This window comes from Syngnathoides biaculeatus, chromosome 1 (genome assembly GCF_019802595.1).
Source record: "Syngnathoides biaculeatus isolate LvHL_M chromosome 1, ASM1980259v1, whole genome shotgun sequence".
Taxonomy (NCBI): domain Eukaryota; kingdom Metazoa; phylum Chordata; class Actinopteri; order Syngnathiformes; family Syngnathidae; genus Syngnathoides; species Syngnathoides biaculeatus.
The window spans coordinates 2,627,736-2,735,643 of NC_084640.1; the positions used below are offsets into that span (position 1 = coordinate 2,627,736).

A 107,908-nucleotide genomic window follows, 5' to 3' on the forward strand; every position below is an offset into this window, starting at 1 on the left:
AAAAATATACATATGTATATATATATATATATATATATATATATATATATATATATATATATATATATATATATATACAGTTACCTGGCCCTGCGTGAAAATGCAAAGGCCCCATAAACCTAATATCTGGTTGGGCCATCCTCACCAGCAACAACTAAAATGAAGCATTGTTCTAGAGCTGCCAATAAGTCTCTCACATCTCTGTGGAGATATTTTGGCCTACTCTTCCTTACAGAATTGTTTGAACTCAGCAAAAATTGGGTTTTCAAGCATGCAGGGCCTTTAAGGTCATATTTCATCCATCCATCCATTTTCTTAGCCACTTATCCTCACAAGGGTCGCAGGGAGTGCTGGAGCCTATCCAGCTCTCTACCGGCAGGAGGCGTTAGTACATCCTGAATTGGATGCCTGCCAATCGCAGGGCACATAGAGACAAACAGCTGCACTCACAATCACACCTCAGGGCAATTTAGAGTGTCCAATTAATGTTGCATGTTTTTGGGATGTGGGAGGAAACCGGAGTGCCCGGAGAAAACCCATGCAGGTAAAAGGAGAACATGCAAACTCCACACAGGCGGATTCGGGATTGAAACTGGGACCTCAGAACTGTGAGGCCAATGCTTTCCAGCTGCACCACCGTGCAGCCCACTGTATTTAAATCGGATTCAAGTCTGGATTGTCACAAGACCACTCCAAAAGCTTCAATTTCCTTCCATTCAGACGTTGACTTGCTGCTGTGCTTTGAATCTTCATCCTCCTATAGAACCCAAGTACGTTTAAGTTTAGGGGTTAAAAAAACTCAAACTGATGGCTGAACATTCTCCTTCAGGATTCGTTGTTAAAAAGCATAATTCATGGTTCCATCAATCACAGCAAGTTGTTCAGGAAAACAGCGCAAGATCATCACACTATCACCATCACCACGTTTGACCCTTGGTATGATGTTCTTTTTCCGAAATGTTGTGCTCAAGTTGTAACGAGACACACCTTCCAAGAAGCTCAACTTTCAAACTGTGAGTGAGGTTAATGTTCTTTGTATTTCCTCCACACTGTGTAAATAGTGATGGTAAAAACAAGTGTCTTGACATTACAATGACTAGAATCATCCACCCATCAATTTCCTGAGCCGCTTATCCTCACAAGCATCACAAAAGTGCTTGAGCCTATCCCTACTATCATTGGGCAGAAGGTGGAGTATACCCTGAACAGGCTGCCAGCCAATCGCAGGACACATAGAGAGAAACAAATGTCACACACAATCACACCTAGGGGCAAATAGAGACTTCAATGAATGCATGTTTTTGGGATGTGGGACTAAACCGGAGTGTCCAGAGAAAACCCACGCAGACGGGGGCCGGGATTTGAACCCCGGTCCTCAGAGCTGTGAGGCCAACGCTCCAACCAGTTGCTCCACCGTGCCGCTTCACTAGAATCAGTTCATTACAGTTCGTTCATAAGCTTCATTCAGCGCTTCATCATTCAGTTCATGATTTGGCCCTGAGATTCATATTCACTCTCTAATACCATCATATACTCATGGATGATGTATTTCTAGACCATGGTACACAGTAATCATGAAGAAACATTGCTTTAGTTTGAGGACCGTACATGCACTAAGAGAACTGAATGAAGAGTCCTTGCTTATTTTGTGGCGCAAAATTTAACAAATTGTAAACTAGGAAATAAAGGGGGAATTCAAAAACAACAACATCACACCTGTATAATATTTCTCTTTATGCTTTATTTATTCTGATTATTTGTTATAAAAAGTCTCCACCGGTCCAACTGCAACTTGCTCTGCACTGGTGAGTCTCCTCTCCTTGTCAAAACTTTTGTGGTGTTGGAGGCAAAAGGTGGAGGACCCATTTGCATTGAAACAAGGAGGAAAGCAGGAGTGTAGAAATCTCAAACTACCTTTTAATTAAAAGAAAAAAAAACAATAAGGCCAGAAAGGTGTGTGGAATACTCAAAAAAAAAAAAAGTAAAAAAAATACAAGATTCAAAGCAACATAAAACAGGGGAACTACTCACCATAAAAGTGAACCAAGACAAGACCAGGGAACCAAGAAAAGACCAGGGAACTGACGGACAATGACAAACAGCAAAACAATGCACCATCAAGGACTGAAAGAATCCAGGGACCTAAATACATGCAAACTGACAAGACAACAAGAAGCACCAGGACAAGACACGAGTTTCTGGAGAGGGTACCGATAGGTTGACACAAGGTAGAGGCCTGATGAGAACAGGCGGAAACAATAACCAAATAAGCACAAGACATGAACATGTGACCAGAAAACTAGAAGAACAGGAGATGAACTATAGCTAATCAAAACTAAAACATGACCCTCATTAAATTACGTGTGGTTTGTAAAGATAAAAGGAACAGGGGAGTGTGTTTGTCCGCATGTGGCTTGACTCAATATTAACCGTTAGTTTGAAAAAATGGATGCAAATGAAAGTGTATCCCCGCAAGGAGGAATCATATATACTCACTCAGGGTAGAATCCTGCACTGAGCAATATCATTGTTTTCATTCACAGTGTCTCTGGGAATCAGTGAGTGTGGTTGTCCACTGAGTGATGTTTTGTGTGTGTGTGTGTGTGTGTGTGTGTGTGTGTGTGTGTGTGTGTGTGTGTGTGTGTGTGTGTGTGCATTTGTGAGTCTATCTAATGTACAGTACTTCTATTGCCTCAAAAGTGCTGTGCAGTGTTCGTGTATATCTAACCGGCTTCACACATCACTTAGCATGCACCTCTTTGTGATTTCTGCTAATATTCACACCAAAGGCTTTCTATCCGCATTCTGCACCACTGCGTAATAAGCCCCACTCCCGGAGTCTGTTTTGTAACATCATAATATAGGTTCTTAAAATAAGCAATAAGTCATAGAGTGTACTTGTTTTTTTTTCTTTTCATGTCATCACTTGGAGATACAACGGGCAGACAAAAGCTGTCAGTGAGCTTAATGTCAAACTGAGTGAGAATTACACTGACAAATCAACACAAGGATAAGGGAAAATGTGGGAAAACCATTGTACTTTATTTAATGCTAAATCTTACGCACAGTCCATCTTGCATGCCCATATGAAAGCATTCACATACAAGTCCTAAGTCATATCCTGAGCCACACCCCCCTAATGTGAAATGCGGTATCAATTAGCACCTTGTTGGTAGTTACAGCGAGATCCTGGGTTGCTCTTCGATGCAGGCTGTTGCCATGGAAACAACAGATGCTGATCACCCTTGATGAACAGGGAGCGAAGACTTTAGAGGGAAAGAAATTAACCTATTTATTTCTTACTTATCCAGCAACTGGATGGCAACCAGTTCAGGGTGTAGCCTCCCTCCTGCCTGAAGATAGCTAGGATAGGCTCCAACACTCCCATGACCTTTGTGAGGATAAGTGGATAAGAAAATGGATGGATGGATGGATGGATGGATGGATGGATGGATGGATGGATGGATGGATGGATGGATGGATGGATGGATGGATGGATGGATGGATGGATGGATGGATGGATGGATATCTTCATTAAAAGCTATACCAAATTTTGATAATTACTGTGTAGGTAAAAGCTCAAAGTCAGTTCAGGTTCAGGTCACTGATTGTCTGCCATATTGTTCCATTTAATTAATTGTACAATTTTACATGGAGTTGAAAATTAAATAAGTCAACATTCCAAACTGTCATTAAAGTATACAAAGAACTAAAATACCACATTATAAAACTAGAATAGCGGCATGGTGGACCAACTGGTTAGAGTGTTGGCCTCACAGAAAAACCTCGTGTACCTCAAGTCGGCTAAGAGGCTAAATGTCCGCCAAGCCATCCCTAGATTTTGTGACTGGTCTACCCGTGCTCGCAAGGCCACACCGCCGTCCTCTTGGTGGTGGACAGTTTCTCAAAAATGGTCCACTTCATTCCATTGCCGAAGATTCCCTCCACCAAATAGGCCGCCGAGCTCCTCTCGTATACGGTGTTCCGTTACCACGGCTTGCTCACCGAAGTGATGTCGGATTGGGGCCCTCAATTTATCTCCTGATTCTGGAGGGAGTTCTGCTCCCTTATTGGGGCCACGGCAAGTCTGGCCTCGGGCCAGCATCCGGAGTCCAACGGCCAGACCAAACGGGTCAACCAGGATTAGGAGACCGGACTTCGATGCCTGGCTTCTAGTGACTACAGCACCTGGAGTCGGCAGCTCTGCTTTGTGGACTACGCTCACAACTCTCTTACCTCGACATCGACAGGTATGGCCCCCTTCCATGTTGTACATGGCTACCCCTTTCCCTCTTCCCGTCTGTAGGTGCTGAGTCCCCGGTGTCATCTGCATTGACTGTAGTAAGACGTTGCAAGCGGACCTGGGATCTGGCCAGGAGGATGCTACTGTGGAAGGGATGCACCTACAAGGCCACAACGGACCACAAAGGCAGGAAGGCACGTCTACCTGTCAACGAAAGGACTTCCACTCCAGATGGAGTCCCACAAGCTGGCTCCCAGGTTTGTTGGTCCGTTCCCCATCACTAAGGTGATTAACCCAGTTGCAGTTTCTTTAAAGCTCCCCAGAGTAATGCGTGTCCACCAGATGTTCCATGTGAGCTTGCTCAAGCCGGCTCGGTCATCCCCGTTGGTCCCTACAGCCGATCCCGCTCCACCACCCCGCATGGTTGATAGAGGCCTAGTTTACTCGGTGCGCCAGCTCCTGTCGTCCCGCCGCCGGGGGAGGGGTATCCAGTATCTGGTGGACTGGGAGGGTTATGGTCCCGAGGAACGTTCATGGATCCCATCCCGGTTTGTGGTCGATCCCAACCTCATCAGGGACTTTCACGCCTCCCACCCTGAGGTGCCTGGGCCGTCTGGGGCCGGCTGTTAAGGGGGGGTACTGTCATGGTCCTGCTGGTCCCTGTCCTGGCTGTGCCGGTCCCAGACAGAGCACACACCTGAAGCAATCAGTGAGGCGCACGCTTGCGCCTCGTTCCCCATAATTAGGACGGATACAAATAGGACTCCTCGTACGGTCTGGCTTTTGCCAGATCGTTGCCTCATGCCTCGTTCCAGCACTCCTGTGATTCTGTTCCTGATCTCCGGTGTACTGACTCCTGCCTGCCCACTGACCTGCCTCTTATGCCTGACGCCCTTCTTACTACTGCTCCCGTTGACTGCCTGCCTGATCCCCTACACTGGACTGAATAAAAAACATTTCCCGAACTGCCTCTACATCTCCCGAGTCGTCCATTTGGGTCCAACCCTGTGTTCTGGTCATGACAGTATGGTTTCATGGCTAGGAGGAGTACCACAGATGCATTATTTGCCTTGAGGACGCTAGTGAAAAAGTACAAAGAAGGTCAAAAGGAACCAAGAGAGGAACCGTGGGACTGCTTGTGTAAGTCTGGTGTCGAGGAGAAATGTGTTAGAATAGTACAGGACATGTATGACTGCAGCAGAACAATGGTGAGGTGTGCCATAAGTGTGACAGAAGAATTTCAGGAACTGCTTCAGGGATCAGCTCTGAACCCCCTCCTGTTTGCTGTAGTAAGATGGCAGATGAGATGAGACCCTGGAGGCAATGCTGCTTGGAGGAAATCTGCCCATTAATGAGTAGGATAACCATGGTGATCTGAGGTTTGTGCCAGCGGCGCCTCCAGACGTTTTGGTCGGGTGACCGATGGCATTTGTCGATGGGCCGTCTGGTGGCCGTGACCAATTGTCAAAGGAGTTGTGGATGGGGCTGATGGAGTTGACCTGGTGGCTGTTGTGCCCTCTGCTAAACACTTTGAGGTGCAGATTAATTCTCGTCATACAGTATGTTTGTTCTGCACTTTGGTTAACACTCATTCCAGCTCAAAGGACCATAAATCAGAGACGATCCTAGAAACACATGACACAATACTGTATTCCCTTTTGTCTCTTTGGCGTTCTCTGTTCAAAGTGGTAAGATGTGCTTCGGGTGAAGAACCTGGACTGGTATTGTTTGATTTGGTTTATTTCCTGTGGTCTGCTACACAAAGAAAAATCAGCAAGGCATCAACACCATGGATCTAACATCTAACATAAAACAATCATGAAGCCAAGTTATATAAAATCCTGGTTACATTAGCTTGCATATTGCCCTAAATAACACACTAGAACAATTGATGTGATATCACATATTAATAAACAATGATGCTATTCAATTAACCACAGAAAACAAACAGTATACTGTATGTAATTAACCTCACGTTTTGGCTTTTGTACATGACATTTCATGTGAGGAAATACAACTAAACTGGAACTGCGAAGGTTGACTGCATGTACTGTTAAGTGCTGCATTGGGAGAGAAGCCAAAAAAACAGACTTCAACTTTTCTGTTTTGCCTCAGCATGAATTGCATTCAAACTCGCACAGAAAAGCACCATCAATTAATTTAATGCAAAAACAAATGTTTGTTATTATGTAAACATAAACAATGTGGGTTTTATAACAGTGACAGTAAGGCCTACAGACAAGCAATGGCTGATGGTGGCTGCAATGCCTGCCCTGGCAAGGCCTGCAGCTCTTTGGAGGAAACTTGAAACCTGGGAATCTCAACTATCTCTGGACTACAAAATATTTTCGAGAATATTACAGGTTATGGGTAAATTTACACATATTGAAAATGTCCAGAGGAGTCACAGTGGAGTTACTGGTTGGAGCATCTACTTCACACTTCTGAGGGCTGGGGTTCAAATCCAGGCCCTGCCTGTGTGGAGTTAATATATTCCGACTGTGTGAGTTTTTTTTATTCTTACTTTAAATTTTGAGCAAGTTACTCTGAATTTTAACAGGTTTACTTACATACAAAATGGTGGAGCTACTTTGTTATACTGCCCCCACACAAATTCAAAATCCAGCATTGTTTTTGCACCTGGTTTAGGCATTGACCCAGAGTCACTTTCAGATGGAAAGCAAATCTGCACACGAACTGATAATTAATATCGATAATTCCATGACTTGGTCATGAATTGCTACCTCCACAAGTAAAATACTACCACTTGTAGGTGTTTTTAGACTAGGGGCTCAATAATAGCACCCCCCCAGCTGTGCTCCTCATCATCATGGTGACAAAAGCTATACTCAACATTGACCAAGTAGTTGTGGGGACGCGATATAGTGACACATTTGCATGAGATGGATGCATGGAGTATTCTGATGAAAGCATTTCACAGACACATCATTAAGAAACCTGGGAACGCTTTTAAATACAATGTAATAAATACATATCCTGGGAGTCATTGATGGAATAGTGGTTTATTAGTTGACTTCTGTGCAGGGATTCTTTCGATTGTGGTTTCAATTCTCACTCAGTGAGGGTATGAATATGAATGTGAATAGATGTCTGTCTTTATGTGCCAGCTGGAACAACCTTCGAGCTTCCTCGGACCCTGAATAGAATAAGCTGTATAGACAGTGGATGGATAGATGGATCCATCTTCTTCTTCTTCTTCTTCTTTTCCTTTCAGCTTGTCCCGTTAGGGGTCGCCACAGCGTGTCATCTTTTGCCATCTTAGCCTATCTCCTGCATCTTCCTCTCGAACCCCAACTGCCCTCATGTCTTCCCTCACCACATCCATAAACCTTCTCTTTGGTCTTCCTCTCGCCCTTTTGCCTGGGAGCTCCATCCTCAGCATCCTTCTACCAATATACTCACTCTCTCGCCTCTGAACATGTCCAAACCATCGAAGTCTGCTCTCTCGAATCTTGTCTCCAAAACATCCAGCTTTGGCTGTCCCTCTAATGAGCTCATTTCTAATCCTATCCAACCTGGTCACTCCGAGCGAGAACCTCAACATCTTCATTTCTGCCACCTCCAGTTCAGCTTCCTGTTGTTTCTTCAGTGCCACCGTCTCTAATCCGTACATCATGGCCGGCCTCACCACTGTTTTGTAAACTTTGCCCTTCATCCTAGCAGACACTCTTCTGTCACATAACACACCAGACACCTTTCGCCAGCTGTTCCAACCTGCTTGGACCCGTTTCTTCACTTCCTGACCACACTCTCCATTGCTCTGTATTGTTGACCCCAAGTATTTGAAGTCGTCCACCGTCGCTATCTCTTCTCCCTGTAGCCTTACTCTTCCCCCTCCACCTTTCTCATTCACGCACATATATTCTGTTTTACTTCGGCTAATCTTCATTCCTCTCCTTTCCAGTGCATGTCTCCATCTTTCCAATTGTTCCTCTGCGTGCTCCCTGCTTTCACTGCATATGACAATATCATCTGCGAACATCATGGTCCAAGGGGATTCCAGTCTAACCTCATCTGTCAGCCTATCCATTACCACTGCAAACAGGAAGGGGCTCAGAGCTGATCCCTGATGCAGTCCCACCTCCACCTTAAATTCCTCTGTCACACCTAAGGCACACCTCACCATTGTTCTGCTGCCATCATACATGTCCTGTACTATTTTAACATACTTCTCTGCCACACCAGACTTACGCATGCAGTACCACAGTTCCTCTCTTGGTACTCTGTCATAGGCTTTCTCTAGATCCACAAAGACACAATGTAGCTCCTTCTGACCTTCTCTGTACTTTTCCACGAGCATCCTCAAGGCAAATAATGCATCTGTGGTACTCTTTCTAGGCATGAAACCATACTGTTGCTCGCAGATACTTACGTCTGTCCTGAGTCTAGCCTCCACTACTCTTTCCCATAACTTCATTGTGTGGCTCATCAACTTTATTCCTCTATAGTTCCCACAGCTCTGAACATCCCCTTTGTTCATAAAAATGGGAACTAGAACACTTTTCCTCCATTCTTCAGGCATCTTTTCGCCCGCTAGTATTCTGTTGAATAAGTTGGTCAAAAACTCCACAGCCATCTCTCCAAATTGCTTCCATACCTCTACCGGTATGTCATCAGGACCAACTGCCTTTCCATTTTTCATCCTTTGTAGTGCCTTTCTGACTTCCCCCTTAGTAATCATTTCCACTTCCTGGTCCTTCACTCTTGCCTCTTCAACTCTTCCTTCTCTCTCATTTTCTTCATTCATCAACTTCTCAAAGTATTCTTTCCATCTATTTAGTACACTACCGGCACCAGTCAACACATTTCCATCTCTATCCTTAATCACCCTTACCTGCTGCACATCCTTCCCATCTCTATCCCTCTGTCTGGCCAACCTGTAGAGATCCTTTTCTCCTTCTTTCGTGTCCAACCTGGTGTACATGTCTTCATATGCCTCTTGTTTAGCCTTTGCCACCTCTACCTTTGCCCTACGTCGCATCTCGATGTACTCCTTTCGCCTCTCCTCAGTCCTCTCAGTATCCCACTTCTTCTTCGCTAATCTCTTTCCTTGTATGACTCCCTGTATTTTGGGGTTCCACCACCAAGTCTCCTTCTCCCCTTTCCTACCAGATGACACACCAAGTACTCTCCTGCCTGTCTCTCTGATCACCTTGGCTGTCGTCGTCCAGTCTTCCGGGAGCTTCGGTTGTCCATCGAGAGCCTGTCTCACCTCTTTCCGGAAGGCCGCACGACATTCTTCCTTTCTCAGCTTCCACCACATGGTTCTCTGCTCTACCTTTGTCTTCTTAATCTTCCTACCCACCACCAGAATCATCCTACATACTACCATCCTATGCTGTCGAGCTACACTCTCCCCTAACACTACTTTACAGTCAGTAACCTCCTTCAGATTACATCGTCTGCACAAAATATAATCTACCTGCGTGGTTCTACCTCTGCTCTTGTAGGTCACTATATGTTCCTCCCTCTTCTGGAAATAAGTGTTCACTACAGCCATCTCCATCCTTTTTGCAAAGTCCACCACCATCTGCCCTTCAAAGTTCCTTTCCTGGATGCCGTACTTACCCATCACTTCTTCATCGCCCCTGTTTCCTTTACCAATATGTCCATTACAATCTGCACCAATCACAACTCTCTCGCTGTCTGGGATGCTCAGAACTACTTCATCTAGTTCCTTCCAGAATTTCTCTTTCAACTCTAGGTCACATCCTACCTGTGGTGCATAGCCGCTAACCACATTATACATAACACCCTCAATTTCAAATTTTAGTCTCATCACTCGATCTGATACTCTTTTTACCTCCAAGACATTCTTAGCCAGCTCTTCCTTTAAAATAAACCCTACTCCATTTCTATTCCCATCTACTCCGTGGTAGAATAATTTAAACCCTGCTCCCAAACTTCTAGCCTTACTACCTTTCCACCTGCTCTCTTGGATGCACAGAATATCAACCTTTCTCCTAATCATCATGTCAACCAACTCCTGTGCTTTTCCTGTCATAGTCCCAACATTCAAAGTCCCTACACTCAGTTGTAGGCTCTGTGCATTCCTCTTTTTCTTCTGACGCTGGATCCGGTTTCCTCCTCTTCTTTGTCTTCGACCCACAGTAGCTGAATCCATATGTCTAAATAATTGTAAGTACAGTGTGTGTGTCTCCCATGTGGTAGAATAATCATGTGTTTTGCGTGTGCTTGCTAGAATGATTTTATGGAAGGATAGTCAACTCACAGTGATTCATATACAGAGGCAACTCATATTAGTATTTTGGTTCAGGCTTGTCTCATGCAGAGCTGGGACCGCACTGCTCAAATATTTGGAGACCAAAGAAATCTGCAGTGATTAACCATTTGGCAACAATAACAACAAAAAGCCTGAATAAAGGAAATGTACCTTGTTGGAGTATTTAGGGCATGTGATGTCAGGTTGGGGAGAGCTGATGGAACTGCTGGCAGCTTTCATGGCTGACTTATTTAGTGCAAAATAAGTGACTTTAATTACAGCCAACCTGCTCAGGAATCTGTTAAAAAGTGTATGCCAGATGTTCCTTGGCTAAAATGACCTTGTGCGTTCGGAAAACAAAGACTTTGCACAAACCCCGATAGCGGCACTGATGGTCACCATGGCAACATCCAGGCGACTCTGGTGGCTATTAGAATAAGGGAATCGCAGCTCCAGCATTTTTTGAGAGCATGTGAGCTGAATGCATGTGCAGAATAAAAAGGTGCAATATAATATATTGCAGACTTAAATAACAATTTTGTTGACTATAGTAATAAACCGTCTACATGAATTAAATGTTTTGCAAATGTGCTCGACAATATATTGTAGGTATACAGTACAATATAAGCAGTAATTGTACTCTTCATTTCACTTTCCATGATAAGCATATTGTTGTGTAATGCTTGAAATATGAAAAGATGTGACCATGCCCGTCCCCAGAGGGATGAATGCATTCCACATTGTATTTTGTTCAATTATTTATACTCCAGTGGTTTAAGCAAGGTGATTATATACCCCTCATACTCATGCAAGAAACTATATATGTTGGCTTCGCAGTTCTGAGGTCCCAGGTTCAATTCCGAATCCGCCTGTGTGGAGTTCGCATGTCCTTCTCTTACCTGCGTGGGTTTTCTCCGGGAACTCCGGTTTCCTCCCACCTCCCAAAAAACATGCAACATTAATTGAAGAATCTAAATTGCCCCTAGGTGTGATTGTGATTGCGACTGTTGTCTGTCTCTATGTGCTTTGTGATTGGCTGGCAACCTGTTCCGGGTGTACACTGCCTCCTGCCCATTGACATCTGGGATAGGCTACAGCACTCCCGCAACCCCCGTGAGGATAAGTGGCTCAGAAAATGGATGGGTATATATATATATATGTATACACACACACATATATATATGAGATTCAACTGACTACAATTCGCTGTCTGCAATTCACTGTCTAAATTCAGTGTTCAGTGTTAAGAAGACCTGAAGTAACCCTGCCTTCTTAACACTGAATTTAGACGGTGAATTGCAGACAGCGAATTGTAGCCAGTTGAATTTCAGACAGCAAATTGTAGCCAGTTGAATCTCAGCAGACTGAAAATATTGCGTTTGAGTTTTAAAGGTTGAATTTTTTTATATGAGAAATTTGTTAACATTGAAAAGTTAAACTGAAATACAGCTGTTGAAAATTTGATCATTTTGAAAAAACTGTGAATTTTACAACATAAAATTTTCAGTGGCATTTTTAACTGAAATCCTGGTGGCACATATCTACTTCCATAAATGTTCTAGAAATACAGTTAAACTGGGCCATGCAAGTGGAATGTGAATGTATTAATAGTTACATTTAATGAGATAAATATGTAAATGGGTAGAATGATGTGATTAACAATGTTTTAGCAAGCACACGAAATGAAGAAAAATTTGTAGAACCAAATCTTGCTGCATGCATGACCTTACTATGTCTTTGCCCAGGTTAGTGCTGTTGCCAGGATACTATTTCCAATGGCAACACTTGAGCAGTTGAGGTGAAAGGATCCAGGTAACTGGCTGCTCTGCATCCAGCGGACCGGACATCTCTGAATGACCATAGAATATCATACAGAACCCGCACAGCCAAACAACAAAAACAGTGTGGCAGCTGATATTTTCCCTCACATGAAAAAAAAAGAGCTCAGATCTCCTTAAAGTTACATTTTGACAATGAATATTTTGTGAGGAATGCACCACCTCAGAAACAAAACAGCTCCTTGCATTATAAAGTACTACCACACAGTTTCTATTGTGAGCTTCTAAAGCATTAGCCAGCATTAATTATGAGTTGCATACATTAAATCAAGTACGGTGATTAGACATAATGAATTCTGTAAAAATGAGTATCAAGTGAAATGTTATTTAATCCTGCTGAAGGATGTATTTGTAGAGGAAAGATGGACCTACCATACAGTATGTGTGAATGGTATGTACTGTATTGCATATTTTATGTACTACAGAACCCAGTGAAAGAGCTTAATGTATCTTTATTGGTATACTGCCACCATTTGTTGCAGAACTGTAACTACCGCATTTGCACAACCCCTCCAAAAAAAGACCATGGGTTTTAGTGGATCAGCCACACATTAGGTTCACCAGTAAAACTGTGACCCTGATTAAGACCTTTTGTGTTTTTCCACTTGCTGTGGTCATTACAAGGAATAATCCAGAGACACTTCTGCACAACAGAAGAAAAGTTACACCTGTTTATTGAATTTATTTACTATCTCAGTTTTTTCTGTTTGGTGAAAAAATGGGCAGCACGGTGGAGCAGCCTCACAGTTCTGAGGTCCCGGGTTCAATCCCAGATCCGCCTCTGTGGAGGACGCATGTTCTCTCCGTGCCTCTGTGGGTTTTCTCCGGGCACTCCGGTTTCCTCCCACATCCCAAAAACATGCAACATTAATTGGACACTCTAAGTTGCCCCTAGGTGTGATTGTGAGTGCGGCTGTTTGTCTCGATGTGCCCTGCGATTGGCCGGCAACCAGTTCAGGGTGTACCCTGCCTCCTGCCCATTGACAGCTGGGATAGGCTCCAGCACTCCTGCAACCCTCATGAGGATAAGCAGGAAAGAAAATGGATGGATGGATGGTGAAAAAATGATTGGCAGAGACAGTCCGTTCCTGCAACAATGTACCAAGAAATTCATTGTTTGTCAGGGCAAAGTGGAACTCCAACGGAATCCATGTGTACCAAACACTCACTTTTACTTTGTATTCATCTGCAAAACATTTCCCTTTTTTGTATATTTGACACTTGACATGGGTCGAAAGGGGATCATTCTTGTGTATGAATGACACACAAAAATGGCAAGTCTGGTGGTTGAACAATTTGGAGAATGTGACAAATTAAAACTAGTGCAGTATGTTTTAAATTCTCTGTATTGGATACATACTAACTTTACTCAAGAGTTAATTAAACCCTCCTTCCATTCTCTGAACCACTTATCTTCACTATGGTCACAGGTGTGCTGCCATCTATCCCAGCTGACTGGGCATGAGGCGGGGTACCCCCAAACTGGTCGCCCAGCAATCACAGGGTACACAAAAGCGGCAAAGAAAATGGATGGATGGATGTTCATCAGGTCACAAGGTAGGCAAAGCAAAAGGCGCAATTCTTTTCTATTCTTCTCGGTACAAGTGGGAAAGGGAGAGTATTACAAGAGGTCAAAATTGATCATTTACGGTAAATGGTTATCTGGTATTTTTTTACTTTTCCAATGAATCTCCATTTCAGCCAACATGTTTTTACTTTGACAATTGCGGTTCTTATCCTGACCTGACGGTGGCAGCAACACGCCTGCTTCCGCCCAGATGCTTGTAAAAATTTCCGCAGTTTTGGCAAGAAGGGATAACTAGCATATACATTATATATAAAGCTGCTCCGGTGTGACGACGCCTCGCTACAGCCTCGAGCAATATGTCTCGGCTTCTGTTAAGATTGAACGTGAGGGGGTGCATCTCATCTCAGATCCGAATGGCATCTGATCAGGTAAACTGTGCTAAGAGTGCTGACGTGATGACACCGACGAACGTTAGCATTAGCTTTCTAATGTGTTTTAACCAACCTTGGAACTTTGCCTCAAAGTTCAACCTGAGGCATGCATGGGCCGTTATTGCGATCTAAAGTGAATTTACCCTTGAAAATCTAAAAGTATGTCTTCGTGTTAGGATTGGATGTTTTGGCTTGATGCCGACAAATACTACACGACGTTTTAACAATTGACAAGTTAAACATCAGTGCATGACTTAATGTGTGCAAATATAAACAAATAGGTTTAGGTCAAACATAAATGGTTTACATGCCTTGTTTGTTTAAAAAAAAAAACATTGCATAACACTTAGGCGTGGCCGTAGTACAGCAGTATTTTTAAGATAAAAAATATATTAAAAAAAAGAAATGACATTACAGCATATGTTATAAGGATTCAACAATTGTGTTATAATTTCTACAGTTTTATATTGCAACTACAGTTCTGCCAATAATATCTATACAAAAAAAGACGAAAACGATAATTGGCAGAGGCACATTTTAAACTTTGATCAGTGGAATCACGTGTCATTGTAACCTTGAATGTAACTGGTTAATGGTTTCATGAGTAAACTGAATTCAAGATACAGTTCAACAAGCAATACTGTCAGTTATGCATTTATGTTTAAACATACAGATTTTTTTTCTGAATTGAACCACAGTGCAGAGATAAAGGAGTAAAAGAGTTAGGGTGTGCAAATATAGAATTAGCAATGTGACATATCAAACATACACAATTCGGTCAAAATGATAAGTCTGGTGGGAACGGGCTTTTAGCCTGAGTACAACACATAAAATGTTGGAAATTGCTTCATGGATTCTGAACAAATGAATAGTGTGAGTTTTCTTGGGGCTTTTTTTTGTCTCTGAAAAATATTGCCTTTTTGGGGAATGTTTTTGCACGATAGAAAAAAATGGAAAAAATGCTTTGAAATTGGGGTAAGAAAGGTTATGAGTGCAAATAATAAAATGGTAATGTTGTTGCTCGAATGTTAAAGAGGTTAAGACAGTGTAAATATACAAACACTACAGTTGTGTTTTTAATTATTTATTCCCTACTCTAATCTTTGTGGACAGTATTAGGGTTTTTATATAGTGGACTGTATAGTTAAAAAATCGTCAAATAAAAATAGCTTTCAAACATTACTTGGACATGTTGTTAATTACATCATTGTTGTTGCAGAATTACAATGACCGAACTCACATCAATTAGTAGACCTTAAAGGTCAAGTGTCATAACTATAAACATTCTAAATTAGATGGTGAAATGAAAAATACATATAGCATTATTCACTTCAATTTCTACACGAAAAAATAATTATGAACAGAGAGCACGTCATCCATGCGCAAAGTTGCGGAAGTCTCACTCGACATCCAAGTGGTCGCCATATTGGCTGCATTTACTGTCTGTAACGTCACCCCGGACATATGCCATTGAAAATGCGCTGTGGCCCCGACTGTGGGACACGCCCCTTCAGACACGGAAGCTCTTCGAAGAAGAGAACGTCTCACAATCGAGTCAAGTGTCTGGGGCAATGTTATTCGATAATTTTGAGCCATATTTAGATAATATGCGAATCACTTCTAAGTAACAACAAACTCCCTAACGTATGACACTATGTAGCATACTCAGCCACGAGTGATCACAATGCCACGGCCCGGGTGCAACGACCCAAACCACCGCGCCGAGCCAGTCCGCTTTACGGCGCTGTAGTCGCTTGTAGCTGAGTGCGCCATAAACAATTGTTTATCGCTGCTGCTATCGGCGGTGTTGTTCATCACAGACGACGGCGACGACTATGAACAACCCTGCCTGCAATGGTGCACTCAGCCACGTGCGATGACAACACCGTAAAGTGGCCCGGCTTGGCACCGTGATAAGCCACCTTGTACCGAAGGTGAGCCAACCCAGCCGAAGCCGTGACCGGCAGACGCGGCGATGAATCCGTGACCGGCGGACAAGCACGGCTTCGGCCAGGCTGGGTCGTCCGCGACGGCATGATGTGGCAGCCTTCGCTGGCAAGCCATCACGGTAGCCTTCGAGGGCGAGCCGACACGACAGCCTTCGCGGGCGAGCCCAACGTAGAAAACGTGCACATCGACACTTTTAGCACGCCTGTCATACGTACGCAGATCTTTTGTCACATTACATGGTCCGCCCGAAACTATTACTTTTTTTTAGTAGCTGTGTACACACCTACCTGTCATTTAGAACCCACAAAGCTCTGGTTCTTTGCACCCGTGCAATCCATTTTTCATGACGAACCGGGTTCTTGCAAACTTATGAAGGGTAAATCCATCCTGCCGAGTGTTCAAGCAATGTCCAGCAGTGCAACGAGCCGGCATTTTGGCTAACACAAAGGAACAACGAGCTACCTTCCTGGAGGTAAAACTAATAGAAACAAACGAGTCCACTTGAGGGTGGTCTTGCCATGAAAGTCTCTCCCTCGAGAGGATTTTCATGGCGAGAGTTACAAAAGCTGTATCCATCAAAATCAGGTTTTGTGGCACTTTAAAGGGCCATTGTCATGAAATGCATGATTTTTAGTATGTTATTAATGAAAAAACGGCAACCGACATGGACCCATGCTTTTTTTCACCACAAATTGTATTTTTCATTACAATATCTATTTTAGAATGTTTATAGGGATGACACTTGAGCTTTAAGTAAGAAATACAAAACATTGTTTATATTGTGTATTTAGAAAAATCAATAGAAATGAAGCTTTTCCTCCATCTGTATTGTGATGTTGCTCTACTTATATTAAAGGAAAATTCCAGTGGTTTGGAGTAACAATGTATTGAATAGGTCATGTAATATGTACTGTATCTTGATAATGTGATGTTAAATCCTCTCTCATTTAATAGTGTTTTGAGAAGATTTTTATCGACAATAACGAATTTTTAGGTGTCACATGACCTACGTGCGCAGATGTGACGTGTTACGTACCATTCCAAACGCTACATTACATGGGACACCATTATGCCCAGCGCTGATTTGTCAGATTTATCCTCATCTTATGAAGAAATAGCAGTATCGGTTGATCGGAAAGACGGAGGAATACTTCCATACACAGCTGTGTGTGCCGGGGATCGGGGGAGCTAGCGCCCCGACCCGTGCGAACGAGCTCCGAGGCTCAGCACGGCACATATCTTGTCACATCTGCGCACGGAGGTCATGTGACTCGCGAAAATGGAGGCGCAACTTAAAATTCGGAATTGTCAATAAAAATTTTCTCAAAACACTATTAAATGAGAGAGGATTTAACATCACATGATCAAGATACAGTACATATTACATGACCTATTGCATACATTGTTGTTCCGAACAACTTTCCCTTTAAAGAGAATTCCATGTTGCAATTCATAAATTTGTCTTGTGTGGAGAATCAAACCACACAGAAATAGAATCACCCCTCAGGGCAGTTTAGAGTCTCCAGTTATTACATGTTTTTTGTATGTGGGAGGAAGCCCGAGTGTCTGGAGAAGACTCAAGCGGGCACGGGGAGAACATGCTAACTCCTCAGGCTTGGCCGGGATTTGAACCCCAGTCATCAGAACTGATGCTAACGCTCTAACCAGTCGTGCCACCAGGCTACCCAATTTTAACTTAAGTGCAACATAGTTTTTTGATTTTAAGAATCCATTAAACAATCTATTGAAGAATAGATTCTAAAAATAGTGGCAACTAGGACTTAGCAATAACAGCCTCAGCAATTTGATTGGCTTCTAATTAGATAGTGATTCTTTAGGTTTCACTTTGATTTTAAAAGCTCTATCAATCAATTAAGGATTAATACACAAATAATACAGTAGATTTAGAAATATTTTTGATGCCATGTAAAAATAAGTCATGTCACTTTTTTTTTTTTTAAATCAAACATTTTGGGGCAGCACGTGGAGCAGCTGTAGAGCCTTGGTCTCACAGTTCTGAAGACTGGGGTTGAAATCTCAACCCCACCTGTCTGGAGTTTGCGTGTTCTCTCCGTGCCTGTGTGGGTTAAATTGCACAATTACTTACTCCCTCGTCAGACTCCGCGTCATTCCTGTCCGAAGAACCATCCGAATATTCAACATTATTTACAGCCACAGGTTCAAATCTGTATGAAAGTTTTCCTCCTTCTTCCCGATCAACTGATACTGCTATTGCGTCATCAGATGAGGATAAATCAGAGAAATCAGTGCTGGGCACAATGTAATCGAGACTTAGGTGCAGCACCTTACACGTCACATCCGCTCACATAACATGTGACTCGCGAAAATTGCAGCGCCCCTGAAAATTTGTAATTGTCGATAAAAATCTTCTCAAAACACTATTAAATGAGAGAGAATTTAACATAACATTGTTAAAATAGAATACATATTACATGACCTATTGGATACATTGTTCATGCCAAGCACCGGAATTCCCCTTTAAATTAGGACGAAGAAAAATACAGAAAAACTGAAAAATAATTACTCAGAAAAACAAAAAAAAACTGAAAAACTGAATAATGAAAAAAAAAAAAGCTCTTCAAAAAATTACTCAGAAAAACAGGATCTTTTTTATCCAAATGAATGCAATACCCTTCCGTATGCAGCTGCTTACTTTAGTCGTCGTTATGTTGTTGTTTATCGATGGAACCTTTCAGCCATACGATGCCAAATACAGCTAACGCGCCCCTCACTGGCAAGGAGGTGAATCGATTCAGGGGATTTTCTTAATGTTAAAGCAGGAGGAAGAATTGTAATGCATTGAGAAATCTCTGTTTTTACCTAAGCATAGTTCAAACAGACTGTAGGCTTTAATTCACAATTCAGGACAACCAGTCATTGTCAACGACTCTTTGATTTTGTTCTGCAATAATAATTTTTTTTCAAACAAATCTTATTCCAGCTTGGTGAGCTAGGCAAGGGAGCGGGGAAAGGTGGAGGTGGAGGAGGCTCAGTGAGGGAAGCAGGAGGTGCCTTTGGAAAACGAGAAGTAGCAGAAGAGGAGCGATACTTCAGGTGAGACCTCATATGTCAGATTCCTTTCCATGCTCTTCCGCCAGTCATTTACAAAATTCCCCATCCAATCGCAGGCAAAAGGAGAAGGAGCAGATGGAAGCGCTGAGGAAGCACCACACAGAGGAGATTGAGCACCACAAAAAGGAGATTGAGCGCCTACAAAAGGAGATTGACCGTCATAAAGGCAAAATTAGAAGGCTCAAACATGATGACTGAGCCATCGTATTCTAGTCAAAGCAGTGATAATTAGTGATTGATTTACTCGCCTGTTATGAGACCTTTTTGAATCCAAAACTACCAATAAAGTGAAACTCCATTAGCGCCGTTTTCTTTTTTCACAAAGTTATCTAAAATAATACTTGTTAGACCTTTAGTATTTCGCTCTTTGGCTTTCATGTTACCACACAGTCAACGCACCAGTTTTTGGTCTTTTGGTAACTTATGGCAGTGATTAGCAACCAGTGTGCCATGGCACATTAGTGTGCCGAGAAAGCTCCTCTGGTGTGTTGTGGAAAATGATCAATTTTCACTTAATCGGTTAGAACAAATATTGTATCTTTGTTCATCATTCTATGGCAGTAGCTAATAAAGACAGACTGAACATATAAAAGCTCTTCTATTAGAATAGCAGAAAGTGTATAATTGACTTGCGTATCCACTATTTGTGATATTTTTTGGTGTACCGTGAGATTTTCCAAATGTAAGATATGTGCCTTGGCTCAATAAAGGTTGAGAATCACTGGTTTATGGAACCTTGGCTTTTCAAATGAAAGCAAGCCTGTTGACTGCTTGTCTCTTGAATAGATGAAGAGGAACGCCCCTCAAGTATTTCATGCGGTTCTCGCGATATCTACCCGTGGCCGCGTTCTAGCGCACCGAAGACGAGATTAGCTGTCTGGAAAATCTAGTCAGTTCGACACAAAAACATTTTTCTTTCTATTTGTTTAATCCCACCTCCAGTCGCGTTAGTTGTTTCACATTTCAAAGCGCATTGGTGTTTATTGCCGGAATCCAGCTGGTGAGTGTTGCGAACTCTCTGTTATTAGCCGGTTTTTCTACTTGTGTATGTTGACGGTATTAGCACGGCGAGGCCTTCATACTCCTTAGCTACCTCGCTAAACATCTTGGGATCAAACGCCGACATCTTTGAATACCTCGATGTAATGGGGGTATCGTTCAATGCAACTGATGCTTGCGGCTTCAAATCCCGGGATGCTAATTGAAATCGATCGTTGTTAATCCTAGTTAGAAAACGGATTGCGAGGGGGGCAGGACGGCGAGTCTTCAGAAATTAGACACAAGTAGGCTACATACAGTACGGTAAAATACTGAAAGGTTTACGTAACTAATGAAACAAACATGTAAAAAAATATTACAAACGTCCTTTAGGCACTTTCAAATGTCTATTAAGTACAATTTCGTATTTATAAACCACACTTGTCTTAGCCGCCACCGTATCGTAGGATAGAAGAGCCACAAAAAGATTACATTTAGTTTACATAGCTTCCATACACTAACCGTATTTGAAGACAACTAGCCATCACCTCGTAATGTTGCGTTTTTTTGGTGCATTTATTATGAGTGACGTTTAGTCACAAAGCTCCCTTACAATGTCCTGAAAATATGAGTTCCTAAATATTTTCCATTGAATCATGTTTTGGGATTAGATTATAGAAGTGTAATCATGACAATTGTGGCAAGTGAGTGCCTCCATCGCAGCAAAACAACCCTCAGTGAAGAATGCTTAATTAACTTTGTATCAGGAGAATGGCTGCCGCTGAAGTGAACGGTAGTTCTGCCCTGCTGAAGGAGGAAGAAGAACCCATGGATGTTACAGGACCACTTACGGAGAACTACCAGACACTGATTAACGCTGGACTCTCACAGAATGTTGCTGAAAATCTGGATAACATCTTTCAGACAGGTGAGCGGCTGTTCTTGTACAGTATATCATTTTTGTAAGTGTGACGAAATTAACTCTTCTATTGGAATTCAAGGCCTGGTAGCGTATGCTGAATTGGATGAGAGGGCTATCGATGCTCTCCGTGAGTTCAGTGAAGACGGAGCACTCGCTGTGCTTCAACAGTTCAGAGAGAGTGACCTGTCTCATGTACAGGTAACAATAAAAAATGGAGACCCTTTAACATGATGTTGTAGTCCATATGGATGTAATTTATCAATGTCTGTTTTCATATAGAATAAGAGCGCTTTTCTTTGTGGAGTGATGAAAACTTACCGACAGAGAGAGAAGCAAGGTAACAAAATACAAGAGTCCACTAAAGGGCCAGATGAGACAAAAATAAAGGTATGGTAATTCCTTTAAGTTTTTGTTGTAAAAGGTTAGTTCTCATGACACAGTTCAGTTAATCTTGTTTGAATTTAAGGCTCTTTTGGAGCAAACAGGATACACATTGGATGTCACCACAGGGCAGAGGAAATATGGAGGCCCTCCACCCGAGGAGGTTTTCAAAGGATTACAACCAGGGATTGGGACAGAGGTAAATATGTGAAATACTTAATATTGTCGTAAAATTAAATCCCCATTGCTTGTCAATATCTGAACGATTGGTCCCATAGAGAATGGGCTAATGATATTTTGCTTCCAGCATCAAATAAATTCCACCATGAACTTTTAACAGAAGAACAATTTTAAACATTGGACCATTGTAAAAATCAGGGATGAGAATTTTCTGCCGATAGGCGGATTTCCGACTTTTTCTGACCAAAATGACCATTCTCGAGATAAGCGCAAATCCGTTGAGAAAATTTCAGGGGTGGGTAGGGGTAGGGTATCGTGCGCCTGGCTCTCGATGGTGGGCTCCGAACTGCAAGTTCAGCTTAGTGCTAGCACAAGCACGACTATCATACGCCGTTCTAACTTGCTCGGTAGTGTAAATATTTGCATTTTGCGACATAAGCATTAAAACTTGTTTGCGGCAGATTACTCGATTGGACAACAGAGTTATACAGTATAACGATCCAATCGTGTTAGTGGTTAATCGAGTTTCACCATTGCCATGTACATGTGTTCTCGGTTCTCAGAAATCGCAGTGTAACTTGTTGGTTAGCTAAGTAATGCCACGTGGGACTTAGCGCGAACTGAGCGACGGTGTGTTCAAAGTTTTACCATGGCGAAAGTGTTGGAAAAAAAGGATGAAGATCGAGTGAGTGCAATTGACAAGGATGCTGGAATCAAAAACTGTTTCAGACGGGCATGGCTTGAAAAAAGTATAACCGTGCAGATAGGACCGAAAATGGTATCAACATGTCTAACCGAACACATACAAAAAGTGGACATTCCCGGCAAAGTGCTGTGCACTCTGTGTTCCGATAGGAGCAAAAAATATCCAGGAGGAAACTCAACACCTCTTCCTTTTCCTGTTTCCGAGTGACTACTGATTGTTTAGGATCAGGCTTGTTTTGTTACCAACGTTTAAGAAATAAACATGTAAATGAATGTCATGGCTACACAAAATAAGGGATATGTTTCAATATCAATTTTTTTTTTTCTACCTGTAACAAGTTTTAAATGTGGTTTTTTTTTTTTTTTTGTTTTTTTTTTGAATTTTTTTTTTTTGTGCTTGACTGTGCAGATTTGCGAGTGCGATGGCGGGTGAGCGTGATCGCACTCGTCAAATGTGAGTGACTGCATTCACACTAGTTTGTCATTTTCAGGTGTTTGTGGGAAAGATCCCAAGGGACTTGTACGAGGATGAGTTGGTGCCACTCTTTGAGTCTGCTGGGCCCATCTGGGACCTCAGATTAATGATGGACCCACTTTCTGGTCAGAATAGAGGTTACGCCTTCATCACATTCTGCAATAAGGATGATGCACAAAAAGCTGTGAAGCTTGTAAGTAGTGAGATTGCATCCTGAACAAAATGCATCAACATTGTAACAAGGACAGAATCTGCAAGGTTTGGCCTGTGCCTAACCATTTGGCACAGAGTTGTCACTGGCCTAGATAGATGCAAGCTTGACTCTACACATTGTTTACATAGACGTTATAGTCTTGATGCAATAGTAGTAGGTAATCTCTTTTGAATGTTTCTAAGTGTTCTTCAGTTCTTGACTTTTGTTTTTTATGTTCTAGTGTGATAACTACGAAATCCGTCCTGGCAAGTATTTGGGAGTATGCGTGTCTGTTGCCAACAATCGCCTCTTTGTTGGCTCTATCCCAAAGAACAAGACCAGAGAAAGTATATTGGAAGACTTTGGGAAAGTTACAGGTCAATTTCTAGGTCACAGATCAGGAGTTCATTTGTATTACAAATAATCCTTCATGAAAATGTGACTTTGTTACCTTTACTAAGGCATGCCAGTGTGACTGTTTTTTTTTTTTTTTTTTTTAAATAAATCAGAGGGTCTCCAAGAAGTGATCTTGTACCACCAGCCAGATGATAAGAAGAAGAACAGAGGTTTCTGTTTCCTGGAGTATGAGGACCACAAGTCTGCCGCACAGGCCCGTCGCCGCCTCATGAGTGGCAAGGTCAAAGTGTGGGGTAATCCAGTGACTGTGGAGTGGGCAGACCCTGTCGCTGAGCCAGACCCTGAAGTTATGGCAAAGGTTAGTAAGACCATAACACACGGCGATAAATTAATAATATAGTAATGTTGTGTATTTGCGAATTCAAATTGAATGTCCAGTGGCTAGCTGCTTAGTGTTGGACATATGGAGTAAACAAGACAAAAAGAATACTACAGGAGAATCTCTTAAAGTTCAATGCAAGATGTTTGCTTTTTTACCCCAGAGAAAGTGGAACGAGGGAAACAAATTTAATTCTGTTCTAGGGTCTAATTAATTAGCTTTAAAGGCAGTGTTTTAAGTAACATTTGGGGATTCTTAATTGGATCTGGATGTGCTAGACTTGATACAGATCTGTTCACCATTGCTCTATAATTAGCATTTTATTGTTGAGCATCTTTTTCTTGAATTTCCAATTGAACGGCTATGCCATTGTGTTTGAGCCCTAAAACTAGTTTATTTTTAGCCTTGTCGTGTGTCATTTGACAGTACTGTCAGTGTTGTAAATATCTGAGAGTCAAAGTTGAGACAAACACGTCAGACATGTAATGCGTGGGTGGACCAGACTACAACATAAATTCCCGTCTTTTATGATCACATGGCTTTATCTCATACACTTGTTACCATGGTGATGACAATGACACGTGTCATAAGAACAAAATGTGGGGGTGGGGGGTGCTGATGGTGACACGAGCTTGGGAGAGGGATTTGAGGTATGTTTAAATTTGATACAACTTGCAAGCAGCCAACAAAAGGATGTATAGCCTGGCAAACTAGTGTTAGCACTGACAGTTGTATGTAAACATGGCAACATTATGGCGAATCATGCTCTGTTTAGTGTGTGAAGTAGTTTAATTATAGAGTAATATAATTCACCAAGTTAGCATGCGGTATCTGTCATGCAGTAATGTAAGTTTGACCTGGTTGATTAGAATACATGACCTGACTAGAGAACACTTTTGAAGAAACTCAATATACCGTACAAATTAACAGACTGTAGATGAACAAGTCAAGACAAATTGCTCTACCTTTTGAATGAATCGGCTTTTGTTTTATTTTTTTAAACTTGATCGGCCTAAAAAATGCTGATCATGTAAAGTCTACCAACAATGGAAAATGTAGTCACAACATTGACTGACATTGACAGAGTAGGGAGTCTAAATGGTCTTACAAAGAAGAAACGGGCTCTAATTTGACTGTTGTTGAGACACAATTGTCTATGGTTCAGGTAAAAGTGCTCTTTGTAAGAAAGCTGGCCACTGCAGTGACCGAAGAGCTCCTTGAAAAGACCTTCTCTCAGTTTGGAAAGCTGGAGCGAGTGAAGAAATTGAAAGACTACGCTTTCGTTCATTTTGAAGAAAGGGAATCTGCTGTAAAGGTGAGTTGGACGTTGTTTCAACACAATGTCCCACATGAACTCATTCAATTGTGAATAGGCTATGGATGAGATGAATGGGAAAGAGCTCGGCGGGGATGAAATCGAGATTGTCTTGGCCAAACCTCCGGATAAGAAGAGGAAAGAGCGGCAAGCAGCTCGGCAGACATCGAGGAGTGCTGGGTGAGTTTGAAGAGGGGTGGGGAACGAGAGGTCTGGCGCTCTGCCTGAGATGTTCTCCATTTACAAGGTAACATTCTGTCTTTGTAGATATGACGACTACTATTACTACCAAGCTCCGCGCATGCCACCAGGGCGTGGCAGAGGTCGTGGTAGTCGTGGGGGGTATTCCTATCAAACAGATTACTATGGCTATGAAGACTATTACGATGACTACTATGGCTACGACTATCATGACTATCGTGGGGGCTATGAAGACCCTTACTATGGCTACGACGATCTATACAGCAGCAGGGGTCGTGGCAGTCGCCCCAGTAGGGGCGGGCCAACTCCATCCAGGGCCCGCGGTGTGCCACCGACCCGAGGAAGAGGGGGCTACTCCCAGAGAGGGCCACCCCTCGGAGTGCCGAGGGGTAGCCGAGGAGGGCGGGGGACCCCGTTCCAGCCGCAGAGGGGCCGCGGGCCTCGTGGGGCCCGGGGCAATCGCGGGGGGAATGTTGGAGGCAAGAGGAAGGCAGATGTGTTTAACCAGCCCGACTCCAAGCGTCGCCAGACCAACAACCAACAGAACTGGGGGTCCCAGCCCATCGCCCAGCAGCCACTGCAGCAAGGGGCCGACTATTCCGGTAACTATGGTTACAGTAATGACACCATGGAGTTTTCACAGGATTCTTATGGGCAGCAGTGGAAGTAAAGACACCACAAGATTTTGGCTGTAGGATGGCAACCAAAAAAAATTGATTGGCCATATTTGTTGATTGACTTTTTATTCATTGCCCCTCATTAATTACAAATCTGTTTGTTGTTAAGAAAAAAAGCCCCTAGAATTGGCTCGAGATCATTACAGGTCCAGCCTGGAAAGGCTGAAGAATGAAGGTTAAGTTGTGGTGAATAATTTACCCCCCAAAAAAAGTCATGTGTATTGTTACTTTTTCTTCCTGATTACCTAAAACTCAACAGTGAACATTACCCAAAGTGGACATTCATTGTCTGTAGTCTGAGAAGACATCCCAAAAAAAAAAAGAAAAAAGACATTGCCTTGCAGGACATTTGTGTCCGTTTCCCTTTCCTTCCCCTCTTGTACTTCCTTTATTTGTGCTTCTCGTGGCAAAAGTACACCAGGCACGTAGATGGCATGACAGAGCTGTAATAGAATACTTATTTGATTTGATTGAACTGAAATAACTCTACAAACGGGAGTTGGAGCCATACGATTACATGCTCCTCTGGATGACATGGGAATGTGTACAGTAGAAGATAATAGTCTGAAGAAATAAAGGCAGCTTTCTTAGTTATTTGCTGTGTCTGTTTTATACATGCTTGGTGTATTTTTAGCATCATAGTTGCTTAGGGACTTGCTTGTATATAAATGCTTATGGTTAGAGCTTCAGAGTTCATTTTTCTTTTTGAAAAGGTGGAGAAAAGAATCCACAAAAGAGGAAAACGACATTTTGTAAGTGTATGCTTAGCATTTCTAGAGAGCATCAAATTGTGATTTTTATTTCAATTGATACCATCATTTCCTGTTTTCTTTCAAATTGCCCAATAGAATATGGTTTGGCTTACCTTAAGAGCCAATAGCAGTTTGTTCTCTGATGTTATTTGTATTTATACCTTCTACATCTGTTCCGTTTCAATAAAACTCAGCTGAGAATCAATCAGTCAATTGTCAAATTCTCAAATTGAATCTTTTTCATTCAGCCACGTGATTAAATCTCAAGCTCAATTCTCACATTGGGATGAAGATCTTCTAATTCATTTGCCTCAAGGACAATCAGAAGGCTGCAATTGGTACCCGCTACTGGACAAGAGAATCTAATTGTTTGGAGACAATTATTAAAGAGGATTTTAACCCTTTATCCTTCCATTTTTGTGCTTATAATTATTGACACAGCAGTACCAAATCATCTAAAGTCCCTCGTGTGTGTAGATGTACAGTGTGGAATATAAATGACCTCAGCTGTTGTCTCCAGATCTTACAATGTTGTGGCATAAGTGACAATTTAATAGTAAATCATTAAATAATATCAGGCCAAATCTACAATGATTTTCCAGTGCAGGTATGGATATGATCTCATTTCCCAGTAAAAAAATAAAAATGGGTAGACCAGTGCATTCTATTAAAATAGCACCAAAATGTGTTTTTGAAGATGGAATTTTAAGTTTATTTTCATCCTTGTAGGTTGTAGTGCTGTACAACTGCTCTGCATCAAGCAGACAGCTGCTCCTAATATTTTAGCTATACCATACAGGTAAATTTCAAACATTGCGGAATATTTAATTTGGTGTGAAATTTGAAAAGAGAAACTTACTGATTCAAAATGTGATGTTTTATTTTTTCACACAAATATTAATAGCAAAGGACAACCCAGAATTCACCAAGAAATAACCATTGGCCTTGTGAAAATGAGTTTCTTGTGCTTCATGAGTCAGTAATAAAGAGTTTCTCTTTTGGAATTGAGCTACTTAACCAAATTTGCTTTTGTAAGATATTCAAGTTTCTTCAGATGCACTTGTATGTGAGAGAGGCAAAATATTGGTCTGCTCTAAATTCCAACATGGCGTGGTGCAGTGTTAATTCCAGTGCAAATGACAGATTATTGGTGTTGGAAAACTGAATTTAAAGGAAAATAATTCTAGAGGTCAAATGTCTTCTTTTCAACACTGTACATCTGTCCACATAACAGTATGTGGCAAGACATCTTTAATGATATAGCACTTGACACATTCAAATATCCATTGATTTGTGATCTATATTGATTTGAATCTTCAAATGTACATAAAGGCTCCTCCGCTCCCTTTGAAGACACCCAAGGATCTGACTGCCCAAAAGGGTTAAAATTCTTCAAATTCACAGGTTCTTCAGAAACAATGCACTTGTGATCGCTTGACTTTTGATGACTATAGCAGCCACAAGTTGTGTTTTGTTTTACGTGACTGTCCTCTTATTCCAACCTGCCCAGGTGGAGGAGCATTGAGAGGGCGACGCCGCTAGAGCGAGGAACACCTGAACGGTACTCCAGGGTGAGCTCGCCTAGTCTCCCCTCATGTACCTTATTGTGATCACTTGCCATCATTATGCTTTTTTCCCCTCCCTCCTGTTTCCTTACCGCTGTCTTTTACTCTCTGAGGGCTTTTGTATTTTGGAATTGAGCCTGCCAACTGGGTGTTGCAAATCAGTGCAAATTCTCTTCCCGACCAATGAAAAGCTTTAAAACCATTGAGAGACAAATGTCTTTTTTAAAGTGCATTGCTCCTCTATATGGTAAGCACCTGCAAATATATGAGCCTTATTTCAAATTAGCTGTCCTTCAGTTTACCGGTAAATGGGGTGAGATGCATTTTCACGTCCTTTTCCACTAGGGGGAAGCTGTGTTAGCCCAGCACTGCCTCCATTGTTCTTTCATGAGATGCTGTGCGTCTTCACTTCCGGGTTCGCACTGATTTTTTTTTTTTTTTTTTTTTTTTTTTTTTTTTTTTTTTTTTTGGTTCATGTCATCTAAATGAGATGTTTTTGCATTTGCTCAGTTTTCACTCGGGATTCTTGAAGATGCTGGCCTAAAATGGACTCCTCTTGGAACAATGGCTGTGGCAAGCTGAGGTGATCTTACTGTTGAACGCCACAAGATGGCACAAGTGAGCTGCGAAAATTAAAGGTAAGCTTCAAATGGATGGAGCCACACTGATTCATATCTTGACACATTCTATAAATAATATGGAGTCAGCTACTATCCATTGTTCCTTTAAAAAGACGTAACAACAGAACCATGTCTTTGTGTGTGTGCTTTTGGTCTTTTTGAGATCCACATCAAGGAGTTTATCCAAATGGAGACATCTAATGGGTAATATGTAGTCTGGAATTAACCAACAGGTCCGAGTAGCTAATTACAATTTAATGGCTATATCCAAGTAATTTTAATGTTCAGTTTAAGTGACTCATGCATTAATCCTGCAGGTGCAGATCCCCAAATTGCTGGAAAGGGGGAAACAACTGCACAAGCGTCAACACGAGGCAGTGACAACACACAGACAATTTAACAATAATACAAAGACTAAATGTTACAAATTTATTTCACATGGACTGACCCGTTTCCCACCCATGGAAGTTATTTATTTTAAACAAAGGTAACATTCACATTACCACGCAAGAATTTTATTTAATGATACAGATACCTCTGTATTAATTTGACCATGTTGACTGGTCTGGTTTTGTGTATTTTTTTTTTTTTTATTTTTTTTTTTTCCCCCATTGGTGTAGGCAGACGTGGGGGGTGTATGTCAACAGTGTAAATTGACGTCATGGTTGCAGTAAACGTATTGTAGCGGATACATGCATTTACACCACATTGGCAGAAAATCCAATAGGTATCAAGTTTTTTTTTTTTTTTTTAATTACATCTGGACTAGGATGGTGCACAAGATGTCTTGATCCACATATTAATCTGGTAATCAGTAATATGGCTGTTTTTAGTGGAGAGAAGGCTCTACAAGGTGCAAGAACATGTCGTACTTTACAAAATATGCAACTGATGACCTAGGTGCGGAAAAAAATGCTGTCATGTTGGTAGTGGTGAGTACCATGGTTTTGTGTCATGCTGAATGAAATAAGTTTCAAGAAGGCATCCATCCATTTTCTAGTGTGTTCAATATAAGTGACATGAAGCGTTATCCTAAACAACTTTGGGCAACAGACCAGTGTACACTCTCGATTGGTTGCCAGTGGGGTGCCATCCAAGCATTTTGTTGGATGAAATGATACATTTTACTCAAGTTCACATTTATTTTACCGGCTTAAGAAAGGATTTTTTATTTTATTTAGTAACTATTATTTAGCTCCCACTGACAATACTTTACTGCATACTCAAGTAAAAAATAAACTGGCTTTTTAATGTTAACCCTTAAAAGGTCAGTTCATTTTTCTTCCTGCACACCTACAAAACTGCTTGGAGTCCAAATTTGTCCAAAATCTGCAATGTTTCACTAACAGATTTCACAGCTGATTTATGAAAAGCATTTGGCCATACATTTAAAAAATAAATGGGTGCGTGTGCTTGGGAACTTCGAAATGGCAAGTACATTTACATTTCCTGGCTTGCAGGAAGTGTTATATGATAGCCATTATAAGTATAATAAGCCCTTTCGAGTCTTGTATAACTTTATGGGGGTAGAAAACAATAATGCATTTTGTAATACAATAAACCAGCGAAACGAAGGTGCGGTTCAAAGCTACAATTAGCCAACCTCATTTGATTCCTAAACGTGCTGCAGTGCAAGCAACCCACCCACTGTCTCCAACTCGTATCATATGTAAGAAAATCATAATTAAAAAGCAGGGCGTTATTATAATGCAGCAGAGCTCGGATGATGAATCCAAAAACTAAAAATAACGTTAAATATTGCGCACGTGGGGCGTGAACTACGCGATGACGCAACGTGGTTAACGTCCGACGTAAATCGTGAAGAAGATGGCGGCGAGCGGCGGCGAGTCTTCTCAGGCTGGGTCCGATGATTTATTTCAGAACTTTTACTCGGAGGTATGGTGAAATTGGACATGCTATTTAATTAGTCGTCGTCTTAAGAAGAAGAAGCACGTAGTGGTGTTTTGTTTTTTTGGTTGCAGCCCGGCGGGGCTTCGCGCAGACATGACTAAGCTAGCGATGAGCTAAAACTGGCTAACGATGAGCTAGGATTTAGTTTGGACTTTCTGCATCATAAATTCCAAGTAATACTTGTGTACTTTTTGGTTTGCATGCGTGTGTTCCGTCCGCAACTAATTAGTGCAGCGCAACCATTTGGGCACGTTTGATCATGACTCCGTTCAGCCTCGGCAACAAATGGATATGTGAAAAGATGCTGCATCGTTTGTTTTCTGCCAGGACTAAACGTTTTGTTGTACCATAAACGCGTATTTTTAATGTGTTTTCCAGGTGAAGCAAATCGAAAAAAGAGACTCCGTTTTAACCTCCAAGCAGCAGATAGATCGACTCCTCAGGCCGGGCTCGTCCTACTTTAATCTGAACCCCTTCGAGGTAGACATGCAAACTCCCAGGCTGTCTCCTTTTTACGAATTTTGTTACAGTTGGTAGATGTTTGTCATATTTAGGTACTGCAAATTGATCCGGATGCAACAGATATCGAATTAAAGAAACGATTCAGAGCGGTAAGTAAAAGATTTAGGTCTGTAGTATTTCATCAAGATGCAATAGTTTTCATCTTGCTGACCAACTCCTCTTATCACTAGTTATCCATTTTGGTCCATCCAGACAAAAATCAGGATGATGCAGACAGAGCACAGCAAGCGTTTGAAGGTATGCATTCTCAAAGGAAACGTTTTGTTTCACACATTTTATGCTGTGGTATTTCTGAGCCTGATAGCAGTTACAACGCTTGTACAGGTTTAAATCCGTTTTTGTTTATTGTAGCAGTGGACAAAGCTTACAAACTCCTTCAAGATCCAGACCAGAAGAAGAGGGCTTTAGATGTCATTCAGGCAGGAAAGGAATATGTGGAGCACATGGTGAGTGGCCACCAATACTAATCCAAAATATGTCAGGAAGGGTTCTGCTGTGTTGTTGAATAATAATGGTTGTTATACATGGAATAATTTTTTAAAATGTATGTAACTCTAGCTGGTTCTGGCTGGATTTATTTAACCATTTTTAGTGTGATTGGTAGAATTAATTTATTCAGAATTCAGATTTAGACACAGATCTGGCTTTGAATGTAGTCCACGATGGTTTAGTTCATGGCGTTATGAAGTCTGTTCCACCAGTTTTATCTTTCCATAGCATATCCATTTGCAAACCAGTTTTGCTGAGTCTTGGGTCATGATACTGTAGAAACACCCACGTGATAAAGTTTCAGCCTTGTAGCTGTTGATTTGAGATGACTGAACAAGTTGAACTTTTTGGCTTTGGCCCAATTAAGACATTGATACTTTAGTGCCTCTTGTTAATTATTTTGGCTGCTGTATGAATATATATTTGAGCATGTCCTTAATTTTGAGTCTGTGTGGATGAAAGTTTGAAATTAATTCAAGCTTAAACCCGGTTCATTTTTAGAAATCCATTTTCGGAGGCGCTTATCCTCACAACAGGGTTCGCACGCGGCCCTAAAAGTCCCTAAACACCCCTAAATTTTCGAAGGTGCACTTAGAGGCTCCTAAAAGTCTTTAAAATCCGTGAAAAACGGTCAAGCCCCGAAAAATGCCTTAAATAAAAAAAAAAAAGTAAAAGGGGGGACCTCTAACGCCAAAATTCTCCCTAAAAATAAATTTTATTAAAAAAAAAAATACCAATCCGTCTGGCGTCCAAATCAGCCGGAAATTGTCACCGTGTTGACAACTAGTCGCCATCTTGTCGATATTCCATTGTTTCCTTCCGTGAGTATGCATTTCACTTTGTCTTCGTTACGACGTAGCGTAGTTCTTTCATCGATCCAACTTGTATCACGGGGAAGTGTATTTTTCAAGAAGCTTGGGTTCAAAGTAAGGCGTTTGGGAGCTGGGTTCGTCGTGATCCAAAAGATCGGCACATGTTTTACTGCCATCTGTGCAAGCAGAGTTCCCAGCTTGAAAAATGGACGTCAAAGCGCTGGAGTCGCACCAGGAAAAAAATTGAGACACGCTGATTTGGCGAAGACTCTCTCATCTTCTGTTAGTATGAATCTGTTTCTAAAATATCAAGATAGTGAAGCATCAACTTCAGGCAGTGGTACTAGCAGTGCATGCGCACTAGGGATCGCAAAAAAAAACCGCTTACTTTCATAACCGGTTTTAACCGAACAGCTGTAGCAAAAAACCGGTACCATAGTGGTTTACATAATTCACCCGCGGGACCTCGAGTTGGGGTGCGGGGTTCCACACGGACTGTTTTTGTTGTTGCTCTTCCGGAGTGACGAGTTCACAGAGTTCCCCCCCCCCCCCCCCCCTTATGCGAGTAGTGTTTTGATGTCTGCCAAAAAAAACAAGCTTACTCCCATACTTTGTAGCGTTTCCTCGATGCCATGTTTGATGTTTCTTTGATTTAACTTAATGTTCTTTTGAGTCCAACTTTGCTCTAACAGCGAAACTTGAAAAAAGTTGAAATGGTGTTGAAAAAATAGCGCAATGTGGAGTACCGAAACCGGAAGAAATGATTGGAAATTTTAACCGATTTCGAAAGTCCGATTACGGTTTCGGTTTAAAAAAAAAAAAAAAAAACGAAAACCGGTTATAATCGGTTATTTGTAACCAGTTGCGATCCCTAATGCGCACCTACAGTTGTCCAGCCAGAAGTCAGGCTTCATGAACGTAGTTCAATACATGAAGACGGACTCGTTAAAGGCAGAGATCGTGTGGACTTTAAAAGTGATCTGCAGCCATTACAGTAAAAATCTTGTGAAAATAATTCGAAAGTGTTTGCAGTCATGTTCCCAGACAGTGACATTGCTAAAAACTACCACTGTGGGAAAAGGAAGACTTCGTACCTGGCTACATTTGGCGTCGCTGCCCACTTTTCATCTCGATTGCCTCAAAGGCAAAAAAGCCAGAATAGAGACTGACATAACACTTATTGAGAAGGCTGACAGGCTGTGTGAGGAGGCAGAAGAAAAGAGGAATCTGAGGTTTATCACCGAGGCCAATGCACTCAGAGGCAGAGCAAAGGACAAGAGAGCCACTTTGGCACCTCTGCAGCAACAAAGAGGAGGCACTGGGTAGGCTCAAGGAGCTAGAGTAGGGGTGCTGAAACAGACATCAGTAGAAGACATTTGTGTATATAGTTGCAATTGTAGTTAGAATCTGTTTTTCTGTAGACTGTTATGTGAAGAGGTTGACAATGGTCATATCAATGAGAACTACCACAAGGGGCAACACGTGATCACTGTCACAGGTACTGAGATACTTGATGAACCAAGAACGGTTGATGGCACCATTGGGTGAGTTTTTTTCCTTACTCTTGATTTCCCACAATGGCCCTAAATTTTTCGTGTCGGCCCTAAATTTTTTCCGTGTCAGCACCTAAGAATGCCCCTAAAAAGCCCTTAAATATTTTTGGTCAGACTGAGTCTGAACCCTGTCACAAGGGTCTCAGGAGTGCTGGAACTTGTCCTTGCTGCCATCACGCACAGGTCACAGTACACCCTGAACTATTTGCCAGTCAATCGCAGGGTACATGGAGACAACCATATGCACTCACAATCACATCTAAGGAAGATATAATTGAGTCCGGAGTGCCCGAAAAAAATTCATGTAGCCAGGGAAGAACATGCAAACTCCACACAGGTGGAGATTTGAACCCGTCCTCAGAACTGTGAGGCTAATGCTGTAACCAGTCCCACCACCGTGACGCTCTGTTTTTAGTAATTGTTAAAAAAAAATTAATGTGCACCTTTGATGCCAAATGGATATACTTATCCTAGTTGCAGCCATTGTTTTTGTCCCCTAGGTAAAAGAGAAAAAGAAACAGTTAAAGAAGGATGGGAAACCTCAGATAGTGGATGAGGATGACCCTGAAGTTGTAAGTGCTAACTGTGAAACTGCCTATGTTTCAGTCAATGCTCTGTTTTTATGTAGTGGTCTGTAATTTATTTCTTCCACCAGTTCAAGCAAGCAGTGTATAAGCAGACCATGAAACTATTTGCAGAGCTTGCCATTAAGAGAAAGGAACGAGAAGCAAAAGACATGCACGAAAGGTAGGTCAGTGTTGCATGCTGGGGGGGAATAGATTCACAACTTCTTCTCTGCAGGAAACGGGCAAGAGAAGAAGAAATTGAAGCAGCAGAAAAAGCAAAGCGAGACAGGGAGTGGCAGAAAAACTTTGAGGTCATTTAACTGTTTCATAGTATGTAGTTTAATCCATTTTGATAAGCATTCTGATAATCACGTGAAAACACTACAGGAAACAAGAGATGGCCGTGTGGACAGTTGGAGGACGTTCCAGGCTAAAGGCAAGAGCAAGGAGAAGAAGAACCGGTCCTTCCTCAAGCCCCCAAAAGTAAAGATGGAGCAGAGGGAGTGATGAAAAAAAAATGGGACTTGATTAACTTAAAACCTGTTTTTCATACTGTGTGTCCCTTTTACCCCCTGGAATTTTTTTCCCCATTTACACTTTCTCAGATTATACCTGCCTCATGTAAGTAACTAGTACATCTTCCATATCTTAGGAAACAATCAAATGGTTGACTTTTTTTTATATACATAAAATAAAAGTTGGTCTTAAGAAGCCAATCTTTATTTGTAGTGTCTATCACTGATATGTTCACATTGGCAGCTACTTCAAGTTGCTGTGGTTATTTTGGCATTTTGTGTTAAAATAAAACATCAAGCCATATAATTGAAGCTTTTTGTCCTCTGACTCCTTGCTGTTAGTGAAGGGGTCATTCCATAGTTCACATGACTTTGCACTGGTCTCCCCCTGCTGCAGCAGATGCATTCACACCTCCCATTACACTGTCCAGACTGAGGCCCTGGAAGGCTCCAAAAAGAGAATCCTTTTTTGCTGCTGGTTTTCTGGTCGTGGTTGTTTGCTGCATGTACAAAAAAGATCAACAAATGACTGAAATAAAATACACACAGCACCAAAATTAAGGAAATTTATATTGTTGTAACAATGGAACTTGTTGGAAAGCTCATTTATTATTGCCACGTTGTGGGTGTGTATGGTTCATCCAACAAGCTACTGATTGTTGAATAAATTTCCAATGTCTTCAAAATTAATTCATGCAATCAAGTAAACAAGAATCAACAGGGGGAGGGGGAAGCAAAAGTAGCTGTTTGGGCATCAGCACAGAAGGTTCGCAAATTGAGTATTTTCTTAGTTACAACCCACAAATGCATGTCACATTTAAACAGACTTTCCAATGGCATGAGATTTATTCAAAGGAGCATTGCTACAACAAACCAATCAACCACAAATGTTGCTACAAATGTTCCACATTTACATACACTACTACAAAAACTTTAGGAATGTAAAGTTTTCAGGTGAAACAAAAGCTAACAAATAGCCCAAGGACCTGAACAGATCAACTTCATTTGACCTTTAAACTTTTGTATGCACATCCGACTGTTCAAAGTGTTGGTACGTTTGAAACACTTGCCGTTTTCTTGTGAACAGCAACATTCACTACAGGCTTTTGATGCATGAATGGTCCAGTACATCTCGTGCTTCAATTAAAATTGATATTTAAACGATCCTCTAGTCTAAACTTTCAGTCTAAACAGGGATGCGGAGGACATTGAGTCCATGTTCCACGCTTCCATTGCTGAGGCGCCAGACCGGTGCTGTGGCTGTAAGGTGGTTGGCGCCTCTTGTGGCAATCCCTGAACCCATAGTGAACACCAACGGTGAGGGATGCTGTCAAGCTGAATGAGGAGTCCTATTGGGCATTTTTGGCCTGTGGGACTGCCAATGCAGCTGATGGGTAACAGCTGGGCAAGCAAAATGCAGCTTTGGTGGTAGATGAAACAAGAACTTATGCATGGGAGGAGTTCGATGAGACCATGGAAAGACTTCCAGACGGGTTCAAAGAAGTTCTGGTCCTTCATCCAGCATCTCAGGAGGGGGAAGCATTGCACCATCCACACTATGTTGAGAATGAGGCACTGCTGACCTTGACTCGGCATGCTGTGAGTCAGTGGGGAGAATACTTTAAAGACTACAATTCTACTGACACGCCTTCCCATGAGGAAGCAAGAGTCTGGGTTCTCTGAGGCGGGGTCTTCTATCTCTGGGGTTGAGGTCAAAAAGTTCATTAAAAAGCTCCTGTGCACGAGATTTTCCCAGAGTTCCTAACGGCTCTGGATGTTGTGGGGGTGTCCTGGTTGACAGGCACCTGCATTACATTACATGGACATCGGGGACAGAGGCTCTGGATTGGCAGTGGTCCCCCTTTTTAAGAAGAGGGACCGGAGTGTGTGTTCAAACTACAGGGGGAAAACACTCCTCAGGTTCCCTGGTAAGGTCTATTCAGGGGTCCTGGAGACGAGGGTTCATCAGGAAGTTGAATCTCAGATTCAGGAAGAACAATGTGGTTTTCATCCTGGCCATGGAACAGTGGACCAGCTACACCCTCAGAAGGGTCTTTGAGGGTGAATGGAAGTTCACCCAACCAGTCTCCACGTGTTTTAGTGCGTTTGACTGTGTACCTTGGGGAATCCCATGAGGGTCCTTGTGGAGTATGGGGTATCGGACCCCCTGAAATGGGCTCTTCGGTCCTTGTACAATTGATGTCAGAGATTGATCCACATTTCTGGCAGTAAGTCGGGCACATTTCCAGTAGGATTTGGACTCTGCCAAAGCTGCCCTTTGTCACCGATTCTGTTCATAACCTTTATGGACAGAATCTCTAGGCGCAGCCAAGGTGTAGTGGGGGTCTGGTTCGGTAGCCACAGTATTGCATCTCTGGTTTTTGCATGTGCTTTGCTTCATCAAGCCGTGATCTCCAACTCTCACTGTACCGGTTCATAGCCGAGTGTGAAGTGGCTGGGATGAGAATCAGCACCTCCAAATCTGTGACTATGGACCTCTAGTCGGAAAAGAGTGTCGTGCCTTCTCCAGATTGGGAATGAGATCCTGCCCCAACTGGAGGAGTTCATGTATCTTGGGGTCTTGTTCACGAGTGAGGGAAGAAAGGAGCAGGAGATCAACAGCAGATCGGTGCAGTGATGCGGGCTTTGTTGTTTGATCTACGAACATTCAAACCCTCACCTAAGGTCACAAGCTGTGGGTCATGAATGAAAGAACAAGATCCCGGAAACAAGCAATAGAAATTAGTTTCCTTCGCAGGGTGTCCCTTAGATCCCTGTGACCTGACCCAGTTTAGCGGTAGAAGATGGATTGATGGAAACTTAATATGTATGGTTGGAACTGTAAGGATGGCATCCATTCTCATGCATATACACAGGATCCCACATACACCCACGGGACTTGAAGAAAAAAAAAACATCTGCACCTGTGTGTGTAAAGCTCAGCTAGCACAGTCCACCATGACAATGTAGATTGTGAATTTTATTATTATTTATTCATTCAGTTCCACATAAAAGAAGAGCACGTTGTGCAAAAAAGTACTGAAACATTGAACAGTTGGACAATTGCATTCCAAAATTCAAATTAAGTTCACTTTCAAAGGTTACACCATTTTAAGATCATCTTAAGATAAGAGATGAAAATCACCAACTTTTTTTTGGGTGGAAGAAGTGGTATATTTGAATTACGTTTTCATAAAATAATGCCACGCACCCTAGGAAGGCAGTGATGGCTCCTGAAGTAGGTTTTCCTGACAGAGCGCTCAGCGTTCTTCTTGGCCAGCACGGCCTGTTGTCGTTTCCTTTGACACAAACAGCAGAATTAGGTACAGCAACGCGGCCAAGCGGATTATTCGTGTGACCAAAATCCTCGTGTTAAGCTAAGACTGTCTGGCCAAATGTTTCAGCAGTCACCAATATAAATAAATAACCTCCAGCTAGTGGAAACTGTAACTCTAACTAACATGGAAGTATGTTGCCTCCAAGAGGACCAATAGGACCAGGTCATGCCACGACTTACTGTTTTCACCCCTCATCGTTTGCGGCCCTGCTATTTTGCTGCGTTTTAAGTGATTGTTTTTTTAAAATGTGTTTTAACAGTATCCTGTACAGGCAAGTTGGACTCTAGTTCTTTATGTTAGTACCACATTCTGCCACAACATGTCGGGCAGCACTGAGGTCTACTGGCGTGTAATTAGGAGCAAAAAGTGTCGGCAACTAGGCTCCTATAAGCTGTTCCCACACAGTAGAGAGTACATGGGTCATCTTCATATAATTTCATCAATAATTAAATCAATAGTAAAGACATACCTCACTGAATTTCCTTTTGAAAAGCAATACATTTTGCTAATATGAATGCAGTTGTTATCATTCAAACGGTAAGCTCAAATCCTGAGAAAAGTATGTTTCCTGGTCCCACTCAAATATTTTGTCCCTAATTGATAATTATGGTAGGTGAAGATTACATTATATTTTATAAGGAAACATTTGGTGGGCACATTTGGTGAGCATTATTGCTTTCTTTTTATTAATTAAAAAAAAAAGGAAAATAATTATTCCGACTGGAAATTAGGTTCTAAGTATTAGTAAAAGTATTGGGGCCAATACACTACTAAATTTAAGATATAATCTTGAAAAAAATTGTTGTATATTTGAGGGAAAAGCAATGCATATTTTTATTAAAAGTGTATATTTTATATATTGAAAAAAAAACTTTAGCATCTCTTTTCAAGATTGAGTTGCATATTTGATGTGTCAAAAATACATTTTATCCAAAACAAGATTAGAATTTTAATTTTGCACAGTATTTTCTTTGTCACAATGGCTTTAATGCTCTGTAAAATATGAACATCAATGTAAACATTTAAATCTGACAGCTTCAACTTGTTTTTTTTTTTTTTTAAATCAACAATTATATGACTCGTCGATTATGAGTCCCTTTCGAGCCGATAACCAATGTGCAGCACTTTACCTCTCTCTCTTCAGTTCGGCCTGGTACACTCTGAGCCAGTGTGCGTCTGGAACTTTCTGGCCTGTGCAGGGCAGACTTCTCCGCCTGCCGATGCTCTTCCGGCGTGTGAAGCTGCTTCTGCGGCCCTTGGCCTCTTTTGGGGGCAAGCTGCTCTTTCCAGTCACATATGTGCTGGTGAACTGCTTGAGGGGGGAACCCAGTGACAAGATGGAATCCATTTTCAAAAGTCTTGGCTGTTTCCCAAACTGCTTTTTCAAAAGTTCTCCTGTAAATGGAAAGGAGGAAAATCATTAGGCTGACACGGATTTCCTGCAGACTACCTAATTAGCAATATAATTTTCTGAAAACAACAACACACCTATGAGTGGTCTCTATCCCACCTCACAGACCGCATCCAATTTATCGGTTTGAGCTCAACTGAAGCTGGTCCATTGATCAACTCGCGTCCAAGATACTTAAAATACTTGAGTGCATGTGTGTTTGTGTATGCGAGTCTCCTTTTAAGGATTTGACCAAGGGGATTAGCCAAAGGACTCAATTCCTGCTCATCCAATTAAACAGCAAGACAATGAAACCAAGAATATTCCAGCAGCTGCTGGCTTGCCGTGGAAATGACTTTGCAACAAAAGTCTCAACACATTAGTCATTGAATCAGTCAGAGATTGTCTTAAAGAAAAATGGAACCCTTGGAATCTTTAATCTTAACATATTATGGCTACTTCCATAATTCGAATTCAGTGGGTGTGGGGAGGTTGACAGGCCCCCAAATTCTGTCTTTTTTGGGATGGGGAGGATTAAATCTAGCAGTTACAAACAATTCAGAACCATAACAGGACAACAATTTGCGTATAACCCGACACCCAGACACACACAGACACACCCTTTGTTTGAATTACTATCAAATGGGGGCAATGAGTAACAATAGAGGGCAGAACTGGCACAGAATGAGTCAGCAGATGGGGAAGCTTACTTGAAAGGGCCGCACCTGTCCCTGCAGATCTCCCGTAGGTTTTTAAATTGGAATGTCCGGCACTGACTAGGTGAGAGCAGTTTCCTCATACATGTAGCTGGGGTGAAAAGAAAGAGATAATATTAAGATTAGAGAAATTAAATGAATAGTGTAACCTGCAAGGCAGCCGGCGCAATTTCAGTTGAAATGTTGCATGAGTGACTGCAGGAAAATCAAAAAAAAAAAAAATTAAAAAAAGAGATTAATAAAACAGCAATATCTTGATAAGTTATGTTTAGGCCATTTCTGCTGAGTCCTGTAGCTCACTTTTTCCTCTTCCTTTAGATGGCCTTGGTTTTGAAGTAAGGCAGACTTCCTTCACTAGGGAGAAACCAGGATCACAAAAATAAAGCAGATAAACGAATTAGAATTTTAAAAGCTAGAGGTAACATCTGCTATGTTGTTGCATTATAGTTAAATGAGGACAGCACAGCTCAAGGATATCAGGCACATAAGCCCCAAAAATTCTCTGAAAGGGTGTCGTGGCAAATGTTAACTTTGTATTTTTTTAATTACGAAATTGTAGAAATGCCTAAATGGATATTGGAGTGTCACAGAATGTCAGTTGCAAGTTGCAGTAGAAATACAAAAAGGAAGAATTACAGAAAGGCATGGAAGTGCACATCCTCGGAAATCTTCATGGCTTTAACACCAGTTGTGAATTTTTCCCATTCGTCTGCTTGTTGTTGTTCAGAAAGTACCGAAACACTAAATACTAGGACATGCACATAGAAAAGGCCAAATTAAGTCCCGCTATAAAGTTTGAAATGCATTTCAGGCCCATCCTGAAATTTCACCCAAAAGCCAAATACCCCAGACATTTTGCGAGTTGCTTATACAGTGTACAGTACATTAGAATTAAGACAAGTCCTCAAACAAAATTTCAACAGCAGTTAACCTTGGGAAAGGAGGACTTTCACTTTAATTCTACATCATCAAACATACATATGTACACTTTTATAGGCTTTAATGTCATACAAAAAAAAAAAATTCCATGTATATATGGGAAGCGAGGACTACGACCTTTTTGAATGGATTTGAATCCCACCCCCCAAAACCACACAAAAATAAATATCAAAACAGTTCTGTGCATCTTATCTGTACAGCCCACCAGAAATATGTGCTTAGCTTCATTGAGGAAAAGCCCAAACCTGGGGAAAGGCAATTTATACTTTTTGTTTTTAAGTATAAGACCATTTCTCATTCTGGACAAGCGCAGGATATCAATATAAACGCGTCGTACCCGGCGCACACATACTCACACACGTCACCACATTTAGAAAGCAACGCATAAATGTACAAACAAAACAGCAAGTCACACACACAAATAAAGCCATGAACGTGAAACCGTTACCTTCTCTTCCTGCTTGGTGGAGTTCATAATAAGACAAGAGCGGGTGTGGAGTGTGTCTTATTGGTGAAAAAGATCTTTTCATGGCCAAGATCGATTGATGCTTAAAATGTATGGTAAATGGTCAATATGGCGCCAAGTGCTCATTATCAAAAACTAAACATTTTACAAACACTTGCCACTTTCATGATTTTGGAAACTCCATGAAAAGAAGTATTAGTATTTAGTTTGCCACCTTTGAGCATGGTCACTATGACTTTAAGACGTTCTCTGTCGTGATGGATGCTTTATGCGGGTGACGTGTGCACCATAGGGACGATGGTTTGGGACTGCATGCTTTTTTCTTCCTCTTTTTTCATCACCCTCCCCAAGAGGAAGACATTTGTTCTCCATAAGTGACTTTGCATGGCAATGTTTTCCTTGAGAAAGTCTTGGCTATTCCCAAAAACTAACAATGGCTGGACGGGGGGGAGGATGACTGCAGGAGGAAGATGAGAGCTGCATAGAGGGCTACTTTGGGTCAAAAGTCAGTTCGTCATGGTTTCTTGAAGCCTTGACCATTGAAGATTCCTAATAGAGAAACCCACAAGTCTTATGGCAATCTCTGCACACTTTGTTTGGCAGCACAGGTGGAAACTGAAGTAGCAGAAAGCTGTCCGTGCTTTCATGATGAACAACAGAAACCGTAACAGTTCACCTGGCTCGTGTATAAAATACTGCTGTACCAGACTTTGGAGGAGGTCCTTGGGATCACCGGCTGATGTCTCTGTTTGCTTCCCAGCTTTTACCACCCACTGCTTCGCCACTCCCCCCAAAGTCAAAGAAAGGGTGCTTGAGAGAGTCCGCAAGCAGCAGCCTCTTGGATGGCTCATACTCTAACATGCTTTCGATGAGGTCAAACAACTGATGGTGATCCTCCGCCTCTGACAGCAAGTATCGCTGGAAGAGGACAAACAAACAAGAAAAATTCATTATTATAGCACTGTTATTTTGAAGCTGATGCATTTTTCCCCTCTTCCCACCCACTGCTCTCACCCTAAGAGGTTTGCAGTTTTCCCGGACATATTTCCCTGCTGATGAGCTCTCATCCCAGTCAAGACGGCCTCGATAGAAATACTTCTGCTTCCTGGAAAAGGTGGTCCACATTGGAAGTGTGTGTTACATTCCAAGTATTCAGACAGACATATAGAAGTCTGTGTATCACCTTGTCTTGCGGATCATTCTGGATGGCACAGGTCCAAGGATTCTCTCCATCATAGCCAAATGCTCCCTGTTGTCATGAGTCTGATGCAAACAGATTTAAATGAATGTTGATGAGCCCCCGTAGCTCAATGGTTAGAGCACTGGTTTGGTAAACCAGGGGTTGTGGGTTCGTATCCCATTGGGGCCTCCACTCCCTGAGAAGGGTTGCGTCAGGAAGGGCATCCGGCGTAAAAATTGTGCCAAACATATATATGCATTCATCTGAGATGATACGCTGTGGCGACCCCGAAAGGGACACGCCGAAAGAAACACACACACGTTGATGTACTGTATGCCTGACAGCAACCTACTGCTCTCTATTAGTTTTAGATAATAAAATATATTGGCCCTTAAGTCGAGTCATACAAAATTCAATGAAAGCTACTACTCCACTGAACTTTGAACTTCCGCGGTTGAGCCGCCATCGTGCATAACCTCTGTCTCAACATACACAGAAATCCTTCATCAAGCAGCTACATAACTCAAAACCCACAAACAAAATCAAACAAGACATTTATTCGGGGTTGCACATAAACCCTATAAGAATGCAATTTACCTGCTCAGGAGGAGACTGAAGTGGGTAGTGGGTGTATTAGGCTATGTGACCACATTCAAAAAGTGCTTTATGTCAAATATGACCCAAAGCTATCTTTTAAATCATTTTCATGGACCTTAAATATCTTTATAAGTTAGGTATATTTGATGAATAATGCCTACTCTTCATATTGTTCATTATTATATTTTATTATACAGACAGGTAGTAGTGTACCTGAAACAAGGTGAAGCCCAGATAATACTCAAACAGGATACAGCCAATGCTCCACACGTCACAAGGATGGCTCCAACCCATTTCTAAGCACCAAAAACATATTGTTAATAGATATAAAATAATATGTCCCAGTGTAGAACATAGATGCAAATGTTGGATTCACACAACTCAGACAAATAACAGTTGAGAAAAAGCTGCTATTCCTCATCAATCCAAATTCCCTTTTGGACATGTGGACAGCAAATTACATTACCGTTCACTGAATTGATTAATTTCAATAGGTTTACTTGCAGTCAAGCTCACCTAAAATGACCTCAGGGGCACGGTAATGCCTGGTGGACACAATAGTGCTGTGATGCTCATGGTCGAAAGTTGCACTGCCGAAATCCACCACGCGTACAGCTGTGCTCTTAACTGTCCTCTCTTCTCGTTTCTGACAAACAAAACAATTGCCCAATGTAACGATCCGATTTTTTTCATGAAAAACATCATAATAATCTGAATTGTCCATACATAGCTTGAGTTATTCTTTAACAGTTTCTTACCTTCTCAACATTATAGGACATGGTGAAGTCCGAGTTGACAAATAGGATGTTTTCAGGCTTTAGGTCTGTATGCGTCAACTTGTTGTCATGGAGAACTGTGAAGTAGGAAAAGAAATATGCTGTTTTCAGTGCCATGAATTTTGACAAGAATGGTGTAGTAGCACAAAACGGTCACTCAGCAAGCCTAGTTTAGGTTTAAACCAGGGAGACAGTAGCACCCTGTACTAGATCTCTGAGGTCTAAAGTGAGAATAAAAAGGTGATGTTCATTATGTAGTAAATATCCCAAGTGTAGGGTGTGTAAGTGTTGTAGTTTTGAAAGGGTCTGGGTTTAAATCTTGTCCAGGTAGTGCCATGTGTCAAGTTTTCATGTCCTGTCCCTGCTTTCTGCAGGTTTTTAACAGAACTGCGGTTTCCTCCCATATTTGTACAACATTGGAAGGATATTTGAGAACACGAACTGTCCATCGGGGTGAATGTGTGACTGGTTGTCTACTTACGGCCCGCAACCAACTGGTGGCCAGACCAGGTCGTACCGTGTGAGGATAAATTGTATAGAATATGGATCTTTGCTTTCCTGAAAACGAGAAGACTTGTGAACTTACACTTCACAGCGAGACAGACTTGGTAAGCCATGTGTCTGACTTGACTGATGGAGTAGGGCAAGTAGTTGTTTTCTTTAAGGAAATCGAAGGTGCTGAGAGCGAGCAGCTCAAAGGAGATACACATGTGACCGTGGTAGTCAAACCAGTCGTACATCTGCACGCACAGGCTGCAAGATAAATAGGATGGGGAGGACTTCAATCGTGGGCCCTTGATGAAAACATGAGTACAATTTTAATTTCATACTAAAAGTGATCAAGCACAATATCTCAAAATTATAAATACCACAATCATATTTATCCTACTAGAAAGCACAAAAGTCAGAACAGTGAACAAAACACAAAATATATTTTACAATTGATCACTCAAAAACTGGAGGTTGTATTTTTGACTTTATCATTAACTATCTTAGTTAAACATTTAATCTGTGTTAATCCTTTGCAAATGTTGCAATGTACAAGTCAATGCTCAAAAAGGTTTTCTTTGAATGTTTTGAAGGATATAACAAAAGTTCCAGTTCCTTCAATGACTATACCACACCAGTGAGTCTTAACTTACAATTTGTTGTCAGGATCTTTCTCGTTGATCTTCTCAAGCACATTGATCTCAAGGCGAGCTGCTTCTTTGTACTTCTCCACATTCTTTATAATTTTCAAGGCAACGCTGGACGCACCCCTTAAACAAAAGAATGTTTACCCAAATTAAAAAAAATGCATTTCATATCATTAAACGTGTAAAATTTGGAGCACAACTTTTTGCATTTAAACTTGCAGCAATAGTAATTTCACATCTGACACCCATTTTTCTGATCAGAATTCCAAGCATCGCTACATCTGTAGCATGTGTTAAAAGACACACCTGCGATGGTCAATACACTGCATCACCCTGCCAAAGGTGCCTTCGCCCAAAGTGCTGACAATTTCGTCTGCAACATAGCACAAAGAGAAGAAGGGAAAAGGGAATAACAAGCGGGGGAAGAGAGAACAGGAGAATTAGACAAATGGATCAAATGAATGCGAACGCATCCTAGAACCTAGGCTGTTTACACAGGGCTGCCTATTCAATTGGGCAGACTTGAAATACAAAGCTATGATAAATAACACTATGTTACATGAAGGGTTAAAAAAAAGGGGAGGGGGGGTATGTGAAGTGCTCCTTTCCGTTGATGACCCATTTGCAGCCATCAAAAAGTGGGCACATTCCCCCCCTGGAAAATAAACTAAAAACATGTATTAAAAATTCAAATGTATAAATGCATATGTGTATGTGAGCTACAACCAGCTCAATGTCAAAATGGAAAGGTAACATGGCATACTAGAATTTAATAATTTAAAAAAAAATTGTAAACTAGCTGGCTTTTACAATTGGCCAGGGAAGCAATTGAGAGTGAGATAAAATTGCAAGTGAGATTCTATTTTTATAAAGTAGCGTGAAACAAACAAAAAAAATGCTCCACATCTTAAATTCCAATAAACAAACGAAAAAATAAATCATAGAACGTATCTAAAGTCCGTCAAAGAATCTTCGTTCTTCCAATCCACCTTAATTCAGCTAGAGCGAAGAGCATTCTAGCAAGGAATCATCATCATCAGGCACTCCCATTTAAATGCTCTATGCGTTAATACTCATATGGAGAAGGGTTACGATAGAGTAGTGGCAGTGAGTACATCTCTCTTGCAGGACGTCCCCACTCCGACAGATCAGGTGCCCTTCCTCGTCGTCCCTCACACTCAGTGCCCGCGTCCGGCTGTTGCTCCGCTGTTTTCACACCCAAACCGCCATCAGCAGGTCACGACACAACCAAGGGGGATCATGGGGGTATTCAGGGGCAGCCGTGGCGTCAGGCGGCACAGGCAGACGAGGAGGGCGAAGGAGGGCGTTGATGTAGTTGTTGGTGGGTTTGGTGGTCATGGGGCGATTCGCGCATGACACCACGTGAAGAAAATATATAACGATAGGGATATAGTGCAAGGGAACAAGTCAAAGATCACATGATGTCCTCTGCTTCCCCCCCCCTCCCGCTACCTTTAAACCCATAGCTGCTTAGAAACAAGTAAGCAACTGGCACATCTATCCATTCATTCAACGCAAAGACCAAATAAGAAAACATTAAAATCAGAGCTTATTAGCTTGACTTCTCAGCTTTCATAAAATGATCATGATGATGAGCAGGAAAGTTACTACCTGCTCATTTGAAATCTATATTGCTGGATAGACGTGAGGTGATGTAAAAATGCATTTTAACAAATACACTTAAATGGCTATAAGACCAAACATAAAATCTTTTTGAATTTGAAGTAAGCAGTAATTTTTGGTAGAACATTTTCATTTTTTGCCCAAGAATTATCCAACGCATGATAAATATAACATCATGATGGACTATAGCAACAAAATTATATTTGACCCAAACACGAAAGCTGAGGTACCTGGCCAGAGCATTTTTTCCACCAAAACTATTGGACAAAAACAAATTTATCGGTTCATTCATAAATATATGTAAAGAACCTTTGGATTAAAATGAAAATGTCCTCCAAAAGTGACACGTCTAGAGAAAACCAAATAAAATGCTTTTGGCAGAAGAAAATCAAATCAGAAGGATTGCACTACTTACCAAGTCCAGGGGCTGTGAAGAACAAATGGTTAGAGAAGGAAAGACAGAGAGCTGAGCGCAAGAGATAGAGATAAAGAAGGTGAAGAAAGTTAAAAGAATCTTAAAGGTCTGGCTCTACTCACCGAGGATGATGGGCTATAGGACCTGGTTCTACGCCGCCTTCGTTTGTGCTTACGCCTGCTGCCCTTTCGTCGGTATGATTCATCCCGTTCCCTTTCTCGGCCCCGCCGGTAGTCGTACATGCTTGGCGAGAAGTCGCGTGGATAGTAACTTTCAGGTGCTCCATGTGGCTCCTTTTCTCGGTCATGGTCGCGCTCTTCATCGCGGCTCTGATTCAATCTTCTGTATCCCTCGCAGAATCTTCGGTCAAACGGCCTCTGCTCTGTTGAGCGATTGTCATAGCTTCGACTGCATCAGAGCACAAAAGTTGATTTTGAAGGTCAGTGACGAGTGGGACACAATTATGTTGCATTTCAAACAAGTGGGAAGACAGAAATGTCCAACGAGAAAGTAGAATAATTCCTTTCTAACCAGCATCTCTCAACTGTAGAGAACCTCAAGGGTCCAAGCTTCCAGCTTCTGAACTGTGATTGAAAACCCCTCAAAAAATTGTGACTGAAAGAGGGGAAAAAAAAAAAAAAATGAGCGACTGAACACTGACAAAAGAGCTAGTATTGTACATGTTTTTGAAAACACATTACCCAGACTGCTGAAAGTCAAATTTTCTCTTGACAGAGCATCTGCACATTTTTGTTTACAACTGACGAGAACACTTTTGTGCTAGACCTTGTAAGCTCCCAGTAGGTTATTTCTGACTTCCCAGGAGTTTTGAATACATTATTATCCACATAAATCCATTGAAAGGGAAAAAAAGAGCAGACAAAAACATACCTCCTTGAGCGTACATAACTTGCATCCTGTCTCTGAAGTCGTCCCCTTCGGTCCCGGTCACTGCTCGAAGAGTATGTGGGCGATCTTCTATGTCGATGTCTGCGCCATCTATCCCTTTCTTTCTCTCTATAACGATTATGGTAGCTGCCGCGACTGTCTCTCTCAGAAGATGAGTACCGTCTGGTGTGAGGCATCTGTTTTTGGAATGACAAACACGATGTTAGGGGAAGGGCCCATTACGCCTATAACTGTAGATAGAGATTTTGAAATTCCAATTTAATTACATTTACGTTGAACAAAGGGGGGGGGGGGAATTTGCATGTGCTGCACAAATCAAACTATTTGTCATTTTCAAAACCACAAACATCTGTAAATGTTTTAGTATCTTTGACTTTGTGTGTGTGTGTGTGCGTGTGTGTGTCTGAGGAAGAGAGGCAACATTTTTGCAAACCTAAAAGTGGGTGAACATGAAATGACACCACGCACGATATTGAACGCTTATAAATAACCAACAAAATAATTATTCTCGATCACCCATACACACAGTGAGGTTTTGAAATCTTAACAAACTAAAGCTACGAGACTCTAAACTATGATTGGAACTAAAATCTGGGGTACTGTTAATTATATCTAGAAGTTGATTTCTTTCATGCGACGAAATCGTGATACTCGTGCTATAAATATTGCAAACAATGTCTCTTTATATTTGATTACACATTTTCGATTAAGTACAATATTTTTTCAACAACTATGATAATCTGTCAATCAGTGGAGGCAGAAAGTTAACAATTTAGCAAGCAGCATTTGCTCATATCAATAATTTGACCGCCATCTTAGCAGCTATGCAGTTAGCACTTCTGCTAACCATTTTGGCTGGATGTGATTCTTTAACCGCACATTTTAATTGCAAATGAAAGTCTACCGTTTTAGCAGCGAGCCCTGTACGCTTGTCCCACAAGAAGTCCGTGGTGCTGGTGTTCTTGTCACATGTATATTGTCATTCACTCAGCATACCAAGCTCCGTTGCTAACAAAAATCTTGATGTTTGGCGTGCCCAGCTAATGCTAGCTGCGAATAGTGCCGCATTCCCTTTTACTGGGAAATTTGGGTTTCTCACTCGGGGAAAAAATGAAGTCGCAAACTCTTTTGGGGAAATCGGTGCACTCCGACGTCTCCGAAATGTTCAAATATACGTCACACAACGGTGACGCCTATTTTAAAACGTCAATGAAACTAACTCTAGGTGTGCTAGTGATTGAACGATTAGCTTTTCGCCAGCGAAATGTAATTTCCTTTCATTGCAGCTGATCTTGACGCTAAATTGGGTATTTCCGACTTCCGTCATGTTTTGAACGCATCTTCAGAACGGAAGCGGATGTAGTACTTGTTTTTGTATGTAGCGTTAACAGAGTTAATGCAGCATTGTGAGTAGTTTTTGTCTTGTGGATTTTTCGACAGTATCATAACTGCATGTCCATGATACGATATTTGCTGCGTTTATTTATATATGCGATGGCGATATATGCTAATTGCTTTCGTAACTTTGTTCTGGTCGTTTGAAGCTGCGTCCTTCTTTTAAGGCGTCTGGAGTTTTTCCCAGCAATTTGGACATTATTTCTCGCGACATGAATCCATCAAAGTCATTTGGAAGTCCACAGGATTTAGGTTTCCAAGTGACGAGCAATACTAACGCCAATTTGTTTCAGTCGTTTGGACAACAACACCCTATCAGTGTACATCAGAATGTGGGCAATTTTCAGTCATCAGCGTTTAGCTTACCCTCGGCCTCAAAACTGCCCGGGACTGCCATGTTTGGACAGGGCCCTTCATTTGGGCAGCAATCATTACAAACCTCAACGCTTCCCAGCCACACGCCAGCTTTTACGATGGGAGCCAGCAAGTCGGGCTTTGGTAGCAGTGCTCCACCAGCTTTTGGATCAGTTAGTGGACCAAGCCAGAGTTCAGCTTTTGGAAAGACACATGCATTTGGTCAGGACCCAAGTTTTGGACAAAAGCTCACAGGCTTTGGACAGCAGGCTCCAGGATTTCGAAACACCCAAATGGCCTCTGGCTCTGCAACTTCCTTCGGGTCACCTCAGCAGATAGGTTTTGGACATTCTGTATTTGGACAACCACCACCTACAACTGTTGCCGGTAGTGTGTTTGGTACAACCCAGACCCAGGTCAGAGGATTTGGATCAGAATTCATTTTCAAGCCAGCCAGTGAAGTACTTTTCAAACCCATCTACAGTGGCAGTCCTGAGCCCTCCAACTCTCAAACCACTTCATTGTCCAGCTTACCTTTTGGCACCACTACAGAAATGCTACATTTCAGCACTGCTGCTAGTAGCAGCACCACCACTGACTTCCCTGGAGCAAAGTCTGCGTCACTGGGTTTCAGTTTCTCTCAGCCTGCTGCTGCTCCGTCCCTTCCAGTCCAAAACCACCCACTAACAACCGTCAATAACAGTGGCCGCTCTAGCGCGCTGCAGTTCACATTTTCCCAACCTGCTGCACCCTCTAGTTCCAACACCACTGCACCTATCACCCATCCCAAAACACCATCCACTTTCAGTTTTTCAACCAAAACCCTCCAACCCCAAACCGTACAACTTTTTGGAGGGAATGGTATTGTTCAACCCTCTGCTTTCATTGACAAGAAAGCTAAAGCAGAGTCTACTTTAGACAATAAAATATCCAAGGAGGGTGACACAAATGTTTTTGCACAATTTAGAAAAGGTACGAAGCGGAAAGAAGAACCTGGAACAACTGTGTCCAGTGCTGCTCTCGAAGCTGTTGCAGAGGAAGATGAAACCTCAGAAACCGCTTCACCAAGACAGTTACCAAAGAGGCCTCTGATGAGGTCTTGTCCTCCAGCAGGGTTATTCAGCAGAGCACTAAGTGGACTGCGAAAAGCTGCAGCCAATACAGTTAGACAAGATGCAAAGGAGTCTCTGCAACAGAAACCACAGGAAGAGGACTTGACAAGCGAGCGTTCCAAAGTACTGCTTGAACAGCTGACTGCTACCACATCACCAGTGCAAACTCTGAACCCTGAGGTACTGGATAAAGATGAACAGTCAGGTGAGATTTCACACACAGGCAAAACAAGGAAATGGGTGGGACAAGGGAAGTTGCTGGGTGAGGCTGGGATAAATCCACTCATGCTCTCATTGATCAATGTCGCGCCGGGAACCAGTCACATTGCCATCAACGTCTTTCCGCAATATGTTGATCTGACTGTATTTTTTTTCGTTATTTATTGAATTTATTTATTAAAAACTCGCAAAGAACCGAAGGCGCAAAACGTGAGGCTTGAAGCGGCGCGGGAACCCTGTATTTTCATATAAGAATTAGAATCAGCTTTATTGGCTAAATGTGTAAAATCACACAAGGAATTTTTCTCCGACAGTTGGTGCTGCCCTGGTACAACATTCACAACAAACAACGAAGTAACAAGAACAAGAGACATTCTGTTGATAGATTCACAGATGTGTAAGGTGTACCAGTAGTAGTGTAATTGTACCAGGAGCAATAAAAACACTAAAAATGGAAGTTTACAATTTGAGGTAGTCCAGTGGGCTTTTTCAGGAATTGTATTATATGAAAATGAGCCTTATATTGCCACATTGACTTTTTTTATACTCATCATGAATCCAATCTATTTAATCTAATGAGTAAGAGCAGGAAAACACATAAATACACTGAGCTCATGTGGCAAGTAGTTAAAACAGTTCAAAGGTTCTAGGTTTTAACCTCGTTTGAGGCTTTTTTTATGTGTGAAGTTCGCATGTTCTCCCAGTGCTTGCGTGGGTTTTCTCCATGTACCTCAGCTTCCTCCCACATTCCTAAAACATACATCCGAGGTTAACTGATGACCCAAATTGTTCATAGATGTGTATACTCACTGAGTATGGTTGTTTATGCAATTAGCTGATGACCAACCGTACACTTTGTAACAAAGGGAACGATAGGTTCCAGCTCATCCACAACCCCAATGTGCACCGCCGAAAAAATGATGTACTATGGATAAATTCACTAAACCAGATAACTTTTAGTTGTTTAACACATTATTAATCTTCACAACATTAACCCCATTAACTAACTCTAACCCTGAGGAACATTATCATAGTGTTATCAATTAACCCATTCATGCGCAGGGTGGCAATTTTTTGCCTTATTGAGATAAAAGTCTCCTAACAGCCCACAATCAAGGAAATAACTATTATTTTTCGTTTATGGTTAAATTATGATAACTTAGTTAATTTATAATCTCGTCCCAAAAATCTAACTGCTAACTTTGACCGATGAGTTATCCTCTACTGATACCAAATTATGGCTTCAGATTAAAACACTTAAATATTTTGATATACTGAAGGATATAATGCTTGAAATTCATGATGTCCCAAAAATGGGACACGCCCACGAATGGGTTAATTGTTCTCTTTTAATATTAAGTTTACATGGCAGAAAATACAGTACTCTTGTTTTTTTTTTTTTTTTTTTTTTTTTAAACATTTCTTTTCACAGTTTCTAATCGTAAAATGCTATCTAATTACAAGAAAATTTGAAGTCAAGATAAACTGGCAGAGTAGAGATTGGGCGTTTGGGGAGGTTGTATGAGTCTTTTTCAAATTTCCACTGTGCCCCTACCCTTCCCATGGGCTCACCGCCTGTGGGAGAGGCCAATTGGGTTGAGCGCTGTGTGACCTGGGCGGCGGCCAAAGGTGGGGACCTTGGCGATCCGAGCTCCAGCTGCAACACTTGTAATGTTACCTCTTTGGCAGGGACAGAGCCCGAGTTGTTGTCCAATGTCAAGAAATTACACGTGGACAGTCTGACCTCAGCACACAGCTTGGGCTCTGGTACCAGTCTTTTCTAGAGGGGTTGGGCTATCGTCCACTGTAGAGTTGCCCATAGTAAGATGTGCTCAGCAGGTGTCCCTATCCTCATTGCCCCCCCGACCACCTGGCTCAGTGACTGTACGTTGACCCCAGTATATAAAAGGTTGTCATTCTTCCACCTTTGCGGGATGGCGGGCTGTCCTAAATGTTGTTTATGCCTATGCTCCAGACAACTGTTCAGAGTACAGAGAATCCTTGGATAGTGTGCTGGAGAGTACTCCCACAGGGTACTCCCTTGTTTTGCTGGATGACTTCAACGCTCACGTGAGTAAGGATAGTGAGACCTGGAGTGGCGTGTTTGATAAGAACAGCCTCCCCTGATCAGAACTCGGCCGTTGTTCTGTGATTGGACTTTTGTGTTTTTGAGTTTCGTCAATAAGTGAGAAAGATATCAGTTAAGCCTTGCAGACCCATACATATTGTGAGGGAACGTCTGCCAGAGTCCCTTGTCAGAAGGAGTTTCAACTCCCACCTCCTGCTGAACTTCATCCTGGTCCCAGGGGAGCCAGGGGTCATTGAATCAAAGTGGAATATGTTCCACACGTTCACTGTTAAGGTGGTCGATCAGAGCTGTGGCCTTAAGATGGTTGGTGCCTGTCATGGTGGCAATCAGCAGGAGGTAAATACTAGCAATAAGGGATGCCGTCAATTCCTGATGGCTTTGGCCAGTGGGGCTCAGAACCCAGGTGTTTGGTACTGGCTGATAAACTGGAATGCAGGTTTGGTGATCCCTTAGTCAAAATCCCGGGTGTGGGAAGAGTTTGGTGAAGCCATGGAAAAGGGCTTCAGAACACCTTTGAGGAAATTGGCGTCAACCATCTGTCATCTCAGGAGAGAGAAACCTTGTCCACAGTGGGGGTTGTGGTTGCTTACCTCAACTCGGGACTTTGTGAGTCAATGGGCCGAATGCTTCAAAGATCTCATCAATTCTACCAACAGACCTTCCCAGGAGGAAGCAGCCCCTTATCTCTGGGGTTGAAATAGTTAAAAAGCTCCTTGGTGGCAATGCTCCAAGGATTGAGGAGATCTGCCAGGAGTTCCTGAATCTTTTGAATATTATGGGTTGTCATGGTTGACACGCCTCTGCAACATCACATCGAAATCTAATTGGGTTCAGTAACTTTAAATTGAAAGACCGGGGGATCATACTTCTGAGCTGCTCTGGTAAGTCTGTACATGGCTTCTGGAGAGGAGGGTCTATCAGAAAGTTATCAATATGTTTTTTGTCCTGGCCATGGAACAGGGCTAGACCCTCAGCAGGATCCTCGAGTGTGCATGGGAATGCGCCTAACCAGCCTAAATGTTTTTTGACAACTTGTTTGATCATGTTGCGGGAATGTTGCTGATATGGGCTGTTCGATAAATAGATGCATGGATGGATAGATGGATGCACTGTGCCCATAACACCCCCACTCATCTCATTATAGATATACAACACCTCCAAGAACTGATGGCTAAAACCAAAACACTAGTGAGAGCTGCTGAACGAAACGAGAGCTTGGATAGCCTCAGCGGAACGTCTCCCACTGACTGCACGATTATTCAGTGTAGGAATGTACCTCCGGCGCTCAACAAAAGGGACATCATCCAGAAGCATTTTTCTCGTTTCGGCAAAGTCTGCAGGGTCTGCTGCCGGCCCGCTCGGAACACAGCCATCGTACAATTCGACAACCATGTGAGTTCAATCAATGTCACATATTCCTTATGAGTTTCTTTTTCAAAATTTACTCTTGGTAAAAGTATTTTTCTTCACCTCTATATTGACTTGCAACTCACATTGGAAATGACTGCAGATGATGATTTTTCATTTCTCTGCTAACAGTTATAATCAGTGACCCATTCAGACTACTAGTGTTTTGACTGTCATACATTTAGTAACCTTTTTGTCTTCTTAAAAAATGTTTTTCCAGGGTTCTGCAAGCAAAGCTAAGAAGAGAGGGAAACTCCTGCATCGTCATGAACTCCTCCTCTTGTGGCAGAGAAAGAAGCAATCTGCGAGTCAAGCCAATATGACAAGTCAGTTCATTGATATGTTCTGAATTTTAATGTATAAGTTCCTCTACTCAAAAGCTAGAATTGTGCTTAGCAGTCTTTAAAGTAGGAGTCACCAACTTTTTTTAGAATGAGGTACTTCTTTGGTACTGATTAATGCAAAAGCTACCAATTCTCAAGTAACAATTTGGTCAAATTACCTTTAACTGTATGATTAATAATTATGAATATTTAGAAAATTTTAACTTTCACAATATTCATGGGAAAACGCACTGTGACATCACTGGTGAGCTATCACTATTGCTGGTCTGCCCCAACAGGCAACTCATGTGGTCCTTTAGGGGGGTACCTGGTGCCCGCGAACCCCTTGTTGGTGACTCCAGCATTAAAGTATTTACTCACAACTTTGTTTATTTAATGTTTTATTTTCTTCTCACTTCATTCTAGCATGATTTTATCTGTTTACAAGGTGCATCAAGTCCAGGGGGAAAAAACACTAGACCTGTGGTACGAAAAGAGGAGGATGAGGGAAAAAGTGAGGAAATTCCAAATTTCAAGGTTTCATCTCCTCTCAGAAGACCCGTACTCAGCAGTACCTTCTGCCGGAGGTACCAGCCAATAAATCCATTATTATAGCAGGTAGTTACAGTCAAGTAGTGTCTCTTTTGAAGTTAGATGTCCCACAAGTGGTACGTGGTAAGTGAATCTTTTGGAAATGTACTTGTTAGCAACCACCTACAACGTTATGGCACCGTGCATGATATACATAATGATATCCAAGGCAAGAGCGGTAAAAAAAATGTTCTATCTAAAAATATAATAATACTTAGTTTTGATTGAGACTCCCAGAAAGTTGTTAAAACCATTTTGTTGATGATTTTAGTTTGACATAGCACTGCATTACATCATAACAAAGAGCTTTTTCAAATATTTGGTTCCCTTCATTAGATCCCATTTACCAACCTACCTATCAGCGTCGAAAACCGCTCTCATTAGAATGCAGTTGAGGTAACTACAATTATAAATATTAACATATTATTAAATCAATCAATCCCTTTCTTTCAGTGTCAGTCAAAAGTGTTCAAAGTTAATTGTTGAAATCAATTTAAAAGAAGTCACATTTGAAAAATGTACGGGTGTGGTAAGTCACGCCCGCAGATATAAAGTTACGGGTGTGGTCCACCAGTCATGCCCGCAGATATAAAGTTGCGGGTGTGTGTTCTGTTTGTAATTATGAGTGTAACCATTTAAGAGCGGAGGGAGAGGGGCGGTGTCAGGTAAACTTGGAATTAGAAGTAGGCTGAGCAGCAGTGTTAGAGACCTTGTGTTTCTGTGTTAAAAATGAAAACAAAAAAAAAGATGTCAGGCTGTGTTTCCCTGCGCTGGATCAGTTTTCATGTGCGTTGAGAGTGTACGACTAGTGCGCAGTGTCGCAGCCTAGAGAGACCACTGGTCAAGACTACACAAAATAAGTGACATCTTTCAATACCTATATATTTCTACTTGTAAAAAATTTTACACGCGTGATTTTTCGTGCTCGGCTCTGCAGATTTGCGAGTGCGATGGCGCGCGGGGGCATACACGCCTGTCAAATCACAGTGACTGTTAAAGACAATGCAATTCACCATGTTCAGTCCCCCTAAACTGGCAGTTAATGAAGGTTGTGTTTGTACTTCTTGTGACTTTTAGTAATAAGTACCAATGCTTTAGGAATGTGACTGTACTTTGTTGGAGCATCCTTATAGTTACTCTGTCTTTCCAACACAACTTAGTCTGATATTCTGCATGTTTGATAGCTCACCAGTGAAGAAGCCAATATGCAAGACACTCCAGTTTGACTCTGAACTTCAGAAAGAAAATGTCATGATGACTCAGAGCTCCGAGTGCCTCATCCCCCTTATCGGCATAGTAGCTGAGACATCCGAGGACAAGTACCGCCTTCTAGAGCAGAGGGACAAAATTCTGCGGCACGGTATGGCTATAATTTTCACCAGCCTGTTATTAGCTTCGGTTTCACCATTTATGTAGGTCACTGAACCTCAAGGGTCACAAACATGCTCCTTATGGCGGTTAGGTCGACCCAAAAGTATGGACATGGACCTCTCTAAGGTGTTTGTAGGAACATGCCCTGACATGTGTCCAGAGAAGGAGAGATACATGAGGGAAACAAGGAATCAGCTCAACTTATATGAAGTCCTCCCTGACACAGAGATGGTAGTGTTTACATTATTTTTTTTATAATCATAGCTGTCATATTATTTGGAGTACATTTGTAGTACAGTATATGAACTGTGCTCATCATAAATGTGTTTACATCAACAAATGTTACGTACTATTAGACAAACCATATTTCAATGACATTGGGCTCGTGTGTTAAACAAAAACAGAATATCATCTGCAAATAATTTTCAACATATATTTAATTGAATAAGGCACAAAGACAAGATATTTAATGTAACCAGTGTGTTCAAGTGTACTTCTTTGGACAAGTCATACTGTAATTCTCCACATAAGATAGGCTGTCCGTTTTGGAGAAAATTTAAGACTTTTAAGTCCATCTTATGGTTGCAAAAGTATGTTACATATAATGCATAGGTATATTAATACCGCATCTATTCGTCACATATTTTCGTTATGTAATGGAGGAACACTGTATAGTAATGTTGAATACGATTGAAAAAAGGAAAATACATTTCTGACACGTCTAGGTGGATCATGCAGCAGCCATTAAAGAGTATAGTCGTTCATCGGCTGACCAGGAGGAGCCCCTTCCCCATGAGTTACGCCCCTTGCCAGTACTCAGCATGACCATGGACTATCTGGTCACTCAGATCATGGACCAGGGTCACGACACCTTGCGGGATTGGTATGATTTTCTTTGGAACAGGACCCGTGGCATCCGAAAGGTAGGAACTGATACGGATTTGCTGACGTGGCGGGCAGAAATGAATTTACAAAATGTGATGATAAATCCCTCCACCCTCTTTAAATTCCTGAATAGAGATGTTTAAAATGTTTGACGTGATGCAATTACAAGTTATTAAGGCTCTTGTAACATAGTATTGTTAACTGTATAAGTTATGGTTCTTGTAGATAACACTGGCCCGTTTTCCTCTTTTACCACAGGACATCACCCAGCAGCATCTGTGCTGCCCCCTCACAGTCTCACTGATAGAGAAATGCACACGATTCCACTTGCATTGCGCACACCATCTCTGCGAAGAGCCAATGTCTGTTTTTGACGTTAAGATCAACAACGAGAACTTGACAAAATGCCTGCAGACCCTAAAAGAAATGTATGAGGACCTGATGGACCGTCAAATCTACTGCCCCTGCGAGGCCGAGTTCCGCCAGTACAGTGTGTTGCTGAAGCTCAATGATGGGGACATCCTCCGGTCAGCGTGCAAAGTCACACTTGCGCAAATACAACATGGATTCAGTAAACTGTATTGAACAACTTTTTCTTTTTTGTATGTACAGTGAGGTCCAACAGTTCCGTGATGTAGTGCGCAACTCCCCCGAAGTGTGTTTCGCAGTGGAGGCATTTGCCGCACTCAACAACAACAACTTTGTTCGTTTCTTCAAGCTGGTGACAAGAGCATCTTACCTGGCTAGTTGCCTCCTCCACAGATATTTCAATCAGGTAAGGAAGAAAAAAAAGACAATTTATTAAATCAATAACATTCAGTTCTAATTTTGATACTTAATAATAAACTGTATTGTGTAGCCCTTTTGAATGACATAAAAAACATTTGTTACAGTAGACTATACGTTTTGCAAAGCGAGACCTGTCAGTTTTGGTTTCTCTGATCGTAAACTGTTGGCTGATTTGTTAATTACTTTTCTCACAGAATACAATGCGTACATCCACATGGTATCACATCCATCACTGTAACAAGTGGTATTCTTCAGGGTTCGGTCCTTGGACCACTCCTCTTTATCCTCCACATTAGTCACATTGATTGCAATATTCATGCTTAGATTAAAAGCATGTGTGAATTAGACACAATTTATCCTGGTGGTTTTCATTTCATCATCATTGTGTGCTTATGCACATGTAGCATGGCCAAATTTGTAGACCCGCAGACTTCAACATTATAAACCACCTTGGGTATTGCACCCCTCATACTGCAGAAAATAATCTGGCAGTTATGGAACTTGATCCCAGGCCCTCACGGTTTAAATTGTACCTAAGGTCCATACTGACCTGGGGAATTTTTTTTATTAATATCAAGCTCTTTCCTCATGGAACAATCTTGAGCTACATCTGAACCTGTAGGATCTGGTTTCACTTTTAAAGGACTTTTAAGCAGCTTGGAGGTTTGAAACATCAGGCTGTCGAAGCTTCATTTCATTGGGTTTTTAAAGAGTTTGGTTGGTTAAAATCAGGGATAAGGATTTTCCGCCGATCAGCGGATTTCCGACTTTTTCAGACCAAAATGATCATTCTCGAGATAAGCGCAAATCCTTTGAGAAAATTTCAGGGGGTAGGGTATCGTGCGCCTGCCTCTCGATGGTGGGCTCCGAGCTGCAAGTTCAGCTTAGTGCTAGCACAAGCACGACTATCATATGCCGTTCTAACTTGCTCGATAGTGTAAATATTTGCATTTTGCGACATAAATATTAAAACTTGTTTGCGGCAGATTACTCGATTGGACAACAGAGTTATACAGTATAACGATTCAATCGTGTTAGTGGTTAATTGAGTTTCACCATTGCCATGTACATGTGTTCTCGGTTCTCAGAAATCGCAGTGTAACTTGTTAGTCAAGTAATGGCATGTGGGACTTAGATAGCGCAAACTGAGCGACAGTGTGTTCAAAGTTTTACGATGGCGAAAGTGTTAGGAAAAAAAGGATGAAGATCGAGCAAGGGCAATTGACAAGGATGCTGGAATCAAAAACTGTTTCAGACGGGCATGGCTTGAAAAAAGTGCAGATATGACCGAAAACGGTATTAACATGTCTAACCGAACACATACAAAAAGTGGACATTCTTGGCAAAGTGCTGTGCCCTCTGTGTTCCCATAGGAGCAAAAAATATCCAGGAGGGAACTCAAACGCCCCTCTCCCCATCGACAGACATTTTCAGTGTTTTTCCAAATTGGTCATTCTCATCCCTGTAAAATGTTTTAGCCTGTCAAACCTGTTTCATATTTGTTGTCTGTCCTAAGCAGTATATTCATGTAAAAGAGATTTTTAATCTCAGCAAAGTGGTTTTCTTGGATAACCAAAATGAAAAATGAAGGGGAAAAATAAAGGTTTAAATTAGGCTGTTTTGTTGAAATGAGTAAAATGAGGTGCAAGCTTGGTCACTGAAAAAAAATGACATTCATAAGTCAAGGTACCACTATTGTTTTATTCAAACCCCAGTGTGTGTGTGTTTTTATAGGTCAGAGCAAAGGCATTAAAAACCTTGACAATTGCTCACACTGTGGGTCCACGGGCAACTTCTTTTCCACTAGAGGATGTTGTTCGGATGTTGATGTTCTGCAGTGCTAAAGAAGCAACTCACTTCATCCAGCAATTCAGCCTCAATGTCAGCGAGGGGTGAGTGTCAATGGTTTTCTTTGTACTACGTTTAGAAATATGAATATCTACAAAATCTAATTTCTTTTATAAAAGAAACCTTGGACCAACAATAATTAATGTGACCTACGACCTTCACAACTTAATGAAAAAAAAAACGGTATTCTTTTAAAAAAGGGCACATAGAAATAAACAACTGAGATAAGGTTGCACAAGTGTATACTCCCTTCTATGAATGGGGATTTGTTTAAAATTAACCAATTGGATCAAAATTCAGGTAAAATTGGATTCAGCAAACACACACCACTGTTAGACCCAAAATAAATTTCAGATTTTAAAATCGTCGGTAATTGTCATGAGAGGGGCACAAAGGAATTTTGTAGGCTTTAACTATACCGCGGAATCCAGTGACAATAGAATCAAATTGAAAAAATATGGAACAGTGACATTACCAACAACACGACACATGGGTACCTCAAAAATTGATGAAAAGGTAAGATTTCATAGAGGTCAGGGATGCTGTCAAGAGGCCGACAGCTACATTGAAGGAAATGCAGGAATTTCTATCAAGCAAGGACTATTTATTCCATCCATCCATTATCTGAGCCACTTATCCTCACTTGGGTCACGGGAGTTCTGGTACATGTGACAACAATCTTCATTCTTTAGATATCTGGGCTATGGGTGAGGGTGCCGGAAGTCTTATGTTTCAATGCCCAATATCCAATTCCTATGCTTTGCAAAAATCATACTTGAAATCTCCTCAACAGGTGGGAACGTGTACAGTATTATTGTTCAATCTAAACAAGGTTGATTTTTTTTTTTTTTTTTTTTTTTTTTTTTTTTTAAAACATATAGTTTTGGGTGTGTAATGCGGCCATATTATTGTTAGTTTTTCATTTGTCTCCTTAAATACTTTATTTTTCAATTGAGTTCAAATTACAGCTCACAGTCAAGCTTTGAAAAAAAAAAAAAAAATTTCTGATCTTGGTCTTGTTTTTTTTTTTTTTCCCCAAGTTGTAAAAACCTGGCATTTAAACAGATGTGTGTAGACCTTTTCTTGTCACTGTACATTATCAGAATCATCTTTGGTGATCACATGTACTGTAAATCACCATGGAATTAACAGTACTGTAGATTGCTCTGTACTTGACAGACTGTCTTAAACCTTTGTTGACAGTGTGGTCGATCTGAATCGGATAGCCTATCAGGAGCCAGAGCTACTGTCCCAGAAGAAGTCAGCGATCATTCAGGCTAAAAAAACAACATTGACTGGTGAAGTTGTGTATGGTGGTCCCCTCCCTGCTCCTCCCCAGCACATACCTGTCTGCAGCTTTGACTCCCAGAACAAGTACAGAGGAGAAGGCCCTCTGGCTGAACCTGCACCCAATCCATTTAAAGGTGTTCTGTCACACTAATCCATTAATTATAACAATCATGCATTTAATTGTAATTATGAGATAAAAATATTAGTATGAATAGCTATAAACTCTTATCAAAATTATAACATTATACATATAAATAAAAAGAAATCATCAACATTTCACTCTGTATATAGTGCATCTATAACACCAGTTCCACTCTTTGAATAGAACTACCTAACTAAATTAACCTTTTGACACTTTTCTAGGTTGAGATTTGCCTGTATAGTGGAATCTTTTTCCTCATACTATGTCATTAACATTTTTCTTTTCTTTTTTTAAGCCGTTGCTGCCAAGGTTGAGGTTAAGGCCCCACCCACAGTGCAGTTGCAAACACAAGGTTCGCCAGTCAGGCATCCTGATGTTCCCAACGTTTTTGGGCAGAGACAAGTCGTTCCAGAAAAGACCGAGTCTAGTGAATTGTTAAACAGTTTGGCGCTCCAAAGTGGAGCCCGGCAACTATTCCAAAGTACACCACTGTCTTCACCTGTCAAAGCACCGTCACTAGCATCCGAACCTGAACCTCAGCCAGCATTCAGCGATGAGGTGGGGATGAGTTGTTTTGCATTTCCTCCGCTCACATCCTGCTCAGATCATCACTATCTTTGTTGAAGACACCACGTTTGGTACAATTGTTTTGTTTCCTCCTTCCCCCCCCCCCCCCCCCCGCAGGAAATCATGGCTGAAGTGGACTGTTTGATCGACGAAATGCTTGAGATGTCTGCAAGCGAGGTAGCTGCTGATGGAGCCACTTATGCCACAACAGCTCTCGTGTAAGTTCGTTTAATCAGTCATGCATATGTGTGGTAATGATTGCTGACTGAAAATGTCTTTAAATCCTAAATAAAACTGTCTTCTACATTTTTCTAAGTAAATTTTAATTATTAACAGTGATGAAATGATTTTTCCAACTCTATCTGCAGTGAAAGCAGTGTACAAGCTGAATCTATACTGAATGAGGTTTTAGGTGAAATGCTGCAAAAATTGTCCTCTACTGAGATCCATCTAGAACAAGAGCGTGTTGCTGAAGAGAAGCGCAAGATTGAGGAAGCAAGGTTTGTTTAGCATGGCCTTATTTGAGTGAACTTAATTATACACAATAATTACTTCTCAACTGTAATAATCTTTGGCTAAGATTTCACAGCATCAATCAAAATTCTTATTTGTGCAGTGATCACAGTGCAAATTAATCAATGGCTTTGTCTCTTCCAGGAGGAAAGAGGAGCACGAGGCCTTCTTGGCCAACTTTAGACTCTCTTTATACACAGAGATTATGCGCGAAGTATTAGAGGAGACTGTCAAGGAAACTGCCACCACAGTGTTCCAGTAAGTTTTGCTTTATTACAAATGGCTTTGAACTTTTTGCATTTTATTGTTGTTTAATAAGATGGTTGAAAGAAATAATGCTTGTATGTTGAATAACAGAAGACTGTACTGAAATATCATTTTCAGACATGCAATGGATGAGAGAGCGCAATGTGTTGCTAAATGTTCTCAAGATATCTGCAATGGTCTTATTGAGGAGACTTTAGAAGCAGATCTTGCTCTGCTGGTCGAAGAAGTCTTTGCAGCTGAGTTGCAGTGTGCTCGCAAGTACATCCAAAGGTAGGGGGGGAAAGTCTGAGCTTGGGGTAATCAGTCTAATTAGGGAATGGGTACACATAATATCCTTTGTCCCATCATCTGTCCAACCAGGTGGCGTGATGTGGTAGCAGTGCGCAGGCAGCTGAAGAGACAGATGAGAGGCTTCCCAGCAGCTCCTTGCTTCGTTGACCCCCGCTTCAAATTGAAGGCGCTGGCTCCAAGTGCTCCAGCACAGCAGTCTATTGAGGATATGACTCGTGGAATTGTAAACTTGGGAAACGCAGGAAGGTTATCGCTGTCCAGCACCAGGTATTGTGTCTCTGGATTGACTAGCTGTCTTTTTGTTTTTTTGTATTCACCTTTGACTTGAATTGTGAGTAACTGAGTCTAATTGGTCCATTAATGTGTTTATATTTTCAGGGTGTTGAACATGAAACATTTGGCAGTCCACCAAATAAGAGTCCAGTATTTCTATCAGCACCTTCTTGAGTAGGCCATGATTTTATTTATTTTGTGCTGATGGCTTGTGGTTTTTCATCCCAAACTGGTGACTAACCCCACCCCCTACTATTGTGATTTACTTAATTGTTTTTTGTGTCGCAGTGAGTTAGTATGGGCGCCGCTTGACCTGCCAACACTGGTAATGGAAAATCTCGACAACCCACCTGATAAAATCTTCTGGAAAGCTGTTGTCCTGTTACCTAGTGACGATGAGAGTGTAGCCAGCTCGGGAGACAGGTGAGTAGCCGGTTGTGACAATGGCGATTGCGTTAAGAAATTGTTTCTTGTGAATTTAGAATGAAGTTGTATTACGCTCAAGAAAATTTAATCACACACAATACAATACAAAACAAGAACAAACTAACAGAAAATAGGATAACCCTTAGTATAGCCAAAGTCGAACAAATGTTCCAAGTAGGCGAATGTTCCGGAACTGTCCAAAAGACAAAAGGCACAGGGCAGCGTGGCGTCCCTGTGCATGTGTACTTGTTCGAGAACAGCGGTGGTCATAAGAAACTCCGTCGGCAGTCATCTTCATCCTTAAATAGGCACTTCTCGAACAGGTTAGGGTTTAGACATCTGCGTCCGACAACTTAATTGATTCCCCTTCTCTCAGAACGTAACAAAAGATGACAAAAGCATCATAATAACTTAATAAAGTACGTAAGAAAGGAAAATAAAGAGAAGAAAGAATAATGAATAACTAAAATAAAAATCTAGACACATAAAATAACTTAGGTGGGATTTACATTTCACCTGCTAGGACCCAATTCCATTTTTTAAAATCATATTTACAGTATATGTCAAGTGACTCATAGCTAATACTGATTACATTCGTGAAGTAGCTGAAACAACCCAATACAATGATCATATTCAATTCCTATTCTAACACAGTTGACGAAACTTCCAATATTTGTACGAATAAAGGCCTATATAAAGTGCATTCTCTGTGGTTTTATAACTGCCGCTATTTAAAAAAAAATCTAGTTCCGGTACTGAACACACCCTGAGTTAGTGCTGAATGTTAGTTGTATTGGCTAAATATTCTAGTCTCATTTCCTGTCCAGGATTTTGTCTGATTGGCTAGAGGTAAAGTTTGGGAGCAGCCAGCGACCCGAGTTCATGGAGGAGGAGCGGGATGGCACGTTGCAGACCCTCTGCCTGTCTAACACAATAAAGGAGAATGGAGACCGTACCCATAAAATCCATGTCAGCATCAAGGTTTGTCCATTTTGTTTTGTTTTCCATTTCAAGTGTTTTACGCCATTGATTGTCAACTTGAGGGTAAAAAAAAAAAAAAGTGCAATTCTTCAAATGACCATGTTATGGTATTTTAAAATTATGTAGTGTGTTATAGCTTGCATAATACTACACAACACTAATTTTGTTGACTCTTGAAAACTAGATTCTGGATCTGGGCTGCACTTTTTCCTCATCTCCTCTCTTATCCATGCTTTGTGATATGTGTGACCCTTTTGATGTGTCTTCCAGGCGTCCAGAGGTCCACTGACTGATGATGGCTTATCTAAAATGGAGGAGTGTTGTGAGCTGCAGGGGGCAGGTGCACTGATCATGTTGCTGCCTGTCTTGGAGCCCGAGCGGGACATCCCTCTGCTCTCGGCACTGCTTCAACTCAAACAGTTGCAGCAAGCCAGCACCTGGCACTGTCCGCTGCCTCTTGTTGTTCTGGTGCCGGCCTCTGACTCTGGCCCCTGGAACGCTCAGAAACTCGAAGAAGGTAACTAAGTGATTCACATTTGTATAAAATGACGATTTTCCTGTCGCTCTATATTATGTGTGGCAAAAGGTATTGATGTTTGACTTTAAACTATTTTTCTTAATTTTTTTTTTGTCCTTGGTGTCCTTACAGACCTGATGCTGCCTGTGCTAGTAAAGGATGGTCTCATATCAGAATACATGTTGTTGTTCATACCAGAAACCACAAATGATATGCAGGGTTCCAAACAGGTAATTTGTGTTTGCAAATTAATACCATATCAATACTGTCATGTCTCTGATCTTCATTTATTGCTCAACGCACCGAAAGACCGCCAGTACTTTCGTCAGTGCTATGTAATCTCTATACAGAATGCAAAATATATATCTAATTACTTCTTCTACCCTGCCGTTTTTTTGTTGTTGTTTTTTTTTTTAGCTCAACACTGCGATGCGTTGGCTTCTGCCTCGTGCACCTCCACCCATCCCACTGTCCTGCCAGACCCTGGCTCAGCTTATAGAGACCAGCTTGAGTCTAGAGTTCCGTCGCAGGGTTTCCGCTCAGTGCCAGGCGCGTGCCGCCGCTGGTTTCCCTCAGCAGAATCCCGCGCCCGTCATCCAGCTCTACAATGCCGTCATCAGTCACATTGCCGACAAGGTGTCATCGGAGGACCTCTCCAAAATCTCGTGGCCGCCTGGAGAATTCTGCCTGCCTGAGAATGCCGAGTTTGTTCCACATCTGGGTTGGAACACTGGACCACACCTGGCCTGGTTGCGTAAGACCGTCCTCAGCTTGCAGCTGCCACAATGGAGGAATCCTGCAACCACAGGTCAGTGTGCTAGTGAACAGCAGCACTGCAGTTGGAAAGTCATATTTTACAAATTATGTTGAGGTTAAAGGGCCACTGACACCTAAAACATAAAACTTTGTTTTTAAACCTAAAATAATCATCCGGAATGGTCCCATTAGTTTTTTTTCACGGCAAGTCTAAATGTTGGCGTATATCGTTTTCTTCATCTCCCCTCAGGGAAAGTCTCTCTCAGACTTTGTGTTGAAGAAGAAGCAGGAAGTGAGGTTTTTTTTTTTTCAGTGGCGGGGTCATGTAGTTACACCTATTGTACCTGGGAGAGATTAGCTGTTTTTTCTGGGTCTTAGCTAAAATTCGGGGCTCGTTGTATTGCTGGATTTTCCTCTAACATGCGGGAGGATGGATTCACTCTTCATACATTTCCAAAAGAACCGGTTCGTCGTGAAAAATGGATTGTACGGGTGCAAAGGATAAGAGCTTTGTTGGTTCTAAATGACAGGTAGATGTGTATAGAGCTATTAAAAAAATAATAGTTGGGGGAACGACGTAATCCTTCTCTCAGAATGTAACAAAAGATATGCGTACGTAAGTCAGAGTGCTAAATGTGTCTGTGTGCAGGCCGGCATCGGTCACAGCTGCCGCGGTTGGCGTTAGCCCTGACGCGGAGGTGGATCAGGTGGGGATGTGAGTGCGGGAGGAAATAGGAGCTCCCCCCTCACCGGCCACTGGTGTCTAGGCACCCCTGAAGTAGTTACTTCACCCGGCATGGGTCCTCCTGAGTACGCTACATGCACAAGACTTCTAAAAGAGTTAAGAAATTGAAAAATTATAGGCCTGTCATTTTGAATATTTCATCGGGTTCCTCATCCCCCTGTCGAGGAGTCTGTTGTTAGTCAGAAGTGATCCGCATATCATCTATCCGGAAAAAAATAATGTTGTAAGTAGAGGTGCCACAGTATAAAGAATGCTTTTAATTTTCAATTATACTGAGTGTGTCCATTTGTGCAACATTAATGTTACAAACACGGCAAAAAAAAGAGTGCAAGATACACCAAATCTTAAAAACAAGATGCTTGAGACTCACGTCTATATGCATTCCATCATTCATCATTAGATGACATTTGTCTTTAAAGCCAAGCCAGTCGTATTTCGAGCGCCATAGTTGGGAGCAGTGGCGTGCAAAAACGCCCAGGGGAAACTTGCCTCGGGCATGCAACTCCCGACTCATTGTTTATTTCCCTAAATGTGTTCTTTGTTGTTTTTCTTGTAGACACCTGGTCTGAGCTGTGCTCGGTCATCTATCGCTACGCCAATCAGGTAGTCAAGACACGCGGCAGTCACCCGCTACTCATGTCACGCCTGGGAAATCTACTTGAGCGTGCCCAAATGAAAGGGCACCACACGAGAACCTCTGCTTCCAAGCGAAGCTTGGACTTGTGGCAGGATACTCACGCCTACATTCATCAGGTCCCTTGGGTTGATGTGCTTGCCATCTGCATTGACCACAAACTCAGAGACTGGCAGCTCCCTGCGCCACCAGTCTGTGAAGGTGGATGAACTACATTTTCTCCCCCCGTTGTCCCAGACGAAACGTGGTCTTAACATAGAGCTTCTTTTATCTCGATTAGATGCTATGACAAAAGATGGGGAGATCCTGGTTTATTATCTAACTGACTCATTAAAGGGTTTCCACCCGCCTAAGGACTGGATCGAGGCTGTTCGAATAACTCACAGGGAGAAACTGCAAGATGACAAGGGGTACACAAGTTTGTTTTTTTTTCACTGCATTGCGCCTCTGCTTTTTTTTTTTTTTTTAAATCACCTTTTAACTTTTCAATTTGAAAAAGCAGGTGCAATGAATAATCTTGGTTCATCTTTTTGTCATGTTATTAGCTAAATCTTCATTCTTAAATTCAATTCTTCACATTTACACATGCAGTTCACGATGTTTCTCATGTGGTCACATAAATTAAAGCTAAAGTATCTCTGTAGTGTTCTCATTGATTTTTCTCTCTCTCGAAAGGACAATTTCAGATGCCTGTGCAACACCCACCAGCCCGCTGGTCAGGCAAATGTTATCCCCAAGTGTGCTGGAGCCCCTGGAGGCTCAGGAAGCCCCTGTGGATATCTCCCACACTGCCAAAGCAGTAGAGGTGCTGACCCATAAGGTGTTCCAGACTTTGCAAGAGGAGACGGCTCAAAGTAGACGGTACTGTTCCTGCGCAATTAGTTGAAAGCATACAATTGAAGCCCATATGATCAAAATATGAAATAATCTGTATTTTGTTAGTTTTTTCCAAGAACGATTCTGCAAGATAAGGACTTTATTTGTACATGTAATCCTTTTTTTTTTTTTTTTACCTTCTCATCCTTTGACATTCACAATCCCAATATAAAATATGAAACAGACAGTTGTGCTTAGATGTTTGATTACCCATGTACAATTCTTTTCAGAAAACATATCGGAATGAAAACATTGACTACACTTTTTTCTTAACCACGAGCTTTCAGGGCCAGTTTGGGAAGAAACACGTACAGCTTTTTCATAAACTAGATGGCGGCGAACAATGTAAAATGTGAAACTTTCTGTTCCATTTTCTTCCATGGCAATGTATAATGCGGACCTTTTGACAATTTAGGAGGTAAAAGTGCATTATACATGACAAATTGCAGATCCTTCATACTTCAAACTCTAAAAAAAATTTTAAATGCTTAAAAATCTACAAGAAGTTGTGCAGTAGTTTGCCATTTCTCTTTTCATTCAAGCTGTTTCATTTTGTACATATGAATTGCCACTGTACTTTTATTCCAGGAGCTCACAGCAGCTCCAGCGCTGGCTAGACGGGGGCGACTGTGCGGACAATTGGTCCACCCCGCTCCTCATCCCGTCCTCCATCTTACTCTCCATGCCCACTTTTCTGAAGCACGGACCCTCGGCCAAGCCTTCAAGTGGTGTTTCAGCTAAGGTTTGCCCCCGTCGTTCATTCGACCCACTCCAGACACTGCTCATTTTATCCCACTCAGGGCGTACATTGATTCATATTTTGAGACCGTGCTTCTCAACACAGATGAGAGTTTCATTCGTTTTCTACAGGAATGAGAATGAATGATCCCTGCTGCTAAAGAAAAGTATTTATGGGCATTTTTTTCCCCAGGAAGCGCACCGATTTCCACCACAAAAGGAAGACAAGTGGTCCCAGAGGTCTCATTTGTCACTGACTGAGCAACTGAAGGACCTTCAGAAGCAAATTAAAGCAAGCAGAGAAGAAGAGTTGGCTTGCAAACTGAAACTGAGTGCAATGATGACCATAGTTGAGGACTGAAGATACTTGGAAGTGGTTTTATGTAAAAGAGCCTAGATTTCTATATTCTTTATCAACTTGTGCTTTTGCATTGAAAGTGTTTTATGTGGATTTGTGATTACAAACTTTTCTATGATCATTGTAAGTTGTCGAGCAAACATTGAAAGTGACAATTGTATTCTTTTCAACCAGTCAGTGGCAAGATGCTGCAGTATATTAGCACGCATTGCTAACGGCATCTGTGACTGACTCATCACATCTCTTTAATTTCTCAAAATACACCACCTGATTGACTACAAAGTGTCCTACAGCACATTGAGGTTTCTCTCCGTCCACTGATCCAGGCTTGTTGTCAAGGTGAAGTCTTACTTGCCTCATGGCTTGCTTCTTCCCGCACACTGAACAAGTGAATGCCAAAGAGGAGAAATTGCAGTTGCAATTTTAAAAGAGCTTCTGTATTACTAGTCCTAAAACCTTCATGACGCCTTTTACGTTGCTTATGACCGATTTGATATTTTTGCACGAAAGGTGCAGCCACCCATATACCAAAGGCACGGAAAAGGTCACCAAGAAAAATGTTGTAGGGGAGCAGGGCCACTGCAGTTTTATTTTTTTAAATAGCATAAAATGAGCAATCTGGGAGACATTTACATGGCTTAAGTAAGTAAGTAGCTTTTTTTTTTTGGTCTCCCAACTTGAGCCAGGCCCATCTATCTCTGCCTGCACTTGTTTGTTGGCTGCGTCAAGCTATGCCACATTAACAGCATCCTCTCTAAGCACTCTCATTCCTGAAACAAATTGATTAAAATCATTGTTCAACTTAATTTTTCCACTATTAACAACTTCAAAAGTTGATCCCAAATGTATCCTCCAGAAAACTGTGCAGTATTTTTCTGGTTTTGAAATTCATTTTGGGTTATAACATAATCCATAACACCACTTCATCACTTAATAATACAGTAACATCTTTAAACTCATTCAGTAATTGCAGGTGCGTTCCTTCATTATTACAATATGTACTACCGGCTCAGCTTTTGTCGCCGATGTTGTGTAAGTCGCAGTTCTGCTTCCCCTATGTCAGTCAGGCATCGTGACGACAAATACGGTAAATGCTCTTCTATTAGACGGCAGCAAGTACTGTGTATATACTTTTTTTAGACATTTGTCGGTGTACTGTGATATTTTCCAATTGTAAAATAGGAGCCTTCACTCCATAAATGTTGAAAATCACTGCACGAAACTGAAGGTGTAACTAATGAATCAACTTTGTCAAATTAGTAAGCAAGGAGAAAAGTAAAAAAACTTTTTTTTATTCTTAAAACAAAAAAATATGCACAAAAGTACGACTGAAACAGTTTAGCTTTCAGTTTGCTTTGTCCTTTGATGTATTTCTGGAATGAGTGATTGATGAAAAGCTTGTAGAACATGAAAAAATGTATATGATGGCTGTGAACTTGTAACTTCACCTCACACAAGAAATGCCGTTTGCATCGTCCACAAACAAGAGTTCTTTTGCAAGTTTTTTTATTTTGGCTATATATTCCAAGCGCCACGAGCCCCTGTAGATCCATTCTTTACGTTGACTTTCCTAAAAATGACAACACAAAATGAACAAAAAAAATTGTATTCCCTCAAAAACTGCATGGTCATACAGTGAATCCTTGTACATTCACAGTTTGGATTCACAAATGTACCCATTCGTATATGGTGGTACCTCTACTTACAAAATTAATCCATTCTCAAAGTTGTTTAGTAATGTGAATTTTTCCCAAGTAGAAGCGCATTTTACATGTAAATAGTCTAATCCATTCCAGCCCCCAAATTGGACATCATATCCTGCAGTGTGAATGTAACCCAACTATGACTATAATAATCAATACTTTTTCAATTAATGAATGAGTAAGATTTTTTCAACTAATTTTTTTGTATCAAAAGCAGGAAATTACTTCAAATTGACAGCGCAGAAAATGCCAACATTTTGTGACTTTTTCTCCAATTTTTTCCTTGAGCACAGGTCCTCACCATAAATGTGTAGTACTGTGGTTTCTAAAGAGAGAAGGACAAAGAAAATGCAAACGACCGAGCGTACATAAAGGGATATGATTAATAAGTGGACTACAAAGGAAATCTGTCAAAATGAATTTAAGCTAATCAGCATTAAAGTAACCAACAGAAAATGGAACTAAGGATGGATATAGCCTGAAATGATAAATTACTTTGTAGCCCTGACCACAGTTTCACTGCAGACGCTGGTCAAGAGAATCATGCGCCCGCCCTCTTGCCCCTGCAAAGGAATGCTCTGATCCGCTAGCATATTTATCACTGTTTTACTTTGCAGCTATCTTGTGACATCTCGGTCTAAAGGAACTATGCTGGAAGGGAGATGAGGAGTTTCATTTAAACAAAAATAATGCTTTGCCACCATTTTGCGGCATTTATCCCCAATAACAAACCAATTGGTGTGGGCCTCACATTCCTCTGAGAAGAAAACCAATGTAATTATACTGACCACAAAGAGGACCTGCATCAGGCTACAGTCGAGCTGCAGGACCACGCAGTTGTGCTGAACCCCATTGAGCTCCACATTAAGGCTTTGTCCGTTCTTGCACTGGGTGAGGGGGGGGTGTGGCCAGATCCTTAGATATTCCTTCACAAAATCCCTGTGAGACGTATTGGCTATGTCATCTGTAGGGTCATCCACTGTCACAGAACAAGAATGATAAAAGGTCAAGGAAAGCGGCACTGAATAAATTAAATAATCCATGCATTCAAAAGTAAATGGAAAATGACAATTAAATGGATTTTATTTTTAAAATAGGCATGCGTTGCCCCTTCAATAAATTCTCTGTCCAAACTTACAAGGTGCGCACACCAGGTGAAGATGAGGCAGTCCGACGTACAGTGGTGTCTGATCATCAATAAAGACCAGAAACCTAAACAATATGTTGAATCAGAATTGACCATATCAAAGTTATTAACAGCGATTCAAAAGGTTACACACACTACGTATTGAACATACCTCTGCTGGTTCCTTTTGGTCGGCAACTCTGCCAAAATGCCTGGCCGGAAAACGTCTTCTTCGCTGCGGCCGACCACCACTCGGACACCGACGTACAAGTACTCCAGGTCGGATGTGACACAAAAGGCGATGTGGTGTGAAGAGATGACGCACTTACTGCCGTTGTCAAACTGGATCTTGTATTTGAGCCTATCATCTAAAGGAAAAAAAGCAGACTTTTGTTTTGTGACACCCTGGCCTTGTGTCAACAAAATTCCCTGAGGATGAAAAGCTCTGAATTTGAGGGATTGAAGAAGGTGTCCTGTCAGGCCTGTGAGACTTGGAGAGAGACGAGGGAATGCCGCTTTGGTGGTCACTGAGACAAAAATATGGGCTTAGGAGGAATTTAGGGAGGTCTGACTACACCCTGAAATGGTCACAAGTCAGTCGCAGGACACACAAAGCAATAAACATTGCATTAAACATTGTGTGCTTCATGATGTAACACTGCATCCAATTCATTGTCCTGCACTTTCTGCACTTGCAGACGAAAAAAAGAATAGACTTCTTCGACTAGAATGCAGTAAATGGATGCAATATTACTCTTCAAAGAGGATAAATAATGCCCGTGACTGTTATTATATTACTCATCTATGTTTTGTTCCATCGTATGCATTGAAATCGCCACTGCTAAAGTTAGCATGTCGATGGCAATTTCAATTGATATTAACATCAAACTAACGCGCGCCGTTTAAAAGAAAGTTCAGTTTAGTAGTTTGTTTTTGAACAGAGCTCCATCATAAAACAAGGACATCACCATTGCCAAACCTTACTTTAATAATTACCTGCAGTTTGACAATATTCATTTTTTCGGTACAATATTTTCCCCAAGGAAAAACACTGAGGTTGCCCGCCATAACATTACTTTGGATTGGTTCCAAGAGCAAAGTATGAGAGGTACTTGAGAGATTACTTCCTGCCTGACACAAATCAATTAATTGTTGAGTAGGTCTCTCAACCCATGACCAAAATTTCCAGCCTATAAACTGCGACTTTTGCACACGCTTTCAACCCTGCGGCTTATGCGGGTAATTTGTGCATTTTTTCCAACTGCCACAAGGGGGGGCACTCGAGCGGAAAAGGTAAGAGTAAGACCGGTGGAAGACAGCTCGTGCACGTGGCGTCAGTTTGCACGGCGCCATATTGCCAGTCAAACCTAGCTGTTCTGCACTGCAGGTGGCGTTGAGCCAGAGCAGATTTTTCAAATTGCCCGAGACCTGTTGTGCTGTCACAACAGACAAGACAGATGGATTTTGGCAATTAAATGGGATGGATGGTGCCCAACCAAAATACACACACGCCTGTGTAGCGAAAGCTTCATTTCAGGTCGGAATTATTCGTCTCAATCTCAAATTATAATGCGGAGGTTAAGTGTGGCCGCAATCGCTTTCGTGTACGTTCCGTGGAGACGACTCTGTCCTCTTTTCTTTTCCAATCATAGTTAATGAATGCGCGTTTGTGTAAAACCAGGGTTCATTTATTTAAATATTTGCATTGAACACTACAGTGAAGACAATAAGTATTTGAACACCCTGCTATATTGCAACTTTTGCCACTTGGAAATTATGGAGGTGTCTGAAATTTTCATCGTAGGTGCATGTCCACGGTGAGGGACATAATCTAAAGAAAAATCAAGAAATCACAATGTATGATTTTTTTAACAATTTATTTGTGTGATGCAGCTGTATTTGAACACCTGTCTATCAGTTAGAATTCCGACCCTCAAAGACCTGTTAGTCCGCCTTTAAAAGTCCACCTTCACTCCATGTATTATCCTGAATCAGATGCGCCTGTGTGAGCTCGTTAGCTGCATAAAGACACCTGTCCACCCCATACAATCAGTAAGACTCAAACTTGTAACATGGCCATGGCCAAAGAGCTGTCCAAAGACACCGGAGACAAAATTGTACAACTCCACATGGCTGGAAAGGGCTGCAGAAAAATTGCCAAGCAGCTTGGTGAAAAAACGTCCACGGTTGGGGCGATCATTAGAAAATGGAAGAAGCTAAACATGACAGTCAATCTCAATCGGAGTGGAGCCCCATGCAAAATATCACCTCGTGGGGTCTCAATAACCTGAAAAGAGCTGGGACCACCATTTCCAAGGTGATTGTTGGTAATACACCAAGACGTCATAGTTTGAAATCATGCATGGTACGGAAGGTTCCCCTGCTTAAACCAGCACATGTCAAGGCCAGTCTTAAGTTTTCCAATGACCATTTGGATGATACAGAGAAGTCATGGGAGAAAATTGTGTGGTCAGATGAGACCAAAATGGAACCTTTTGGTCATAATTCCACTAACCGTGTTTGAAGACGAATTTTAAATTCCATCCCAAGAAAACCATCCCTACTGTGAAGCATGGGGTGGTAGCATCGTGCTTTGGGGGTGTTTTTTTGCACATTGGACAGGACGACTGGACTGTATTAAGGAGAGGGTGACCGCGGCCATGGATTGTGAGATTTTGGGGAACAACCTTTTTCCCTCAGTCACAGCATTAAAAATGGGACATGGCTGGGTCTTTCAACATGACAATGACCAAAGCACACAGCCAGGAAAACCAAGGAGTGGCTTTATAAGAAACATATCAAGGTTCTGCCGTGGCCTAGCCAGTCTCCAGACTTAAACCCAATAGAAGATCTTTGGAAGGAGCTGAAACTCCGTGTTTCTCAGCGACAGCCCAGAAACCTGTCTGATCTACAGAAGATCTGTGTGGAGGAGTGAGCCAAAATCCCTCCTGCACTGTGTGCAAACCTGGTGAACAACTACAGGAAACGTTTGACCTCTGTAATTGCAAACAAAGGCTACTGTATCAAATATTAATATTGTTTTCCTCAGGTGTTCAAATACTTATTTGCAGCAGTATCACACAAATTGTTAAAAAAAATTATACATTGTGATTTCTAGATTTTTCAGGTCCTTTATGCTGAGTTAATTTAATTTTTCCACTTACCTTTGTTTATTTTCACCTTCTAAATGTCTAACGGTATCAGACAAGACTCCGGGAGTCATGCGGTAAGACATTTTTGTGTCGTCTCCAATCGACTTAGCATTGAACAATGCTTTGTTAGACTGGCAATATGGCGGGGTAAACAAAAGTCACACGATTTTATGATGTAGACGCACGAGCTCTATATATGTGCTGAGGAAGGGACTTTTACTGGTATGTTTATTTTTAACCAGCCCCTGTTTAGCGCTACGCTAGCATCAGCACTGTGCTAGTAGTGTTGCTACTGTGCTACTGCCATGTCTCAATGATTTTTACCGTTATTTTTTATTTTTTTTAACGGGCCCTGTTAGCACCGTGCTAGTATGTTGCTGCTGTGTTCCTGCTGCATCTCTGTGATTAGAGATGAAAGTGGACTTTTGTGTAAATTCCTGAAAATATAATTCCGAGCACTAGGGGGGTCCAGGGGCATGGTCCCCCAGGAAAGTTTTTGTAAAAAAAATGGATGGCTGTGGTGCATTCTGGCGATATCTGTGAACAAAATTCAGACAAATATTTAAAGTAAAATTTCCAAGTATGACATGACACAGAGGCCATTTCTCTTATCCACTCTTAAACATGGGAAAGACAAAGGAAGACAGTATAAAAGTGAGGCAGTTGCGCGTCAACCTTCACAGGTCAGGCAGAGGCTACAAGAACATCGCCACTCAACTGCAGCTCCCCATATCCACTGTGAGAGGAATCATTAAGAACTTCAAAACAACTGGAACAGTGGTAAACAAGTCTGGACGGGGACCCGTGTTTACTTTGTCACCACGCACAGTGAGGAGGATGGTAAGAGAAATCAAAAGATCTCCAAAGCTCACTGTTACAGAATTAGAACAAATGGTAACATCCCGGGGCCACAAAGTCTCCAAATCAACCATCATGCGCTGTCTACACGCCAACAAGCTGTTTGGGAGGCATGGATGGAGAAAACCTTTGCTCACTCACAATCATAAACGCAAACGTCTGGAGTTCGCCAAGCAGTATTGGGGCTTCTACTGGGATTGTGTGTGACTCGAAGTGGGTCTGGCGTGCCATGAAAGATGTGCATGCTGAAAAGCACCTCATACCCACTTCGTAGTATGGGGGCGGGTCAGTGATGCTGTGGGGATGTTTCGCTTCCAAAAGCCCTGGGAACCTTGTTAGGGTGCATGGCATCATGAATGCTTTGAAATACCAGGACATTTTAAGTCAAAATCTGTTGCCCTCTGCCTGAAAGTTGAAGATGGGTCATCACTGGGTCTTTCAGCGAAACAATGACCCTAAACATATGGGCAAATCTACACAGAAATGGTTGACCGGACACAAAATCAAGCTCCTCCCATGGCAATCTCAGTCCCCAGACGTCATTGAAAACCTGTGGGGTGAGCTGAAGAGGAGAGGACCCAGGTCTCTGGATGATTTAGAGAGATTCTGAGGAAGAGGAAGAGGAATGGCGGAAGATCCCCCTTTCTGTCTTTTCCCATCTTGTGAAACATTATAGGAGAAGATTAGGTCCTGTTTTGTTGGCAAAAGGGGTTTATAGAAAGTATTAACACCAGGGGTGCTAATAATTGTGACACACATTATTTGATGTCAAATAATTATTTCTTTATGTGATTTTTTTCCCCCACTGAATAAATGCACTTGTATTGAAGGTTGAATTTTTCTCTTTTTTTCCATTAAGATCCCAAATTATTTAGAAAAAAATACTAATTATTAGAAGCTAAAAAACACATCTTAACCAGGGGTGCCAATAATTATGGAGGGCACTGTGTGTGTGTGTGTGTGTGTATACATACACACACACATACATATATACACACATACATATATATATATATATATATATACACACACACACACACGTATATACACACACACACACATACATATGTATATATACACACACACACACGTATATACACACACACACACACATATATATATATATATATATATATACACACACACATACATGCATATATATATATATATATATATATATATATATATATATATATATATATATATACACACACACATATATACATACACACACACATATACACACACACACATATATATATATATACACACACACACACATACATACACACACACATACATACACACACACACACATATACACACACACACACAGTCACTCACATTTGAAAAATGTATGGGTGTGGTCAGTCATGCCCGCAGATAAAGTTGCAGGTGTGATTAGGGATGGCCTTAAAATAACTTACTGGATTAATATAACATAACTGTAAATTAAAAATGAAATAAACAAATACATAACTAAAACTGAAAATTTTAATTTAAAACTCAGAAATGATAATTTCCAATTTCAACTGATATTAGTAGAACGTGATATACAGTAAAACGGTATTTAAAATTTTTCATCAATAAAATTCTTGATCTGACAAACTTTATTTGAAGAAAAGTTAAATGCACTGGCCTGTCAAGGAATAAACATGAACGGTCTATACTCGCAATGTTTTGAAAATGCTGAAAGTTTAGTTCAACATATTCGGCGTTCGTGGCAACAAGCTAGCGATACATTGGAACAAACATTCCTTTCGGTATTCATGACGTATTGTTGTGGGGGCTGAGGGGGGGCACGCATCACGGGACTGCCGTAAATAGGAGGCCGGCTTGCTAGAACGCGCCTTTATGTGCATGTGCTCGACGTATTGACCACACCTGAATCAAGCGAGGAGGTGGATGATCGTTAGCTACCTCGTTTCTGTTGTGTTACTGCCACGTCTCTGTGATTTAGTTTGGGTTTTTTTTTTTTTAAACGGGCTCTGTTCGTGCAGTGCTGACGTGTCGCTACTGTGTAGCTGCCGCGGCTGTTTTTTTTTTTAAACTGTATACTTTTTTTTTTTTTTTTTTTTTAAACCAGCCCTGTTCGTGCTACCATGTTGTTGCTATGTTAAAGCTAAGCTAAGGTATTAAAACTGAAAACTCTTTCTGTGTACCATCTTTCTTTGGCAATATCTCGTGTTTCAATGTGGGAACCTGCGGCTTTTACACAGGCGCAGTTTATGTATGTACCAAATGGTATTTCCTTTACAAATGTACTGGGTGAGGTTTATAATCCGGTGTGCTCTGTAGGCCAGAAATTACAGTACTTGTGTCAACCCAGAATGTAAATAAATAAATTCTCCTTACCCATTTTGACCATTCCCACCACTTTCCCTGGCAGCCAACACATCCTCTTCATCTTGGCCAAGACCTTCATATTGACTTCAATCTTAGTTTCGGGCACTTTAGCGGGCACCTTCATGGATCCCTCTGGTGACTGGCAGCACGATGTGATTATGCACACCGCTTCAGCTGCAAGTACAAGGGAAATTTCAAATGGTCATTAAATGACAAAAACATACAACATGGGTACAAAGTACGGTCGACCAAAAATGAGACGTTGAATTTTGACACTTACCTTTTATGTTGACTGGGACGGGTTCCTGAGTCCTGCTTACTGCGCCCTTTTCTGTTGAGCTTGATTTCCAAGCGGATAATTGCGATTCCACCAACTTAGCATTGCTCACTATGTCACTTTCTGTTGACTTTGGTTGACATGAGGATTTCTGTTTATTCAGTGTCTTACTTTTGCTCACAATGTCATTTTCCGATGACTTTGATTTACAAAAGGATATTTTTGTACCCAGCCCCTTTCTTTTGCTCACAGTGTCATTTTCTTTTGACTTTGATAGACAAGAGGATTTTTCTGTTTCCGCCATTTTAGTTTTGCTCATAGTATTACTTTGTTTTGATTTTGCTTTACGATTTTTGTCTGCCCACCATCTTAGTGTTGCTCAAAGTGTCCTTTGTTATTGGGATTTTTTTTTTTCAACCTTCATCTGCGTGTCCACTGATGATTCTGACGTTTTCCTCGCCCGACTCTTCACAGGCCATTTAACGGTGAGACGTTGTCTTTTATTAGACGATGGCAGAACTAAATAATTCAAATCATTTATGCTGTCGTTGAACTCAGAGTCACTTTTTGACGAGCGCTCCACTAAATAATCGGAATCGTTTATTCCGTCATCAAACTCGGGTTCATTGAGGCTTGAGTGCTCATCGTCACTGCTGCAGTCTACTGGTCTTCGTCGAATTAAAGCCTGAAGATCGCATTCAGGAAGTCTGGTCAAGACAACCTTCACTGGTCTCGTTAAAGCGACTTTAACAAGGCTGTGACTATCATTTATGTTGCTGTTTGGTATAGAAGTGCAACTTCTTGATTGACTACTACAAACGTCTATTTCAGAATCGCACGGCGATGGAGGGGAGACTCCTGCAAATAGAAAAAGTACATCATGAACACAAATAAATTGAAAAAAAATTCCATTGAACTGAGCCAAAGTGAAATACAAATGTGTGATATGGATGAATTAATTGACTAATTTACCGCTACTTGATGATTTGATTTTGATGACATCCTCCTCATGGTGACTTGATTTCGATGACAGCCTCATTTTGATGACATCCTCCTCATCATGACTCGATTCCGATGACGTCCTCATTTCGATGATATCCTCCTCATCATCATCATCATCTGTGTCTGTGTATTTCCAACCCAGAAAAGCGTACTGTTCCTTCACAAAAGCTTCATATGCTCCCACAGAACTGTAAGACACCAATGTAACGGTACCGAAGGGAGAAAGGAGGAAAACATAAGGGACGAAATGAAAATCTAAAAGCACCTCTCATATACAAGAAGAGATAAAAAATAGCTCGAGTGTTGTGAAAAGGTAGCTATAATTTCACTTACATTTACAACCTCCCCAAATATTGTGAAGGACTGCTGCTCCAATTAATTTGTCAATGAATAATTGTACATACATCAAGTCACACATCCCACTCACTTGTTGAGTTCCAGGAGTCGGTCAGCTTGTTTCTTCCACTTTTCCAGAAGAGGCTGCAAAAAAATACATTGCTCCAGCACATCTGGGGGGTTTACACCCATATTTTGTACCGTCTCCGAAATCCAACTCCGGAGTTGTTCTTGGGTTATCTCCATGTCATTCCCCTCCATCATCACTGAAATATGCAAAAATTCAGATCAGTGTCACTCTCAAGTGGTGTGCTCGTAAGTGTTTATCTCAACAAATCAAGGCTGAATGATTATCACACCGTGAGGGGAAAAACTAAATTCACATGAAAATATAGCAGATACCACTGGGAAAAATAAATCTTACGATATCACTAAGTGGAGGAAAAGAAACTATGTAGGGAGGACTGCAACGATTATCGGATTGATTTGTATCTGGGTGGTTCTGAACCTGCGTTTAAGTAATAATAAATAAATATATCACTTAATTGACATTGTTCTATTTCTGTTATATATTTTTTTTTTTAACTGACAATGAATACTGTTAAATTCGCGAAGACAATTCTAAAGCAAAAACACTTTGGAGATATACGAATGTAAGCACTGGATGGACGCGGACAAGAACTGTAGAGTTAGGTTAGGGTTTGATTTGATTAATTATGAAATGATTTGAAGATGTCTTTGTCAGACCAACTTGGGGGGGAAACGCCAAGAAAGTACTGAAGTCTATGGAAAAGCACTCGGCCATGGCGTCAGGTCACTATCAAATCAACGATCTCAAACTACGTAAAAACGAGCGGTAGTGGGCAGATTAAAAAAATGACAAAACTCGGCTACCAAATGAGCTTCACGACACATTTTTGTCAAATTAAATTATTATTATATCAAGAGCATTAACTCACTTTAAAATGGCGGCCGGCACCAAAAGGGAAAGATGCACATAGACGCCCCAGTATGTACGTTTTTATTTTTTTCCAAACGTCTCATGTGGACACGTTGTTCGGCAATGCTGCTATAAGGTCCACATGCAGGCCGGTAGGGTACAGTAACAATGTAAAAATGAAACACGAAAACGAGCCTCACCTCGGATTTGTCTCCATTATCAGAAAAACTACACTCAGGGATGCATGATGGGTCGTCTTCTTCGTGCAACATTCAAGCGACTGATACCCTACCCTCTCGTGGTCATATGAAGGAACAACAAGATTATTTATATATATATATATAAATAATTTATTTTTTTTTTTTTTAAACCCTCATTATGCATTATTAGACACAAGCAGGGAGGAGTCAACAAGCAGAGGTCAAGGGTTGCTACGGGGCTCCTGGCCATGCAACCTTGATTTCACTGGCATTTGGAAAATGTTCAAGTTTGATTCCAAATTTCATGAAAGAGAAGCAAGGATATAGGACTTTGTGAAAGTCTTAACTAAACCAGTTGTTTTTGGGGAACTCCCCCCTGTTGGGAGATCAATTTTTCCAATCTTGGTAGTGGTAAAATAATCTACAGAATATCTCGTGAAAATTGTAAACTGGGTGGGTCGGGGCACTAACAAAAATTGTAAACCTGGGTGGGGGGGGCACAGAATTTCTTTTTAGCGGGTGAGGGGACTGAAACAATCCGCACACACCCTCCCCCCAAGAGAGTAAACCATCAAAGACTAAACCATCAAATCTGATCAAGGTTATTTAGCTGTTGAGCCACATAGTGTTAAAAAAACAATCTTGGAATTTTTGGGGACTGCATGAAATCCACTGTGCAAAACACAATACTTACATTTGAGAATATTTTGGACACCAAGTAATAAAATGTTCTTGTTGTCCCCGTCTTTGTGTCCTCATAGGCGTTGCAATATTACATCAAATCAGTTAGCTTATTGGTAGCATCAAGTAGCTTGTTGGATCTAAGACATCAATCAATCTTCTGAGCCGCTCATCCTCATAAGGATGGCGGGAGTGCTAGATTCAATCCCAGCTGTCTTCGGGCAGGAGGCAGGGTACACCCTGAATTGACCCCTCCGTGGATATTGCGCAATCCGTGTCACTGACCAATCAGAGGCTAGAGATCTGCATAAACCAAAGCCCGTCTTTGCTCCATTTTCTCAGACAACATTGCATGGTCCAGTATAGGTTTAGTTAGCGTTTTATCGCGTATTTGGGTTATTTAACAAAAAATATGGTTAAGAGGTGTTGTCACGGACTTTGTAATAGTGACATGTATCCTGAAAGGCTAGTTGGTGGAGTTCGATTTGTAACCTTTCTAAAACCGAAGACCCAGTACGAAAAATGCCTTCGATGGATCAAACTTTGTGGAAGACCGCATCATCAACTAAATCCATCTAATATCAACCGGAACACATATGTTTGCACAAAGGTATGCCCCATATTTGATTTTCAATACATGTCTCGTATAAATAAATGTTCTTCGCTAGCATAACACTGCTACGTGTGAACGATTGACACACTTATTCTTTGTTGAGCGATATTTAGCGATGATCGGACTGCACAAACATATTGATTTCTTGCTGGCTCGCGGCCGAAAGTTAACCAGACTGTTTGCACGAAGATATGCCCTAAATTTGATTTTGAATACACGTCTCGTATAAATGAATGAGACGTTCTCCGCTAGCATAACACCGCTACGTGTGAACGATTGACACACTTATTCTTTGTTGAGCGATATTTAGCGATGATCGGACTGCACAAACGTATTGATTACTTCCTGGCTCGCGGCCGAAGCTTAACCGGACTGTGTTTGCACAAAGATATGCCCTAAATTTGATTTTTAATACACGTCTCGTATAAATGAATGAGACGTTCTCCGCTAGCATAACATTGCTACGTGTGAATGATTGAATGAAATCAGAAGCATGGCGTCTCTCTCAGTTAAGAATGTATTGTATTTAGAATCTATAATATAATCGTTGATTTGAATGAAATCAGAAGCATGGAGTCTGTCTCAGTTCAGAATGTATTGTATTGTATTTGCCATTTTTACTGTTTGTCTTACGTCAGCGCACGTGGCGTGACGTCACTTCAGGAAGCGTGGTTAAGTGCCCTGTACGGAGGGGTCAATTGGTTGCCATCCAATGGCAGGGCACATATAAATAAATAACCAATCACACTACCTTGGGCAATTTAGAGGGTCCAATAATGCATGTTTTGGGGATGTGGGCGGAAACCCACCCAGGCACAGGGAGAACATGCAAACTCCACACAGGCGAGGCTGGCGTTCTGCAATTACTTTTTTGTTTTATTGGGATATTGTAAATGGTGCATCATACAAGAAATAAGGGCATCAATGGATAAAAGAACAAGAATTGGATACGATTCAATTAATACAGTTTTGGAACAATATTCTGACATGGAGCAACTAAAAACGTGAAATATTTTAAATACAGGAGGAACCTTGGTTTATGAATTTAATCAGTTCTGTGCTTTCGTTCACGACCTAAAATATTAATGAACTAAGGTGTGAAATGTTGCCAATTGAACTAAACAGAAACCGAATCCGCTATCTGTGGAATGTCATGACAAAACCGGGAAAGCAGCCCAGCAAACCACCTACGTATACTATGCTAAAAAGCATGACGAAGGTTTGATGAATTCATAGTTTGAACTTATGAAAATAGTTCAGATGACTGGTGTTTCACAAATATGATTTATGTAAGCAGAGTAATCGAGGATTATGTACTTTGACCTGTTTAATCGAATGCTGAAGTAGGTTGTGCACATACCGGATTAATTCTACAACCAGAACCAAGTCATAATCAAACAGTTTTTTTGCAGCTGTGTGGATTAAAATACAGTACAAGAGAAAAGTTTTAAAAGAAATAACCTCACTATACTGATGCCCATTTAGAACAAATTTGCCCAAAACGACAGAGTCAATAATGTTTATATGATACGAAGAAAATTACCACTGAGTGTCCGCGGCCATCCGAGACAGTCACATAGAGCTTCAACAGAGGTAAATTTTCTTTTAAAAATTTCAATGATAAACCAAAAATGGTCATAAACTTGGTAATTCATAAACCAAGATTCCACTGTATAACATTTTTCTAAGAAGAATGGAAAACAGAGAGCACTATTCTGTTTTCAGATCAACCTCTGTACCTTTAAAAAAAAAAAAAAAACCTTCTGAAGATACATTAACCTCTATTGGAAGTGGGTTTTAAAATAATGCACATGGTTGCCTAAAACACAGCTGCTCTGGAATGACTATATACACAATGTACACCTTTCCAGAAAAACAAATCCTAAACACTGACCAAATTTTTTCTTTGAAGAGGTTGTTTAAATTGAAATATCGCAATCCACCCAGTAATTCACCAAGCACATTTGTACAATTTACTGGAGAGAAATCTAACTCAAACATATCAAAAGTAAGCCAATTATTGTCACAAAAAAAAAATGCAGAGAAACTCATAGTTAGGTCGCACTTCCAATGACAGACTTGGAACTGGAGCCAGATCACTGTTCACCTGCTTCAGCTTCTCTTCTCCTCAGTTCCAAAAACCTTGGCATGTGCGAGAGCCGTAAGGATCCACGGTGAATCCATTCTTTGTGCTGATTACACTGAAGGCAAGACAAAATAACCAGTGTCATCCAAACCAACCAGGAGTCTGAGGCAAATAGCCAAGTCAAAGCCGGGACCAACCTCCGAAACCACCATGATCAAGCTGCAGTCGACCATCTCCACTTTGCACCTCTGCTGGAGTCCATTAAACTCCACGGAGGCATTCTGACCAGGCTTGTACTGAGTTAAATGAGGGTAAGGCCAGTCCCTTATGTACTGCTTCATAAAACGTTTGTGAGTGTCGTCCTGAATGTCATCTGTTGGGTCTGGTACTGATGAGAAGACAAAGCGAGCACTGTAATTACTGCTCGGTTAGGCAGGTTAAAACCAAATGCTGCTTGAAGACCACAACAGAAGTACAAATGAAAACCCTGAACTGCATAATCTCATGATATGCATATACATGGGTATTTTATAATAGCGCTATTAAACATACAGCCCAAAACCAGCCTGTGAGGGGGGGTTTCAACGCAGCATTTTATTTTAAGTGCAATACTATAGCTTTCAGTTCCAAACACCTCTGATGTAAAGTTTTGTCTTGAACTACAATACACTGTAATGAGATAATATACACAAATTGATGCTAAACAGAATCAATTACTTCCTTGAGAAATACTGGAGGATGTTTCATAAAAAGACAATACAAATATTTTCTTAACGTACTTGTATAGCTTCGCATTAAAAGAAAGGTATTAAGTATGTAATGATTTTACTGGTCTGGGCCCCTTGATATCAAATTGGGCCGTGGATTTACGCATTCTACAGCACCAAGACCAGCTAAAAACAGACCCTGGCCACAACGCAGCGAGGGACCCTGGTCAAAGTAAGCCGAGTGTTTTTCCAGAAAGATAAACTGTTGCTAAAAATGCATCCGGCTGAAATTCATCAAGTGTATTTTTTGGTGTTCTCCCACTCCTAAAAAAAACTATGACCAGGACTTAACCATGGTTTTGTTATTTGTTGGGAATCTTTATTTCAAAATAATGCAAAGAGTAATCATTCGATTGTGTTTCGATATTCACTCGTTACAATGCGATTGGCAACAAAGGATTTAGGCTTAGGTTAATTAAGGATTTAAGATAATGTTGTTGTTTGGTAATTTACTGTAACATCAGAGCTTATCTTATTAGCATGTGCAAACAGGTCGCTTTGTGGGTCATTTATAATTACTATTAATCAACTCTATATATAAAAAAAAAATACACATTGTGCAGGACGCTTTGATGTGACCACTGCACATACAAACAATGCAACGACTGATGTGCAAATGATATTTTGTGCATCCCTACACGCGATTATAAAGTAGCACACTAAACGAACATGCTAACAGTTTATTACTTTTTAACGTTCGCTAAATAGGTGAAAAGGGAGGTGGGCTACAGCTCCTCCTCAGTGGCAGTTCGAGACCGATTTTACTGGGGAAGCTGGGGTGGCGCCAGGAGTTTTGTCAGCCACCTTTTCCATCATCGTTTTTTTTTTTTTTAAACTTAAATTTCCATACATTTATTTTAAAAATCGCAACATTTCAAATTGACAGTGCAGAAAGTGCATAAACAAATTATGATTGAGTAGTAATTTATTATTTTATTAAAATCAGCAAAAAATTGTGAATTTATTAGAGGCTGACATTCCAAGGACTTGGACAATTTTAAGTTAAACAGTCTCAAATATTAATTAAGTAGTTGTTAATTTATAGCTGCACCTCAGATGACATTACCACCGATCATATACTTAGCATAAAAATGGAAAATATCATCTGATGTGGAAACTGAGATTTTTATGCAATTATGAATGAAGTCAGGTTACATAATAAGTATAGTATGAAATTGTCAAACTTACATGGTCTGCACACCAGGTAAAATAATGTTAAGCCAACATAGACAGGTCTGTGGTTATCCAAGAACACCAAAAACCTGAAAATTGAATGAAAACTTTAGTCACTTAAAAAATTTGATTTTTTTTTTTTTCCAAAATAAAACACTCCAACTAAAATGTACCTCATTGTAATTGCCTCACCTTTTGGTCCATCATTATTGATATTTTTGTATTTATTTGAATTTCACTAGAAGGTGTGTTGATCGGCGTGGGATTTAAGTAGCGTACATTTTGTGCTGTCATTTAGAGTACAAATACGTAATCAGATTGATGGACTTTAAGACTTTTTAAAGTTTAATTAGCACTTTCAGTCAGCACAGTCAGTGAGCTAAACTTCTAGAACTCATGTAATTATGAATTTGTGGAGTGGAAAATCGTAATATAAATGTCTTGGGGTTTTTTTTGTTACCGTAATTGACTTTCACTATGGATCATCTTGCAATAGAACATATTTTCTATATTCATTCATGTTTTGTTTACTTTCACAGTGCAAAGTAGATGACGTTTTTTTGCACTAGTTGAGCTTTTCTGTTCTCTTTGTTTGGGCCAAGGCCAGCTACACAAGTGATTTTATCCAACTACAATTCAAAGGGCCACAAGTCGATTCAATTACTAATATATGACACTCTGCAATATGTTTTCCCATACTGCGTGACCACTTACTAGTTTTAAAACTACAGTTGAAATTACCAATATTATAAACTGAAAACATTTAATTCCAATATGGATTCATTGTGCCAGTGAGAAGAGTAAAGGACAGAAATTGTGCACAACGTTGACTGTACATCAAGACCAGTGTGCCACATTGACTGTGCCACGGTCAGATCCATGTTTCACTTTCTGGTTCTAACAGTATTTTTTTTTAACAATCAATTATTGTACTAATCAAGTTAGAATCCTGAACTGCAACATGAAGAATGCAACTGAACAGCTAACCACCAAAATCACTTGACCTTATTTGAATTCTTTTCTCGATGGAGGTTACACACACACACACACACACACACACACACACACAACACACACACACACACACACACACACACACACACACACACACACACACACACACACACACACACACACCTTAGGCGGTTCTTTCTGGTGGGGAGCTCTGCCAAGATACCAGCTCGGAACCGAGTCGTGTCATCCTGACAGTTGACCACTACACGTGCACCGACGTACACCTGTTCCAGCCTCGGCGTGACTTCAAAAGCAATGTGGTGTCCCGACACCAAGCTCCTTCCCTTTTCTTCAAACATAATTTTGTACTTTAATCGTCCATCTTCTATAATGACAAAAAAAAAAAAAAAATACACAATGAGGTGAAAAAGAATTTTCCCCTTCCTGATTTGAGTTTTTGGACGTGGAAAACAAAAATTGCCCCTTATTGATTTGATTTTTTTTTTTTTTGCAATTCAATGTTTTGAATCATCCATCCATCCATTTTCTTAGCTGCTTATCCTCACAAGGGTCGCGGGGAGTGCTGGAGCTTATCCCAGCTGTCAACGGGCAGGAGGCAGGGTGCACCCTGAACTGGTTGCCAGCTTGATCGCAGAGCACATAGAGACAAACAGCCGCTCACAATCACACCTGGGGGCAATTTAGAGTGTCCAATTAATGTTGCATGTTTTTGTAATGTGGGAGGAAACCAGAGTGCCCAGAGGAAACCCACGGAGGCACAGGGAGAACATCCAAACTCCACACAGGTGGGTCCGGGATTGAACTCAGAACTGTGAGGCCAACGCTTTACCAGCTGACCCACCGTGCATTATCCAGTTTATTTTAATAACTCTAGGACACTGGCCAAGTAAATATAAATTTCAGTTCAGGCCTGATTACTGCAATATATCACTTAAATATACCCTGTCAGACAAAGTATATTACACGATAAAATATAAAACAATTCAAAGAAATTAAAAAGCAGACAAGAAACAAGGTAGATTAAATCACTCGGGAAAATGTTACAAAGCCATTTCTGAAATTTGAAGACACTCGCATGTCACATTCAGAACAATTTGGAGCAGTGATAAACTTTGCCAAGGGTGGGGGGACAGCTCACCAAATTTACTCAAGGGTAATGAGCAAACTTTTTTTGATAAAAGTAAAATTAACTTTGAATCCAGTCACAGAAGGAAGTAGCAAAATAACTTACTGCCGTAAAAAGTATTTTTGGCAGGATGACAAGAAATTTATTTGGTACAATATTTTGTATTTCATTTTCATTCATAAATGTTAATGCATGAAATTGTGTTTCTCCTAAGTTTCAACCTTTGACTACTATGAAATGAACCTTGCACATGTAATTATAGCATGTGGATTAAAAAAAAAATGTAAAAAGTGAAAAATGCATTTTCAAAGTTGACTTAAATAAAATGTCACAATGACAAGGGTAAAGGCCTCACAGTGTTGATACTCATATAATAAGTACAGTATATGATGACCTTTAAAAAGGGAGTTCAAAGCTTTTCCAACCTTTCGTAACAACCTCCACAATCTGCCCCCGTTGCCACCTCAAGTTCTTCTTCCTGGCCAGCACAGTCGAGCCCACGCTGATTTCCTCTTCGGGCAGGTCAGGGCGGGTCTTAGTCGTTTCTTGAGGCACGTAGGCAAATGCTGATGAATCAATAATGGGGGTGTGGTCTGTGGAAAAAAAGGGTTGGCACAAAATGTGAACAGCTATAGCCCTTATTATGTTCAGAGTTGTGGAGAGATCGAGCCTATCCCAGTTGACTTCAAGCGAGAGGTATTCGGTATGGTGGACTGGTCGCCACTCAATCACAAGTCACACAGAGAAACAACTAACATAATTTCCAGCCTACAAGTCACGTTTTTTTTCCACACGCTTTCAACCCTGAGGTTTATGTGGTGATGCGGCTAATCTGTGCATCATTTCTAACGGCCGCAGGGGGGGCACTCGAGCAGAAAAGGTGGAATATATGTGCCGAGGAAGTGACTTTTACCGGCCCTGTTAGCGCTGTGCTAGCATGTTGCTGCAGTGTTACTGGTGTGTTTCGGTGGCATTTACCAGTAAGTTTTATTTTAACCGGCCCTGTTAGCGTTAAACTCTTTCTGTGTACAGTCTTTGCAAATATCTAGTGTTTGAATGTGGGTTTCAATGTGGGCACTTGCGTTTTTTTACATAGCTGCGGCGAATGTATGTACCAAATCGTATTTCCTTTCCAAATGTACTCTGTGAGGCTTACAACCAGGTGCACTGTGTAGACCGGGAATTACAGTAGTCACACTCCCATCGACTGCATCAGCCAGTGAAAATCAGGTAACGGCTATGAAAATCAGGCGAAAAAAAACACAAAGCCCTCAGTGATGTAAACACGAATAATATAAAGCAATAGACCTTTCCGTCATGTCTATCATTCGTCCAATAACAGCCAATCAGATAGCCGCATTGTCTTAACCCCTGGCTTGTCCCGCCCCTCCGACAGCCATATCCCACAAAAACACTGTTTGTGGGTAGTGTGCGTTTTGAAAAGTTAATGTTGGGAAGAAAATGGTCCTCAGGTGCACTTGGGGAACATGCAATTCTGATGAAAGATATCCTGCGAGGTTACAAGGGGCCCAGTCGATTAAATTTCCAAACCCTAAAACACAGTTGGCAATGTATCTACGATGGATTGAAGCTTGCGGAAGCCCTCACGTACAACTCAGTGTGAAAAATGTCAATAAACACAAGGCTGTATGTTTGAAGCTAAGTGAGGGAGAAGTACCTTCTCTGAGTTTAATTGAATTATTATCAGTGCTTTATACATTGCAGGAGAACCACTTTCACTTTGTTAGCGTATCACTGACTGCTGAATGAAGTGTGTAATGTTTTATGTCGACGAGTCGGGTTCGTGATATGTAAATGTGCGATGTCATGCAAGAGAAATGTCTATTTGCCTATTTGTATCACATTGGACTTTTAAGACATAGCATTGGGTTCCATTACGAGCCAAGTCAAAAGAATACACCAACTCACTTATAAAGACAACAATAATATTAGTTGTGATCTTTCCAAGTAAAAAGTACTCACCCTGCTATACACGCGCAGTACGATTCCACGATTTTATACTATTGGATTTCGATATGAAGTTTGTGAGGCGTCAAACTTTTTTTGCATCAATTGCCAACATCGCGTCCTGCTCCGTTCAAAATCTTAATTGCACATATCCTTGCATAGAATAGTTGAGACCTCTCTGTAGAACTCTCTTGGACAAGCCTGACACATTTGGCAAAAAACATACCCCGATATTATATGGAATATGCGATAGAGGACCCAGTTCAGTCATCATTTTGGAAGATTGTGGGGCATGGCAACTATAGTTAAGGGGGGGCGTAGCTGAAGATCGCCAGTTGGAAAGGTCCATTGAGATACAAATCAAAGTTTTACATCGCTTGGGACACAATTTGGTCCCAAGAGTATCGGGAAATCCTTTGTTTCATCCTGTTCCTTTGTTTCTGGTTGATCCATCAGAATTAAAATCTATTTCAAAGTGACTATAGTTTAAATTATTCACCATATTTTCTCAAGGTCAAAAGTCGCATTTCTTTGACGGAACTATCCAACGTAAATAAAAGCACATCCTTACACAAAGCAATCGAGGTATGGAAAAGAAGGCGCAAATACAATTAGATTAAACAGGTGTACACATATTTTACTAACTCGTTGTTACTTTACTATTTTTTCCACAAGACTATTCCTTTTTTTTTTTAAATTCAAGCATCCAAGGAAACATGGAGTGAGCAAGGCAGTGCTGGATTGTATTTTTAGCCATCAGGTTTTGAAGTGTTTATGTAGAACATATTTACAACCATCACCTCCATGGCACTGTTGTTATAACCACAGAACATTTTTATTTATTTATTTATTATGTTTACACTTACAAAAAATGCTGCGTTAAAACCTAAATATTCATATTTGTACGCTGTCTGAAATTGCCTCACTGAAAATGTTTAGATACAAGAAAAATAGTTTGTTGCTCAAATGGAACTGAGGAAAAAAAAAAATCATTTAAAATGAAAAACTATTTTCCACTAAATATTAAGTAAAATTCTTTTTTTCCTGAGTTTTCCTCTTTAACTAAGCAAAACTTAAAACAATACTATTTTATTTAGACAACAAAAAAATAGAATCTAAATACTGACTAACTCGATTTTTTTTCGTACGATACTCAAAAACTGTGGCACTAATTGCATTGAAAAACAATTCTGTCAAGGAATAAATGCTATACAAATGTTCTTTTGGAGTATTTCCAACCCTGTGTTGGGACGATATGAAGTACTTACCAATATTGTTGACTTTCTTTTTTTTTTTAGCTTTTGATCTCTTTGCTGATGGATTATCCGAATCACTGGATTCATCATGATGCTCCATATCAGAATCTGAACTGCTGAGTGATTCATCCTCACTGTAAAATTGTGGGGGCGTCGGTGGTCGAAGAGCGCTGATTTTATAATCTGGAAGCCTGACCAAAGACACCTCGAGTCTTTTTGATAATCCGTATTCCAAGCGTGTCCTTTTGCACGGAGATCCACTTGTGGAAGGTTCTGACTCACATTGGGACTCAGGCAAGTTTTCTTAAACGAAAATCAAAATTAAAAGGAATACACAAACAAACACCAGAATATTTGTATACAAGTAGTTTTCATTCATAATAGAACATTGAGATTGTTTTTCCACAACTTAAAAAAAAAAAAAATCATCCAAAACTTACCAAATTCAAACCTTCCCCGCTTTGCACAAGTCTCCTCAAACTGTGACATCGTCACCTCCAACTGATCATCCAGCTCCATCATCTCCACTAACACATAAACAAGCAATCAATCCATAAAGAAAGACCAACCCAGAATCCTCACTATGAAAGCTTTAATAAATCAGGCTCTGCTTAACAATTTAGCATGATTTAAATAAACAATTCATGAAATTGTTTTGTCTAAAACTAACATAATATTCTGTTGCACAAAGATTTAAGATAATGCCTGCAATACAACAATATCTTTCACAGAAAAGAAAAAAAGTAAAGCACAATATTATCGGATTAAGGTGCCCGCAGCATCAAATGTGCACTTAATGCCGCTGTAGCATTTTTTTTTTTTACATGATCTAATTATGTGTATTATTCAAGTATATAATGTATTTTTTGAGCTGCAACAACCAATCAATGAATCAATAACAAAACGATCATCATATTAATCACACACAATCACAATCATGTTGATCATTTTAGATTAATCGTTTAAGGAACTTTTTTTTAAAAATCTAAAATCATAGGAATCATCAGAAACTCAGCCTCTCAAATGTGAAAATTCTCCGATTCATGTATTCCTCTATGACAGCTGACTGATTTCGTTTCATCAAATATGCAAAGATGTACTTTTATTTTCGGGGAACCTTTGCTTATATTCTACTATTACACGCTAAGTCAAGAATTGAATAATTCTCAATTTATTCATGTTTATTATCAATTTATATATGTATTTTTGCATTGTCAACTTGAAATGTCCTGTTTAATAATATAAAATGTTTCACATACACAATATTTCTATCTCTACCCCTCTCTCTCTATACACATATGCGCATTAATTCATTATTAGCATTTCTGTCCAAAGAACATACTATGTGTTATGTGTGATTGCATGTTTCATTCGCTCACAATGACGTAAAAAGACGAGCGGGAACAACGTAGTGCGTGGAAAAAGTACCGCAGAGAACCCCAAAATGAACAGATGCAACTCTACACTTTTACAACACAGTAAGAAGTAATGTATGTTATAAATCTATTTTAAGCTATGTTGCCACAAGTGTGCCTACAAAATTGACTCAACCTTATTGTTTCTACTTAGAGCAGCACCGTTAAAAATGCGAGGATCATGATTGTTCACTTAACGGAAAGTGACGAGAAAAAGAATTCCTTTACTCTGCTGGAAAAACGTTTCGATATGTTGTGAAATGTCAACATGAAAACAGGGATGCATTAAGCAATGCTGTATAATGTATGAATTTGACTAGCTTACCTGATTTAACGTTACACTCGCCTTCAGAATCGTCGGGCCTGTGAGTTTGGAGCGTAGATAACATTTGGAGGTAGTTAGAGCTCAAATCAAAGCGTTTCTACCTCAACAACTAGCGACTATTATAAATATCCACAAACCAACAAGATTTTGAGAAGATATGTTTCTCTGTTTCCCTCTCCTTCGTTTTTCTTCTTCTCCTTCGTTCTTCTTCTTCTTCTTCTTCTCCTTCGTTCTTCTTCTTCTTCTCCTTCGTTCTTCTTCTTCTCCTCCTTCGTTCTTCTTCTTCTACTTCGTTCTTCTTCTGCTGCTCCTTCTTCTACTGCTGCTGCTGGTGCCGTACGCCGCTTGGATGCCACTTGGAAAACAATATTAGATGAGAATATATCGCCACCTCCCGAGAAGGAGTATGAAATGAAATGGCTATTTTCAATGATCAAATTTGTGGTTTTCAGTCTAAAACAAAAACAAAAAAACCCACAAAATCACACGCCCGGCCCCTCCCAAGACAAAAAAAAAAAAAACGGTGTCCAAGTGCGAGCATAATCAACATTAAAACACTGGAGTATCTTAGGCCCACATTTTGTTTTAAAGTCTATTAATGAGAATTAATGTTAGCTTTTTTTATATTTTAATTATTGTACTCATAATCACTCGAGGGGAAACTAAAACTCCTAAACTGCAGCACATTTATATGCTTCAAACCACACATCAGGCACATGCACACATGGACACCAAGTGGTTCCCTGGATGGAATAAAAGTGTCCTTTTTTTATGCAGACCGGTTTTCTTCATTCGTCAAAATGTTAAATAAATACAATTTAAAAAAAACTAATCGTTCCATCATCAATTCCACCCTTGGGAGAATCATACATATCCTTCCACCTTGATTTATTTGGGAATAAATGCTGGCACTTAAGGCGGTACTGGTACGTCTGCTTTGAGCGTTGGCCTCACAGTTCTGAGGACTGAGGTTTAAATCCTGGTCCAACCTGTGTGGAGTTTGGATGTTCTCCCTGTGCCTGCATGGGTTTTCTCCGAGAACTCCGGTTTCCTGCCACATTCCAAAAACATGCATCAATTGGAGACTCCAAATTGACCATAGGTGTGATTGTGAGTGCAAATTGTTGTTTGACTCTATGTGCCCTGTGATTGGCTGGCAACCCGCCAACCAGTTTACAGTCTACCCCACCTCCAAAAATAGGTGGGATGAGCTCCAGCGCTCCTGGGACCCTTGTGAGGATAAGTGGCTCCTAAAATGGATGGATCGTGCCACTTTAAATGGTGGCAGGTATGTGCTGACAGGCATTTACTTGAATTTGAATGTGATTGCTTGATTCTGAACACATTTCTAAGAAGGTGTGTGCAGTCACATCAATGATGATGATGACAGAAATAAATGCGTTACAGCTTTGTTCTTAATTGTATTAATAATTCCGACAAAGGTTGGCCATTTTGGGGACTTGAGCAAAAAGGGTACACAAAAAACGCTATACCTTTGTTAATTAATCTTCTGTGGTGCGGTCTGTAGTTTTGTGGATTGTTGCAGCAGGAATCCTTTGATCATCAGAACAAAACTAAGGACCTTGTAGAATTCAGGAGCACAACCACCACCCAGTCCATTACCATCCTTTCTTTTCTTGACAGGATAAATATAAAATACAACACACTGTGGATATATAATGGGAAAAAAACATATCTACATACCCCTAATCAAATGCCAGGTTTTTGTGATATAAAAATGAGTTTAAATCACTTAAAAACCTCTCCACCAGTACTGTGATAATAATCTGTAATCTAATCCCTCAATTGAAAAAAAAAAAAGTCGTTTGAGTTGGTTTGACAAAAAATGTGAACTAATGTCAAATTGCTGAGTAAAAAAAAAGAAAACACGGAAAACAGTTAAGGCCCTGCATCACTTCTCATATGCCTGTCTGAGCCAGTAGAGTGGCAGAACAGAAATCTTATGTCACAAAGAAAAACATCTAAGTCACTTTGAAAAAAATAATTTAAGAAAATCCTTGCAAGCTCTCAAACACTCAACTGTAAAATGATTCACTGGTTCGATGAAAGGAAAGCATGTTTGGTTTAAACACAACTCTGCTTTTCTTTTCTTTTTTCACCACAAGCCTACCAGAACATGTATTTTGGTTAGTGGCACTCGTGTGAGATGAATCCTATCTAATCTACATTTTAATGTGTTTGATTCCAAACACAGCTTTGTTCCCGGTTATAATAGGGGGTGCTGTCTTGTGGAAACACACGAGTTCTTGAAAACATTTTTGTTTTTCACTCATGTTCTACAGGTTATAGTTCTCTTTAACACTGTCATTTTTTTCTAACTGATTTATCTTTGTCACTTCCGAAATCATAAAAATCTAACATTTGAGCAGGCATGTGTAGACATTTTATATTTTGTACAATGGAAAAATGACTGTAAATCCAGTAATGTTGTCCCAATATAAGAGGTGTATGAAATAATCTGTCTACACTGATGGTGTTGGAGGATGCTTTTTCCTCCGCGTGTTCATTTAATTTCGGATAGTGAGAATGTTGGTTATCCAAATACAGGCTGGAGACGATGAACAGTTTCTTCGAAGCTTTTACTTACAGAATATTCTGGGCACAAATGAGTGACAGACAATGGCTGTAGGCGATCACAAGTACAAAGATACAGAGGACTTGCAGCATTGTTATTCTATCAGAAGGATCCGCATCACAAAAGTATGAAAGGAAAATAAAGAGCAATACAAGAGAATCGCATCATAAAATGAAGAGCATCACAAAATATCTCCATCATAATGACTAAACCAAATCTATCTGGTAATAACAGGCACATTCCTATGTCCTGGTCTCTAGTAAACATTTCAGCAAGATTCACATAAGGTTAACTGATGAGCTGCCATGCTTCAAACATGAGTTATACAGTCATGACTAAATATGAGCAGAAGACACACTTCAACATTAATTTAACAATGGTTATTGTTGTACTTGGAGTTTGTAGAGTTGTAGAACTTACATTATCATAGAGATATTAGCATTAACAATCTCATTGCTTCTACTACTATTACTACTGATGTGCTAACTGGTGAACAAAACGTAAAAAAATAGGAATGCTTTATATTAGGGGTAGCTGTTATAAACCTTAAATTGGATGGTCTATAGAATCTAGTAAACCCATTTCGTGCCATGGATATATTAATACGTTTTCATAAACCCATCTGTTTAACCCATTCATGGGCAGCGTCCCATTTTTGGGACATCTTGATTTTCACGCATTATAGCTCAGTGGTTAGAGCACTGGTTTGGTAAACCAGGGGTTGTGGGTTCGTATCCCACTGGGGCCTCCACTCCCTGAGAAGGGTTGCGTCAGGAAGGGCATCCGGTGTAAAAATTGTGCCAAACATATATATGCGTTCATCTGAGATGACACGCTGTGGTGACCCCGAAAGGGACAAGCCGAAAGAAACACACACACATATCCTTCAGTATATAAAAAGATTTAAGTATTTTAATTTGATTCTGATTCTCTTTTTTGGGACGATCTACTAAGAAAACCCAAGTACCCTCTCGCGGGCAGCGTCCCATTTTTGGAACGAGATTATAATTCAGTAAAGTTATCATATATCTTAATCATAACCGAAAAAGAAGTGTTATTTCCTTGATTGTGGCCTATTATGAGACTTTTGTCTCAATAAGGCAAAAAATTGCCACCCTGCCCATGAATGGGTTAATATCTTTTCAATGTCTTTTTTTTTTTTTTTAAACACTGTAATAGAGGGTTTGGCATAGCCCTACATCATGTGTCTAAGGGTTGGGTAGGATTTTAGTATGTTCAGCACGGTACCGTTTAAAGTATGTCAAACACTCAAACAACATTGACAAGAGTGTATTTAATATATACATGTATCTTTTTTTTTTGGGGGGGGGGGTTCATTTAGTTTCTAATCCATTCCGAATCTTCAGGGTCTTCATGTAATCTGCTCCTCCTGATAGGTGGAGATGGAGATGGAACCGTAAGGGTCGACCACTGTCTGGGCACAGCGGACCACTGTCACCAGCAAGAAGAAACATAGAAGCGCGAGGAAGAAGAGGGCAAAGCCCAGATCCACATCAACCTCTAACGGAGCTGCGGGATGTGTCCCATGGTCCATGTGGCTGATCAAAGTTTCTGGTCCTGCGCCACACCCCACTCCCTCCCCCAATGTCAGTTAAAAACTTATACCAAGGAGACGCTGATCACCTCCGTGCTGCAAAAGAGAAAATGAAGATGAACGATATCTGAAGCTAGACAAATAAAAATTAAAGATAGATAGGCTATGCATATTTAGAGTGAGCGAAAGGTAGATGGGTAGAAATAATAGATCAACAAGATAGAGCTGGAGCAATGGCTAGAGATGCAGCACTAGAGTTCTGTAAAAAACAATAGAAGGAGAGAAAGGTAGCTACAGATAATATCTTAGAGACAGATAAACTAGAGCTCCATAGAAATGTAGGGATAGAAATGGAGAGATCTCCAAGATAGAGCTTAATATAGTTAGTTATAAACAGATATCTGATCGAGAGAAATGTTGTGAATCCAGATTTCTTGTTTTTTTTTTTAATTCACCATTTTATCAAGTAGACATGCAAGATTCTTTTTACCTATGATTTCACAGCATGCATTATACAATATTTTGAGGGATACCAACATTCATACACTTCAGAATGTACCAAAACATTCAAGCATCACAGACATTATTACAATGTGAACATTACACCTCAAGAAGAAATAATTGTACGGTGAGTAAATATCTGACTTACCACACTGCCTTTCTTGCACTGCAATTACTTTTGTTTTTTTTCCAGCATGTGTTCAAACTTTTGAGGAGTTTCAAATGGCTGTGTTGGTTCGTCAGCTTCTTCCTATAATGCCAGTCACATAAGACAGTCATTGGGTTCTCGCAGCTTTTATGCTTATCTTCTTTCCCTCAGGATCATCGCATGGCAAAACAATCTTATTTGCATACATTGGGGAACATTATACTGCACTGAGATATCATTGTACAATATATGTGTGAGCTGATTTATGTCTCTACAAGTTAAAGGCTATCAGGTACTCGCGTTGCTGCAACATTCATGCCATGGGCTTGCATTTTGCGACCTCCTCCAGAGCAGTAAGCCCTTATTAATACTTAAGAGGGAATTTGATAAGTCGACAGCGTGCAAGTGAATCAAACACCGTGCACACTTTTGTTCTCTTGTCAAAGGAGGCGCTTCCGTATCACCGATTAGACTTCGCCGTGTTCAAATTGAGGAGATGCTGACCTTATGTATCAGATAAGGCCAAAGGGGTACCACAAAAGGGGCCAAACATTTTCGGATTTGCAAGAAGTAAGGATAGCATGCGCAGGAGAAACAGGAGAAACAGTCGCAATTGACACATGGAGCACACATTAAAATAATCATTATGAGCATATGTGTAAATTGATCAGCCGGTGTGTTCAATTAGCCTAGAAGGCCTTTTAGGTTGTGTGCCAAATAAACGGGAGGGCGGGAAGGAACTGAAGCAGGTTTTTGGTCTTAAAAAAATAAACACACGCTCAGACTTTCTCCAATGTTTTATACAACCCGTCACTCCAATGGGGAGTCTGTTTGCAAATATAAAAACCTTGGTCCGGCAGAGGAACGACAGCGACGTCGGCGAGAGGGCCGATGCTTCTACTGTGGATGCCCGGGCCATTTAATAGCCCACTCTCCGGTCAGGCCCAAGGGCTCCGTCCTCAAGATCACGACTCCGAGTGTGAAGTACACCGCGGCGGGATCGAGTTGAGCACTGCTTCGAGTCACCTTGAGCATGGGGGGTCGTACTTATTCAGACGCTAACCTGATTAATCCACGGGTAGTCAAGGCCTTGAGCCCTGTGACCTTTCAGACGCAGCGGTTCCGCAACGCATTTGCGGACAATGGTAAATTCCTTCGCCGAGTGACTCACCGTACACAATCTCTGAGGATGACATTCCGGACGCTCACACCTAGAAGATAAGTTTTCCCTGTATTTAACTCGCGGAGCAGCGATGTCATCTTGGGCAGTCCTTGGCTTAAAAAACAACCCACACATCAACTGGACCACCGTTCAAATCAGGGCATGGGGGGAAGAATGCAGTAAGGTGTGTTTCGGGGCTCTAGAAGAGAAGAGTTTACAGATCGGCAGCCGATTTACAGGAATTGAAATCTGTACCGGAATTATCAGCAGTGCCGTCCTGTTATCAGGACCTTAAAGGCCAAGTGTCATCCCTATAAACATTCTAAAATAGATATTGTAATGAAAAATACATAACATTATTCACTTCACGTCTATACGAAAAAATAAATGTGAGCGGAGAGCACGTCATCCATGCGCAAAGTTGCAGAAGTGTCATTCTACGATATCCAAGTGGTTGCCGTCTTGGCTGCATCCTCTGTTGGCGACGTCACCCGGACATTCGCCAATGAAAACATGCGGTGCACCCTAACTATGGGAGACGAACACGCCCCTTCTGACACGGAAGCTCTTTTCGAAAAGGAGAACACCACACAACCGAGTGAAGTTACCGGGGCAATATTACACTATTGTTTCGAGCCATATTCTGATGATATGCGATCACGGCCAAACCGCCTCCCGTCCGATCCACTTCCGCGGCGGAGATAAGCCATTGCGGCTCATCGCAGCTGGCCGGTGTGGCTCATTTTTCAGCACCGAGGTGGCTTATCACGGAGCCAAGCCGTGCTGCTTTAGGGGGGTGTTCATAGACGCTGCAGTACACGATGAACAACACCGTCGAGCCGGGGCGCTTTACTGCGTTGTCACCGAACGCGGCTGAGTGAGGCAGAGCCAAGCCGTGCTGCTTTAGGGGGTTGTTCATCGACACCGCAGTACGCGATGAACAACACCGTAGAGCCGGGGCGCTTTACTTGCGTTGTCGTCGCACGCTGCTGAGTGCTGCATTGTGGCAGCGTTATTCAGAGCCGCCGCCATCCGGGGGCTCGTGCGCTGCGCTGGCGAAGTGATGCAGCAGCCCGACACCGTCGGGTGCGCACATCAACATATTTCGTACGCGGATCTTTTGTTATGTTGTGAGAGACGTATTACATGGTCTGCACGAAACTATTATTTTTTTTTGTAGCTGTTGTAGAGATTTGCGAGTTTCGACCCTACGAATGTTCACGAGTCGAGGAAGATATGACCAATGATTAGAAAAAGTTAACAGCAAATGGATTTATTACAAAGGAATGTGCAGTACAGACGTTTGGGTCTTATCGAGGTATCTGCTGCACACGAGACGTGTGTTTTCTGGCAGGATAGCCAAAGAAGAAGACAAAAGCTGCCCAGTAACACGAGGTTTTTATATGTTTGGGTCCATGGTAGAAGTGGCTGCCCCCCGCAGTCTGGTCCTGGGCTGGGATGGTAACTTTCTGCTCCTTATCTGGTGTCGTTCATCTCCACAGAAACGCCTGGGAGGGGAGTATGGCGCCAGCCGGTTTTCTGCGTACAAAGATCAAGGACAACCACCGGCTCCACAACACATCCCTGTCTGATTGGCAAATGGACAACACTTTATGTTGATTAAATGTATAAGGTTATATTTAAGCAAATAATGAAAGTGCAATAAAAGTGAAATAGTCTTCACTGTATACACACCTACCTGTCAATTGGAACCCACGAAGCTCTCGTCCTCTGCACCCATGCAATCCATTTTTCATGACAAACCGTGTCTCTTGCAAACTTATGAAGGGTAAATCCATCCTCCCGATTGTTCAAGCAATGTCCAGTAATGCAACGAGGCAGCATTTTGGCTAACACAAAGGAACAACGAGCTACCTTCCCGGAGGTAAAAGTAATGGAAACAAACGAGTCCACTTGAGGGCGGGTCGGTCCTTCACGTCACTTCCTGCTTCTTCTCGAAAACAAATCCCTCGAGAGGATTTTCATGGCGCGAGTTACAAAAAGCTGTATACGTCAAAAACATGTTTTGTGGTGAAAAAACACATGGGTCCATGTTGGCTGTTTTTTCATTAATAACTTACTAGAAATCATGCATTTCATGACAGTGGCATTTTAAGGAAGTTTTTTCAGAGGCAACGGCCAAATTCCTTCCGCCGGACCGCCCGTACGATTGTGCTATCGAGTTGTTGCCCGGCACCTCACCTTGAGGGAGGCTTTTTTCATTAACAGGACCGGAACACCGATCCATGAAAGAGTATGTGGCTAGCGGCAGGACTCATCCGACCATCATCGTCGCCGACAGGAGCAGGATTCTTCTTTGTCAAAAAGAAGGACATCTCGTTATGGCCCTGTATTGATTACAGGGGACTTAATTACATCACCACCAAGAACAGGTACCCTCTTCTCCTAATTGCCACCGCATTCAAGCTGCTTCAAGGGGCCCGGATCTTCACCAAGTTGGATTTACAAAATGCGTACCATCTGGTACGTATCAGAGAAGGGGACGAGTGGAAGACTGCCTTTAATACACCAACAGGCCACGACAAGTACCTGGTGATGCCGTTTGGCCTGACTAACGGGCCAGCAGTGTTTTACAATTTTATTAATAATGTGCTGCGGGAGAGACTGAACAAGAACGTGATTGTCTATCTCGACAACATTCTGATCTTTTCTCCAGATGAAGCTTCCCACATCGAGCACCTCAGAGAGGTGCTGCTGCAGCTACTACGACATAACCTATATGTCAAGATGGAAAAGTGCGAGTTTCACCGACCTTCCTGGGATAAATCTTGGCCGAGGGACAGATTCGCATGGATCCCAGTAAGGTCGACTCTGTTCGCCAAAGCCCACTCCCACCAATCGCAGGGAGGTGCAGAGATTTATCGGCTTAGCCAACTTCTGCTGCTTCTACTTCTAAGTTCATCAGTAACTTCAGTTCCATTGCTGCTCCCTTGCACACCCTCACTTCAAACTGCAATTCATTCGAGTGGGATGTGACCTGCCAGGAGGCCTTTGATAGATTTTGACCGAGTTTCACCACAGCTCCTGTTCTCATCATGCCAGATCCAGAGAGGCAGTTTGTGGTGGAGGTGGATGCATCGGACTCGGGAATGGGAGCAGTACTCTCCCAGAGGTGGGCAAGGGATGAAAGACTTCTCCTGTGCGCCTTCTTGTCTAAGAGACTGATTCCGGCAGAGCACAATTATGATGTGGGCGATCGTGAATTATTGGCGGTCAAAACGGAATGGAGACACTGGCTGGGGGGGCTCACAAGTGTCATTTGTGGTCCTTACGGACCATAATAACGTGGAGTACCTGAGGACCGCCAAGAGACTGAATGCTCATCAGGCCAGGTGGGCACTCTTTTTCACTCGCTTCCGGTTCACTCTGTCCTTTCGTCCAGGCTCAAAGAATGGCAAACCAAACACTATCCCGGATCCATGAAGGGGAGCGAATGGTGTCCGTGAGTGTTCCGATACTTCTGGAGGTCTGCTTCATGTCCGGGTTCACCTGGGAGATCGAGACACGAGTAAAGGAGGCTTTAGGGGACTCTCCGGGCCCAGACGAATGTCCTCCCGGCCGTCTGTTCATTGTACCCTCGAGGAGACGTCGTTGATTGGGCCCACACAAACAAGACCGTCCGTCACCCTGGCATGGTAAAGACCCGATCAGTAGTTGAACAACAGTTTTGGTGGCCAAATCTGGGAAAGGACGTGAGGGAGTATGTCAACGCGTGCCCAATCCGTATGGCCAATAATACCCCTTGCCTGCGACCTATGGGTGAGCTACGGCCGCTACCAATTCCCTCTCGCCCCTGTTCACACATTTCTCTAGACTTCGTTACAGGTCCACCCTGCTCCCAGGGAAACACAGTGGTGCTCTCAGTCATCGATCGGTTTTCTAAGATGGTCCACTTCATACCAGCTCCCAAGATTCCCTCCGCCAAGCAGACTGCGCACCTACTACTAGACAATGCCGTCCGCTATCATCGCTTGCTAGTGGATGTAGTGTCGGACAGAGGACCGCAAGTCGTGTCTCGGTTCTGGAAGGAGTTCTGCACCCTCATCAGGGCAAAATTAAGCCTCACTTCAGGTCATCACCTGGAGTCCAATGGGCAAACAGAAAAAATAAATTGGGAATTGGAGACCGTTCTACGCTGTCTGGCATCGGATGATCACAGCACTTGGAGCCAGCACCTCGGTTGGGTGGAATATGCCTACAACTTTCTGCCTTCCACAGGTATGGCTCTGTTCCACATCGTTCATGGTTACCCTCCCTCTCTGTTTCCATCTGTGGCCACCGACTGTCCGGTGCCATCCGCATTGGCAGTGGTGAGAGGCTGCAAGCGGACCTGGGAAATAGCCTGAAAAACACTAATACGCATGGGCAGACCTGAAGAGAAGAAGAGCACCAGCGTTCAAGGTGGGACAACGTGTATGGATGTCCACAAAAGATCCTCCGCTGCGGACGGAGTCACGCAAGCTAGCTCCCAGGTTCGTGGTTCCCTTTCCTATCACTAAGATCTTTAACCATGTCGCCGTTTCCTTGAAACTTCCCAGATCATGTAAGCCGGCTTCGACCAACTCGTCCATCGCCATTAGTCCCCCCAGTCAAGCCCCCCCCGACCCTCTCCCGCATGATCGACGGAGGTCCAGTGAACTTGGTACGCCGGCTTTTATCATCCCGTCATAGAGGGAGGGGAGTTCAATACCTGGTGGATTGGGAAGGGTAAGGACCAGAAGAACGTTCCTGGATTCCGTCACGATTTATTGTTGACCCTAGCCTTATCAGGGACTTCCACGCATCCCATCCTGAGGCTCCTGAGCCGTCTGGCCCCGGCCATTAAAGTGGGGCGGGGGGGGGGGGGGTAATACTGTCATGGTCCTGCAGGTCCCAGCGCTGGCGGTGCAGGTCCCCTGCACACCTGCGCCTCATCAGGGATAATTAATCCCAGTATAAAGAGGACCCAGCGGATGGACTGGCTTTGCCAGATCGTTGCCATCCATGCTTCGTTCCCGCACGTCCTCGTTCCTGATCCTGAAGCCCTGTGTACCGACCTCCGCCTGTTCTCCGACCAACCCAGTAAGCTTGATGCTCTTGATACTGCTGCTCACTCTGACTGACTCTCCGGAATACGACCTTGGAACGAATAAAGATCTTCCTTTAACTGGGTCCCTGTCTACCGAGTCGTGCATTTGGGTACGCCCAAGCATTCTGGTTATGACACTTAGAAATCATGGAGGGGGCTGAAATTTTCATCGTAGGTGCATGTCCACTGTGAGAGAGATAATCTAAAAAGAAAGATCCAGAAATCACAATGTTTGATTTTTTTCAAACAATTTATTTGTTTGATACAGCTTCAAATAAGCATTTGAACACCTCTCTTTCAGCATGAATTCTATCCCTCAAAGACTTGATAGATCCTTTAAAAGTCCACCTCCACTCCACATATTATCCAGAATCAGATGCACCTGTGTGAGGTCATAAGCTGCATAAAGACACTTGTCCACCCCATACGATTAGTAAGACTTAAACTTGTAATGTGGCCAAGACCAAAGAGCTGTCCAAAGACACTAGAGACAAAATTGTACAACTCCACATGGCTGGAAAGGGCAACGGAGAAATTGCCAAGCAGCTTGGTGAAAAAAGGTCCATTGTTCAGTGGAAGAAACTAAACATGATGGTCAATCTCGATCGGAGTGGAGCCCTCGTGGGGTCTCAATAATCCTTAGAAAGGTGAGGAATCAGCCCAGGACTACACAATAAGACTTGGTCAATGACCTGAAAAGAGCTGGGACCACCGTTTCCAAGGTGACTGATGGTAAAACACCAAGAAGTCATGGTTTGAAATCATGCATGGCACCGAAGGTTCCCTGCTTAAACCAGCACATGTCAAGGCCCATCTTAAGTTTGCATATGACCATTTGGAATATACAGAGGAGTCATGGGAGAAATTGTTTTGTGGTCAGATGAGAGAAATGTAACTTTTTGGTCATAATTCCTCTAACGTTGTCCGGAGGAAGACAAATGATGAGTTCCATCCCAAGAACACCATCCCTACTGTGAAGCATGGGAGTGGTAGCATCATGCTTTTGGGGTGTTTTTCCGCACATGGGACATGACTGCACTGTATTAATGAGAGGATGACTGCAGCCAAGTAATGTGAGATTTTGGGGAACAACCTCTTTCCCTCAGTCAGAGCATTGAAAATGGGACGTGGCTGGGTCTTTCAACATGACAATGACAATGACAGGAAAACCAAGGAGTGGCTTCGTGAGAAGCATATCAAGGTTTTGGGGTGGCCTGGCCATTCTCCAGACCTAAACCAAATCGAAAATCTTTGGAAGGAGCTGATACTCCGTGTTTCTCAGTGACAGCCCAGAAACCGGTCTGATCGAGAGATCTGTGTGGTGGAGTGGGCCAAAATCCCTTCTGCAGTGTGTGCAAAGCGGGTTAACAACTACAGGAAACTTTTGATCTCTGTAATTGCGAACAAAGGCAACTGTAGTAAATATTAACATTGGTTTTCTTAGGTGTTCAAATACTTATTTGCAGCTGTATCACATAAATCGTCAAAAAAAAAAAAATCATACATTGTGATTTCTGGATTTTTCTTTTTGGATTCTCTTTCGCAAAGTGGACATGCACCTATGATGAAAATTTCAGACCCCTCAATGATTTCTAAGTGGGAGAATTTGCAATATAGCAGAGTGTTCAAATACTTATTTTCTTCACTGTATTTTTCACAAGTAATTAATTTCTGCGATTGACTGGCAACCCATTCGGGGTGTACCCCGCCTCCTACCCAAAGATTGCTGGGGCATGGGATAAGCTTCAGGACTCCCGAGACCCATGTGGGGATAGGCGGCTCAGATAAAGGATGGATGCAATTATTCAATTATGTGATTTCCTGGATTTCTTTTTCTCATTCAGTTTCTGACACTGTTGGGAGTGTGCCTATGA

General features: G+C 41.4%; 9 protein-coding genes across 14 annotated transcripts; 4 read left to right on the plus strand and 5 right to left on the minus strand.

Moving 5' to 3' along the window:
* The first annotated feature begins 14,070 nt into the window (after positions 1–14,070).
* Positions 14,071–20,052, plus strand: atp5if1a (ATP synthase inhibitory factor subunit 1a). Its single transcript, XM_061824987.1, has 3 exons — positions 14,071–14,281; positions 19,197–19,309; positions 19,384–20,052. The coding sequence occupies exons 1-3, from the start codon at positions 14,210–14,212 to the stop codon at positions 19,523–19,525; spliced, it is 327 nt and encodes a 108-aa protein (XP_061680971.1). The 5' UTR covers positions 14,071–14,209; the 3' UTR covers positions 19,526–20,052.
* A 121-nt stretch (positions 20,053–20,173) lies between these two features.
* Positions 20,174–27,047, plus strand: LOC133502740 (heterogeneous nuclear ribonucleoprotein R-like). 2 transcript variants are annotated; one of them, XM_061823944.1, is made up of 11 exons: positions 20,174–20,327; positions 21,073–21,233; positions 21,307–21,425; positions 21,507–21,614; positions 21,694–21,807; positions 22,985–23,161; positions 23,403–23,550; positions 23,671–23,876; positions 25,063–25,212; positions 25,271–25,392; positions 25,480–27,047. In XM_061823944.1, the coding sequence occupies exons 2-11, from the start codon at positions 21,077–21,079 to the stop codon at positions 26,081–26,083; spliced, it is 1,905 nt and encodes a 634-aa protein (XP_061679928.1). In that variant the 5' UTR covers positions 20,174–20,327; positions 21,073–21,076; the 3' UTR covers positions 26,084–27,047. The 2 variants fall into 2 exon arrangements, with proteins under 2 accessions (XP_061679928.1, XP_061679988.1); XM_061824004.1 differs by having other exon boundaries at positions 23,403–23,538.
* Positions 27,048–30,459: 3,412 nt separating this feature from the next.
* On the plus strand, positions 30,460–35,576 carry dnajc8 (DnaJ (Hsp40) homolog, subfamily C, member 8). The gene is made up of 9 exons (XM_061824725.1): positions 30,460–30,923; positions 31,317–31,418; positions 31,493–31,549; positions 31,631–31,697; positions 31,812–31,906; positions 34,815–34,886; positions 34,970–35,061; positions 35,116–35,191; positions 35,268–35,576. The coding sequence occupies exons 1-9, from the start codon at positions 30,855–30,857 to the stop codon at positions 35,385–35,387; spliced, it is 750 nt and encodes a 249-aa protein (XP_061680709.1). The 5' UTR covers positions 30,460–30,854; the 3' UTR covers positions 35,388–35,576.
* A 172-nt stretch (positions 35,577–35,748) lies between these two features.
* On the minus strand, positions 35,749–41,199 carry si:ch211-81a5.8 (uncharacterized protein LOC560648 homolog). The gene is made up of 5 exons (XM_061824856.1): positions 41,140–41,199; positions 40,834–40,930; positions 39,864–40,128; positions 38,607–38,694; positions 35,749–35,895 (listed from the first exon to the last, which is right to left on the minus strand). Exons 3-5 carry the CDS (start codon positions 40,079–40,081, stop codon positions 35,758–35,760), a joined length of 444 nt encoding a protein of 147 aa, XP_061680840.1. The 5' UTR covers positions 40,082–40,128; positions 40,834–40,930; positions 41,140–41,199; the 3' UTR covers positions 35,749–35,757.
* A 153-nt stretch (positions 41,200–41,352) lies between these two features.
* Positions 41,353–50,074, minus strand: clk2a (CDC-like kinase 2a). Of its 3 annotated transcripts, XM_061824018.1 has the most exons (14): positions 49,806–50,074; positions 48,884–49,077; positions 48,524–48,607; positions 48,115–48,400; positions 47,049–47,139; positions 46,240–46,306; positions 45,940–46,056; positions 45,384–45,550; positions 44,780–44,874; positions 44,538–44,667; positions 44,235–44,317; positions 43,428–43,507; positions 43,259–43,349; positions 41,353–43,162 (listed from the first exon to the last, which is right to left on the minus strand). In XM_061824018.1, the coding sequence occupies exons 2-14, from the start codon at positions 49,075–49,077 to the stop codon at positions 42,974–42,976; spliced, it is 1,674 nt and encodes a 557-aa protein (XP_061680002.1). In that variant the 5' UTR covers positions 49,806–50,074; the 3' UTR covers positions 41,353–42,973. The 3 variants fall into 3 exon arrangements, with proteins under 3 accessions (XP_061680002.1, XP_061680079.1, XP_061680165.1); XM_061824095.1 differs by lacking the exon at positions 48,524–48,607; XM_061824181.1 differs by lacking the exons at positions 47,049–47,139; positions 48,524–48,607; positions 48,884–49,077; positions 49,806–50,074 and having other exon boundaries at positions 48,115–48,251.
* A 198-nt stretch (positions 50,075–50,272) lies between these two features.
* Positions 50,273–71,555, plus strand: mcm3ap (minichromosome maintenance complex component 3 associated protein). Its single transcript, XM_061823809.1, has 28 exons — positions 50,273–51,967; positions 55,215–55,462; positions 55,698–55,803; positions 56,249–56,387; positions 57,576–57,751; positions 57,854–57,993; positions 58,488–58,685; positions 58,906–59,174; positions 59,260–59,422; positions 61,171–61,328; positions 62,488–62,708; positions 63,012–63,274; positions 63,401–63,501; positions 63,652–63,783; positions 63,941–64,054; positions 64,181–64,333; positions 64,424–64,621; positions 64,733–64,801; positions 64,916–65,050; positions 65,881–66,034; positions 66,305–66,551; positions 66,684–66,781; positions 66,969–67,359; positions 68,609–68,887; positions 68,967–69,096; positions 69,362–69,547; positions 70,151–70,304; positions 70,494–71,555. Exons 1-28 carry the CDS (start codon positions 50,509–50,511, stop codon positions 70,659–70,661), a joined length of 6,249 nt encoding a protein of 2,082 aa, XP_061679793.1. The 5' UTR covers positions 50,273–50,508; the 3' UTR covers positions 70,662–71,555.
* On the minus strand, positions 67,220–82,689 carry LOC133503093 (histone-lysine N-methyltransferase SETDB1-B-like). Of its 3 annotated transcripts, none has more exons than XM_061824469.1 (9): positions 82,418–82,567; positions 81,550–81,724; positions 81,093–81,310; positions 80,124–80,978; positions 79,853–80,017; positions 73,660–73,855; positions 73,500–73,573; positions 73,150–73,340; positions 67,220–67,347 (listed from the first exon to the last, which is right to left on the minus strand). In XM_061824469.1, the coding sequence occupies exons 4-9, from the start codon at positions 80,437–80,439 to the stop codon at positions 67,318–67,320; spliced, it is 972 nt and encodes a 323-aa protein (XP_061680453.1). In that variant the 5' UTR covers positions 80,440–80,978; positions 81,093–81,310; positions 81,550–81,724; positions 82,418–82,567; the 3' UTR covers positions 67,220–67,317. The 3 variants fall into 3 exon arrangements, with proteins under 3 accessions (XP_061680453.1, XP_061680364.1, XP_061680292.1); XM_061824380.1 differs by lacking the exons at positions 67,220–67,347; positions 82,418–82,567 and adding exons at positions 71,930–72,228; positions 82,599–82,689; XM_061824308.1 differs by lacking the exon at positions 67,220–67,347 and adding an exon at positions 71,930–72,228.
* Positions 82,690–85,331: 2,642 nt separating this feature from the next.
* Positions 85,332–96,030, minus strand: LOC133503207 (histone-lysine N-methyltransferase SETDB1-B-like). The gene is made up of 10 exons (XM_061824596.1): positions 95,973–96,030; positions 95,125–95,338; positions 94,984–95,021; positions 93,684–93,770; positions 93,256–93,546; positions 90,445–90,612; positions 89,056–89,257; positions 87,934–88,007; positions 86,176–86,366; positions 85,332–86,093 (listed from the first exon to the last, which is right to left on the minus strand). The coding sequence occupies exons 4-10, from the start codon at positions 93,763–93,765 to the stop codon at positions 85,989–85,991; spliced, it is 1,113 nt and encodes a 370-aa protein (XP_061680580.1). The 5' UTR covers positions 93,766–93,770; positions 94,984–95,021; positions 95,125–95,338; positions 95,973–96,030; the 3' UTR covers positions 85,332–85,988.
* Positions 96,031–98,951: 2,921 nt separating this feature from the next.
* Positions 98,952–102,378, minus strand: LOC133504058 (cortexin domain-containing 1 protein-like). Its single transcript, XM_061826220.1, has one exon. It carries the CDS (start codon positions 99,132–99,134, stop codon positions 98,952–98,954), a length of 183 nt encoding a protein of 60 aa, XP_061682204.1. The 5' UTR covers positions 99,135–102,378.
* Between the last annotated feature and the right edge of the window lie 5,530 nt (positions 102,379–107,908).

Coding starts and splice junctions, on each gene's coding strand:
- atp5if1a (XM_061824987.1), top strand. CDS start 14,210: ATGTCTCGGCTTCTGTTAAGATTGAACGTGAGGGGGTGCATCTCATCT. Junction 14,282..19,196: donor TCCGAATGGCATCTGATCAG/GTAAACTGTGCT, acceptor ATCTTATTCCAG/CTTGGTGAGCTAGGCAAGGG. Junction 19,310..19,383: donor GAAGAGGAGCGATACTTCAG/GTGAGACCTCAT, acceptor ATCCAATCGCAG/GCAAAAGGAGAAGGAGCAGA.
- LOC133502740 (XM_061823944.1), top strand. CDS start 21,077: ATGGCTGCCGCTGAAGTGAACGGTAGTTCTGCCCTGCTGAAGGAGGAA. Junction 21,234..21,306: donor GGATAACATCTTTCAGACAG/GTGAGCGGCTGT, acceptor TTGGAATTCAAG/GCCTGGTAGCGTATGCTGAA. Junction 21,808..22,984: donor AACCAGGGATTGGGACAGAG/GTAAATATGTGA, acceptor TGTCATTTTCAG/GTGTTTGTGGGAAAGATCCC.
- dnajc8 (XM_061824725.1), top strand. CDS start 30,855: ATGGCGGCGAGCGGCGGCGAGTCTTCTCAGGCTGGGTCCGATGATTTA. Junction 31,419..31,492: donor TTAATCTGAACCCCTTCGAG/GTAGACATGCAA, acceptor TGTCATATTTAG/GTACTGCAAATTGATCCGGA. Junction 35,192..35,267: donor AGTGGCAGAAAAACTTTGAG/GTCATTTAACTG, acceptor AAAACACTACAG/GAAACAAGAGATGGCCGTGT.
- si:ch211-81a5.8 (XM_061824856.1), bottom strand. CDS start 40,081: ATGGATTCCATCTTGTCACTGGGTTCCCCCCTCAAGCAGTTCACCAGC. Junction 38,695..39,863: donor GCCGAACTGAAGAGAGAGAG/GTAAAGTGCTGC, acceptor TTTGTGTCAAAG/GAAACGACAACAGGCCGTGC. Junction 35,896..38,606: donor GCCATCACTGCCTTCCTAGG/GTGCGTGGCATT, acceptor TTGTACATGCAG/CAAACAACCACGACCAGAAA.
- clk2a (XM_061824018.1), bottom strand. CDS start 49,077: ATGCCTCACACCAGACGGTACTCATCTTCTGAGAGAGACAGTCGCGGC. Junction 48,401..48,523: donor TCTACAGTTGAGAGATGCTG/GTTAGAAAGGAA, acceptor GCTCTGATGCAG/TCGAAGCTATGACAATCGCT. Junction 44,318..44,537: donor TGCCCCTGAGGTCATTTTAG/GTGAGCTTGACT, acceptor TTTGGTGCTTAG/AAATGGGTTGGAGCCATCCT.
- mcm3ap (XM_061823809.1), top strand. CDS start 50,509: ATGAATCCATCAAAGTCATTTGGAAGTCCACAGGATTTAGGTTTCCAA. Junction 62,709..63,011: donor TGCACCCAATCCATTTAAAG/GTGTTCTGTCAC, acceptor TCTTTTTTTAAG/CCGTTGCTGCCAAGGTTGAG. Junction 64,622..64,732: donor TTATCGCTGTCCAGCACCAG/GTATTGTGTCTC, acceptor TTATATTTTCAG/GGTGTTGAACATGAAACATT.
- LOC133503093 (XM_061824380.1), bottom strand. CDS start 80,439: ATGAGCAAAACTAAAATGGCGGAAACAGAAAAATCCTCTTGTCTATCA. Junction 73,574..73,659: donor ACCAAAAGGAACCAGCAGAG/GTATGTTCAATA, acceptor CATATTGTTTAG/GTTTCTGGTCTTTATTGATG. Junction 72,229..73,149: donor TGATGCAGGTCCTCTTTGTG/GTCAGTATAATT, acceptor TGTCATTTTTAG/GAAAGTCAACGTAAAGAATG.
- LOC133503207 (XM_061824596.1), bottom strand. CDS start 93,765: ATGATGGAGCTGGATGATCAGTTGGAGGTGACGATGTCACAGTTTGAG. Junction 93,547..93,683: donor GCGGGGAAGGTTTGAATTTG/GTAAGTTTTGGA, acceptor TTTTCGTTTAAG/AAAACTTGCCTGAGTCCCAA. Junction 90,613..93,255: donor AAAGAAAGTCAACAATATTG/GTAAGTACTTCA, acceptor TTTTTTCCACAG/ACCACACCCCCATTATTGAT.
- LOC133504058 (XM_061826220.1), bottom strand. CDS start 99,134: ATGGACCATGGGACACATCCCGCAGCTCCGTTAGAGGTTGATGTGGAT.